This window comes from Mytilus galloprovincialis, chromosome 8 (assembly GCF_965363235.1).
Source record: "Mytilus galloprovincialis chromosome 8, xbMytGall1.hap1.1, whole genome shotgun sequence".
Taxonomy (NCBI): domain Eukaryota; kingdom Metazoa; phylum Mollusca; class Bivalvia; order Mytilida; family Mytilidae; genus Mytilus; species Mytilus galloprovincialis.
In genome coordinates, this window is record NC_134845.1 from 78825930 (window position 1) to 78970108 (window position 144179).

The 144179-nt window shown below is 32.5% G+C and overlaps 4 protein-coding genes and 1 long non-coding RNA gene across 5 annotated transcripts in view; 2 read left to right on the top strand and 3 right to left on the bottom strand.

Moving 5' to 3' along the window:
* Positions 1-50186: 50186 nt before the first annotated feature.
* Positions 50187-64754, top strand: LOC143043548 (uncharacterized). The gene is made up of 5 exons (XR_012968458.1): positions 50187-50285; positions 57461-57559; positions 60149-60247; positions 60652-60750; positions 64655-64754. It is a non-coding gene; the product is annotated as an uncharacterized LOC143043548 (long non-coding RNA).
* A 9645-nt stretch (positions 64755-74399) lies between these two features.
* On the top strand, positions 74400-93051 carry LOC143042636 (uncharacterized). Its single transcript, XM_076215044.1, has 8 exons — positions 74400-74654; positions 74886-75809; positions 77937-78052; positions 82364-83632; positions 84145-84178; positions 89409-89686; positions 91399-91429; positions 91758-93051. The coding sequence occupies exons 1-8, from the start codon at positions 74600-74602 to the stop codon at positions 92039-92041; spliced, it is 2991 nt and encodes a 996-aa protein (XP_076071159.1). The 5' UTR covers positions 74400-74599; the 3' UTR covers positions 92042-93051.
* A 1942-nt stretch (positions 93052-94993) lies between these two features.
* On the bottom strand, positions 94994-111209 carry LOC143043549 (uncharacterized). The gene is made up of 13 exons (XM_076215809.1): positions 110918-111209; positions 109128-109380; positions 108224-108417; positions 107437-107544; positions 106634-106727; positions 105251-105300; positions 104413-104494; positions 103923-104008; positions 103056-103250; positions 102565-102657; positions 97916-98197; positions 96609-96694; positions 94994-95754 (listed from the first exon to the last, which is right to left on the bottom strand). The coding sequence occupies exons 1-13, from the start codon at positions 110981-110983 to the stop codon at positions 95352-95354; spliced, it is 1992 nt and encodes a 663-aa protein (XP_076071924.1). The 5' UTR covers positions 110984-111209; the 3' UTR covers positions 94994-95351.
* Positions 111210-117702: 6493 nt separating this feature from the next.
* Positions 117703-132070, bottom strand: LOC143042637 (uncharacterized). Its single transcript, XM_076215045.1, has 12 exons — positions 131785-132070; positions 130155-130431; positions 129021-129199; positions 128501-128608; positions 127346-127439; positions 125669-125718; positions 122825-122906; positions 121997-122277; positions 121031-121120; positions 119976-120242; positions 118802-118887; positions 117703-118474 (listed from the first exon to the last, which is right to left on the bottom strand). The coding sequence occupies exons 1-12, from the start codon at positions 131872-131874 to the stop codon at positions 118300-118302; spliced, it is 1779 nt and encodes a 592-aa protein (XP_076071160.1). The 5' UTR covers positions 131875-132070; the 3' UTR covers positions 117703-118299.
* An 8161-nt stretch (positions 132071-140231) lies between these two features.
* The window catches only part of LOC143042638 (uncharacterized), a 15676-nt gene continuing 11728 nt past the window's right edge, over positions 140232-144179 (bottom strand). The window contains exons 9-12 of the mRNA XM_076215046.1: positions 143207-143296; positions 142415-142681; positions 141404-141489; positions 140232-140603 (exon numbers count right to left, since the gene is read on the bottom strand). Coding sequence (XP_076071161.1) covers positions 140435-140603; positions 141404-141489; positions 142415-142681; positions 143207-143296 — 612 coding nt within the window. The 3' untranslated portion in view covers positions 140232-140434. The remainder of the gene's footprint in view (positions 140604-141403; positions 141490-142414; positions 142682-143206; positions 143297-144179) is intronic.

Consider the following 144179-nt stretch of genomic DNA (forward strand, 5'->3'; position numbering starts at 1 on the left):
TCAATATGTCAATCGGAAATGACCAGTTGGTCATTTAATATTCTATGTCCCTTATCATTTGATATTATAGGTCAGTGTATCCGGGATACAATGACAATCTGCCTTAACGTGCGTTTACTACAAACAGTAAACGTGCGTTTACTTTTTACGAAAATAAGCGACGTGCATTTACTTTTTACGAAAATAAGCGACGTGCATTTTTCTACGTTAACGCGGAAGTAAACGGAAAATCAAACGCCCGTTTACTGCAATTTCGGAGTAAACGCGGCTGATACGGTGCTTTTTGTCCGCAATTTGCTCTTTGTCCGCTTTTGCTTTTTAACCGATAATTTTGCTTTTTGTCCGACACTTTTGCTTTTTGTCCGTTGTTTTTTGTTCGTTTTGCTTTTTGTCCGATAATTTTGCTTTTTGTCCGACACTTTTGCTTTTTGTCCGTTGCTTTTTGTTCGATAATTTTGCTTTCTGTCCGACACTTTTGCTTTTTGTCCGTTTTTCTTTTTTCATATTACTTTGCATCCGTCGTTGTTGTTAACTTTTACAAAAATTTTCCCCTCTGAAAGTACTGGCAGAATTAAAGCAAATATGGCTAAGATCCTTAGGATATCTAATTTCAAAAAAGTATCCGATGACCCGCCCAATTATCAAGATGTTCGCCATGTCTAAAAATAGAACATAGGGGTACAATTTAGATTTTGACTTATATCTCTGAAACTTAAGCATTTAGAGCCAATCTGATAGGGGGTAAACATATTTAACAGGTCAAGATCTATCCGCCCGAAATTTTTCAGACACATCAGACAACGCGTTTGTGGGTTGCTTCCCCTGAATTAGTAATTTTAAGGAAAATTAGCAGTTTTTTGTTTTTATTTGATTAAGTTTTATTTTTAAGTCATTTTAACGACTTAGCTTATTTAGTTAATATAACGACTTAGCTTAATTTTTGATTCAATGATATTTCCCATATGTGTCACATATCGATTTGTTAAATTCAACCGTCCGGGTTACAAAGACTAGTTCTAGACTTAATTTTATGTCTATTTTAATTCAACATTGTACATATAAATGTATAAGAACGCGTACATATTATCTTATATAAAATTATTGTGATATCCAAAAAAGAGAAGGATGAAAGGTACCAAAGGGCAATAACACTAAAAAAAGGTCAAAACAAACCAACAAAGCCACAGATAAAATGAAAAACAAGAAGAAAAACAACAGTCCGAAAAACACAACATTGAAAAATAAAATATTAGCAACAAGAACCCTGTTAAAAACCGTGAGGATTTATGGTTTTCGGGAAGGGTAAACAAATCCTGCTCCGCTTGTGTCGTATTATAATCATATTTTGGAAAAGACTTCATTGTGCCAGGTCCATTAATACTATGTTTAAAAAAGACATATGTTTAACTGAACTTTAGAACCCGTTGTCTTGGAAGATCTTTATTCCAACGGGGTTCTTAATAGTTGCATTTTGATGATCCTAGAAGGAGTTATAATTTAATTACTTGCAAACAAATTCATGAGGACCGAAAATTCCAATCTGCATCTTTTAAAGATTCCAAATATTGTATAAATTGAATGGGGTATCCCATTTCAAAACATACGTCTCGGAAAATCTCATCTAAGGGCACTAGATAATGATTAAATTTTTTGCTATTAGATAATAATACATTGATTTCTGGCGTAAACTTTTATAACAATCGAATTTTAAGTTTGTCTTGACTGATAAAAGAAATTTCACAATAAAAACTGAAACGCAAAAACACACAAACGCATGAGGTTTACTTTATTAAAGACAATAACCTGTAAATCAGTTGTTGTCTTTTGTTTATGTGTTACATATTTGTTTTCCGTTCATTTTTTGTACATAATTAGGCCGTTAGTTTACTCGTTTGAATTGCTTTACATTGTCATTTCGGGGCCTTTTATATCTGACTATACGGTATGCTCATTGTTGAAGGCCGTATGGTGACCCATAGTTGTTAATTTCTGTGTCATTTGATCTCTTGTTGAGAGTTATCTCATTGGCAATAATACTAGTTGTTAATGTCTGTGTCATTTTGGTCTTTTGAAGACAGTTGTCTCATTGGCAATCATATCACGTCTTCTTTTTTATGTTTCATATAAATAAACAGCTGAATATAAGGGAACTACCACCAATGAAGGTTGTAAACTATAGGTGATACTTACCATGCTTAATGCTTTACGTAACATGGTACTGTACTTTTTATCCTTTTTTTTGTCGCTAAGAGCAAAAATTGCACAAAAATAAAGGAGTAAAGGAATAAAGTCATCGGCTATATTTTTATTGCCAAAGGCTATTATTTATTTCTGAAATATAAATGTTGTCTCGCTGTTCTGAGTGTTTAAGATGTACATGTAACATGCAGCTAAGATATTGGTAAAAAAAAATGAAAAAAACTACTGGTATGTATAAAACGTCTATTCAAATAACCATGTACTTCACATCTGTTCCAAAATTCTATCAAGCGAAAAGTATTCAACATTGTTCTTAAAAGTATTTTTCAACCAACTATTATAATAGTTCTTATAATAATAAACTAAACTAAATGATCACCTTGGTCTATGTGCATATTTAGCAAAGGACATTCTTTAACATTGTAAACAAGAATATAATTCATGTTAAAGTCCTTTTTGTTACTCTTGTATTGCTGATCATGTGCTGTTTGGTTTCCTCATTTCTTTTCAAAACACAAAAGAGGATTTAAAAATCCTCATTTAAGGCAATTCCATCTATAAAGAGTCACAGTCTACTTAACTATGTCGGCAAAATTTTACTTGTTAGTAGATCTTGACTTACTGACCATTTTTGTGATTTAAAGTGTATCATTATCTTTAATGATTTTTTGACAAAACGCAAAAAAGAGTTGAAAATCTCCTTTTAATAAGGTGGTATGGGAGAATAGATTAAAAATGATAGAATTCGTTCGGACTTTGCCAAATTGTAATATTTTGAAATGTTTAAAAGTATAATAAATATGATAGCTCAGATTGTAACAAAGTGACACATTTGGATTATACGGGAAAACAGCATTATGTGATCAGAAGCTAATTTAAAAGTAAATGGTAGAATTAAAAACAAAATGCGAAAAGATACCTTTTAGAAAATGCTTTGAGGATATCAATAGATAAGATAGGGTCACCGTGCGATTTCTTTTCCTGCTAAAATTTAAAATAGCAAAAGTTCATGTAAACTCTTTGAGAAAATGCTTTTTTTCAAAGTTATCTCCCCTTAAAATGCCAATTTAAAAAGATTAAAAATCGAACAAAAAAACTACGCTTGTAAAAATATTTTAATATTTATAAGTTCAAATCTTATAAATTTGTTCTTTTAAATGAAAATTCATATTAGTTATCTGCATTTTTGCATCAAATTTTGTTACATTGATTAAAAATTGGACCTTAGTTTCTATGTTATTTACAATCCAAGAATGCGATGACACTCCATTACATTGCAATGTTGTCTCATTTGTAGAACTGATCTTGTTGATCATCATAAATATAAAAAAGAAAATGTGGTATGATTGGTATGATTGCCAAGGAGACAACTGTCCACAAGAGACCAAAATGACACAGACATTAACAGCTATAGGTCGCCGCACGGCCTTCAACAATGAGCAAAGCCCATACCGCATAGTAAGCTATAAAAGGCCCCGATATTACAATGTAAAACAATTCAAACGAGAAAAACATACGGCCTTATTTGTATAAAAAAAAAACGGAACGAAAAACAAATATGTAACACATAAACAAACGACAATCACTGAATTACAGGCTCCTGACTTGGAACAGGCACATACACAAATAATGTGGCGGTGTTAAACATGTTAGCGGGATCCCAACCCTCCTCCTAACCTGGGACAGTGGTATAACAGTACAACATAAGAACGAACTATAAAAATTAATTGAAAAAAGGCTTAACTCATCAGGAGGACAAAAATACAAGTGAACGTGGCCGGGTACTTGTACATCCCCACAACAAAAAGACACTAAAGTTTGTATGTGTCAATTATAACTTTCAAGATAGTAAGCTAAAAAGAAAATAAATGGTAAAATTTGTTTTAAGAGCAATAAATTCTATAATAAATGGGAAGTGAGTCCATGGGACACAGATAATGCCCCGCTTAAGTGTATATAACTCTATAAAGGATCATAGCTTAAGAACGGCAAACGTGATACTATCCAAACTGTACTTGATCTAACTTCTGTTGTAATAAGCATTGTGTTTAAGTTTCATAACATTTGCTTGTGGAAAACTTAAGTTAGAAACAATAACGATAAAGTCAGCATTTTTCTGATTTATAAACGGGCATAACAGGTGTCATACCACCAATTAAAAGTCCCTATCTGTTCAACCAAATTTGCAATTTTCACAGCTTTCGAAATATTTTACCTTAAGTTTAACTTCGTAGAAACCAGGTATATCCTGAATCGTACATGTATCAGCTTTCTGCATGTCAATTTTCAACAGATGTTTAAAATCATATGAAAAAGAAAAGGTCTTCCGAATAGAGGTACCATTAAAAAAAAACCTGGATTTCTGGAATTCTTAAATTGGTATACTATGGAGTGCATTAATCCTCAATTTTGAATGCAAACTCACAAACAAGTAAAATTTTAGCTGACAATGGTCTTAATATATTTCTCTTTCACCCAAAGTTTCATTTCTGCCAATATGTTGGTTAGTTTAAGTAAACAATGACATCAAATGCACTATTTTTTGTCCGAGTAGGCTTACTGTCAGATACGTTCTAAATTGGAGGGAGTAATTGGTTGTGTGACACCTAACAGGAAATGTGAGACCACAAACATTCATACTTGACCTGTGTCATGTGATAATACACATTGCACATTCGTTTCATATCATTTTGTTTAGGTAAACAAAGGGGTATATCTCTAGAACATTAAAAGTGAAGCCACAAAACTTCAAACTTGGTCTAGATTATGTGGTAATAAGCTTTAATTGTGTTTTAAGTTTCATAACATTTGCTTGAGGCAAACTATAGTTAGAGAATGGAAGTCAATTGTGGGACGTCATCTGACAGTTTTGACATGTATGGACAACTGGTAGAGCTCAACAACCCACTGTTGTAAGATTTTCTCTTTTTTTAATGGTTTTCAAAAGAGACAAAACTTAATTTTTACCCCGTATATTCTATTTCAGCCATGTTGGTCATCTTGCTTGGTAGGCGGCGAGTTAATCAGACATTTTTTTTTAATTATATACCCTAATGATGATTGTTGCCAAGTTGTTTGCATTATGTTGCACTCTTCTCACGCGAAACTAAATGTATGTCAAAATTATAAATGCTCATAATAACGATATTAATAAATAATTTTAAACGTAAGTGAGTGGTAGATTCAGAACATATTGATCACACTAGACGGAGAGTTGTTTCATAAACACTTATCTTATATCTAGTGTGAGAAATTTAACTCCAAAAAGGGCATGGTGTTTCGATGTTTAAAATGAGTCCTGCAAAAAATATTCAATTTTTTATATCGGATATAAAGCAAAATCAGCAGACAAAAAGCAAAACGGACTAAAAGCAACGGACAAAAAGCAAAAGTGTCGGACAAAAAGCAAAATTATCGGACAAAAAGCAAAACGGACAAAAGAAACGGACAAAAAGCAAAAGTGTCGGACAAAAAGCAAAATTATCGGACAAAAAGCCAAACAGACAAAAAGCAAAAGTGTCGGACAAAAAGCAAAATTATCGGACAAAAAGCAAAAGCGGACAAAAGGCAAATTGCGGACAAAAAGCACCGTATCACGCGGCGTTAACATGAAGTGCACGCAAGTAAACGCTGCATTAACTTGTTCGGACCGTCTACATGTAATGCTTTGGTCTGCACCCAAAAAGGGCCTGGTGTTTCGATGTTTAAAATGAGACCTGCAAAAAATATTCAAATTTTTATATCGAATGTAAAACAAAATCAGCGGACAAAAAGTAACATGGACAAAAAGCAACGGACAAAAATCAACAGTGTCGGACAAAAAGCAAAATTATCGGACAAAAAGTCAAACGGACTAAAAGAAACGGACAAAAAGCAAAAGTGTCAGACAAAAAGCAAACTTATCGGACAAAAAGCCAAACGGACAAAAAGCAAAAGTGTGGAACAAAAAGCAAAATGTTCGGACAAAAAGTACCGTATCACGCGGCGTTAACATGAAGTGCACGCAAGTAAACGCCGCGTTAACTTTTTTGGCCCGTCTACATGTAATGCTTTGGTCTGCACCCAACGATATCTAATGTATAACGATACATCTAAAGTTAACTGTTAAGGTAGTTCGGGGGTTTGAATTTTCGCGCCATCTGCGCATAAAGTTGCGCAATGATATCGTAAGTCATTTACATTGTCGTTATTTGCCATAACAATAAAATTTGATCATTAAAATAATCTTTTTTATTCAAATACATTGAGAAAGACTTGAATAACTTTTGAATGCAATTTCAAAGTTTATTGTTACAATTGTCATTGTCGAATTAGTACTTCCATTCTAAAAAAATAATATGGAGCATGTTTTTGACGTAAGAGAAGAATGAAGTGAGAATAACTCATATTAATCGAACACGTGAACTGCTTTTCATGAATACTGTAATGCAGATCGAAATTATAGATAACGATCTTCATTTTGGTAGCTTATGAAGCAGTTTCATCCTTGTTTTACACTAGAAAAGGTCCGACAAACATGCGAAAGATGGATGTATAAAAATCATGAAACAGGGGAAATTAAAACTGAAAAGTTAGTACTCATGAATTGAATATACATGCTCAAAGAGCGATTCACGACCACTGAAAACATGGAAAAATAATATGTAAACGTAAAATTAGCGGAAATAATTTCAAACAAAATCCGTGTCGAACAACAAAACTTCTATCATGTAATTGATTTGAAAATGTGTGGACCTGAGAAATATGTCATCTGCATAGGGTTCAGACCATTTGAATTTCTGTGAGAAAAGGTCATGATTCATGAAAGTAGGAGATTTATATAATTACATATATGCAATATATATATATATATGTATATGCAAACAGAATTTTCTTGTTGTAAACCTGGAATATTCGAATGCGAATACAGTAGATTTTGCCCGGATTCCAGTTGTTACATTTTTGATTAACCATACACACTTACAATTTAGAACATATCCCATCTATATCAAAATAAGATGTGGTATGATTGTCAATGATCGCCAATGAGACAACTATTCACAAGAGACCAAAATAACACAGACATTAACAACTATATGTCACCGTACGGCCTTCAACAATTAGCAAAGCCCATACCGCATAGTCAGCAATCAAAAGCCCCGATATGACAATGTAAAACAATTCAAACGAGTAAACTAACGGCCTTATTTTAAAAAAAATGAACGAAAAACAAATATGTTACACATGAACAAAAGACAACCACTGAATCACAGGCTCCTGACTTGGTACAGGCACATATATACATAGTGTGGCGGGGTTAAATCTAAACTGTATATATATTTTTTAAAATGAATCATTTCACAAAACTACCTTTCTTACCGATGGTCTGGATGGGGGTCCTTCATTTCATTCTTATCTAATTCTTTATACCATTTATCTCTATCTACTTTTTTGATTTTTCTGTACTCCTGAACACCCCACTTTTTTCATTGTTACATGTATGTCTATTTTCTCTATTTACAAACATATTGTGAACAATACATGCATTATTCTCTATTCTTTAAAACTTTTCCTAATTCTCCTATAATATATTTGATCCTACAGAACCTTCATGAGAGAAAAACAAAACTTTTACTACCTAAACAAGAAAAGCGGTCTTGTCATAAAATGATATTTTTCTTAATTTAAAGGCTTGTTAGCTCTCTCTACACAGTTATTTCGAAGTGCATTTCTTTATAGTTAAAGACATGAGATGCAAACTTTTAAAAATTACATCTGCACTAAGTGGGTGTTATATTCTCTTTATGGCTTCAGACATTTTTTAAACCTTTTTCAGCTGGTCCATCCATGACCAAAAGTTACAGTGTAATTTCAACTTAAAATACTTCCTCTTTAAGGCATATTTAAATAAGATATAGACATTAAGCTTTTCTGTATGACAAAATGAGCAGCTTCTGTCATTTATTTTGCTTTGAAAATTCTATCAAAGAGATTTTATTTCTGTTTCCCTTTTATTTAGCCTATATGCACTCTTTTTCATAGGTCAAAAAATCTCGTGGATGACCTGTGACCCCAAAATTTTATTCCAATTTAATAAAATAGAGACACCAAGCTTTACAGTATGAAATAATGAGCAACTTCTGTCATTTATTTTGTTCTGAAAATTCAATCAAAGAGATTTTATGTTTGTTTTCCCTATATTCAGCATATTTGCACTCATTTTTAGAGGTAAAATATCTCTTCGATGGCCGGTGACCCCCAAACTTTATTCCAATTTTATAAAATAGTGACATCAAGCTTTACAGTATGATATAATGAGATATTTCTGTCATTTATTTTGCTCTGAAAATTCTATCAAAGAGATTTTATGTCTGCTTTCCCTTTATTTAACCTATTTGCACTTTTGCATAGGTTAAAAAATCTCGTGGATGGCCTGTGACCCCCAAATTTTATTCCAATTTTATAAAATAGACATGAAGCTTTACAGTATGAAAAAAATGAGCAACTTCTGTCATTTGTTTTGCTTTGAAAATTCAATCAAAATGTTTTTTGTCCATTTTCCCAGTATTTCCATCATGTCCATATAACCTATTTGCACTCATTTTCAGAGGCCGGTGACTTCCATTTTTTTTTTTGATTATTTTCATTTACAATACTTCAAAGTTAAATTTCACGAAGTATAAGAAAATTCTGTAATTTTTTTTTTCTATACCCCTGAACTACCTTAAGTTAACTTAGGCGTAATAAATTTAAACCGGAAGTTAACGACCCGTATTAGCACATTGGATAAAACAGTCATTCTTAAGGCAGCTGAAAATGGACTAACAGAAATAGTTTCTGCACTGCTTGACAAAGAGATAGACTTGTTAAATCATTTTGACAAAACAGTTATTTTTTACATACACATTAATTAGTATTCTCCAACAAAATTCAATCTAAAACTGTACATTTTCATTTGATTTTTTTGTTATTTTTGTTTAATACTTTATCACTAGATGGAACAAAACAAAATTCATTTGAGAGCGTGTTAATCCCTTTCTTTTTGGTCATGAAACGATTGCCTTTGAATGATGTTTTTTCATTGTCTCGTGGTATCTCCTGCTTTTTTTTTTCTATGATGTCGTAAGTAGTTTTGTAAAATTTTGTCTTAAAACATTTATTCTGCAATGATTTTAGAGTTAAAACCACGTACTTTATCGATTTTTAAAGATGCGAAGATGTGGTATGAAAGCCAATTAGACAACTAACCAGTAGAAATGAATGGCGTAGATATAAGCTAAAGATCATCGTACAATAAAAAAGAAACTCGTACAAACTCCGACATGATTACATGATAAACAATTGAGAAAAGAAAACCAACGGCATGATTTATGACAACACAATCAACCAACGCCAACTACTGAACTATAGAATCCGATTTAGGACAGGCATATTCATGAATAAGAAGAGAAATACATATATGTTTGTCAACACTTAGTCACCTTCACTAAGATGAGACAATAGTGGAACAGTACAAAACAATAACACAATTTGATGATTTTTCTCATTTTTTGTTTAGATATTTGGCATTTAAAGCGTATCCTATGTTATATGTAGATTGTGTTATGTTGTGTTGTTGTATTTTACTACCGTTTTCACCGCGATAACACCTCATTTTATTCACACGGAGGAATATTCAAAAACGAAAATTCGGTCGCCGGTGATTGACCCTTGACTCAAATATTGAAAATTCAGATCAAAGGCTTTAACAATGAAAAGTATCAATACCAACAAAAAATATTTTTGTGGATATAATCCTATCAAAAATGTATACTATTTTCAAATAGGCAAACCATCACATCTCTTTTGAAATGGGAAATAGTCACATGTATTACTATCAAAATTATGTTATCCCGATACAAAAGCTATCAAGTTGTTTTATATCACCTGAGACTTGCAAATTTGTACTTTATTACTATTTTGATCTGAGCGTCAGAGATGAGTCTTATGTAGAAGAAGATAATTCAGATTCGAATGAATAAAACGTTGACGAGGCATACATTTAATGATTTTTACAGAGTAAACTCCTTTTAGTGATGCGTACCATCTTGAATCAAACATGTTAGAAGGTACCCAATAAAAAACACATATGCATGAAAATGCATTGACGATTATCTCTGAAAACAAAATAAATTTAACTGTCAATTTTATCATTACTATATAGGGCAATACACCATTACATTTATCTGCTGAGAATGGTCACACGGAATTAGTTTCTATGCTACTTGACAAAACTGCAGATATAAACGTAAAAAACGTACATGTGAGTAATGAGATAAGAAAAGTATGGGTTTTTTATATGTAATATCTGTTCCTAAAGATTATTATTTCTTATACACGCATGAGGTAAATGCAGTTACTTTAATCTTTACTGTCATCTGAGGTGCCTTCTAAACATAATGTTTGTATGGCGTCTCAAACCGAGTTTCAGAATGTTTAATTTTATCGTTCAAGTGTAGCTTAATTTTCTCATTTCTTTATGCTATTTTTTGTTTTATTTAAATAGTTATTTGTTTTATAGTGATTAGGATTACAACACAATGTTGTTATACATTTAGTTGTCAATATAAATAAATAAAAATAAATGCTATATGACTGCCATACACGTGAAAGGGTTCGCTAGCCGAAAACCAGGGTTAAATCTCCCTTTGGTACATTACGAAAACCATGTACTAAGTCAAGACTATGACAGTTGTTTTTCAATTTGTTTGATTATGCTATTCGATTAGGAACATTCATTCAGAATTTTCTTTGAAGTTTTGAATTTTTATCAATTTACATTTGGCCACGTTTTGCCTCAAAAAGTTCACCTGTCTTCCAATAATTAACTAGATTACATAAAATCCCTTCTGTGAATAATTTGCCTAACATGTATCTTGTAATAAATATAAATTTTCATCATTATGCATCAAAAACCGAAAGTTAAAATAAGTGATAACTTAAGGGCATACGATACAGTAGAGATCCCTCGTGAATTTTTCTTAAAATTTTGATAGAAGGTCTATTTTAATGTGTACTTTTCAAATATGCAAAGATAAAAGTACCTTCATGACTTAATTTTTGAGATAATATGGTTCGAAATTTGCATATTTGGAAGACAATCCCTGAAATTTCACAAATTATGACTTTTAAAGAAAGTAACAATACTTTTGAACGAAAAGTCATAACTTAACCGGGTTTTTTGTAAAATATTCCCTTGATCCATGGTATCAACATGCTGAAACAAGTTTAAGGTTAAATCAAATCATCATGTTCCGGATTTACATTGCTATATCCCAAATTAGGAAATTGACCATATTTTTGCGTCTTTTCGGAAGTGCAGAAAAAAATTGATCGTTGATTTTTTCCAGAAATTTTGGCGGAGTGTTCTTGAAACAGTACTTGATTGATTGCAAAAGAAAAAAATGGGGTCCATGTGCTTGTTTTTTTTTCAATAAAAGCCATATACCTTAATTTTTTACGACGTCTGTCAGTATGGTGCTAAATTACGTTAAATTAAGTTTTAATCGCAACAACGTGGTGTAATCATTCCCGCCGTACACGAGTTCGCTGTCAAGTATATATGCAGGTGTTTTTCAAAGCGTTGATACTTATCATAAAGATTTATACGATGGTTAATCATAAAATGGAAAAAACATTTGTGTTAAACATTTACGAAACGAAATTTGGACAGGAAGCTTTTCATTTCATGATAAAAAAAAAAAAGACTATAAAAAAGGATTCTAGCAGATTGCATTGTCAGATGTACGACAAAAAAAGAAATCTGATAGAAGTATAAAGGTGCGTCTCCGTCCGACATTAGTTCTAAATTGCTTCATGTATACTGTTAGAGGAATCAGACAACATTATTGACATGATAAAATGTGAACCAACTATAAATTAAGTCAGGCGATACCATAAATTGACAACAGTATAACCTTCAACAATGACAAAACCGATACCGTATCGTCAACTTTAAAAGGTCCCGACGTACTTTGATTTTTTTTTTACATTCAAAAGATAATCATCTTTCAAATTTAAATTATAAGCAGTACTTCTTGTTTTATAATAAGAGCTGTTTCGTGCAATTTAACTCATGCCATTATTGCCTCAATCGACCGAAACCGAAAATGAAGTCGTAATATAATACTTCATAGGAAGTACAGCAGCCGGTATAAGAGAAAAATATTGAACGATGTCTTTATCAATAGATAAGTTACATAACCTTTTTTACGGTGTATACGTATGAATACTGGCGTACTTGTTTGTCTAGAAGTAGAGCTATATTGAAAATACTTTGTTCGTCTGTCCGATCGTCTAACTATACGACGAGTTTTAACGTGTGTACACTTTCTGATCTGTCTGTCTGCAATTAGTGTACATTTCCCGATACTTCAATTTTTATCTCTCAATACATTGAAGTACAATAGGGACCTGCTAATACAAATAAGAAGATGTGGTATGATTACCAATGAGGCAAATCTCAATCAGAGACCAAATGGCTTAACGACTATAGGACATCGGACGACCTTCAACAATGAGTAAAACCCATACCGCATAGTAAGCTATGACAGCGGCCCCTACATGAAAAATGCAAAACAACTCAAACGGGAAACTTACCGCCTGATTTAAGTACTAAACAATGAACAAAATACAAATATGATGAACAATACCAAAAGACACCATTTAATTACAAGCCCTTTTAACAGCATGTGTACGGGCGTTTTCTTGTTTTGGTATATTACATCCAGTTTCATATACAAAAAGAATACAACCATTTAAACAAACTGACGTGTGACAATTCTGCATCTATTGGTAATATTTTGCTTAAATTCAAACCAAAAACGACACAAATACATTTTTTTTAAATCTTTTTAACGGACTTTTATTGACAGTTTTTCTACATACACATACAATATTAAATGTTTTTAAAATATCAATTAAAATTGGCAAGTCCAGAACAGGATGAGACACGCTCTTTATTTATTATTTCATTTACGAATAGGGGTGTTATACGACCTTGTCCACCAATGAGTGTCTCGCACATGAAGTCGGTTTTGTTATTTCATTGATAGTCTGTTAAATTTGGCCTTACAATGACAATTCTCCGTAAAATTTGGAGGCTGCAAAATGCTTAACAAGAAAAGAAAAAAAAAGAAAAAAACTTAACTATTTTGATTCTGATGTTTTTCAATTCAAGATAGTATTATTTACTTCGAATTCATTATCAATAAATGAAAATAACTGTTCTCGTCATGAGAAATATTGCACAGCTGTACAACACGCCGTAGTAATGACTTTTGTGTATGGATTTCAACACCAGACCCGATTCGGCCACCCTACGCGATATAGATTTTGTTAATTTTTTCTCATTAATCACGGGTTCATACGTTTTCTCATTTCTTTAAGTTTCATTAAAATAACATTTGGATGTCATAAATGTGCTATTAGATATTTACCGCTGGACGTTAAGCAGCTACCAATACTCATAATTAGCTATTGCAGGTCGTTTTGTTCCGAATTGTGTTATTGGTAAAATGTTTTTCAGCATGTTACAATTTAAGCAACGAATAGTAAGATAGACCCCAATTCCTTGCAATTTTGTTTTCTCTACGTTGAGCAGATTCCGCTGGGCCGTGCAGTTTTGACAGTTATTCAGTACCAGACTAAAAGGCTCCACAATTCTTCTTCCGTCTTTCCATGTTATACTGTCAATACTGATTTATTTTTGTTCATCTCAAGGATTTCCTTTAATCTCACTGCTTTCCGGCAGATTTCTCCGTCTTTTAGAAATGGCCACTTTTTTAGCAGGTACTTTTTTTAAATTCGCGCAACCGAAATTAATGACGTCAGTGAATATTCCGCGAAATAGGAGTTCTTTTAAAGCGACGTCGCGAAATGTTAACGTTCTTATTAGAAACATCGCGAAATTACAACGTTCTGGTTACCAACGTCGCGAAAACAACACGAACAGTTTTGAAAACGTTATTATCTGCCCCTGCTACTGTATCGTATTCCCTTAAATACAATAAGTTTCAATAAAACATTGTTTTATAAATGGATAGGGAATAACAGCACTACACAATTCAGCAAGGTATGGACATACGGAAGTATTTAATCTACTCCTAGAAAAGTCTGCAGATCCAAATGCAAAAACTACAAACGTAAGTAATAAGTTCATATTTCGTGTGATGCTTTATCTTTTCTTTACCACGAGGGATACAGACATGATTTCCTTTCATATTCACTCTTATCTATGGCTATGTAAAATTAGCGGAAATAATTTCAAACAAAATCCGTGTCGAACAACAAAACTTTTATCATGTAATTGATTTGAAAATGTGTGGACCTGAGAAATTTGTCATCTGCATAGGGTTCAGACCATTTGAGTTTCTGTGAGAAAAGGTCATGATTCCCGAAAGAAGAAGATTTATATAATTACATGTATATGCAAACAGAATTTTCTTGTTGTAAACCTGGCATATTCGAATGCGAATACAGTAGATTTTGCCCGGATTCCAGTTGTTACATTTTTGGTTAACCATACACACTTAAAATTTAGAACATATCCCATCTATATAAAAAGAAGATGTGGTATAATTGCCAATGGTTGCCAATGAGACAACTTTCCACAAGAGACCAAAATAACACAGATATTAACAACTACAGGTCACCGTACGGCCTTCAACAATTAGCAAAGCTCATACCGCATAGTCAGCAATAAAAGGCCCCGATATGACAATGTAAAACAATTCAAACGAGTAAACTAACGGCCTTATTTTAAAAAAATGAACGAAAAACAAATATGTTACACATGAACAAAAGACAACCACTGAATCACAGGCTCCTGACTTGGTACAGGCAAATTATTTTTTCTATGATGTCGTTAGTAATTTGGTAAAATTTTGTCTTAAAACATTTATTCTGCAATGATTTTAGAGTTAAAAGCACGTACTTTATCAATTTTTAAAGATGCGAAGATGTGGTATGAAAGCCAATTAGACAACTAACCAGTAGAAATGAATGGCGTAGATATAAGCTAAAGATCATCGTACAATAAAAAAAAACTCGTACAAACTCCGACATGATAATATGATAAACAATTGAGAAAAGAAAACCAACGGCATGATTTATGAAAACACAATCAACCAACGCCAACTACTGAACTATAGAATCCGATTTAGGACAGGCATATTCATGAATAAGAAGAGAAATACATATATGTTTGTCAACACTTAGTCACCTTCACTAAGATGAGACAATAGTGGAACAGTACAAAACAATAACACAATTTGATGATTTTTCTCATTTTTTGTTTAGATATTTGGCATTTAAAGCGTATCCTATGTTACATGTAGATTGTGTTATGTTGTGTTGTTGTATTTTACTACCGTTTTCACCGCGATAACACCTCATTTTATTCACACAGAGGAATATTCAAAAACGAAAATTCGGTCGCCGGTGATTGACCCTTGACTCAAATATTGAAAATTCAGATCAAAGGCTTTAACAATGAAAAGTATCAATACCAACAAAAAATATTTTCGTGGATAAAATCCTATCAAAAATGTATACTATTTTCAAATAGGCAAACCATCACATCTCTTTTGAAATGGGAAATAGTCACATGTATTACTATCAAAATTATGTTATCCCGATACAAAAGCTATCAAGTTGTTTTATATCACCTGAGACTTGCAAATTTGTACTTTATTACTATTTTGATCTGTGCGTCACAGATAAGTCTTATGTAGAAGAAGATAATTCAAATTCGACTGAATAAAACGTTGACGAGGCATACATTTAATGATTTTTATAGAGTAAACTCCTTTTAGTGATGCGTACCATCTTGAATCAAACATGTTAGAAGGTACCCAATAAAAAACACATATGCATGAAAATGCATTGACGATTATCTCTGAAAACAAAATAAATTTAACTGTCAATTTTATCATTACTATATAGGGCAATACACCATTACATTTATCTGCTGAGAATGGTCACACGGAAGTAGTTTCTATTCTACTTGACAAAACTGCAGATATAAACGTAAAACACGTACATGTAAGTAATGAGATAAGAAAAGTATGGTTTTTTTATATGTAATATCTGTTCCTAAAGATTATTATTTCTTTATGATAAAACGTTAAAACAGTTCCTAAGTACGACAAAACAACATATAAATGAAAACAATAGTGACTTCCGGTTAAAAAATGGCGACAAATACATAGAAAATATTTTTATAATTTTAATCAACTTAACAAGTGATAACACTCTTTGTTAAGTTTAAATGCCTAGTTTGGTTAGAAAGACAGGTTCTTTATCTTATAGTTATCTGATAGTTGCATATACAACAACCCGTACAAGGAAGGCCAGAACGGTAGCATCTACAGTTACCAACACAGTTGGATTTATGCCTCCGTATTTTAAAATTTCCTGACAGGATGATGCAACGGCAGTCAAAGAAGTCTATTTTGGTTTCCAAATGTCATTGATTCTTTCTTTCATCCAATCCCAATTTTTATGACTTGGTACATGTACCTGTCGAATATATGAATCAGGCTGAGCCCAAACAACTCCTCCTTGATATACTTCTCTTTTGATGTGCTCTGGAAAACAACCTTTTGTAGGCGGAACTGCATCACAATGCCGCTGCCTTCTGGCAAACAATTCACATCGTGCCTCGCTTCATACTTAAACCAAAAAAAAACGTCCTTTACATCTGGAAAACTTCCATTGTTATCCAAACTGACCTCTTCCCTTCCTTCTCTTCTTCTTTTAGTTTCCGCACTCCATCATAATATTGATGACTATGTGCCGTGCATGCGTGGGTAAAATTTACAATTTTATATTTACATTAAAAAAAAATAATTTAATAACGAAATAATAACTTGTTTTTGATTTTCACTGTACATATAAGATAAAACTATTTACAAGGTGTTACATTACATGGTGTAGTATTGGTTGAGAACAGATATAGGAATCTGTTCTCTGAATGCTTCAACTGTGGTGCATTGGACAGCAGTAACTGGTAAAAGGTTCCATTGGACGATTGTCCTAGGATAGAACGAAAATTTATATGAGTCTTTTTTTGCCTGTATGTGCCTGAATGAGTGACTGTGAGTGTATTGTCTTGTTCGACTGTCTGATGGTATTAACAGGTTCATGGGGTATAATGCTACTTGGTGGTGTATAATTTTAAAGAAAAATATAAGCCTTCTCACGACAATTCGACAAAGTGCCGTATTCACTGAATGCATGGTCGAAAGTAGGAGCAGCTACACAAGGACCAAACGCATTTAATATGTCACGTACAGGAAGCCATCAAAAGTCGTTATTTCTTACATAACCTGTCCACAATTTGTTCTACCTAGTTTTCCGATTGCTGCAATTATTGATACTATTACATCTGTGTCAGTACTACCGAAAAATACATTTTACAACACTTTTCATAATCATGCCGAACATGGACAAACATTCGTGTATCTGCTTCTTCATTATTACAAGGGGATAGATAGGAAGTATCTTTATTGAAATTGCAAAGACTATTTTTATCATGAGTAACATACACATTTGTATTAGTCTCTCAAGAAGTAATTTTGTCAGCAAGAAATTTGAACAATTTCGTTTCGTTGTCATCTTCACAGAGAAACTTCTACAAACCCTTTGTGTTCTACCAGAACCAACACCTTTCCATCTGCCACAAGAACCTTTAGTAAACATCAAATACAATGTCTACTTTTGAAAATTTATCTTTAAAACATTATAAGTGAATTAATATCTCAGACTGGTATCTGCATACATACAACTATTGAAAATATGGCTTTGTTTGAACACTTCTAGTATATTTATCAGGTAAATTGTGTCAGATATATGGTTACAGATGATACTGTTGTGTCAAGAATTCTAAATTGACCATTTGAGGTAGAAAATGTGAACTTTAAATGACAAATATGCATACAGTAAGATGTGGACTGGAGACAGAGGCAGGATTGGATACTTTAAAACAATCTCGAATGTTGTAATGATTGACTGCTAAACATTACATTTATAGTATTCTGATGCTATCAATATGTTATCAAAACAGTTTTAAACAGGTTCTAAACATTTTATATCAGAAAATATGCAAATAGGGCAAGCTGGCAATAATTAAAATCTTGTTTTCAAATTCTTTTAAAAATTGAAACAGGGGAGGGGGTAAAAAATGATCAGTAAAAAAACTTAGAAAATACACAGTGATTTCTTTAAGGCTACATTTCTGATAAATGAGTGTTAATGTAAGAAAAACTGATTTTAGAGAGTTTTCTATTGGAATAAATGTTTGTAAAGGTTACACTTTGTAAATACAGCTGTTTCTTAAACCACGTCTCTTTTGGGGAGATCTAGAATATTCATAGAAAATTAATTTTGTTTACATACTGGTTCCCATAGAGACATAACTTGGGAATGTTACCAGTAAATATACCTAAATATTTACTGCAGGGTTTGTAAATAAGGGTTTGCAGGGTCGGTCTGACTGTTAACGTTCATATTAACAGCAATCTATATGGCTGTAAACTATAATGTATATTTTTGGATTAAGTTAAAATAATACCAAAGCAAAGAGTAACATTGTTTGTTTATCCGCTTAAACAACATAAAAAGAACAATTAAAGCATGAACAATCCGCATGGATATGTCTAATTAACGCTATTTTGTGTAAGTTGTACCCTGACGGAATTCCAGGATGTTCACTATTATCTTTCACGTGCTGATATTTTACCATGTCGCTTGCCCTATAGTGCCATTAGAGATAAAATTTGTGCTTTTAAAAAAAAATGATTTAATAAGAATCCTTCTGCAGTATATTGTCTGAGGATCCATTAACAATAATACACTTTCATGAACATGCTTCAAAAATAAAATCAAATAAATATATCATAAAAAAATATTTTAATGTCAATTTGTATGTTCATTGCCATTATAGGGCAATACACCATCACATATGTCTGCTGCAAATGGTCAAAAGGAAGTAGTTTCTATTCTACTTGATAATGCTGCAGATCTTAATGCAACAAATGTAGACGTGAGTAATAAGTAAAGGAAAAAAGAAAAATCACAAAAATACTAAATTCAGGAAAATTCAATCGCAAAGTACCTAATCAAATGGCAAAATCAAAAGACAAAATACGTCAAACGAATGGACAACAACTGTCATATTTCTGACTTTGTACAGGCATTTTAAGATGTAGAAAATGGTGGATTGAACCTAGTTTTTTAGCGCTAAACCTCTCACTTATACGACAGTCGCATCAAATTCCGTAATATTTACAACTAAATAGGGATGTCTTATTTAATATCTTTCATATTAACTAACAACTTTATGACCAAAATTACAAAATATATAATTGTATATTGCGGTATCGACTTAACACTTAAAAACAATTATCATTAAATGTTTAAACGTTTTTACAACATGTAGAGAATGATTAACAACAATTAGCATGGAGCTGTATACTAAACATGCTAAATGTTATCTTTTTATGAGACGGCATCTGGAGAATTTCGGGATTTTTACTTTTTTCTATGATGTGCAGCTTTTTAATCTAATGTGATTTGTAACGTTATGCCGCAAATAGCACAACAATAAAACAAATAAAGGCAACATTAGTATACCGCTATTCGAAATTCATAAATCGATTGGAAAAAAAAAGAAATCCGGGTAACAAACTAAAACTGAAGGAAACACATCAAATATAAGAGGAGAACTACGACACAACAGAAACACATCATTAGTATGTAAAACGAACTATTATATAACAATATCCATATTCCTTACTTGGTACAGGACGTTTAAGGTAAATTTACCATCGGTGGGTAAACTCACAATCCTAGTCAATTAAGATTGGAGTCGAGTGCACCTTCCACGTGCGTGACTACAACTCACAAACTCAATGTTCGTGACTACAACCCACAAACTCAATGTTGACAGTTTAATAATACAAAAGTTGAAATACTTACACCAATTGGTCACTGCGGTTCCTTGGTGTATATCAATTAGAAGTTAGCCACCAAATTAGAATTTTCTCCGAATATTATGTTACCGACTGTGACTTTAGAAATATATAACATCAAATCAAGAGTCCAAAGAAGATGTATCTTGGATTATCGTTGTGCACAAGTGTCACAGAAAATTACCCTTACTTTATATTTTGGAAAAATCAATAGCAGGATGAAGGTGTTAGTACAATCTTAAGTTCTGTAAGGCATCACATAGTTAACTTTGGGATTTAAACTTATGCCTTTCCTGTATTGATGTATAATCTGATGTCAAACTGCAATAAAATGAACTAGCCTTTAAATAAACTTAAGTGATGTCAATATAAAGACTGTCTTTTAATCCAGTAATAAAGATACACTTTCACAATTATGCATCAAAAATTAAATTAAAATAACTTATCACTAAAATGTAATATTTTGAAAAATCAAATGATATCATCACTGCAGGGTTCTACTGCCCTACATTTATCATCGAATAATGGACACAAGGAAGTAGTTACTATTCTGCTAGACCATGCAGCAGATCCAAACATAAAAAATACAGACGTGAGTATTAAGTTATGTCCTAGCAAGTTCCTCAAGAAAAATATATCTTATCCATGAAGGAGGCAAATATAGTTTACTTTCATTTTCACTGTAACATATGATATTATTCAGAAACTGAGTATTCAATTAAAACCTTTGATAGAAAAGAAGAATACATGTATTGCCAATTTTAACAGTTACATTTCACTTATTCTGTTGATTTTTTATATCGTTTATTTTGTCTTTGTTGATGAATTTCAATTTTGTTAACAGTTCTTTTAACTTGTTCCAATTACGGTTACCGTTTTTTTTAGTCAATTTTTGTGAACTTCTTTTTTGAATAGTTAACTTTTAGTAGTTTCGGTCGTTGCTGGCGTTATATTCTTTTAGATTCTATAGACTTTCCCTCTTTTGTTTTTTTACTTGTTCAGTTGATTGATGTTTGATTTTTTCAGTGTTGATGCAATTCTCCTTTAAAGCTCACCTGGTCCAAAGGGCCTATTGAGCGTTTCTCATCACTTCGCGTCCGTCGTCCGTCCTCAGTTGTCCGTCGTCCGTCGTTTTCTTTTACAAAAATCTTCCATCTGAAACTACCGGGCCAAATTTAACAAACTTGTCACAGTCATCACCCGGGTATCTAGTTTATAAAATCTGTCCGATTATCCTTCGTGCCAACCAAGATGTCCGCCATAGTTAAAAATAGAACATAGTGGTAAAATTAGTTTGTTGGCTTATATATATGAAACCAGAGCATGTAGAGCAAATCTGACTATGTAAAATTGTTTATTAGTTCATGGTATATCTGCCCTACAATTTTCAGACAAATAGGAAATTTTGCAGTTTTTGGTTATTGTCTTGAATATTATTATAGATAGACATTAAATGAAAAAAACAGAACTGTTGAACAAAGTAAGATCTACAAATAACTCAACATGGCAGAAATGGTCAATTGACCTCGCAAGGAGGTATTGTCCTTTGTAGTAAATTTTTAATAAGACTTTGTACATTTTTATTATATTATAAAACTCTGAAACTACTAAGAAAAATCTAACCACACTTGGTTACAATCAATATTAATGTATCTAGTATACAAAATGTGTCTATTGACCCACCCCTCATGCCAATCAAGATGACCGACATAGCTAAAAATAGAACATAGAGGTAAAATGCATTTTTTGGCTTATATCTCTGAAACTAAAGCATTTAGAGCAAATTTGCCATTTGATAAAAAGTGTTTAGCACAGGTGAAAATCTATCTGTCCTGAAAATTTCAGACGAATCAGACAAGCTGTTGTTGTTTTTCTGCCCCTAAATAAGTAAAAGTAAGGAAACGGCAGTTTTTGGTTTTATCTTGAATATTATTATAGATAAATATAAACTGTGAACAACAATAATGTTCAGCAAAGTAAGATCTAGAATAAGTCAACGTGACCAAAATGATCAATTGACCACATAAGGAGTTATTGCACTGTATACACACTGTATACACAAATTTAACTTTTTTCGTAAATTTTTGTAATCTTTTTAAAAAATCTGTTCCTGATGCCACAATCAGCATTAGGATATCTAGTTAAAAATGTGCCCAATGACCCTGCCTACCAATCAAACTGACAGAAATGGCTAAAAATAGAACATAGGGGGGAAATGCAGTTTTTGAAACTAAAGCAAACGTGTAAAAGCTGCATTATTCCGTCAATCAATTGTAAATAAAAATATCAGGTGAGCGACACAGGCTCATTGGAGCCTCTAGTTTAATTTGCGTAGGAGTTCGTTTTTTTGTCATACTCTTTTTTCCTTCAAAATGACACAATCTCTTTGCTTAAGGTTGCACTTTTTAAATACAGCTGTTTCTCAAACCATGCCTCTTTTTGGGAGATCTAGAATATTTCCACAGTCCTGTATGTAAAATGCAACCTATATAGTGTGAAAAAAGAGAACATTCAGAATTTAAGCAAATTTGCTTTATCTCACAGATTTTAAAGAAATTAACTCAAATATAAAGTTTTATAAATATTTCATGAAGATTGATAGAATCCTGGACCTTAGATATGACTCAGCATAAATTCACAGATACTCCCTGAATTTTATTTAAGGGGTGTTTGTGTCCTGTTGATAACCCAAAAGTAAGCCGTAACACCTAAATCTGCTTTTTTGCCACCACGGCATAAAAAAATACAAGCTATAAATACAAAAATATCTCAACAAAACTTACAATAGTAAGTTCTATCCTGAATAAGTACTTAATATTCCAAATTGGTAGAAACAACAGAATAATTTAGGAAAGTTGAGGCCCCAGGGGCGAAAAACATAGAAATTTGCCTACCACATGTACCAATGGATCATAAAACAAATAATTTAACTTGCTATGAATTTATGATTTTTAAGGTCTTGATATAGAAAACAGTAACAATGCTTTGAAGTTATGCAAAAATCAGATGTTAGTAGTCATCTTTAAAACATTTTAAGTGAATTAATATCTCAGACTGGTACCTGCATATATACAACTATTGAAAATATGGCTTTGTTTGAACACTTCTAGTATATTTATCAGGTAAATTGTGTCAGATAAATGGTTACAGATGATACTGTTGTGTCAAGAATTTTAAATCGACCATTTGAGGTAGAAAATGTGAACTTTAATTGACAAATATGCATACAGTAAGATGTGGACTGGAGACAGAGGCAGGATTGGATACTATAATACAATCTCGAATGTTGTAATGATTGACTGCTAAACATAACATTTATAGTATTCTGATATGCTTTCAATATGTTATCAAAACAGTTGTTAACAGATTCATATCAGAAAATATGCAAATAGGTCAAGCTGGCAATAAATAAAATCTTGTTTTCAAATTCTTTTAAAAATTGAAACAGGGGAGGGGGTATAAAATGATCAGTAAAAAAAACCTTCGGGTTTACACAGTGATTTCTTTAAGGCTACATTTCTGATAAATGAGTGTTAATGTAAGAAAAACTGATTTTAGAGAGTTTTCTATTGGAATAAATGTTTGTAAAGGTTACACTTTGTAAATACAGCTGTTTCTTAAACCACGTCTCTTTTGGGGAGATCTAGAATATTCATAGAAAATTAATTTTGTTTACATACTGGTTCCCATAGAGACATAACTTGGGAATGTTACCAGTAAATATACCTAAATATTTACTGCAGGGTTTGTAAATAAGGGTTTGCAGGGTCGGTCTGACTGTAAACGTTCATATTAACAGCAATCTATATGGCTGTAAACTATAATGTATATTTTTGGATTAAGTTAAAATAATACCAAAGCAAAGAGTAACATTGTTTGTTTATCCGCTTAAACAACATAAAAAGAACAATTAAAGCATGAACAATCCGCATGGATATGTCTAATTAACGCTATTTTGTGTAAGGTGTACCCTGACGGAATTCCAGGATGTTCACTATTATCTTTCACGTGCTGATATTTTACCATGTCGCTTGCCCTATAGTGCCATTAGAGATAAAATTTGTGCTTTTAAAAAAAAATGATTTAATAAGAATCCTTCTGCAGTATATTGTCTGAGGATCCATTAACAATAATACACTTTCATGAACATGCTTCAAAAATAAAATCAAATAAATATATCATAAAAAAATATTTTAATGTCAATTTGTATGTTCATTGCCATTATAGGGCAATACACCATCACATATGTCTGCTGCAAATGGTCAAAAGGAAGTAGTTTCTATTCTACTTGATAATGCTGCAGATCTTAATGCAACAAATGTAGACGTGAGTAATAAGTAAAGGAAAAAAGAAAAATCACAAAAATACTAAATTCAGGAAAATTCAATCGCAAAGTACCTAATCAAATGGCAAAATCAAAAGACAAAATACGTCAAACGAATGGACAACAACTGTCATATTTCTGACTTTGTACAGGCATTTTAAGATGTAGAAAATGGTGGATTGAACCTAGTTTTTTAGCGCTAAACCTCTCACTTATACGACAGTCGCATCAAATTCCGTAATATTTACAACTAAATAGGGATGTCTTATTTAATATCTTTCATATTAACTAACAACTTTATGACCAAAATTACAAAATATATAATTGTATATTGCGGTATCGACTTAACACTTAAAAACAATTATCATTAAATGTTTAAACGTTTTTACAACATGTAGAGAATGATTAACAACAATTAGCATGGAGCTGTATACTAAACATGCTAAATGTTATCTTTTTATGAGACGGCATCTGGAGAATTTCGGGATTTTTACTTTTTTCTATGATGTGCAGCTTTTTAATCTAATGTGATTTGTAACGTTATGCCGCAAATAGCACAACAATAAAACAAATAAAGGCAACATTAGTATACCGCTATTCGAAATTCATAAATCGATTGGAAAAAAAAAGAAATCCGGGTAACAAACTAAAACTGAAGGAAACACATCAAATATAAGAGGAGAACTACGACACAACAGAAACACATCATTAGTATGTAAAACGAACTATTATATAACAATATCCATATTCCTTACTTGGTACAGGACGTTTAAGGTAAATTTACCATCGGTGGGTAAACTCACAATCCTAGTCAATTAAGATTGGAGTCGAGTGCACCTTCCACGTGCGTGACTACAACTCACAAACTCAATGTTCGTGACTACAACCCACAAACTCAATGTTGACAGTTTAATAATACAAAAGTTGAAATACTTACACCACTTGGTCACTGCGGTTCCTTGGTGTATATCAATTAGAAGTTAGCCACCAAATTAGAATTTTCTCCGAATATTATGTTACCGACTGTGACTTTAGAAATATATAACATCAAATCAAGAGTCCAAAGAAGATGTATCTTGGATTATCGTTGTGCACAAGTGTCACAGAAAATTACCCTTACTTTATATTTTGGAAAAATCAATAGCAGGATGAAGGTGTTAGTACAATCTTAAGTTCTGTAAGGCATCACATAGTTAACTTTGGGATTTAAACTTATGCCTTTCCTGTATTGATGTATAATCTGATGTCAAACTGCAATAAAATGAACTAGCCTTTAAATAAACTTAAGTGATGTCAATATAAAGACTGTCTTTTAATCCAGTAATAAAGATACACTTTCACAATTATGCATCAAAAATTAAATTAAAATAACTTATCACTAAAATGTAATATTTTGAAAAATCAAATGATATCATCACTGCAGGGTTCTACTGCCCTACATTTATCATCGAATAATGGACACAAGGAAGTAGTTACTATTCTGCTAGACCATGCAGCAGATCCAAACATAAAAAATACAGACGTGAGTATTAAGTTATGTCCTAGCAAGTTCCTCAAGAAAAATATATCTTATCCATGAAGGAGGCAAATATAGTTTACTTTCATTTTCACTGTAACATATGATATTATTCAGAAACTGAGTATTCAATTAAAACCTTTGATAGAAAAGAAGAATACATGTATTGCCAATTTTAACAGTTACATTTCACTTATTCTGTTGATTTTTTATATCGTTTATTTTGTCTTTGTTGATGAATTTCAATTTTGTTAACAGTTCTTTTAACTTGTTCCAATTACGGTTACCGTTTTTTTTAGTCAATTTTTGTGAACTTCTTTTTTGAATAGTTAACTTTTAGTAGTTTCGGTCGTTGCTGGCGTTATATTCTTTTAGATTCTATAGACTTTCCCTCTTTTGTTTTTTTACTTGTTCAGTTGATTGATGTTTGATTTTTTCAGTGTTGATGCAATTCTCCTTTAAAGCTCACCTGGTCCAAAGGGCCTATTGAGCGTTTCTCATCACTTCGCGTCCGTCGTCCGTCCTCAGTTGTCCGTCGTCCGTCGTTTTCTTTTACAAAAATCTTCCATCTGAAACTACCGGGCCAAATTTAACAAACTTGTCACAGTCATCACCCGGGTATCTAGTTTATAAAATCTGTCCGATTATCCTTCGTGCCAACCAAGATGTCCGCCATAGTTAAAAATAGAACATAGTGGTAAAATTAGTTTGTTGGCTTATATATATGAAACCAGAGCATGTAGAGCAAATCTGACTATGTAAAATTGTTTATTAGTTCATGGTATATCTGCCCTACAATTTTCAGACAAATAGGAAATTTTGCAGTTTTTGGTTATTGTCTTGAATATTATTATAGATAGACATTAAATGAAAAAAACAGAACTGTTGAACAAAGTAAGATCTACAAATAATTCAACATGGCAGAAATGGTCAATTGACCTCGCAAGGAGGTATTGTCCTTTGTAGTAAATTTTTAATAAGACTTTGTACATTTTTATTATATTATAAAACTCTGAAACTACTGAGAAAAATCTAACCACACTTGGTTACAATCAATATTAATGTATCTAGTATACAAAATGTGTCTATTGACCCACCCCTCATGCCAATCAAGATGACCGACATAGCTAAAAATAGAACATAGAGGTAAAATGCATTTTTTGGCTTATATCTCTGAAACTAAAGCATTTAGAGCAAATTTGCCATTTGATAAAAAGTGTTTAGCACAGGTGAAAATCTATCTGTCCTGAAAATTTCAGACGAATCAGACAAGCTGTTGTTGTTTTTCTGCCCCTAAATAAGTAAAAGTAAGGAAACGGCAGTTTTTGGTTTTATCTTGAATATTATTATAGATAAATATAAACTGTGAACAACAATAATGTTCAGCAAAGTAAGATCTAGAATAAGTCAACGTGACCAAAATGATCAATTGACCACATAAGGAGTTATTGCACTGTATACACACTGTATACACAAATTTAACTTTTTTCGTAAATTTTTGTAATCTTTTTAAAAAATCTGTTCCTGATGCCACAATCAGCATTAGGATATCTAGTTAAAAATGTGCCCAATGACCCTGCCTACCAATCAAACTGACAGAAATGGCTAAAAATAGAACATAGGGGGGAAATGCAGTTTTTGAAACTAAAGCAAACGTGTAAAAGCTGCATTATTCCGTCAATCAATTGTAAATAAAAATATCAGGTGAGCGACACAGGCTCATTGGAGCCTCTAGTTTAATTTGCGTAGGAGTTCGTTTTTTTGTCATACTCTTTTTTCCTTCAAAATGACACAATCTCTTTGCTTAAGGTTGCACTTTTTAAATACAGCTGTTTCTCAAACCATGCCTCTTTTTGGGAGATCTAGAATATTTCCACAGTCCTGTATGTAAAATGCAACCTATATAGTGTGAAAAAAGAGAACATTCAGAATTTAAGCAAATTTGCTTTATCTCACAGATTTTAAAGAAATTAACTCAAATATAAAGTTTTATAAATATTTCATGAAGATTGATAGAATCCTGGACCTTAGATATGACTCAGCATAAATTCAGATACTCCCTGAATTTTATTTAAGGGGTGTTTGTGTCCTGTTGATAACCCAAAAGTAAGCCGTAACACCTAAATCTGCTTTTTTGCCACCACGGCATAAAAAAATACAAGCTATAAATACAAAAATATCTCAACAAAACTTACAATAGTAAGTTCTATCCTGAATAAGTACTTAATATTCCAAATTGGTAGAAACAACAGAATAATTTAGGAAAGTTGAGGCCCCAGGGGCGAAAAACATAGAAATTTGCCTACCACATGTACCAATGGGTCATAAAACAAATAATTTAACTTGCTATGAATTTATGATTTTTAAGGTCTTGATATAGAAAACAGTAACAATGCTTTGAAGTTATGCAAAAATCAGATGTTAGTAGTCATCTTTAAAACATTTTAAGTGAATTAATATCTCAGACTGGTACCTGCATATATACAACTATTGAAAATATGGCTTTGTTTGAACACTTCTAGTATATTTATCAGGTAAATTGTGTCAGATAAATGGTTACAGATGATACTGTTGTGTCAAGAATTTTAAATCGACCATTTGAGGTAGAAAATGTGAACTTTAATTGACAAATATGCATACAGTAAGATGTGGACTGGAGACAGAGGCAGGATTGGATACTATAATACAATCTCGAATGTTGTAATGATTGACTGCTAAACATAACATTTATAGTATTCTGATATGCTTTCAATATGTTATCAAAACAGTTGTTAACAGATTCATATCAGAAAATATGCAAATAGGTCAAGCTGGCAATAAATAAAATCTTGTTTTCAAATTCTTTTAAAAATTGAAACAGGGGAGGGGGTATAAAATGATCAGTAAAAAAAACCTTCGGGTTTACACAGTGATTTCTTTAAGGCTACATTTCTGATAAATGAGTGTTAATGTAAGAAAAACTGATTTTAGAGAGTTTTCTATTGGAATAAATGTTTGTAAAGGTTACACTTTGTAAATACAGCTGTTTCTTAAACCACGTCTCTTTTGGGGAGATCTAGAATATTCATAGAAAATTAATTTTGTTTACATACTGGTTCCCATAGAGACATAACTTGGGAATGTTACCAGTAAATATACCTAAATATTTACTGCAGGGTTTGTAAATAAGGGTTTGCAGGGTCGGTCTGACTGTAAACGTTCATATTAACAGCAATCTATATGGCTGTAAACTATAATGTATATTTTTGGATTAAGTTAAAATAATACCAAAGCAAAGAGTAACATTGTTTGTTTATCCGCTTAAACAACATAAAAAAAAACAATTAAAGCAACATGAACAATCCGCATGGATATGTCTTATTAACGCTATTTTGTTTAAGGTGTACCCTGACGGAATTTCAGGATGTTCACTATTATCTTTCACGTGCTGATATTTTACCATGTCGCTTGCCCTATAATGCCATTAGAAATAAAAATGTGTGCTTTTTAAAAAAAACGATTTAATAAGAATCCTTCTGTAGTATATTGTCTGAGGATCCATTAAGAATAATACACTTTCATGAACATGCTTCAAAAATAAAATAAAATAAATATATCATAAAAAAATATTTTAATGTCAATTTGTATGTTCATTGCCATTATAGGGCAATACACCATTACATATGTCTGCTGCAAATGGTCAAAAGGAAGTAGTTTCTATTCTACTTGATAATGCTGCAGATCTTAATGCAACAAATATACACGTGAGTAATAAGTAAAGGAAAAAAGAAAAATCACAAAAATACTAAATTCAGGAAAATTCAATCGCAAAGTACCTAATCAAATGGCAAAATCAAATGACAAAATACATCAAACGAATGGACAACAACTGTCATATTTCTGACTTTGTACAAGCATTTTAAGATGTAGAAAAAGGTGGATTGAACCTTGTTTTTTAGCGCTAAACCTCTCACTTATACGACAGTCGCATCAAATACCGTAATATTTACAACTAAATATGGATGTCTTATTTAACATCTTTCATATTAACTAACAACTTTATGACCAAAATTACAAAATGTATAATTGTATATTGCGGAATCGACTTAACACTTAAAAACAATTATCATTAAATGTTTAAACGTTTTTACAACATGTAGAGAATGATTAACAACAATTAGCATGGAGCTGTATACTAAACATGCTAAATGTTATCTTTTTATGAGACGGCATCTGGAGAATTTCGGGATTTTTACTTTTTTCTATGATGTGCAGCTTTTTAATCTAATGTTATTTGTAACGTTATGCCGCAAATAGCACAACAATAAAACAAATAAAGGCAACATTAGTATACCGCTATTCGAAATTCATAAATCGATTGGAAAAAAAAAGAAATCCGGGTAACAAACTAAAACTGAAGGAAACACATCAAATATAAGAGGAGAACTACGACACAACAGAAACACATCATTAGTATGTAAAATGAACTATTATATAACAATATCCATATTCCTTACTTGGTACAGGACGTTTAAGGTAAATTTACCATCGGTGAGTAAACTCACAATTCTAGTCAATTAAGATTGGAGTCGAGTGCACCTTCCACGTGCGTGACTACAACTCACAAACTCAATGTTGACAGTTTAATAATACAAAAGTTGAAATACTTACACCACTTGGTCACTGCGGTTCCTTGGTGTATATCAATTAGTAGGTAGGCCACCAACTTAGAATTTTCCCCGAATATTATATTACCGACTGTGACTTTAGAAATATATAACATCAAATCAAGAGTCCGAAGAAGATGTATCTTGGATTATCGTTGTGCACAAGTGTCACAGAAAATTACCCTTTCTCTATATTTTGGAAAAATCAATAGCAGGATGAAGGTGTTAGTACAATCTTAAGTTCTGTAAGGCATCGCATAGTTAACTTTGGGATTTAAACTTATGCCTTTCCTGTATTGATGTATAATCTGATGTCAAACTGCAATAAAATGAACTAGCCTTTAAATAAACTTAAGTGATGTCAATATAAAGACTGTCTTTTAATCCAGTAATAAAGATACACTTTCACAATTATGCATCAAAAATTAAATTAAAATAACTTATCACAAAAATGTAATATTTTGAAAAATCAAATGATATCATCACTGCAGGGTTCTACTGCCCTACATTTGTCATCGAATAATGGACACAAGGAAGTAGTTACTATTCTGCTAGACCATGCAGCAGATCCAAACATAAAAAATACAGACGTGAGTATTAAGTTATGTCCTAGCAAGTTCCTCAAGAAAAATATATCTTATCTATGAAGGAGGCAAATATAGTTTACTTTCATTTTCACTGTAACATATGATATTATTCAGAAACTGAGTATTCAATAAAACCTTTGATAGAAAAGAAGAATACATGTATTGCCAATTTTAACAGTTACATTTCACTTATTCTGTTGATTTTTTATATCGTTTATTTTGTCTTTGTTGATGAATTTCAATTTTTTGAACAGTTCTTTTAACTTGTTCCAATTACGGTTACCGTTTTTTTTTAGTCAATTTTTGTGAACTTCTTCTTGGAATAGTTAAGTTTTAGTAGTTTCGGTCGTTGCTGGCGTTATATTTTTTTTAGATTGTATAGACTTTCCCTCTTTTGTTTTTTTACTTGTTCAGTTGATTGATGTTTGATTTTGTCAGTGTTGATGCAATTCTCCTTTAAAGCTCACCTGGTCCAAAGGGCCTATTGAGCGTTTCTCATCACTTCGCGTCCGTCGTCCGTCCTCAGTTGTCCGTCGTCCGTCGTTTTCTTTTACAAAAATCTTCCATCTGAAACTACCGGGCCAAATTTAACAAACTTGTCACAGTCATCACCCGGGTATCTAGTTTATAAAATCTGTCCGATTATCCTTCGTGCCAACCAAGATGTCCGCCATAGTTAAAAATTGAACATAGTGGTAAAATTAGTTTGTTGGCTTATATCTATGAAACCAGAGCATGTAGAGCAAATCTGACTATGTAAAATTGTTTATTAGTTCATGGTATATCTGCCCTACAATTTTCAGACAAATAGGAAATTTTGCAGTTTTTGGTTATTTTCTTGAATATTATTATAGATAGACATTAAATGAAAAAAACAGAACTGTTGAACAAAGTAAGATCTACAAATAACTCAACATGGCAGAAATGGTCAATTGACCTCGCAAGGAGTTATTGTCCTTTGTAGTAAATTTTTAATAAGACTTTGTACATTTTTATTATATTATAAAACTCTGAAACTACTGAGACAAATCTAACCACACTTGGTTACAATCAATATTAATGTATCTAGTATACAAAATGTGTCTAATGACCCAACCCTCATGCCAATCAAGATGACCGACATAGCTAAAAATAGAACATAGAGGTAAAATGCATTTTTTGGCTTATATCTCTGAAACTAAAGCATTTAGAGCAAATTTGCCATTTGATAAAAAGTGTTTAGCACAGGTGAAAATCTATCTGTCCTGAAAATTTCAGACGAATCAGACAAGCTGTTATTGTTTTTCTGCCACTGAATTAGTAAACGTAAGGAAACGGCAGTTTTTGGTTTTATCTTGAATATTATTATAGATAAATGTAAACTGTGAACAACAATAATGTTCAGCAAAGTAAGATCTAGAATAAGTCAACGTGACCAAAATGGTCAATTGACCACATAAGGAGTTATTGCACTGTATACACAAATTTAACTTTTTTCGTAAATTTTTGTAATCCTTTTAAAAAATCTGTTCCTGATGCCACAATCAGCATAAGGATATCTAGTTAAAAATGTGTCCAATGACCCTGCCTACCAACCAAACTGACAGAAATGGCTAAAAATAGAACATAGGGGGGAATGCAGTTTTTGAAACTAAAGCAAACGTGTAAAAGCTGCATTATTCCGTGAATCAATTGTAAATAAAAATATCAGGTGAGCGACACAGGCTCATTTGAGCCTCTAGTTTAATTTGCGTAGGAGTTCGTTTTTTTGTCATACTCTTTTTTCCTTCAAAATGAAACAATCTCTTTGCTTAAGGTTGCACTTTTTAGATATAGCTGTTTCTCAAACCATGCCTCTTTTTGGGAGATCTAGAATATTTCCACAGTCCTGTATGTAAAATGCAACCTATATAGTGTGAAAAAAGAGAACATTCAGAATTTAAGCAAATTTGCTTTATCTCACAGATTTTAAAGAAATTAACTCAAATATAAAGTTTTATAAATATTTCATGAAGATTGATAGAATCCTGGACCTTAGATATGATGACTCAGCATAAATTCACAGATACTCCCTGAATTTTATTTAAGGGGTGTTTGTGTCCTGTCGATAACCCAAAAGTAAGCCGTAACACCTAAATCTGCTTTTTTGCCACCACGGCATAAAAAAATACAAGCTATAAATACAAAAATATCTCAACAAAACTTACAATAGTAAGTTCTATCCTGAATAAGTACTTAATATTCCAAATTGGTAGAAACAACAGAATAATTTAGGAAAGTTGAGGCCCCAGGGGCAAAAAACATAGAAATTTGCCTACCACATGTACCAATGGGTCATAAAACAAATAATTTAACTTGCTATGAATTTATGATTTTTAAGTTCTTGATATAGAAAACAGTAACAATGCTTTGAAGTTATGCAAAAATCAGATGTTAGTAGTCATCTTCAAAACATTATAAGTGAATTAATATCTCAGACTGGTATCTGCATATATACAACTATTGAAAATATGGCTTTGTTTGAACACTTCTAGTATATTTATCAGGTAAATTGTGTCAGATAAATGGTTACAGATGATACTGTTGTGTCAAGAATTTTAAATCGACCATTTGAGGTAGAAAATGTGAACTTTAATTGACAAATATGCATACAGTAAGATGTGGACTGGAGACAGAGGCAGGATTGGATACTATAATACAATCTCGAATGTTGTAATGATTGACTGCTAAACATAACATTTATAGTATTCTGATATGCTTTCAATATGTTATCAAAACAGTTGTTAACAGATTCATATCAGAAAATATGCAAATAGGTCAAGCTGGCAATAAATAAAATCTTGTTTTCAAATTCTTTTAAAAATTGAAACAGGGGAGGGGGTATAAAATGATCAGTAAAAAAACTTAGAAAATACACAGTGATTTCTTTAAGGCTACATTTCTGATAAATCAGTGTTAATGTAAGAAAAACTAATTGAAGAGAGTTTTCTATTGGAATAAATGTTTGTAAAGGTTACACTTTGTAAATACAGCTGTTTCTTAAACCACGCCTCTTTTGGGGAGATCTAGAATATTCATAGAAAATTAAATTTGTCTACATACTGGTTCCCAGTTTTGCTCTCTGTGTTCCATCTCATAGACACAAAACTTTGGAATGTTACCAGTAAAAATATTTACTGCAGGGTTTGTTACTCGTGCTGTGTGGATGTAGTAGAATGTCTCCGTGCTTGTAGGGTATGCCCTTATATTTTTCAGTTATTGGTTGTTTGCCTGTGATAGAGTTTTCACATGTTTATTTTATCTTAGTTTTAAATCTGTATTGTTTATTCAATATTACGGCATTTGGATGTATTCATACTCATCCATGCGTGCTTTTTTATTATTGCCCCCTGCTATGCTTTTACTAAGATTTCTTACAACCTCTGTTTTTGACCTGTGTTTGTTATATAATTCAGTTTTGTTATATTTAAATCTTTACGTCGGGTCTCTTAAAATAGTTTTTATAAGAGTTCTTTACTGCATTCCCTATTATTCCCTATCCCGTAACCCTCATTAATGTTACAACCTCCGGTCTTTTGTATTGTTCCTATACCTCTATTTAATAATTACATTTTACGGAATGGAATTTTTTTTATTAATAACACAACTTCTAGGTTATCTACGTGCATAAATAAACGTATTGGTAATGCCACTGCAGCCAGATTATTAAACAAAAATGCACGTGGATGTCCACAAATTTTCCCGTGCAATGCCAAAAAATGACTAACCTGTTTAGATTAACTTCTCAAAATACTATAAGGTCAACAATGAACGGGAGAACCTTTTCGCTCTTCTCTTCCTGTGATATTTCCTGAAAGACTTAAAACATTATATATGTGGTAACTTGAACCCAACCTAAGTGTGGTATTCAATATGTGGGACAGACGGTACGAGAATATTACAGAAGAAATCAAGAAGACCTCTACCGCTTTCGTAGACCCCAAAAATGTAAAAGTTTAGTATATCAACATTAAGATAAGCACAATCACAATCTTAAATATATAAAATTCCAACCCCTCGAAACCGTTCAGAAACAGCCAGGAGAATCACACAAGCAATTTGAAAAATCACGCGAAGTTCGCGAATTGTTTTGGATAAAAAGACTTCAAACAGCTTATCCTCTCGGTCTCAATGACAAAATATTAGGGCAAGGGAACATATCTAAAACTTCTATCGATGTTATTAATATTGTTGATAAAAGACTTAGAAATAATAGGTCTCATTGTAAACGCAAAAACCGTAATCAACGCATTAAACATCGTATAAATTATACACTTGCTGATCTGTCATCTATAATAAAGAATAATGGTAAACATCAAGTATTATGCAAACTGGGTCAGATACATATAAGTAAATAATATGCTATTTTTCTGGAGTGTGAATTTTTTTTTTTACCCATTTTATGAATACACCCGTATTATTACAGCCTTTTGTCATCACAGGCTATTTCCTAGTATTGATAAACCTGAAAATCATAAACGACATTTTCTTAAATTAAAATATATAAATAGAGGTATTGATTTTATTAACTTGTCTAGCATATTCAATGACTCTTCCGTCTATAGCTTAATGCCTCCATATTTTGATAATACAGAACAATCCATTATTTCATATTCTTATAAAAAAACGAGCAGAAATTTGATTTTTAATTATGCGTAAATTACATCAGACGTTAATATAGAAAATAATATTCCTTCCACTTGAGACTTCGAAACATCTAGTTTTAGATATGTTCCCTATGGTCATGTAATTACAGGAGACCTCAACATCATCGAAGACCGTGAAGTCATAACTTTTCTGAAGAAAGGACCGAAATACCGTCCTCCATCTATAATAGATTGGAAACAGTGTCGTCAGGTCATTTAAGACGCTCTGTCTGCCTACTGTAAAAAATTGGTGCAAACGTGAAAAATCTGATAAAACATCTTTAGACAGTTATTTGAATAAAATTATGAATATCTCATTTAGAAAACAGTTCTGAAATTAATAATAGGATCGAAGATATTCCCATTTCTAGAAAAAAAATAAACTCAAGGTACTCACAGAACGGTTTGTGTTCGTACCGGCAGACAAGGCAGCCAATAATGTAGTGGTGATGTGACGCATATATTACACGGAAGTACTTCAAAATGAAATTATCAATTCCTCTACATTCAGGTCCATACGTACCACAGAGAGTCAAATCGTTAACAAGCATACCACTGCCACTACCCAGCTTAAAGCATCTTCCGAACATGTACTGGTTACCGAAATTACACAAAAACCCATTTAAATTCCGTTTTATTTCCGCAGCGATCTACTAATCTATCAGTGCTTCTTACTACCTCCCTTACTACTATCAAAGAACTGGTTATTAACTTTTGTAATAAAGCTTATGAAAATAATGGTATTAATTATTTTTGGAGTGTTAAAAAAATCTTTAGAGGTTTTAGATAAAATACATGCTTTTGATGGTCCTTATAATTCTGTTGACAGTTATGATTTTTCTACTCTGTACACTACACTTTTACACAATCTTATAAAGAGAAAGATTTTGTATTTGATGAAATGATCTTTCGAAAAATCTCATTGTAATTTTATTTGCTGTAACTCGTTTAAAGCCTTTTTCTGTAACGAAAAAGGAAAGTATGCTAGATACACTTACTGGAAATGTGAGGATAAAATTGAAGCTTTAAATTTTCTGCTAGATAACATTTATGTACGTTTCAGCGATAAAGTGTATCGTCAGGTAGTAGGTATTTCTATGGGCACTAACTGTGCCCCTTTAATGGCAGATTTATTTCTACATTGCTATGAATCTCAGTTTATGACCAAACTCAGTAAAGACTCATCATTGTTATATTTGGTTGATACATTCAACAATACCTACCGTTATCTGGATGATATTATTTCGTTAAATAATCCAGAGTTCTCTAAATATACTTCAGAATTTTACCCAAAAGAACGTACCTTAACTAAATTTAACATAAACAGCAGCAGTTTCCCTTTTCCAGATTTAGAAATTTCAATTTCTAACGGGAAATTACATACTAAAATTACGACAAAAGAGACGATTTTTCATTTCCTATTGTTAATTTTTCTTTTTTTAGACAGCAATGTGCCTTTGGCTCCATCATACGGTGTTTATATATCCCAACTCGTTCGGTATGCCTGTGTGTGTTCTGATGTCATAGATTTCAACGACCGCAATCAATGCATCACTGGGAAATTAATGTGTCAGGAATTTCGATACCATAATTTACTTAAAACTTTTACTAAATTCTTTCATAGACACAAAGATTTGATTAGTAAATTTGGCTGTAACTGTAGAAAATTATTAAAAATGGTATTTCACATCCTAAATTTTACGGTAATGTTGTACTTAAAGCGCGGAAATCACTATGTGATCCGTGTTAACTCATCGAACCTTTAAACAAACTTATAAGTAAGGGTTATCGTACACATATTGTAACTAGATCTCAGAATATAGTTTATATTGGCACTAATATCGATTTTGTCATTAGCAAATTAAAACATAACGTATAGTATAGAGACACACACACGTTAATTTCTATCTCTAAAGAAGTCGCTCCTCACTACCCTACTACCTGTCGATACATATATTTTTGGCATTGCACAAGTCATGTCTTCTCTGACCGTTCATGACGTTAAAATACTTAATCCCTGGGATATGTTTTAGTTGATTTTAGTCTCTGATGCATAATTTTTTATTGTTTTTGGCTTTTAACTAGCTGTCAGTAACTGCGAGTATTCTAAAATCGTACGTTCTTGTTAATTTGACCTGTTGATACTATTTGGAATGCTTTTTTGTTATTTTATATTAATATGGATATTGTCTATATACCAGCTTTGATTATTTGGAATATCTACTAATTTCACTTCCTTGTACTAAATTTGTATCAACATCAAAATTTTTCTCCTCAAATTTGTACAGGGAAGTTTTATCTAGCTCTAATTGTATAGTTTTATTGTTGATATTCACCCCATATGTATCCTGTGTTAAATTAGGTATTTATTTGACAGAACTTTCTTTGTATTTCTAAATATTGGAAAATTTTATATACACAGAAGTAGTATACCTAAAACGACAAACTTATTTTTCATTTACCTGTGTATATTATGAAAACCGTGTTTTTTTCAAAAGTGATTATTTTCTAAGAGTTATTAAGTATTTCGCGGTTGTGTCTTGCCATGGCTTTTTTTTTAACTTGTTTTTTTGCTTTTTGGCCTTGAATGTTTGTCTCTAATATTTTATTAACTATGTATTTGCATTCAGGTATCGCAGGTCAGATTTATTCGTTCATAGTGTGTTAGTTTACGTTTTTTGATTGAGTTAAGCTTTCCAATTGATATTTTATCGTGTGTTTTTCTATGTTGTGATGTTATACTATTGTTTAAGAAAAAGGAAGAAAGTTTGGTACCATTAAAATGTTTAATCCCGCTGCAAATGTTTGCACCTGTCCTAAGTCAGGAATCTGATGTACAGTAGTTGTCGTTTGTTTATGTAATTTAAACGTGTTTCTCGTTTTTTTGTTTTTTATATAGATTAGACCGTTGGTTTTCCCGTTTGAATGGTTTTACACTAGTAATTTTGGGGCCTTTTATAGCTTATTGTTCGGTGTGAGCCAATGCTCCGTGTTGAAGGCCGTACATTGACCTAAAATGGCTTACTTTTAAATTGTTATTTGGATGGAGAGTTGTTGCACTCAACCACATCTAAATTTAAACTCTGAAAAGTTCAGGGCATATAAACGTTGAAAATATGCCGCACAGCCCTATATTTTGACATTTCTAAAAATTGTAGCGCATATGAACTTTAAATTCTAGGATAAGATTTTTTTCAAAACTTCATAGTAAAAGTGGTACAGTTTTATCCGTAAAAGGAGTTCCTATGGGAAATTGCATTGTCAATATTTACAGAAAAGCAACCTTAAACCGAACGGTGTAAAACATAAAAAAAATGAATATGAACAACAAAACATTTGGGAATTCAAGAAGGAGACAGTAGTACAACAATAAAACAAAACCAAACACACACAATATAACTTTATTAAGCAAATACCTTATTTATAAGCAGCAACATCAATCGGTTTTGAATATAACAGCCTGAAATTTATAACAATGACTTTGCTGGGAATATGAAAAATGGTTTGTATCCTTATCTTCACTACAATTAATGCCATATTGATAAACGCTTTGACATACACCAAAAACAAGAGGCCAATAAATTACCCTAACTTATATAATTGCTATACGCATTCTTAATTTTTAATCGATAAACTTACTTTTTTTGTATTATGATCAATTTTTATAGTCATAAATTGAGTTATGCTCCACTCAAATATTCCAAATATAAACAAAATTACATTTTGCTGAGATATTTGAATGCACGAAGTGCTTATTTAAATTTAATTATGACGATTATAAATATAAAAACAAACAATGCTTTCAAAACGATTCAACACCTAAAAGTGCATGAACCAACAATATGGACAGTAGCCAAACATTACAATTCGGCAAGAAAATGCTTTTTTGGAAATATTAGCCGTCAAGGACTTTCAGAAGCAAAGTCTCCTCGGAAAAATCATTAAAACAATAAGAGGGAAATCCTAGTTTAAAAATCTCCTTTGCAAGTCAAAAAAAGACAGAGTTCGGGTTTTTTTTCAAATTTCCTAACACATGTTTTGTATATTATTTTTCTCAATTGCTAAATCACGAATGATTTGAGAAACTTACATAAATAAATACGGTCACAGATGTAAATGTTTTCGTCGTATACGGTAAGAGAATAAAAAGTGCATGACAATGATTTAAAGATATTACTAATTAAAAATTAAATGAATCGAAATATTAAATTATATCTCATTGTTGTACAGGGCTGGACAAAAATATTGATGCAATTAGCATAAACGAATGAAAAATTAAAAATCGCCTTTAAAATGAATGAGTTCGGTTGGTTTTTTTTAATTTCCTAACACACGTTTTTGTATATTGTTCTTTTCAATTGCTCAACAACTCTATGATAGATTTGAGAAACTTACATAAAATAAATACGGTCACAGATGTAAAACGTTTACGTGGTATACGGTAAGAGAATAAAAAGTGCATGACGATGAGTTAAAAATATAACTAAAGTTAAATGAATCGAAATCTCAAATTGTATCATTGCTGCACAGGGCTGGACAGCACTACATTTATCATCAGAGAAAGGACACATCGAAGTAGTTACTGTTCTCCTTGACCATGATGCAGATCCACACGCAAATACTGCAGACCTGAGTTTTTAGTTACATGTAATGACTTTATTCATGTCATGTTCATGAAAAAAAACTAGTGCCTTTACCTGATGAAGACTTTCACATAACCTGTAACCTATGATATAAATAAGAACTCAGTATTTCGCACGTTTCATTTTAATCTCTAACAAAACAGTATTATAACTGTATAAACCATATTTCTGTGAACACGAAAACGTTTTTTTAACTAAAAACTGAACATTTTAAACATGTTAGACACCAATATGTAAAATATGAATAACAAAATGTGTGATTATTCATTAAAAAGACAGCTTCACAACAATGAAACAAACACAAAAATAACCATATAAATAAAATTTAGAAAGGAAGTGGGGAATGTGTCAAAGCGACAACAACCCGACCATAGAGCAGACACCAACCGAAGGCCACCAATGTGTCTTCAATGTAGCGAGAAACTCCCGCACCCTTAGGTGTCCTCCAGCTGGCCCCTAAAAAAATATGTATACTAGTACAGTGATAATGGACGTCATACTAAACTCCGAATTATACACAAGAAACTTAAATTAAAAATCATACAAGACTAACAAAGGCTAGAGGCTCCTGACTTGGGACAGGCGCAAAATCGCGGCGGGGTTAAACATGTTTATATGAGATCTCAACCCTCCCCCTATACATGTAGCCAATGTAAAAAAGTAAACGCATAACAATACGCACATTACAATTCAGTTCAAGAGAAGTCCGAGTCCGATGTTAAAAGAGCGTAACAAAAGAAAAAAAAGAAAATGACAATAATACATAAATAACAACAGACAATTAGCAGTTAACTGACATGTCAGCTCCAGACCTCAATTAAACTGATTGAACGATTATGTCTCCATCATATGAATATCAGGCACAATCCCTACCGTTAGGGGTTTAGTATCATACTATCATAAAATATATGAGAAGAACATAACCCGTGTCGTGCCAACAACTGTTTTTTAAATAAATGTATTTAGTTCCGATGCAAAGTCCCTATAAGTGAATCAATATTAAAGCCAAAATATACAATCTTTAATGACCTGACAACAATATCGTCACTGTATCCCTTCTTAATCAGTCTGTTTAAAGGTTTTGTAAGCTTTTGAGGTGACTACTGACATTTTTGTGCTTTGTGAAGAATATCACCATAAAAGATTGGATGTGAAATAACTGAACGTATAAGATGTCTGCATGTTGAGTTATATTTACGAATTATTACCTTATACCGATGATAAAATTTAGTAAATGTGTTGACTAGTTTGTGATATCGACAACCCTGGTAATACATAAATTTCTCTCGCTAAAATATAATACATTGTAACATACACGAGTAAATCGTACAAGTTGAGATATATAAACACCATAAGATGTGACAGGGGAACGTCACCATCTAAAAATGGATAGTTAACGATAGGAAAGAAAACTCATCTCTTTTATCATAATTTTTTTGTATTAATCTTCCCGTTAATGATAAAAATATCAAGATCGAGGAAAGGGCATTGGTCATTAGCTTTATTTAAAGTAAGTTCAACAGGATAAATTTCTTTAGTATACATAGTGAAGTCGTCATTATTGAGAGCCAATATATCATCCAAATATTTAAAAGTATTGTTAAATTTTTGTATCAAATGTTGTTTCGATGGGTCTTTGCTAATTTTAGCAATAAATTGCAACTCATAACAATACAAACACAGGTCCGCAATAAGTGGTGCACAGTTAGTCCCCATTGGAATGCCAACAACTTGACGCGAACAAAGATGTTATCAAGTAAAAATTCAAGCGCATATATAGTATCAAAGCATGTCCAATGACATAGTTCTTTTGTTTATTGCTACTAAAAAATGACCTTAAAGAGTTTGAACATATGTACTCGCATTCTGACTTTTTAAATGCCCAGTTAATTAGGGATGTAAATTTTTCTTGATAAGAATATGAGGCAAAGTGGTATATAGGGTAGACGAATCAAAACTTTGAACAGATTCAAAATCACCAATATATGCATGCAATTTATCAAATACTTCCAACGAGTTTTTGACACTCCAAAAGTAATTAATTCCACTATTTTCAAAGGCCTTATTTGAACAATTTATTATCAGGTTTTTTTATTGTACCAAGTGTACTAGTAAGTAAAATAGACAATTTAGTAGTGGAAAATTGGGACTTTCATTGTATTTGGTTCTGCTTGTAAAGAAGTAGCTAAAACTTCGTGTTTGTTACAGATGTCGTTTTATGAAAATGAAGTATGTTGGAATGTTGGTGAATTCGTGATTTCCTTTTGCAGAGCCTCAATATAAAATTTACGTCAAACAATAATGATGTTATTAGCAGCTTTATCAGCCGAGACAAAAAGAAATTCCTTGGCTAATTCTTTCAGTTTATGTTTGATACTCGAAATAGGGTTTTTATGGTTGTTGTTAAGAGTAAAATGTTCTTTAAAATGTTGTATTCGAATATCAACAATCTTCATTACGGAACTAAAAAAAGAGTCCAAAGATTTTTGTCAGCTTTTTCCCGTTTTACCCATTTCAAACAGTAGTTACGGAGTGAGTCGTGGATGATATTACGACACTCATTCCAAATAATAATTGACGGGGGACGATATTTAGGTCCTTTACTGAGGAATGATTTTAACTCTCGGTCGCGAACGATGTTCAGGTCTCCTGTTATGACATGGGAAATGGGACCACAAGTGTATTCGGAATTACTGCAATTACATGACATAGGTGTATTTTCAATAATAATTAACTCTTTACACAATTGGCTATTATTAAACACATATTTTCGGGTAGATTTCTTGTAAATATAACAAATAAGAGGGAGTTCAGTATTATCAAAATATCCAGGAATTTGGTCTTTAACAGAATGGTAGTTAAAAATACCGGCAATATTTACAAATAAAAACCTTTATTGACATACTTTATTTTAATAAAATGTTTTTTTATGATCTTCAGGGCGATCAATTTTGGGAAACAGTTTAGAATAACAATATGCCATTATAATTTGAACGATTTCATACTTAGGACTGGAATATTAATAAAGAATTTACAGTATTTTTAAGCATATAAATTGAGCGGTTTTGAATGTACATGTAACAGTCAGAAATATGAAAAACTGTGAATGAGAATGTAAAAAAAGAGCTAGAACCTGACCTCCATTTAATTTTTATAACTATTTATAAAATGGAAATCTACCTTAAGAAAGCAAAATTGAATTAATTTCAAAAGCAACTAATTTGAAGCGGGTGACAGCCTGTGTGACTGATAATCATCTAGGGCGGATTAACCTGATCCAGTGGTTACGTATGTCAATTCTTATGATTTTTTATACTTAAGTAAGGATCGATAATTTTTTTTTGGGATTAACTTTGAATAAACCTGGATAAAAATTATAATTACACGTTTAAATGCTTCTACAATCTAAACAGAAATATTTGAACAATCAGCCTGAATGAATAAAAAATTAAAATCTCCTTTTAAAGCAAAAAAAGATAGAGTAGTTTTTTTATCTTCAAATTTCCTAACACACGTTTTTGTATATTGTATTTCTCAATTGCTCAACCACTTTATGATTGATTTGAGAAACTTACATAAAATAAATACGGTCACAGATGTAAACCTTTTCGTCGTATACGGTAAGGGAATAAAGAGTGCCAATGATTTAAAGATATTACTAATTAAAAATTAAATGAATCGAAATATCAAATTGTATCATTGCTGTACAGGGTTTGACAGCACTACATTTGGCATCATACAATGGTCTCACGGAAGTAGTCACTGTTCTCCTTGACCATGCTGCAGAACCCAACGTAAAAACTGCAGACGTGAGTATATTCATATAATTTTTTCATACTTCAGTAAGGATCAATAATTTTGGTTTGGAAGCAACTTTGAATCAAACTAAATAAACGTTATATCTAAACGTTTAAATGCTTCTACAACCAGAATAGAAATATTTGAACAATCAGCATTAACAAATGAAAAATTAAAAAAATCGCATTTTAAAATCAAAAAAAAGAAAGAGTTCGGTTAATTTTTTTTTAAATTTTCTAACACATGTTTTTGTATATTGTTTTTTTCAATTGCTCAACAACTTTATAATAGATTTGAGAAACTTACATAAAGTAAATACAGTCACTGATGTAAAACGTTGTCGTCGTATCCGGTATGCGAATAAAAAGTGCATTACAATGATATAAATATATCACTTAGGTTAAATGATTCGAAATATCAAATTGTATTATTGCTGCACAGGGCTGGACAGCACTAGATTTATCATCAAAGAAAGGACATATAGAAGTAGTTACTGTTCTCCTTGACAAGGATGCAGATCCCAATGCCAAAGATGCAGACGTGAGTATTAAATTAATGAGTTAATTCATGTTATGTTTTTAGTGAAAATTAGTCCCTACACCTAGAGAAGACTTTCACATTCCCTGTAATCTATGATATGAATCAGAACTGAGTATCTAATATGTTTTATTGAAATGTCCAACAAAACAGTAGTATAAATGTATAAATCTTCTTTCTGTGAATACGAAAACATTTTAAAGTTAAACTGAACATTTTTAACATGTTAGACATAAAAATGTAAAATATGAATAACAAAACGTTGGTTATTTATTAATGAAACAGTTTTACAACAATGAAACAAACACAAAAATAACCATATAATGCATTTACAGTATTTATTAGCATAAAAATCGAGCGGTTTTGAACGTAACAGCTTGAAAAATTAAATAAACTGTGCCTGAGAATGGTAAAAAATAGTTGGAACCTGACCTCCATTTAAGTTTTATTATTATTTACAAAATGGAAATTTACTATGAGAAAGCAAAATTAAATTTATTTCTGAAGCTAATAGTTTGAAGCGGGTGACAGCATGTGTGACTTATAATTATCTAGGGCGGATTAACCTGCTCCAGTTGTTACGTATGATCATTCATATAATTTTTTCATACTTAAGTAAGGATCAAGGATCTTTGGTTTGGGATCAAAATTGAATCAAACTAGAGAAAAGTTATAATAAAACGTTTAAATGCTTCTACAATCTGAACAAAAGTATTTAAACAATCAGCATGAATGAATAAAAAATTAAAAATCTCCTTTTAAAGTAAAAAAAGATAGAGTATTTTTTTTTCTTCAAATTTCCTAACACACGTTTTTGTCTATTGTATTTCTCAATTGCTCAACCACTTTATGATTGATTTGAGAAACTTACATAAAATAAATACGGTCACAGATGTAAAACGTTTACGTCGTATACGGTAAGAGATAAAGAGTGCCAAGGATTTAAAGATATTACTAATTAAAGTTAAATGAATCGAAATATCAAATTATATATCATTGCTGTACAGGGCAGGACAGCACTTCATTTGGCATCATACAATGGTCTCACGGAAGTAGTCACTATTCTCCTTGACCATGCTGCAGATCCCAACGTAAAAACTGCAGCCGTGAGTATATTTATATAATTTTTGTATACTTCAGTAAGGATCAATAATTTTGGTTTGGGAGCAACTTTGAATCAAAATGGATAAACGTTATATCTAAACGTTTAAATGCTTCTACAACCCGAATAGAAATATTTGAACAATCAGCATTAACAAATGAAAAATTAAAAAATCGCATTTTAAAATCAAAAAAAAGAAAGAGTTCGGTTAATTTTTTTTTTTAATTTTCTAACACATGTTTTTGTATATTGTTTTTTTCATTTGCTCAACATCTTTATAATAGATTTGAGAAACTTACATAAAGTAAATACAATCACTGATGTAAAACGTTGTCGTCGTATCCGGTATGCGAATAAAAAGTGCATGACAATGATATAAATATATCACTTAGGTTAAATGATTCGAAATATCAAATTGTATTATTGCTGCACAGGGCTGGACAGCACTAGATTTATCATCAAAGAAAGGACATATAGAAGTAGTTACTGTTCTCCTTGACAAGGATGCAGATCCCAATGCCAAAGATGCAGACGTGAGTATTAAATTAATGAGTTAATTCATGTTATGTTTTTAGTGAAAATTAGTCCCTACACCTGGAGAAGACTTTCACATTCCCTGTAATCTATGATATGAATCAGAACTGAGTATCTAATATGTTTTATTGAAATGTCCAACAAAACAGTAGTATAAATGCATAGATCTTCTTTCTGTGAATACGAAAACATTTTAAAGTTAAACTGAACATTTTTAACATGTTAGACATAAAAATGTAAAATATGAATAACAAAACGTTGGTTATTTATTAATGAAACAGTTTTACAACAATGAAACAAACACAAAAATAACCATATAATGCATTTACAGTATTTATTAACATAAAAATCGAGCGGTTTTGAACGTAACAGCTTGAAAAATTAAATAAACTGTGCCTGAGAATGGTAGAAAATATTTGGAACCTGACCTCCATTTAAGTTTTATTATTATTTTTACAAAATGGAAATTTACTATGAGAAAGCAAAATTAAATTTATTTCTGAAGCTAATAGTTTGAAGCGGGTGACAGCATGTGTGACTTATAATTATCTAGGGCGGATTAACCTGCTCCAGTTGTTACGTATGATCATTCATATAATTTTGGTTTGGGATCAACATTGAATCAAACTAGATAAAAGTTATAATAAAACGTTTAAATGCTTCTACAATCTGAACAGAAGTATTAAAACAATCAGCATGAATGAATAAAAAATTAAAAATCTCCTTTTAAAGGAAAAAAAGATAGAGTAGTTTTTTTTTCTTCAAATTTCCTAACACACGTTTTTGTATATTGTATTTCTCAATTGCTCAACCACTTTATGATTGATTTGAGAAACTTACATAAAATAAATACGGTCACAGATGTAAAAATTTTCGTCGTATACGGTAAGGGAATAAAGAGTGCCAATGATTTAAAGATATTACTAATTAAAAGTTAAATGAATCGAAATATCAAATTATATATCATTGCTGTACAGGGCAGGACAGCACTTCATTTGGCATCATACAATGGTCTCACGGAAGTAGTCACTATTATCCTTGACCATGCTGCAGATCCCAACGTAAAAACTGCAGACGTGAGTATATTTATATAATTTTTGTATACTTCAGTAAGGATCAATAATTTTGGTTTGGGAGCAACTTTGAATCAAAATGGATAAACGTTATATCTAAACGTTTAAATGCTTCTAGAACCCGAATAGAAATATTTGAACAATCAGCATTAACAAATGAAAAATTAAAAAATCGCATTTTAAAATCAAAAAAAGAAAGAGTTTGGTTATATTTTTTTTTAATTTTCGAACTCATGTTTTTGTATATTGTTTTGCAATTGCTCAACAACTTTATAATAGATTTGAGAAACTTACATAAAGTAAATACGGTCACTGATGCCTGAGAATGTAAAAAAAGAGTTAGAACCTGACCTCCATTTAAGTTTTATTATCATTTATAAAATGGAAATCTACTATAAGAAAGCAAAATTAAATTAATTTCTGAAGCAACTACTTTGAAGCGGGTGACAGCCTGTGTGACTGATAATCATCTAGGGCGGATTAACCTGATCCAGTGGTTACGTATGTTAATTCTTGTGATTTTTTTATACTTAAGTAGCGGTCAATAATTTTTTTTCTTTGGGATTAACTTTGAATAAAACTGGATAAAAATTATAATTACACGTTTAAATGCTTCTACAATTTGAACAGAAGTATTTAAACAATCAGCATGAATGAATAAAAAATTAAAAATCTCCTTTTAAAGTAAAAAAAGATAAAGTATTTTTTTTTTCTTCAAATTTCCTAACACACGTTTTTGTATATTGTATTTCTCAATTGCTCAACCACTTTATGATTGATTTGAGAAACTTACATAAAATAAATACGGTCACAGATGTAAAACGTTCACGTCGTATACGGTAAGAGATAAAGAGTGCCAAGGATTTAAAGATATTACTAATTAAAGTTAAATGAATCGAAATATCAAATTATATCTCATTGCTGCACAGGGCTGGACAGCACTTCATTTGGCATCATACAATGGTCTCACGGAAGTAGTCACTGTTCTCCTTGACCATGCTGCAGATCCCAACGTAAAAACTGAAGACGTGAGTATATTTATATAATTTTTTTATACGTCAGTAAGGGTCAATAATTTAGGTTTGGGAGCAACTTTGAATCAAACTGGATAAACGTTATATTCAAACGTTTAAATGCTTCAACTACCCGAATATAAATATTTGAACAATCAGCATTAACAAATGAAAAATCAAAAATCGCATTTGAAAATCAAAAAAAGAAAGAGTTCGGTTAATTTTTATTAAATTTTTTAACACATGTTTTTGTATATTGCTTTTACAATTGCTCAACAACTTTATAATAAATTTGAGAAATTTACATAAAGTAAATACGGTCACTGATGTAAAACGTTTTCGTCGTATCCGGTATGCGAAAAAAAAGTGCATGACAACATGGACAATGATTTAAAAATATCACTCAAGTTAAATGACTCAAAATATCAAATTGTATTATTGCTGCACAGGGCTGGACATCACTACATTTATCTTCCAAGAAAGGACATATAGAAGTAGTCACTGTTCTCATTGACAAGACTGTAGATCCAAACGAAAAACATGCAGACGTGAGTATTAGATTAATGAGTTAATTCATGTTATGTTTTTAGAGAAAATTAGTCTCTACACCTGAAGAAGACTTTCACATTCCCTGTAATCTATGATATAAATCAAAACTGAGTATTTCACATGTTTCATTGAAATCTCTTACAAAACAGTAGTATACATGTATAGATATTCTTTCTGTGAACACGAAAACATTTTGAAATAAAACTGAACATTTTGAACATGTTAGACAAAAAAATGTAAAATATGAATGACGAAACTTGTGGTTATTTATTAAAGAGACAGCTTTACAACAATGAAACAAACACAAAAACAACCATATAATGCATTTACAGTATTTATAAGCATAAATATCGAGCGGTTTTGAATGAACCAGCCAGAAAAATGAAAAAAATAAAGTATGCCTGAGAATTTAAAAAAAAAAGTAAGAATCTGACCTCCGTTTAAGTTTTATAATCATTTATAAAATGAAAATCTACTATAAGAAAGCAAAATTAAATTTATTTTTGAAGCAACTAGTTTGCAGCGGGTGACAGCCTGTGTAACTGAGAACCATCAAGGGCGTATTAACCCAATCCAGTTCTTACGCATGATAATTCATATATTTTTTTTATACTTAAGTATCAATGATTTTTGGTTTGGGACCAACTTTGAATTAACCTGGATAACAGGTATGATTATACGTTTAAACGCTTTTACAACCTGAACAGAAGTATTTAAACAATCAGCATAAATGAATGAAAAATTAAAAATCTCCTTTTAAGGCAAATAAAAGATAGAGTAGGTTTTTTTTTCTTCAAATTTTCTAACACATGTTTTTGTATATTGTTTTTCTCAATTGCTCAACCACTTTATTATTGATTTGAGAAACTACAATTAAATAAATACGGTCACAGATGTAAACATTTTCGCTATATACGGTAAGAGAATAAAAAGTGCATGACAATGATTTAAAGAAATTACTTATTAAAAGTTAGATGAATCGATATATCAAAATGTATCATTGCTGAACAGGGCTGGACAGCACTACATTTGGCATCAAACAAGGGTCACAAAGAAGTTGTTACTGTTCTCCTTGAGAAGGCAGCAGATCCCAATGCAAAAGATGCAGACGTGAGTATTAAATTAATGAGTTAATTCATGTTATGTTTATAGAGAAAATTAGTCCCTACACCTGAAAAAGACTTCACATTCCCTGTAATCTATGATATAAATCAAAACTGAGTATTTCACATGTTTCATTGAAATCTCTTACAAAACAGTAATATAAATGTATAGATATTCTTTCTGTGAACACGAAAACATTTTGAAATAAAACTGAACATTTTAAACATGTTAGACATAAATATGTAAAATATGAATAACACAACGTGTGGTTATTTATTAATAAGACAGATTTACAACAATGAAACAAACACAAAAACAACCATATAATGCATTTACAGTATTTATAAGCATACAAATCGAGCGGCTTTGAATGTTACAGCATAAAATATGAAAAACTATGCCTGAGAATGTAAAAAAAGAGTTGACCTCCATTTAATTTTATTATCATTTATAAATGGAAACCTACTATAAGAAAACAAAATTAAATTAATTTCTGAAGCAACTAGTTTTCAGCGGGTGACAGTCTGTGTAACTGAGAATCATCAAGGGCGGATTAACCTAATCCAGTTGTTACGCATGATAATTCATATAATTATTTTTATACTTAAGTAAGGATTAATGATTTTTGGCTTTTCAATGTAATTACACTTGTGCATTACCTACACATTTCGACATCAACAACAGTAGATAACTAAAGAAAACTTAAATACTCACCGTATATTATTCTTATTCATATTTCGCCTTCGGTCTCAAGTAATAAATTAGCTTAACTTCTCTATGAGGGGTGAAGCTTACATGTAATATCTCTGTTTAAAGAAACAAACTATAACCTCCAGACCATAGCTGACCAGTAACCTTGACCCTAGTATATAAGCACCTGTTCCCTAATAACTTGTCATTATTTTTCTAGAGGGTGTGAAGTGACTTTTTAGTTATTTTATTTTTATCTAAGATTTAGGGGAACGTTACTAAAGTTACATTTAACTTGTCTACGATGTACGACAAGTTCTAATGTTATTTTGTTAATTAGAAATAATAATTCCTCAATTGTCTACGATGTATGACAAGTGTTGATGGAAATGAATTTAAAAATTTCTTGTCTACGATGTATGACAAGTGTCGATGGAAATTAATTAAACATTTTATTGTCTACGATGTATGACAATTTTATATATTCATTAAGTTTTTGCCTTTGTATGATGTACAGCACATTTGTTACTTAATTCATACTCCTGTTTGTTAAACAGGTAGATATTTAAAAGTATTTCTATTCACCTGAAGTTCGTGAGTACTCTTCAGATTTTACACGTGTTTTACCTGCACAGGTACACATTATTTTATAACAATGAATGGCTGAATTTGATTATGCAATTGTATTGCTTTTGCAAGATGTTTAGAATGATGTTTACACTTACAAGGGTGATGGCTATGATTTTCATCACCTCTGGGTTGTTTTAGAAATTAAAGATGATAAATTTAATAGGAAAACAAGAGGTATTTTGAATAAATTCTCTTCTTAAACAGTTATAAAACCTAGTAGTTTTATAATAGATCATAATGTCATTGCAATTGGAAATAATTGACAAAGCAACAGAACCTGTCAAAAGTAAGTTTTAAATCTAGTGCTACTTGTATAGCTTCAAAATCTACTTGGTTTGTGAATATTTTTAAAGATAGTGCTGTTGAGATTTAAGATAGGCATGTATATTGATGCATTGACTCATTATTATTAATGTAGTAAAGAACCTGTATGAATCATGAGGTTTGAGACAGTTTCTCTGCCTTCAACTCAGGCAGAGTTTGTAGAGAAACCTGCTGCTTTATTCGAATTTTGCCAGTAGAGGCTTACTTTAATGAAGATTTAGTTCTAAATTTTGATCTGAACTACTGTAATGATACTGTGCATGTATTTGTGCCATGGCTGATGATAGTCCAGCCGGATCTGAATTTGATACGTCTTTTGAACCTGCATTAAGGTTTTCAGAAGCCTTTAAGGCTTCTCTTAGTGAGATTAATGGTCCATTATCTCATCCTGTTTGTTGAACAGTTTAATCATGATTTTGCTTGGAAAATCCCATAATGGTTTAAAAAGGCAGAAAACTGGGTCTAAGTTTTCTTCTGGACTTTCTGTGACTGTTAATAATACTACCATGTCAGTAAATATCAAATCAGGAAAATATCAAGTTCATAGAGTAGTAATACTATCACCCTGAGAACTGTGAGAATCCTAGTGTGTCTAGGATAAATAAAAAGATCGAAATGGCACTGCCTAGACAGGCCAACTCAGTGGTTTCAAAGATGCAGGAAACCCAGAGATATTTTATTATGGGTTGATCATCACCCCTATTGTTGAGTTGGCTATTTTTTGTTTTAAGAATGAGCCATTGGATCTTGATAATACAAGGATTTTATTGTAAAATTATAACTGTTTGTTTGACCATGGGTTTCTGGTTAAACGCATAGGAGATGCTCAGAAATATCTAGATGATAAAACTTTTTTGTAATTCTGATGTGATAGTTGATTTATCACGTTTTTAGTTATGATTGCATGAAGCAAACTTGGTGATTATACAAAGATTCTAAAGCAAATTCTAGATTCCTTGGAAGAGGTTCCAGGTCTAGCAATTAATTTATTCCCAGCTGTTATGGGAAAGGCAATATCAGTCTTTTAACTGCGGAGGCTCTGTTGGTCAACAGGGCGTATACTAGTAGGCAATTCCCTTCATTGAGAGGGAGAGGTTTCCCAAAAGGGAACAGAGAATCTCAAAGAGGTCACATTTCTCAACCAGTTGCTATATACAGTAGATAACTTAGATATTATGATTTCGAAAATGTTACTAATGATCTATTGATATTAGATTTAATAAGAAGTGGTTATAAAATTATTTTTAATGATGTACCACAAGGTTCATCATTTTTTAATATAATACATTTCACCTTTCATAAGGATGAAATAATTTCAGAAGTCCAAAAATTTATAGCTAAGGGAGCTATTTAAGAGGTTGTTCGATCATTGGAAAATCAGTTTATTTCCTATATTTTCTTAGTTCCTAAGAAAGATGGGTCTTCAAGGCCTGTTATCTATTTGAAAAATTCACACAAACTTAGCTTGTGGCTAATCAGCATTTGGAGCAGGACTATTTATCTTTTGTTTAGATGTAATTCTTAGGGATAATTATCTATATATAGAGAGAGAGCTAACATCCATAGATCTCACAGATGCATATTTAAGTATCATTTATTATTATATCACAATTTCCTGATTCATGTGGAAAGGACATTGATATGATATTTATGTTCTTTGTTTTGGATTGGCTTCTGCATCAAGAGTTTTACTAAGGTTTTAAAACCTGTCTATGTATTTTTATGAAATAATGTCACTTGAAGTATATACATGCTATAGTTTATACATTGATGATTCTTTTATTATGGATCAGAATTTAGATGGTTGTATTGTGAATACAGAAGAAGTGGTGCAAATGCTTGATAAGCTGTGCTTCGGAATAAATTTTGAGAAGTTGGTACTCATTCCTTGGAAGCACATTGTTTTCCTTTGTCTCATTATTGATACTGAGCTATTTAAGTTTTTTGTTCTGACAGATGAGAAATGGTAAAATTATCTCCCTTGGGAAATTCTTCTTAAATAGAATTGTGTAACTGTATTATAGATGATTTGCATCATATATTGGTCTTGTGGCACATGCTTTTAATGCAGTATCTGTGGGAATGTTACATTGCAGAAACATGGCGAGAAATAATGTTGAAACTCTGTATAGTTGTTACAGTGTTTATTATCATCAATAGGTGAAATTTTTAACAATTTAAAATCAGAAATTAAAAATTGGTTTATAGACCCATCCAAATAAGTTTTTGGATTGGACCAGATGCCTCATTAGAAGGATTTGGGATTCAAATTTGAAGAAATTTTTTATGTTGGTACATTGTAGATGGAGCTTCTTTAAGAACATGCGCTCATTTCATATAGATTTCATAGAATTGTTGGCTATATTTTTCTTTTGGAGAGAAATTTTTAGTCATAGAGAGTTATACAATCAGAAAATACAATTTCAGTAGCTTTTATTATGCAATAGGAGGATAACCTCTTTGTCACTTAACATGCTTACTACAAATATTTCATTATTTGGGCTTGGTGTTCAAGAAAGAACATTCTTATCACAGCTCTTTATATTCCTGGTAAGAAAATTTTGATGCTTATTATATGTCTAAAAAATTTACAGATTCAACAGGATGGCAATGGAAAGAAGATATATTTGTTTTTTTGTTATCACGTTTTCATTTTCAAATCTGTAGATAATTGTTTCATTGTCTTTTGACCAACAAGCTCCTTTCAGAGATGTTTGTACTTTTCATGGTCAGAATTAAGACCTTTTATTTTCCCATCTTTTTCATTGTTGGGGATAATTATAAAGTAAATTATTAGAGATAAAGTTCAGAAGGCTCTTTTGATTATTCCTTTTTGGCCTGCTCAGAGTTGGGTTTCTTTGCTAAGACCAATTTTAATTTATTTGCCAGTTAAACTGCTAAGCATAAAAATTAGTAACAATGTTGCATACTGAAAAATGCTTTTCCGTCATGAAGAGACTTAATTTAACTGTATATTGTAAAAAATATAAGTGAACCAACACCTGAAGGGTTGATTGTGCGGTAGGGTAAAACGTGTGTATTATATTCAGAAATCACATTAATATAAACAGGAGATTTCAGAATCATTTGTAAAATATATTTACACTTCATCTTGGAGACCATGCATCTATAATCAAGCATTATCAATATTTTTTGAGAAATTTCATTATTTGGTGTGTTCAAAGAGAACCAATTCCTTATCACCATCTAAAAAGGATGTTATTGATTATTGAAACACAAGATTTTCATATTCAGCATGTTTAATGTGAATTTTACTTGTTCTATGTTGAAACAGACTTGATCCTTTAAGAAGTAGATGTTACTAAATTTGTTTGTTTACTACATGTATATGTGAATGATTGCTTAAACCTGAATCTGCAATTGAAGAGTTAGATACTCTTTCACTGTGGAGATGAATTTAGTGCTATCTTTTTTAAGTTTTTTATGTTCATTAGAGGATTTAACATCGAAGACTGTCTTTTATACTTGTGTCTTTATTTGCCTTGACTACAACTGCCAAAGTACAATCTTTATCAGCTGTAGATTTACATTCTATGTCTTTCATTCAGAGACATGGCACTTTATTTTTTCATATACATGAGTTTTTGAAAAATACTAGATCTGTTAGCTACCTAATGAGGTGATCAAGGGTTTTGATAAACCAAAACTTTGTGTTGTTAAGACAATGATTTATCATGTTTTGTGTACAAAATATGTGAGAGAATTCATCTAAGTCTTTTCGTAAAGTTTAGATAGTTAGAGAGAGTTCTAATTTTAGCCGAGGTTTTAAGGTTTACTCATTTAGAGGAACCTCTTCATAAGTGCATTTAGCTTCAGGATGTTCTATTTAAGACATTTTGGCAACAGCTTAGTCTGGACATATGGTAAAACTTTTTATAAGTTCTATAACAAGAAAGTGAATAATATCAGTACTAAAACACTTTTCTTCAGTTGTAGTTACTGGATGATCTTGTGATTTCTTTGCTTTATTAAATCTTGGCATTTATATAAAAATTGTTTTTAGTTTGTGTCTACACTTTAAACAAGCTAATTTATTACTTGAGACCGAAGGCGAAATATGAATAAGAATGTTCCTTCATCCAAGCATATCTTGGATGTGAAGGATGAAGGTCATTCTAAGAATATGAGCCTGAGGCTCGAAAGTAATGAAAACAGGGATCATATTGATTCTGGAAAAATAAGTATTATTAAAAAAATATTAAAAAAGAAAAAAAGAAAAAAATATGTAAGTGTAATTACAAGAATTTATCAAATTTATTTTGTGAAATAAATTATGTTATGAATACTAATATTATGAAGAAATAATATCTTCCAAATAGTGCTTCCCTTAACTATTAGGTAATCTAACATAAGGGATACTAAGTCAAACTTAGTTAATTGTTATAGCAAATATACAATAAAGATATTTTTACGTTGGACAAAAAAAAATACGGTCACAGATGTAAAACGTTTTCGTCGTAAACGGTAAGTGAACAACAAGTGCATGACAATGATTTAGAAGATATCACTAAAGTAAAATGAATCAAAATATCAAATTGTATCTTTGTTGCACAGAGCTGTACATCACTACATTTGGACACATAGAAGTAGTTGCTATTCTCCTTGACCATGATGCAAATTCAAAAAAGAATCAACTTTGAATAAAACCGAAAAAAATTCGCTAGTTTTGTAAGGAGTCCCATACAGAACTTAACGGTTTTCATTATTGCCTTATATTGATGTATAAATTCATGAGGTTTTTTTAATGTCAAAGTGCAATTAAAATGAACTTGCTATCCGACAAACTTCCGGGATGAAAATATCTAGACTGATACAATAGAAATGTCAACATTAAAACCTTGGAAAATAAATTAGAGAAAATCGTGCTTACAAAATGATATAACACTTAAAAATACAAGAACCGAGAATATGAACCAAATCCAAATATTCATTTATTAAAACTTTCGGTACCATTGACTTTCAGAAGAAAAGATTCGAGCAACCAAAAGGTTAGAAAAACTGTCATATACGCTTATATGAGGTTAACAAGTTTTTCGACGAAATATCATGAAAACAAATCAACGAGTTTGTAACCATACAATAGTTATCAAATTGTGATAATTGAAATAAATTAAGTTGGACACAGAGGTTTCTAGTTTTTTGGTTCATTTTTGAAGCAACATGTATAATATAATCAATGCTCTCTGGTTGGTTTCGACTAATACATTAGAACAAACTAGGTTTAAGACATAACAAAAATCATTAAAGCAATAAGAGGAAAACGCTAGTTCAAAATCACATTTAAAAGACGTCAAAGATAGAGTTTCATTATTTTTTCTATTTTTTCGCGCATGATATTTTAACAATTGCTAAGCCATTTGAGGAATTAATAAAGAATATCACATGAATAAATACGATCACGGATGTAATACGTTTTCATAGTATCTAATGAGAGAAGTGCAAGTGCATGATTATGATTTAAAATCAATACTAAAGTTAAATGAGTTGAAATATCAAATTGTACCATTATTGCACAGGGCGAGACAGCACTACATTGGGCATCTTTGAAAGGACACATTGAAGTAGTTACTATTCTCCTTGACCATGATGCAGAACCAAACGCAAAAAGTACAGAAGTGAGTAATAAGTTAATGAGGTTATGTCGTGTCATGTTCCTCAAGAAAATTCATATCAAGGAAGCAATTGTAGTTTACTTTCATTTTCACTGTAATCTTTGATATATATAAAACCTGAGTATTCCATTTAGACTTTTAATAAATTTATAATAAGTTTAAATGTATGATCCAAATTATTTAAAGCAGTTGTTTTTCCCTTTTTCGTTTATTTATATTGTTGTTTTATCAGTTTAAATGGACTCTCCCTTGTTGAAACAGAGGTTTTTGCACTTGCTTCGTTTATTTCTTTCCGTGTCATTTGTCAGATTTCATGGACTCTCCCTTTTGAAAAAAAATGTGTTTTCACGTATTCCATTGATTGGTCTGTTTTTAGCTCACCTGTCCCGAAGGGACAAGTGAGCTTATGCCATCACTTGGCGTCCGTCGTCGTCCGTCGTCTTTCGGTCGTCGTCTGTCGTCGTCGTAAACTATTTCAAGAATCTTCTCCTCTGAAACTACTGGGCCAAATACTTTCAAACTTTAACTGAATGTTCCTTAGGGTATCTAATTTATAAATTGTATCCGAAGTTTTGATCTATCAACAAACATGGTCGCCATTGCTAAAAATAGAACATAGGGGTCAAATGCAGTTTTTGGCTTAAAACTCAAAAACCAAAGCATTTAGAGCAAATCTGACGGGGTAATATTGTTTATCAGGTCAAGATCTATCTGCCCTGAAATTTTCAGATGAATCAGACAACCCGTTGTTGGGTTGCTGCCCCTGAATTGGTAATTTTAAGGAAATTTTGCTGTTTTTGGTTATTATCTTGAATATTATTATAGATAGAGATAAACTGTAAACAGGAATAATGTTCAGCAAAGTAGGATTTACAAATAAGTAAAATGATGGAAATGGTCAGTTGACCCCTTTAGGAGTTATTGCCTTTTATAGTCAATTTTTAACCATTTTTCGTAAATCTTAGTAATCTTTTACAAAAATCTTCTCCTCTGAAACTACTGGGCCAAATACTTCCAAACTTTAATTGAATGTTCCTTAGGGTATCTAGTTTGTAAATTGTATCCGAAGTTATGATCTATCAACAAACATGGTCGCCATTGCTAAAAAAAGAACATAGGGGTCAAATGCAGTTTTTGGCTTATAACTCAAAAACCAAAGCATTTAGAGCAAATCTGACATGGGTAATAATGTTTATCAGGTCAAGATCTATCTGCCCTGAAATTTTCAGATGAATCAGACAACCTGTTGTTGGGTTGCTGCCCCTGAATTGGTAATTTTAAGGAAATTTTGCTGTTTTTGGTTATTATCTTGAATATTATTATAGATAGAGATAAACTGTAAACAGGAATAATGTTCAGCAAAATAAGATTTACAAATAAGTCAACATGACGGAAATGGTCAGTTGACCCCTTTAGGAGTTATTGCCCTTTATAGTCAATTTTTAACCATTTTTCGTAAATCTTAGTAATCTTTTACAAAAATCTTCTCCTCTGAAACTACTGGGCCAAATACTTCCAAACTTTAACTGAATGTTCCTTAGGGTATCTAGTTTGTAAATTGTATCCGAAGTTGTGATCTATCAACAAACATGGTCGCCATTGCTAAAAATAGAACATAGGGGTCAAATGCAGTTTTTGGCTTATAACTCAAAAACCAAAGCATTTAGAGCAAATCTGACATGGGTAATATTGTTTATCAGGTCAAGATCTATCTGCCCTAAAATTTTCAGATGAATCAGACAACCTGTTGTTGGGTTGCTGCCCATGAATTGATAATTTTAAGGAAATTTTGCTGTTTTTGTTTATTATCTTGAATATAATTATAGATAGAAATAAACTGTAAACAGCAATAATGTTCAGCAAAGTAAGATCTTCAATTAAGTCAAATTGACCAAAATTGTCAATTGACCACTTAAGGAGTTATTGCCCTTTAAAGACTTTTTTCACAATTTGTTCATCATGTTGACTTACTTTAAAAAATCTTCTCCTTTGAAACTGCTGTATCAATTTCAGCCAAACTTAGGCTAAATGAGTTTCAGAGTACCTAGTATAAATTTTATATTTTATTTCCTTGTATGTCAAGAAACATAGCTCCTATGGCTAAAATAGAACATAGGAGAAAATGATCATTTTTTTTGGCTTTTGAAGAAAATAGGACGATCCAAAAAACATTTAAATAAATTGAAAAGCCAAAATAATCATTGATGAGAGATTTAACCAAAAGAATTAAGGTGAGCGATTCAGGCTCTTGAGAGCCTCTTGTTTTATTTTGTCAGGTTTTGATGTAATTTTGTTCTTTGTTAAATTGCAAAATGGAAAATATACAGACGTGATTAATAAGTTTATAAGGTTATGTCGTTTTCATATTCCTCCAATACACTATATCTTATCCACGCAGAATACAGTCGTAGTTTACTTTCATTTTCACAGTAATTTATTATATCAATTAGATAGTTCTGAAAAGTACCAGGATTATAATTATAGAGTAAACTATCAATGAATTTTTCAACATAATTTATTATTTATCATTGAAACCACTTAAGTAGGCAACTATCTATTCCATAAAGAATCAACTTATTTAAAATGTTTTAGGGTTGGTTACCACTCCATTGCGCAGCTTCCGCTGGAGACAGAGACATTGTAAGTGAAATATTCCGTAGAGGAACAGATGCAAATGCAGAAACATCAAAAGTAAGTGTCAATCTAAAGCTTGCAAACAGAGATTTCTAGTGTTTTGTTCATTTTCGAAGCAGCATGTATAATGTTAGTAATGCTCTCTGCTTGGTTTCGACTAATATTCTAGACCAAACAAGGTTTAAAAAAGGAAAAGGAAAAAATGATTGAAACAATAAGATCGAAAAACTATTTAAATCACATTTTTAATTTATTTTAATTTCGCTTGTTTTGATATGATATTTTTCAAAGTTGCTCAGCCGTTTGAGGAATAAATTTTAAAAATCACACAAATAAATACGATCACAGATGTAATACGTTATCATCGTATACGGTAAGAAAAGAACAAGTGCATGACAATAATTTAAAGATATTCCTAAAGTTAAATGAATCGAAATATACAATTAACCATTACTTCACAGGGCGAAACAGCACTTCATTTATCATCAAGAAATGGACACAAGGAAGTAGTTACCATTCTCCTTGACCATGCTGCACATCCAAACGCAAAAACTGCAGACGTGAGTAAATATTTAAAGAGGTCATGTCATGTCATGTTCACACAGGCAATTGATCCCTATACCCGAAGAAGGCAAACATGGTATACTTACTTATTCACTGTTATCTATGATATAATTTATAACTGAGTATTCCATTAAATTTCTTTAATAAACCAAAAGTTTAGATGTAAGATTTAAATAAGGCAGTTGTTTGTCACTTGTACCGTTGATTGATATCGTTTCATTTTATTCATATGATTCAAATAAGGCAGTTGTTTAACTTGTACCGTTGATTGATATCGTTTCATTTTATTCATGTGATTCAAATAAGGCAGTTGTTTAACTTGTACCGTTGATTGATATCGTTTCATTTTATTCATGTGATTCAAATAAGGCAGTTGTTTAACTTGTACCGTTGATTGATATCGTTTCATTTTATTCATGTGATTCAAATAAGGCAGTTGTTTAACTTGTACCGTTGATTGATATCGGTTCATTTTATTCATGTGATTCAAATAAGGCAGTTGTTTAACTTGTACCGTTGATTGATATCGTTTCATTTTATTCATGTGATTCAAATAAGGCAGTTGTTTAACTTGTACCGTTGATTGATATGGTTTCATTTTATTCATGTGATTCAAATAAGGCAGTTGTTTAACTTGTACCGTTGATTGATATCGTTTCATTTTATTCATGTGATTCAAATAAGGCAGTTGTTTAACTTGTACCGTTGATTGATATCGTTTCATTTTATTCATGTGATTCAAATAAGGCAGTTGTTTAACTTGTACCGTTGATTGATATCGTTTCATTTTATTCATGTGATTCAAATATGGCAGTTGTTTAACTTGTACCGTTGATTGATATCGTTTCATTTTATTCATGTGATTCAAATAAGGCAGTTGTTTTTTTTTTCTATTGTACCGTTGATTGATATCAATTGATTTTGTTTATGTTATTCTCTGTTTTCTAATTTGCCTTGGAGTTCGGTTTTTCTCATACTCCTTTTTTTCATCAACATGACAAAACGACAAAATCTCTTTGTTTGAAACATGAATCTGAACAACAACAAAATTGGGAATTCAACAATGAGACAGTAGCACAACAATAATATGGCATAAAAATTAAAAAGATCATGTAATAGGGAACATGTGTACTAAGTTTTAAGTTGATTGGACTTCAACTTAATCAAGCACTACCTTGACCAAAAACTATAACCTGAAGCGGGACAGACGCACAGACGAACGGACGGGCGAACGGACACACAGATCAGAAAACACAATGCCCCTCTACTATCGTAGGTGGGGCATGAAAATGTTATAAGTGTAAATCCACAATGCATCCATGTTCTTTGTGCTATGTTAAAACAAATGGACAGATGAAGAAGGTTATGGAACATCTGTTTTGAGAATTTTATGTGCAAATGAACAAGAAATTCAAACTGAGAGAACTGACACAACTAAATGTATAAAACAGAAGCAGTACGAATGATTTGCAGTATCTGTTATGATTTTAATTGATTTTTACACGATGTCCAAAACCAAAATAGATCAGATGAGCGACAAAAGTTCTTGAGAGCTTCTAGTTTAAGCACGTCAAATGTTTGTAATTAAATTTTGATTTCTCTAAGACGTGTAGGAAAATTTCAATCGAATTTTAAAGGTTTATAAAAATGTTGTGGTAAAAAATATGTGGATCAAATAGATGTGCCTGTAGAAAAGCAAAGTTGCAATAGTCGATGTCATCCAAATTAAGTTCGTAAAAATATATGATTGATTTTGAAATAATGTTCTAAACCTTTTAATATATTGTGCTTAATATTTAAGTATATTGTTCCTTAAATTTGATATGTTGTGCTCACATTTTAATGGATTGAGGTTATCATTTTAATATATTGTGCTTAATACCTTAGTCCCACTAGGCCACGATCGCACTACGATCTGTGAAAAAAATGCAAATTTTGATGATCGTAGTGCGATCGTGTAGATCGCAGTAAGGTCGTATCACGGTCGTGGTGAGGTCTTCAAGATCGTGAAGAGCGTGGCCAACTTTGAACATGTTCAAAACAATCGTGGTGTGGTCGTGGCGAAATCAGGTCGTAGTAGAAGCGTAGTGAGAGCGCACTAAGATCGTAGTAAGATCGCAAAGGTCGCTGTACAATCGTAGCGAGAGCGTAGCGAAAGCGTGATTCTATTCGGAGAGACTGCGCTACGATCGCACAGCGACGTTATAACGACCTCACTACGACCATCACGTTCTCACTGCGACCCAACTACGCTTCCACTACGACTATACCACGCTGTTCACGACCATAGTACGATTCTAGCACGCCCTTGCCGTCCTCATCACGCTCTTCTTACGACCTGACTACGTTCACACTACGACCATCATTCTCATTGTCATTTTCACATAAAATATATAAAAAATGCTCCCTAGATTTTGTTTGTTTGAATGTAATTATCCATTTGCTCTAACGGTTCAACCATGCTTCTCGTTTTTACATAGATTAGACCGTTGGTTTTCCCGTTTAAATGGTTTAACACTAGTAATATTTTGGGTCCTTTATAACGTGCTGATTGATGTGAGCCAAGGCTCCGTGTTGAAGGCCGTACCGTGGCCTATAATGGTTTTCTTTTATAAATTGTTACTTGGATGGAGAGTTGTCTCATTGGCACTCATACCACATCTTCCTATATATATTGATACATCTATGTCATCTCTGCTATCGTTCACTAAAATATCGTCATTGAGCTTCATGGACCAGCAATAGGTTGTAATTTAGGTTGGATTGGTCGGTCCGACATCTCTGCTTGATTAGGATTCGTTACTTTGCTCCCTCTGCCTCTACATCAACTCCTACCACCATGCCCACGTGTTCTGGCAGAGTTTGGTGGCATGACTGTATTGTTTCCGAGAAATCTACGATTTAATCAGAAATAGAAGGAATTGAACTGTATTGATATGGAACACGATGTTGACGTTATTGCTGAGAACGTAGTAAGATCGCGCTATGAACGTAGTATAATCGTGGTAAGAACGTGTAATAATCGCAGAAAGATCGTGTTGCAATCGGATAACTCGTGGTAAGGTCGTAGTGAGAACGTGAAGAGCGTAGAAAGATCTTGATAAGCGTAGTGAGGTCGCAGAATAAGCGCGGTGAGAACGTGGTATAATCGTAGCGGGATCTTTGTAGAAGCGTAGAGAGGACGTAGTAGTATCGTGAAAGCAACGAAAATTTACATTTTCATGCCGCTCATACCGCGACCTCACCACGATCTAAATTTATTTTAGATCGCGGTGAGCGTGGTGCGATCGTGGTCTAGTGGGACTGGGGCTTAACATTTTACAATTATTGTTTTTATTGATGTTTTGATATGATTTTGTGGAAGGAATTATTTAACTTTTATTTAATTTCTATACAAATAGAACTAATTCATCATTTCAGTTATTATGTATAATCCCTGACATTATTTCTAGTGACCATACAGTAGTAATCCCTTAACTGACCAGTGATTCTACATTATCACTGATTCTACAAATTCACTTTTACATATATAAGTAACATAGTCCGTTTAAACCTTTACTTAATAAGAAGTATAAATGTATGATATAAATTAAGCAGTTGTTGTTTTTTGTTAGTTTTTATGTAATTCTTTTTTTTCCAATTTCAAAACGCAAAATATCCAGACCTGAGTAATACGTTTATAAGGTTATGTTATGTCATCTTCGACGGAAAATCTATATCTTATCCACGCAGAATACAATTGTAGTTCACTTTCATTTTCACTGTAATCTAGGATTTCAATTAAAAACTAAGAATTAACTATCAATGAATTCGTTAATATGATTACATTTTAATCATTGAAACCACTTAAGTAGGCAACAACCTATTGCATAAAGAATCAAATTATTTAAAATGTTTTAGGGTTGGTTACCACTCCATTGCGCAGCTTCCGCTGGAGACAGAGACATTGTAAGTGAATTACTCCGTAGAGGAACAGATGCAAATGCAGAAACATCAAAAGTAAGTGTCAATCTGAAGCTTGCAAACAGAGATTTCTAGTTTTTTGTTCATTTTCGAAGCAGCATGTATAATGTTAGTAATACTCTAGACCAAACAAGGTTTAAAACAGGAAAAACGATTGAAACAATAAGATCGAAATACTATTTAAATCACATTTTTAATTTATTTTAATTTCTTCACGCATGTTTCTAAAAAAGTTCATCGGAAGGTACCAAGACCTTGTTGATAAATACTCCGTATCAACTTCTCAAATAATACACGATGGTCTTGATGTATAGGTTCTGCGTACTGATGTTGTTTCTCATCTTAACAACGAGTTTTATAGTTCTTTTATTTGTCTTTGTTCTATAATTAATATTACTTTTACTGTTGAATGGTGCTTTGTGATATCCGTTTCACGTGGCTCGGTACTTATACATCTCGTCAATGTGTTTGTATTGGCTTTCATTTTTTGGTGGTTTCTTTTGTATATGCGACTTTTTGTATTTCTTTTGTTCTTATAACGTGACTCTGTACATTAAAAGATCCCGCCAGTATGATATTGTTCTATTATATGTCATTATGATATATTTCTATTATGAATTACAATATACGTTGAACCACAAACGTCAAAATCATTCAATCGCGTAGTGGAATTAACTATTTTTGGATTCTTATAAATTCTATATATATAACTTTTGGACTAGTTTAAATCTCGGCCTATTTCTTAAATTTATTCTTACATACTTTTGACTTTTTAACCCTGTATGCTAACATTCCAATGTTCATCAGATTTAGATATTTCTGCCCTGATACTTTCAGACAAATTCGACAACCAGTTGTTGGGTTGCTGCTCCTCATTTAGTAATTTTATACTATAAATTTTGATTTTTACCTTATTTTACATGATTTCAAAAGCACCAGTAAACACAGGTGAGCGAAACAGGCTCTTTAGAGCCTCTAGTAAATTATTATTTGATAAACTTTCTTTTTTTAACTGTGATAATTTGATTTATGCTCAACTCGATTATTTCAAAGATAAACAAAACTTACATTTTGACCTCGTAACACGACGTGTTAAAATAAAGTTAATCATAAGATTAATATTTTTAAAACAAACACGGAATAGATTACCTTAGCTGTCTTTGGCAAAACCTTCAGGAATTTTTGGTCCTCAATGCTCTTCAACTTCGTACTTTATTTAGCCTTTTTAAAACACTTTGATTCGAGCGTCACTGATGAGTCTTTTGTAGATGACACGAGCGTCTGGCGTAAATATAAAGTTCATTCCTGTGATATATGATGAGTTTATTTACAACCACTGGATCGATGCCACTGCTGGTTGAGTTTCAATTCCCCGAGGGTATTACAAGCCCAGTAGTCAGCACTTCTGTGTTGACTTGAGTTATTATTGATATTTTCTAAATTATATATCAACTAAAACTTTAAATTTTCTAAATACTAAGGCTTTTCTACCTCAGGAATGGTTGCCTCAGCTGTCTTTTACAAAACCTTTGGGAATTTTTGGTCCTTAATCCTCTTCAACTTTGTACTTTTTTTGTTTTTTTTAAACATTTTCTTATTCGAGCGTCATTGATGAGTATTTTGTAGACGACACGCGCGTCTGGTGTAAATATAAATTTCAATCCTGTTACCTATGATAAGTTTATTTACAACCACTAGGTCGATGCCACTGGTGGTGGAGTTTTATTTCCTGGAGGGTATTTTGTATTGCCAGGTCAGTAGTCAGCACTTCTGTGTTGACTTGAGTTATCATTGATATATTCATAATTATATATTAACTGTTAACAAAACTTTGAATTTTTGAAATACTAGACTTTTCTACCTCAGGAAAAGAAGAGGCATAAAATAAACCAGAGGGATGGTCAAACTCATTAATAAAAGAAACTGACAACGTCATGGCTAAAAATGAAAAAGACAAACAGACAAACAATAGTACACATGGCAAAACATAGAAAACTAAAGTATAAGCAACACGAATCCCACCAAAAACTAGATGTGATCTTAGGTGTCCTGGAAGAGTAAGCAGATCCTGCTGCACATGTGGCACCCGTCGTGTTGATCATGTAGATTACCTAAATTGTCCTTGGCAAAAACTTTTAGGATCTTTTGGTCCTCAATGCTCATCAACCTCGTACTTTATTTGGCCTTTTTAACATTTTTTATTCGAGCTTCACTGATGAGTCTTTTGTAGATGAAACTCACGTCTGGCGTAAATATGAATTTCAATGCCGGTATCTATGATGAGTTTATTTGAAACGATTTAACACTTAACAGTCTCAGAATGTACAATATGGACAGAGCTAAACATTAACTATTCGATCAGTAAACGTATTGGAAATATTTGTCACCATGGCCTTTAACAGGCAAACGGTACTAGGGAAAATTATCAAAACAATCAGAGGTAAATCTTAAGTAAAACATCCCTTTTCAAAGAAGCACAAGAACATTTTCGTTTTGGTTTTAATTTCCGAACCTTGCTAACACATGTTTTGTAAGTTATTGGGGTATTTGGCAATAGCTCAACCATTTCAAGATTGATTTTAGAACCTTACATGAAATAAATATGTAATACGTTTTGATATTATTCGGTAAGAGAAGAACAAGAGCATGATTATGATTTAAAATTATCACTTAAACTAAATGAATCAAAATATCCAGTTGTATCATTACTTCGCAGGGCATAACAGCACTACACTTGGCATCAAGCAATGGACACATGGAAGTAGTTACTATTCTTCTTGACTACTCTGCAGATCCAAACATAAAATCTGCAGACGTGAGTAGAAAGGTAAACATTAAATGCCGTGTAAAGTCAATGAAGAAATTAAATCCATATACACGAAGGAGAAAAATTAAGTACACTTTCACATTGACTGTAATATATGATATAAGTTAGAACTGAATATTCTATTTAAACCTTTAATAAATCAGAAGTATAAATGTATGGTCCATTTCTCCATTAACACAAAAAAACTCTTTGAATAAAACCAAACATGTTCTATATCAAAATATTATAAATATGAATACCACATAAAACTTACACAAACATAACCATATAAAGCATTACAGTATTGTAAGCATCAAAACCAAACGGTTTTTAACGTAACAGCCAGATCTTCCTGTGATGGTAAAGAATAGGCTTATTTCTGACCTAAATACAGGTACAGTATTTTTTATAAATTGGAAATCTACTATGAGAAAGATAAATTCTGTCATGCTATTTCTGAAGCAATGAGTTTGAAGCCAGTGATAGCCTTTGTGACTGAAAGTCATCTAGGAGCGGACCTGATCCTGTGTTTACGTATGATAATTCATATAATTAGTAAGGACCAAAACTATTTTCTTTTGGATTAACATTGAAGAAAACTATATAACAATTAAAATTAAACGTTTAAGTACTTCTGAAACCAGAACAAAAGTATATAAATAAACAACTCGAATGTACTAAGAAAATATCAATAGTTGTGTAAGGTGTCGAAAACAATATTCACTATTTCACTATTGCCTTTCACGTGTTGATATATAATTGTATGTTGTTTAAACTGCAATTAAGTGAACTTGCCATCCTATAAGCTTACAAAATGTCAATGTAGTGACTGGTACACATTAAAACCTTGGAAGACAAATGAAACAAACAATGTTAACCAAACAAAAAATAATAGAACTTAGAATATGGCCAAACATATACTATATGGTCATATATTGATTTTTTGACAATAATTGCCACCAATGACTTTCAGAAGTAAAAGTTCGGGTAGCCAAAAAGTAAGAAAAAAATGTCATATATGAGAATCAGAGAATAACTAATTATTACGAAATGTCATATTCCATAAAAGACTTTTTTAAATATTAAAAAAATCGTCATCATAATTAAAATTGTTCATAGAAACCAATTAAGTAGGCCTCAGTTAATTGCATAAAGATCCAAATAATGATTTTTTTAAGGGCTGGTTAGCACTTCATTTCGCAGAATACAATGGACACAGCGACATTGTAAGTGAATTAATTCGTAGAGGAACAGATGTAGATTCAGTCACAACAAAAGTAAGTGTCAATCTGAAGCTTGCAAACGAAGATTTTTACCTTAAATTCATGTTTGATGCAACACTTATCGTGTAAGCAAAAGTTTTTGTTTGGTCTCGACTAATTGTCAGTGTTTTTTGATTATTTAGCTATCACATGCTTTTGTAATTCGTGATTATTGATTTAATTAGTTATCACATTTTTACGTAATTCTAGCCTAGTTAGTCGAGTGGTCTGGCGTAACGGGCATAGTGTCAGGCGAATTAGTGCCACGATATCTCAGTAGCATGAGTTCGCATCCCAGCTAGGGAGAAACACAAATTTGCTTCCACCAATTCACAGATCTAATATTGTTGGGCTGTTATTTAGACTAATATAGTGTATATCATTGTTTATTTCATTATTGTAATCAATTTGCTACTAGTGTTTAAATATTACAATTATATATTTTATTACAGATAGAAATAAAACAACATAAAACTCTATGTTTCAAATTTCACCTTATTTCAATTCATAAGTCAGTCGGTCTAAGTTATCTTCATTTGATTTGACGTCTACATAGTGATAATGCGTAAACGAAAGCGAACTACGTTAACTTAATTCAATTTCAATGACTTTCAAACGAATTAGAAAACACAGTTAAGAACGTTAACCAGAATTCTAACACGATGTCCTTATAACGCATTGTAAACAAAGCCGTTTTCTAATTTTCGAAAACAATATGTCTGACACATGCGTACACATTTTCGTAATTTTTATTGTTATTCTAATAAAATAAATACATTTAGTAGCTTACATAAACTTCAATTGTATATAGTTTAACAAACAACACACATTTACTTATTAAATATGGAAATATAATGTACATACTCCGAGGGAGGAAACGAGAACAGTCAAACATTTTAAAGGTATTCTGTACGCTTCGATCTATTAAAATCCTGTATTTATTTTTTTTAATTCCTAACGACCAGTGTGAAATATCGACAAATATAATGCCTTCCCATGTTAAAATAAGCATAGATCATTATAAAGTTTAAAAATATATAGGATCCAATTATCATAATAAATAAACAAGATAAGTATCCCACCTTGTTCGTATTTGTTCTTTTCTAGTATAACGTGGGATGTTTCATGTTCATATGTAGACATCTTATATCTTCTTTTTTTTTATAATATACACTTAACCAAATAACCTACACTTAAACATCTCTTTTCAGGAAGAAAAGGAGAAATGTAAGGATATGGTAACATCATTATATGAGAGTAATTTTAAACAATTCAGAAATTATTACGACACTACTCCTGTTAAGGTTTTTTCCTCCTCAAGTAAAGTTGACCGTACGCTAATTCTCCATTCCTTTTCAGACTTATTTATCATCTCTGGTTTTCTTTTTGGGCGGTTTGAGTTTTCCTCATGAATATATATTCGGAACAAAAACATGGGACGCACGAAATTTCGTGTTATTTTCCTTAACTTTTGTGTTCCGTTTATTGTTTTCTGATAAATGTATGTTTACGTTTAATTATAGTAAACAAAGCTCAAACATTTATACGATCCGGATTATTTTGTATAATGATAATGATAAAGATAAAAGATATGTTATGATTGCCAATGAGATAGCTCTTCACCAGAAACATAAAAATAAACAACTATTTTAGTTTACTGTTTTAAACGACGACAAAACAATCATGATAAACAGTAACAAAACACCACCACTGATGACAAGGTAAAGGCAATATACAGAATGTGGCCGGGTTAAATAACCTGGCGCTAAACCCTACACATGTTTTACGTTGGATAGTTGTGAATAGGTACGACACATGAACATACCGTTAAAATTATTTTTAATGTGCTTCACTCGTCTGAACAATGCAAAGCACATTAGTATACATCTGTTTTAAAGTCACAAATAGGTTGAGAGAAAACATATTTGGGTTACAGACTAAACTGAAGCAAACACATCACCTAAAGAGAAAACAACGAAACAATAGAAACACTGATGTTCAACAAAAACAAACAACATTGCAAAATACATAGAAACGAACTATAAGATAACAATTGTCATATTCCTGACTTCAGAAAAAAATGGTGGGTTGAACTTGGTTTTGAAGAAAGCCAAAACTCGCGCTTAATATCAATGTTGAATATACCGCAAAAATGACAACAATATATGACAGGAATACAGTACAAATCAATAAAAGAATAATTAGGACAGAGAAATACATACATAAATACTATAACAGAACATTTCGACATGTTAACCAAAGATTAACAACGAATACCTGAAATAATTTATGACGTTACACAAAACAGTATAATAGAATTATGAACTGTGCGTCACACGTAAGTATCAACGCCACAAAGGGTTACCTTAAACACAGACACAAAAGGCACAAAGTACAAATCTCAGAATACACGCAGTAAATCAAAAGACAGTTCAAAGCCATTAACAAATAATAAAAATCATGTGACTTAGACTAACAATCAGTCACTACACATCCACACTCCAATATTGAATAAGTTTAGTTAAAAGATCGAAAAATCTACACCGGATCGTATCTGAAGTCACTATACTATTGCAAGCTACCTGTTAGAGGGATTGTAACGTTTGAACAATATGTAAACAAAAATCATCCCTTTATCCTTGGTTGCTATGAAACTCGTTATTGCTCATTGTTGCTAGGGTCCTCACCTTGATGTCCGCGCTCTGGATATATAAAGGCACAAATACCTTGTTCGAGTTTGTCATTTGTATTTGGCTGTTGATAAGGAAAGCATCGATACATTACATATAAGTACAAGTAAACTTGAAGATATTTTAGAAGAATCTTGAGTTGAAAAGTAAGTTGATGAACCACAAGGATTAAGTTAAAAGCTTGTGGTTTGGAGCAAGCGGTTAAGAAGTTGTTACGGTTATTGCAAGCTTCTGGGTTGTTATGAAACTGTAACGTTCCACGGGAATGGTTGGATCCCCTCGAACAGGTAGCTAGTATACTAAAGGAGTAGGTCCAGTAAGACCCCTTTTTGGCCCCAAAATATAGCAGTTTTACAAAATTGTTAAAACTTTTAGTTATTTATTGGACAGTAGAATGCTTCTGCTACATAAATATGGGCTCTCTTTGGCGATACCATGCGGGTACTAGCACCATAACATTTGCATAATGTTATGCTAAATTACTGAAATCTTCACAATTCTAGCATTTTAGTTAAATTTTAGACGGTTTTCGTGTCAAACGAAAGTGGCTGCATTCGTGTTCATCCTTAATATTGAAATGTAAGTTGTATTTTATGATATTACATAACATATATAAAGGTTGAGGATGAACACGGATGCGGCCACTTTCATTTTTGACAAAATCCATCTGAAAAGTGACATTATTCGGCAGATTTGGTAGATTTTCCATATTTGAGCTTGAATCGGATCGTTTTTAATGACTAAATCAGTGAAAATCTTTCATATAACCTAATTGATTGAAATGAAATAGACACTTAAGGGTTTAAAAAGTGGTCAAAATCTTTCGTCAGATGAACCTGAAATTTGAGGCCAAAATCGGTCCTTACCGGATCTACTCTTTTAGTACTGGTATCCATGATGAGTTTATTTGTAATAGTCTGCTGACTTCAGCGCTTCGAATACCAGGTGTTTCAAAACAAGTTGTCTCGGGAACTAGGTATTTCGGAGACAAGATGTTTTAGAACTAGTTGTCTCAGGAATTACCTTTCTCTTAGAAAAGGTGTCTCAGAACTAGGTGTCTCAGAAACCTAGAATTTTGAAGCTTGTTCTCTTTTATAGTATTTAAAAGGTTGTAGTTGTTTAGGAGTCACTGAGTCAGTAAAAGAAGTACGAATAAAATTGTGGTTATAGTGTTTCTTTTGATACAAAGTTAATCATGTTTACATAATTGTTGTGTTTCTTTGTTAAAATAAGGTTCAAAGTTTTAAAATTGATCTTGTGGTGTTAAGTAAAGCTTCCAAGTTGTAGTTAGGTTTTGCGTTAATTAAAAGATTGATATTGGAGTATCTCAGATTCTGAGAAATCTGTTACAAACACATAGTTTATAGCCAAACACATTACATATACAATTTAAATTATACGGGTCTTCACTGCTTTTGGCCGTTAACATATGATACATAACAGTACATTAACAAGTATGTTGTAAAGGGCGCAATTTTTGCCAATAGGAACACCTCAAGCCAGTCGAGAAACTACAATGCCACAACGTACATTAATCTTGTTAGGGAGAAAACGGTATTGTCATCTCAGTTTGGTAGATTTTATTTTCTATAGCTATATTGAATTGTTTATCATGTACCTAAGTCACCATTTTACATTCAGCAACTGACTCACCATTTAATTCTTAAGATGTCCTGTACCAAGTCAGGTATATGGCAGTTGTTAACTTATAGTTTGTTTATATGTATGTTGCATAGTCCTTTGTTTTTGTTGCACTTCAGTGTTTCTGTTGTGTCTTTGTTTTCCTCCTGTTGTTGATGTGTTCCCCTCGGTTTTAGTTTGCAACTCTGATTTGGTTTCTCTCAATCGATTTATGATTTTTGAACAGCAGTATACTTTTGTTGTCTTTATTGGTGGAAGGTTTTTGTTGACAATTTTTTGTAATCGTTATTTAAATTGCTATTTATATATCTTTTTATAACGTATTTTAGGATTGTTGGAAGTTTTTGAAAGTTTCGAACTTATTTTTCGAGACAAAGTTATTTATAAATCTTAATATAAAGTACCGATTAGAAATGTCTCAGCAATTTTTCTAATATTTAGCTAGATCTTTGTTTTAAACACCCATGAAACGTTTTGTCAACACTTGTCAGCTACATAAACTATGTTGTTTTAGCTATTTAGTTTAAACAAATTTATTTATAATGGATTTTGAAACAAGTTATTACAACATGCATTAATTCCTTTCCACTTTGCTATTTATTAATGTTAAACTGAATTTTTATTGGTTAAATTTGAACCTTTACACCTGATACATAAGAATTAGATTACCTCAGCTGTATTTGCCAACACTTTAGGAATTTTCATTTGGTTCTCAATACTCTTAGAACTATATTTGACCTTTTTAACTTTTATCGGATTCGAGCGTCACTGATGAGTCTTTTGCAGAAGTAACTCGCTTCTGGTGCGAATACAAAATTACAATCCTGGTTACAATGATGAGTGTACATACGTATCTGTAATTACTTTCATTTCCAAATAACAAAAAAAAACAGTAATGGAACACAAATTCAACACATGGCATATATTTATAGTGAAACGAGTGTTAATGTCCCACACTAAAACGGAAACATGTCTGCTGTTTTGCGGAGATTTCTTATTTCGGGTTTAATTGTGGTTTGACTGTAATGATAATCAGCAAAAACATAAAAGTCGAAATAGCATGTAAAAACAGGAAATATCATCTATAACAAACATGTAGCTATTTGAGGCCGATCTCTTGAGAAAACCAATCACTATCATGGTAAATTTGGTTATCAAATATTCGAAGCAGCTGAATGATGACAGCGATGCGTGTTGTAATAAAATATTTTAAATAAATGTTTGATGAAAACAACACTAGAGAGAAAATAAATGTCAACTTCTTTTTACCTTTCCAGATGAGCTTTTGCATCAACTCAGGGGGTTCGGGCTAGGAACAGCTTCTGATTTACAAGAATTACTACGGGAAAGCTCGTTTCAGAGTTTTTGGAATAGAGTATATCTTGTAGGTCCAAATTCTGTTGGGAAGAGTTGTTTAGCAAAAATCCTCGTCGGTGAGCAAGTTCCACAATCAAGAAAGTCTACAGATGGTATATGGATCTATATGGGAAGAGCTGGTATGGACGTGGACGAAATGAAATGGATCTATTTTGAAAAAGGTACATGTATCTCTATACATTAATAAATGATGCTTGAATCTTATCATTTTGGATAATTTGTATTAATATGTATGCGGTTTAGTAATCAATTTAAAGCCCCACGTTTAGATTTTATTTAGACTGTGGCTTCATAGTTTGAGTGATCATTCACTATTCATGATATTAAAGTACAATATATATATTGATCTATTAATATCGTACATCTGAACATATAAGTATACTGTTTTATAGGAAACGCAGTCACAGAGATACTGACAAATATGCTGATGACAGTGTCCAGTGCTGAGGCTGCAACTGAGGCACGGGACAACAGTACAAATTTTCATAAAAAACAAAAACTTTTGGAACCAGCACAAAAATGCGAATATCTAGAAATGAAAGATGGGAACGAGGTGTCATTGGTTGGTGCAAAAGCAATCAAGTACAACGCATCATCTCATCATGAAACAAAAAGAGGAATGGCTGATAGCAGTACAATTGTCCATCCAAAACAAGCTACCGCAAGAAAATTTAGAAATCAGGAAATGCAAATAGATGACGTTCGTCAAAGTGGTTTATTGGAGGATTTTTCCACGCCCTACGCACTATCTCATCAAGATTCAAAGAGAAAAACTGCTGATACAATTGTAGATCTGAAATCATATGAAGGCAATTCTTTTGACATTCAGCGATCTGAAGGATATATTAATCCTAATTCCTCACAAGAGGGCATACAAGGCGAGCATGGCAAATATAATGAGCACAAAGTAGCTGATGATCAGTGTTCTATCTCTGATAAAATAAAAACTTCATCAGTTTTCGATTCTAGTGTGAAACAACTTATCCGAGAATTATCGATAGGCAAAACACAAACAAACCAAATGATCTTGGAGCAACTTGACAGCGAATGGATGAAGGAGATTTCAAGCGATATGTCTATCGATAAACTACACGAGTTAATGGTTAAAGCAGTTAAAGAAGGAAAGTACAAGCAGATGGTAGTACCTATAGATATCTGGGACTTTGGAGGCCAGAAGGAGTATCATATGACTCACCAGTTGTTCATTACCAGCAGGGGTATATTCATTCTGATGTTTGATGGAAGTATTGGTATACACAAGCACAGATCTGACCTTGGATTTCTACCAGGACACTTTGGGAAACCAACAGCGGCAGGTAAACGTTAAATAGAATCACAAAAAATCTTTCAAAACCTACTATAACATCTAAGTACAATGGTATGTGAATGTGCATATTCAAAAGTCAATATATCTGTAGACGCACTGCTTTGCAATTTGGTCAATAATGAAAATCAAATTGCTATTTCAAATAGACTGAAATATTTAATGCATGCAACGTATTTATTCCAATACCTTTGAAAAGAAGTTTAAATTGCAAAAAAATGTTTGAAAATGAACTAAATCAGAACTACTTCAAGTCACGTTGCACGGTCTCAGTGCTTTCGTCAATGAAATATCGAGCAACCAGATCGTCCATATTGATAAATAATCAATCAAGACAATGTCTACATAGAGGCAACATCAGTTTCCCTATGTTCATTAGTATAAAATTAATGTTGATTGTTCTGGTCCTTGTGGGCGCTGTGATTCGCAATAAAAAATGTGTTTGGTTGTTTGTTGAAATTTTATAAATCGATAATAAGAAAAATCAAAGTACAAACAAAATACGAGGAAGACGCATGAACCCCACAAATCGGTTCATCATTAGACAAAACTCACCGGCTTGTCAATCCCATCTTAATAATCGTTGCATTCTCGTTTTAAAGTCGAAATGCATGTACATGTATAATACTGGTCTCCATTAAAATGTATGGTATATAAACTGATATAAATCATTCATTTATATCCATCATTCGGTACACTCGTGAACAAATAGAATTTGAAACAATTACAACAGTTATTCATAGATATCACAGGCAAATAGTGCTTACGATAAACATGACAGCATCGCTGCTGTTCGTTTTGAGGTGAATGCTCCATGTTGAAGACCATGTTTTGACCTATAATAGTTTACCTTGTGACTTTCATGGCGAGTTGTGTCATTTGCACTCACACCACATGTTTTCATATCTAAATATAAGATAGGAAGATACAGCATGGTTTTAAATTAGATATCTATCCAACAGAGACAGAATGGGTAAAATATTAGCAACTATGGGTCAGCGTATGGCCTACAACAAATGCACCGAAATGACAAAATGTAAAATACTTCAAACGAAAAAAAACATGTACAAAACAATAAACGAAAAACAAAAGGTCTACTCTGCCTAGAAACGAGCAAACTTGTTGTTTCTTGTAGTTAAATCTATTAAGGAATCGATACATTTCTTCAATAATATTTTACCAAAACATACTAGTACTGAAAGTTTAGTCTCAATTTTAAATATGGTTGTATATTTGTAGTGTCGGATATGCCTTAGTTACAAAGAACTATATACGACATACTATAAAAATAATCACAATTATAGAGACATGTTTGAAATTTTTGGTCATTTATGGTTTGAGAACAATATTTGTTTTGTTTAGACATCAAACATACCCATTTATGTATTATGGTAACACCTCAACAAAGATACTATATGAATAAGAAGAAGTGGTATGAGTGTCAATGAGACATCTCTCCATGGAAGTCACAATGTGTTAAAAGTAAGCAATTATAGATCAAAAGTACAGCCTTGAACACGAAGCATTGACTCATACCGAAAACAAAAACTATAAACGGCTCCATTATAACAAGTGTAAAACAATTCAAACAGGAAAAAACTCGAATCAATATAAAAACGAGAAACAAGAAACGACAGTGAATCACACTAACAAACGACAACCACTGAAAAACAGGCTTCTGATTTAGGACAGGTGCATACAAAATGCAGCGGGTTTAAACGTTTTAACGTGTGTCAACCATCACCCTAACTTGAAACATCAATAACGCTCAAAACAAAAATGTTGGATGGCAAAATATATTGGTAAGTTGAAGAACATTTTAACCAAGCATTTGGATCATTTTATATTTTGACAATCAAAACATTAAATGAGCATCCCATCAACAGCGGCAAACCAAGTTTTGGCGCGTTATTGATTTACGTGACATTCGAAAGTAAAACATGAAAGTATAAATCGTCGCGAATAAAACCATCACTGATTTTTGCTTTTATTGATTACATGTGGATACATAGGCAAAGTATTTAAGAAACAATACATCGCTGCGAAGTCATCAAGAAAGCGAACAAAAGTATCCTGGAAATTTTTTTTACGGTAATGATGCTATTATATTTTATTTCAGTTTACCTATTACACTGGGTGAATTCAATATTGACGTTCTGTAAAAGATCGAAAGAAGGGTTTCCTAAAATCCTATTTGTTGCTACTCACAAGGACATGTTACCGTGGAAGTTGAAGGTAAATGCATCACAATATCCAATATACGTGTTATATAACAATGATAGCCGTTATAATGAAAATGTATGTCAGGGGAAGACCATTAAGATTTGGGGGGATAAGGAGGCCTTTCCTCAATATCAATTGGCTGGCATCGAAAGTAATTTAACTTCTATTATACAGATCAATTTGAAAGGGTTCCTGTTGCGGAAATTTAGTGTTATATTTATGTTTGTTATTGGTGTTTGTTCCATTTTCGTTTTTGATTTTGGTCAGGATGTATATATATTTTTCCCTTTTATCAGAAATGATTTTAGATTGTCCACTTCATGACATTAGTACCTCCACTCTCTTTTCACAAGTTCGTATTGCTTAGTCTTTGGTTTTCTAATATGAGGCAGGCATTACCTGTAAATGGGGACGAAGTCTGTATGAATTATTTTTTTGTAACTTAAATATTTGTTTAAAAATAGAAACGGAAATACCGTAACGTTTCCGATTTTGGTTCTGTTGTTAGGGATTTTAGTTGTGACGTTATTTAAATTATGACGTCATATGCAATGTAAACAAAGAAACGCTTTCATCAGGTAAGGTTTTTTCATATTAAGGAATTATTAAAAATGCAATTGGTATTGCGCGTTCCTTCCTATTTTATACTAGACTGATAATTATTAGTAAAAACGAGACCGGAAAAAGGAAGTACATTGTACATTTCTGCGCAGGTCCGGGATTTCAAAACATAACATGAAAAAAATTAAACGATTTTGAGTTCATTAGTAAAATGAAAAATTCGGGAAATTTTCCCGATTTTTTTTTTATTGAATTTTCTACTGTTATTGGGGACTTCGTCCCCATAATATGTGTTTTTTGTACCTCTGTTTTTGAAGTTTTTAGCTCACCTAGGTTGTCGTCGTCGTCGGTTGTCGTCGTCAATAACTTTTTACATTTTGAACTTCTTAAGAACTACTAAATAGAATGTAACAAAACATGACTTTTGTGCATGTGTTGTTACTTCGAAGCCGATCCTTAATTTAAGATGGCCGCCATCGGGGACTAAATTTAGCATAAAACCCTTTTGACAATGAATTCAAATGTCTTCTTTTAGAGAACCACAGAATGGTACGGATTAAACATTACATAAATGCTCCTTATGAGGTACTGACCAAGTGTTGTTACTTTAAGCCGATCCATTATCCACTATGGCTACCAGAGGGGGACTTAGGTTAACATAGGACCCTCACGGAAATACATACAACTGTCCTCTTTTAAAAAACCAATGAAAAAAGTAAAATTACAAAAATACTGAACTAAGAGGAAAATCAATTCGGAAAGTCCATAATAACATGGCAAAATAAAAAAAAAAACACATCAAAAACGAATGGACAACAACTGTCATATTCCTGACTTGGTACAGGCATTTTCAAATGTAGAAAATGGTGGATTAAACCTGGTTTTATAGCGCTAACCCTCTCACTTTGATGACAGTCTCATCAAATTCCGTTATATTTACAATGGTGCGTTAACTAAACAGACACAATAAATAAAATAGTCAAAATATGGGTACAGCAGTCATCATCGTGTATCAATTTTAAAAAGGAACAATTTATCCGAACACACAAACATCTATCTACAAATACATTCATTGATTTGCGTGTCTGACGTCAGAAAATTTTATACGTCACATATATTTGTCGTTCAATGTACATACAAACAATTTTAAAATTTCACATAGGCAATGTTAGCATACAGGGTTAAAAAATCAAAGTATGTAAGAATAAATTTCAGAAATAGACCTAGATTTAAAAAAGTCCATAGAATTTATAAGAATCCACAAATAGTTACTCCCACTACGCGATTGGATGAATTTGACGTTTGTGGTTCAACGTATTTTGTAATTCATAATAGAAATATTATCATAATGACATAAAATAGAACAATATCATACTGAGGGGATTTTTTAAAGACAGAGTCACGTTATAAGAACCAAAGAAATACAAAAAGTCGCATATACAAAACACATCACCAAAAAATGTAAGACAATACAAACATATCGACGGGATGTATAAGTACCGAGCCACGTTAAACGGATATCGCATAACACAACCCAACAGTAAAAGTAATATTAAAAATAGAACAAAGACAAATGAAAGAACAGTAAAACACATTGTTAAGATGTGAACAACATCAGTACGCAGAATCTATACATCAAGACCATAATGAATTATTTGTGAAGTTGATACGGAATATCTATTAACAAGGTCTACCTTCCGATGAACGTTTTTAGAAAACGGACGAGACTTTCTTTGACATATCCCTGATCCATCAACTTTCTACTCAGACACTGATTACGTATGGAATGAAATCAAACATGGCATAAATGTTCCTAATGAGCTGATGATGAAGTGTTGTTGATTTACTGTTCAAGATAAAATAACTTGGCCAATATTAAACAAAATTTGTTTTTCATTATTTTGTCATGATATTTATATATTCCTACATGATTTTCAAAACCAGAGTAGAGTCAAGTGAACGACATAGGTTCTTGAGAGCGTCTATTTTGTTCGCTATTTGCCATTGACGCTGTGATTTTATTTTCGACTTATGAGTTTGAATGCCCCTTTGATATCTTTCGCCTCTCTTTCATTAAAGGAGTAGGTCCGATAAGGGCCGATTTTGGCCTCCAATTTCAGGTTCATCTAACGAAAGACACTTTTTAAACACTTAAGTGTTTATTTCAATTGAATCAATTAGTTTATGTGAAAGATTTTAACTGATCTAGACATTAAAACGCTCCGATTCAAGCTTAAATATGAAAAATATATCAAAAATGCCAAAAAACGTCAGATTGTTTTTGTCAAAAATGAAAGTGGCTGCATCCGTGTTCATCCTCAACCTTTATATCAAATACTACTTACATTTCAATATTATGAATGAACAAGAATGCGGCCACTTTCATTTAAGACGGAAACCGTCTAAAATTTAACTAAAATACTAAAATTGTGAAGATTTCAGCAATTTAGCATGACTTTAAAATACTAGTACTCAATATATGTGCATTGTATTGTCAAAAACAGCTCATATTTATGAAACAGAAGCATTCTACTTTCCAGTAAATAGCTAAAAGATTACATTTTCACAAATTTGTAAAACTGCTTTATTTTGGGGCCAAATAGGGGTCTTACTGAACCTACTCTTTTTAATTTATAAGGTTTTGTCTTATTCGTGATTATATTTTATTTTATTTTACAATTAGTGTTAAAAAGAATTTGAACCAAATATTACCAAATCATTTCACAATTTTTTAAATAAAGCCAATAAATGATATCATTGATGAACGCAGTAACATTTCTGTAACTATCAGATTTATCTAAACGTAAATACCTTATTTAATAAAACAATGCAAAAAAAATAAATTTCAGTTATATAGAACTATCAAAAATTATAAAATAACCTAACTGTATTCACAAATAAAATTTCGAGCATATTGTTCTCCAATCGTTATACCATTTAAGATTAAAAATTAACAATCAACTTCCCACTTCAAAATTATAAGGTTGGCTCGTGTCCTAGTTGTCAAACATGTTTGATTATGTTGTATTTCCAGATTGCCACTCAAAATTAATGCCATATTTTGACTCCAAACCATTATACTTGTATGGAGTAGTAAAACCTACAACAAGTTATAAAGATAGCTATATACATGTATGCCCATATAAATATATTTATGCAGTTTTGCTGGGATTCGAATTCGCACTTTTCGAATAAAGTTACAACACCTCATGCACTGTGTCAATCGCTGTAGACCTCTCGGCTGCATGGACTAAACTTATTAATTAAGCTTTCGGTGACCTTTCCTCGACAGTGAATCTAGAGGTCTAATATATACATGTACTGTTACACATTTCGATTTGCAAGCTTGTTTGTCACGCACTTTTAATACAATGAAATTATATACGACTGTCATACAAGTGAGAGGTTTACTTAGCTATAAAACAAGGTTTAATCTACACGATGTTTTTTTCTTGTCTTTTGTTGTGTTTAAGCTTTGATTTTCAATTTGATAAGTGACTTTCGGACTGGAATTTTTCTATTTCGTTTTTTTTTTTTATATTCTACTTTTTATATTTATACAAGTTTGTGGTATTGTTTATTTTTGATAATTCCGTAACTATTCAATACAAATGATCGTGTGTATAAATATATTGCCTATTCTTGAATGAAATATGAAAACAAAAGAACATGATTATTACCCATAAAAATGTTTACCTTTAACTTGAGTTACCTTTGATTTGTGAACAATTTACATATGATACGTCCTTTTACCTGTTTCAGTATAGATTCGAATCATACCGACAAAAGCTTGAAAATAAAATACAAAAAATATTCGAATCACACGCCGGCTTGAAACATTTGGAATTTAAACCCTTACTCTTCATCAACTCCACCAATCCAGAAGATCCAGAAATTAAAGAACTTCAACAAAGAGTGATGAAAAGAGCGACTGAGCATCCACGATGGGGTGAAGAAATGCCAACAGCATGGATTCCACTGGATCTACAGTTGACCATGAAAGTTGAAGAAGGTACTAACATCCTTTCGCTAGAGCAGATCAAATCCTTAAATTCTAAGAAAAAATCAATGGCGTTATCTGAGAAGCAAATTGTAACATTTCTGGAAGTTCAACATTCACTTGGAAAGCTTCTGTACTTCAATGTAGAAAATCTCCGTGACTATGTTATCATATCACCAGCCTACTTAGTGGAAGTTCTCAGATCTATAGTGACAGAAAAGCAGTTTTGGTGTAAAAGTGGGCGATTTCCTAGTATTTTGAAAAACATCCAAGAAACTGGATTCATCGACAAAGAAGATATATACCATTTGTGGACACAAAAGGAGTTCATGCATTTTTTGAAATACAAGGAATACATGGTCGATTTGTTAGTACATCTGGACGTTATCATCGCTCCTAGAACTAGCTTTGAACTTTCCAGTAGCCCGTTGAGAGATGTTTCACGTTTTCTTGTTCCATGTATGATAACCAAAACAAACGACACTAAATATTTGGAAAAATTTTGGAATTATAATAATTCAATTGTCATGGCCTATAGATTTATAGAAGAAATAATACCGCCAGCATTGTCTTATCGTTTTCTTGGTTCCCTCGTTGCCATGTGGCACGTAAAGAAATATGCATGTACAAAGAATAAAAGAGAAAAAACATTGCTTTTCAGTGATCTTTATGTGGTTGAAGTTGGCAACAGTCACGAACTTGCTGTCCAGGTGAAAGGCAACAGAGTCGTGGTTTCACTTGTACATACTGTGAACAAGGGGAACATTATTCCAACTCTAGCGTCTTCTATTCAAGAATGTCTTACAACGGCAATGCTTGGAATTTGCCAATTCTACTCTACCTTGTCAGATGCTCAAAACAGTTCTTCAAAACATCAGGCAATGCCATTCGAAATTGAATTTGGTGTATTTTGCAAGTCCGATATATGCTTTTTCCATCACAATGATATACGTCCCAACTCGCCGTGGTTTTGTAGTCAGCACAGAAAGAAAAACGAAGTTGGCTACCTTCAAGCTTGGTTTTCGGAAAAGGTAGATAGACACGTTTTTGCATTAGTTATCAAAAAGAGAGAAGATCAAATATTGTCAGAAAATCAAAACATTTTTCATACATATTGTTTTTTCTTTAAGTTGCAGCCTCAATATGAACGGAATGCATATGAACAACTGAATTAAAGTGAAAAGTATATTAAAAAAACCGATTAACTTGCAATGACCACATCTTCTTATTTTTTTTTAAATGGCCGATTAAAAGATGTCAAATATTGAAATAAGATTAGATATTGACAAACACGATCATCTCTAGGAACTTGTGGTCAAGTATAATGCTCCGGTAGAGTAATCATATTTTTGTTGTGTAAATCAGAAAGTATTTAAACTAGTATATTGTTCAAAGTAAAGTCTATCATGCTTACATTTGTACAAGTTTGTTATTCAACTTCTCTATTGATTTCTTTAGATAATTTCTAATAAGAATAGGGAATATAACAAAACTAACTTCATGGAACATACTTACGTATGATTTTATTTTTTATTTATTCCAGGAACCTTCAGATAAATGTCTCAGCACTTGCATAGGTAACTTTATTGACAAGACTGGCTTTTACAGCACTCTTCAGGCAGACTTTAGCCGTGATCCGAGGTTTTAACTGCAGAAGTCATTTCGATTCTATAAGTTTGCATAATTTACTAACTCATTGTCAGGTTTATTAGAAGTTTTGCTATGCGCATGTCTCGATATTGACACAAATTAACAACTTCAAACTAGATTCTATGACCAACATGATTATTTCAAATTTCCAGTATTTCACTTAATTTTAAACAGCAGAAACAAACCATCTTCCCGATCAAATGGCGTTTAAATATATCAATTGATATATGTTAAGCTTATACCTTTTTATACTATCCGGATTTATAATTAAGGTTGCGCTCTTTACACAATAACTGATTAAACAGGATTGTGTGGAATAACATCTGAAATAGGCACTACATAACTTTTGCTTGGTTTTTCGTTGTTTCCTTCGAAATGTTTAAGGGGTTACCTAATTAGTTATCAAAGGTACCAGGATTATAATTTAGTACGCCAGACGCGCGTTTCATCTACATAAGACTCATCAGTGACGATCATATCAAAATATTTATAAAGCCAAACAAGTAAAAAGTTGAAGAGCATTGAGGATCCAAAATTCCAAAAAGTTGTGCCAAACCCGGCTAAGGTAATCTATGCCTGGGATAAGAAAATCCTTAGTTTTTCGAAAAATTCAAAGTTTTGTAACAGAAAATTTATAAAAATGACCACATTATTGAGATTCATGTCAACACCGAAGTGTTGACTACTGGGCTGTTGATACCCTCGGGGACGAAACGTCCACCAGCAGTGGCATCGACCCAGTGGTGTAAATAGTTATCAAATGTACCAGGATTATAATTTAGTACGCCAGACGCGCGTTTCGTCTACATAAGACTCATCAGTGACGCTCATATCAAAATATTTATAAAGCCACTTTGATTAAATCCGATTTGGCTCGATATTTTTATAAAGTTATCACAAAATATTTACTTTGACCTGTTTCAAAGAAAATATGAAAATTTCTAGAAATTGGAACTACACAAAAAGTATATCACAAAAATACTGAATTTCGATGATTTTACAGGAATAATTTGTTTGGACATATAACAGTTTGAAAACACTTATTTTGATCGTTGTAAAGCTTGATTTCTCCTTACTAAAGTATTAGATAAAAACATTCAGCTGATTTGAGAGTAAACTCACTTGGGTGTTATGACTCCCCTTAACAAACAAATTGATAAATATGTTAAAATGGTATCAACAAATGCATTTAGTATGAAAAAGGAGATTTCGGGTTCATATCAATAAGACAATAAAAACAACCAAACAATTAAACAAGAATGGACACTAAGAGGTTAAGAAACAAGATAAACTTTAAGCTTTTAATCGAGTCTGCATGTTCTGAATAAATTCTACCAAGACTATTACAGTTTTAAGATCGACACCATATTCCTTACCACACAAAAACGTTAATTAAAGATTTTCTTTTCTTAAATGCATGACTTGAGACAGGCTAAAAACACGTGTGACATTTTCTAGCTTGCAACTTAAGTATACCCCAATCTCCTTCCCCAACCCCCAACCCCACCCCGGTCCTAAAATTTTAGAGATTTTAGAGCTATTAACATTAATAAAGTTGATAAGCATATATTCAGTCTTGAATGTTTAGTAACTGGCTATAAAATTGAAGATGAAGCTTATTTTGATATGAACTATCTATTAACTATAATTTACTTTTCAATCTATAAAGCATATTACATGTCTGACAAGAAGAACAAGGTCAATGATATTTTTATAATATTCCAAAATGAAATCAGGGACATAATTAACATAAATAAAATTAGAAGAAAATAAATAATAGAATCATACTTAAAACTTTAGAATATTTCGAATTTCTATAATTGTGAAGCATGTTCAAGCTGTGACCTCGTTAATTCATGACTGCACATGTGTCTGGTCAGGTGATATGCATCAAATGAAATTCGCTATTTTACTCTTTTGTCATGATTATATATAATTCATTATATCTATTATAGCTACACTGACTTAGTATTGTTATTAGTTTACACAATACAATGATTGGATACTGCATTCATGTATCGTTAATTAGACCACGTTTACTTTTGATCATTTTTTTATCTTTGGTTTGATCGCAAAAAAAATACCATTTACTGAAAAAAATTATGTTGTTCATATAATGTGTGAAAAACACAACTGCCTTACCTAACCATTTAAGACTCCTTTTCACAATTCGACGGAGAAAATTAACAAACAATTTCTAAATTCTACTGTCGGCTGAAAAGTCATGCTGTCAGTATCAAAGATCATCATCAATTTCACGGTTCATATAAATAAATCAAATACAGTTTAGGTTAAGAAACGTACCGAATTCCGGTATGAAATTGTACTCTGTAGAACTGCTATAATGTATGTAATAAATACAACGTACTTTATAGATATAATTTTCCCCTAAATATTCAATAACTAATTTAAGGGATACTTATTTGAAGCTGTAGATTGAGTAAATTGTTAACAGCAAAAGTGCAATAAAACTTTGATTGATTAAAAAAAATAAATTAGGAGAGATGACTGTTAAAACACAAGTTAAGTGATAAAAACTGTTTTTGCAAAGGTTCAAATGGTAGACAGTGACTGCAATTACTATAAAGTATTATTGCAGATATGAATATAAATAAAATAGCACAGAATAATGGTAAAACTATGCAAAAGTTCGCTGAATATTTATATCAATTTCATTAATAGCTTAAATCAAATCATAGAGTACTCCATGCATTAAGTAAGCCCTGAGCGAGAAAGCGATGTTTTTTTTTATGTATTTAGAGCATTTTATTGTTTCAGAATGTTGATAAAATAAATAGCAAACCAAAAAAGAGTTATAGAAAATGCTTACAAAAACAAAACTTGTTTGCTTTTTTTTTTTACATGTTTTAGTTTTTAATCAATTTATGAATTCAGAAAGCTGAAATTCATTTATTATTTATTTAATGAATATTTCAGCTGGTTTTGTGTATAACGACGTCATTATAATGGAATCTAATCTGCAATTTTATCATGTTTATCCTTTCACAGAATTTGATCTTTCATTTTATTTCAAACATTACTACATACGTATATTATAATATATATGGCGTAAAAAATTATTTTCACATTGATTGTGCAGATATATATATTCATTAAATAAAATAGAATAATAAGTAAAAAGTTAACAGTTCCATTCTATCGATTTCGTCCTTCCATTTGGGACTCTTCATGATAACTGATGTAGTGTCGCTATAGACGACGTCGTTAAGGAGGTTTATGACATTCCGGCATTGTTCGTTATTAAAAATTCTCTGGATTTAATTTCGATCGGAACGTTGTTATGAAATAACGTTCCATCTCTTTTCTATATGCTTCATCCCGTCTACATTTTGAAAAAGTTATTATTTTGAAAATGCTTTTTAACACAAGTGTCAAGATGGGCACTAATTGGCGAATTTCTGTATTGTGGGTGTTTTATTTGTTCTTTGTGGACTCGCAGCCGTTCATAGAGGCTATTCCCGGTCTGTCCAATGTAATTTTCGTGACAACCAGGACATGTGACGCAGAAAATAAGATTTGTTGTCCTACAAGTCATATTGGCGTTCACATGAAATTGTTTGCCATCTTTAAATGATTTCATTTTACCCGTTTCTAAATATTTTATATTTTGACCGCAAACACCGTATCTTGAATCTCCGCAAGACTTTATTTAAAGTCACTAACTTCGGTTCGAACCGAGCTCTGGTTAAGTGTTTCTTTAAGTTATTAGGTTGTCTTCGGCTGTAGATTAAGTTTCCTTCCGGTATCAATTTTTTCATAGTTTCACCTTCATAAAAATCGGAAGGTTTGATTTAATTGTATTAAAAACGTTTGGTAAATACGGGTCATGTGTACTAGCAAATGGTATTTTCTTTAAGTTTTCATCCGTGTCTTTCACTTGGGGTTCGTAATTCTTGAAGTGTCAGCAGTTTAGATTTTCTAATTCTACTTTCGGTTAGACCCTCTGGGTATAACTGCTGTATCAGAAAGCCTTTTAATTCCTTCAAACGTAATTCTCGAATGTTATTGTCTGATACTATAGCACAAATCCGCCTGGCCATACAGTAAGGTATATTTCGTTTTGTATGGGACGTATGACACGAATGAAAATTTAAGTATTGATGGGTGTCTGTGGATTTATAATAAATATCCGTTGTTATTTGCCTGCCTGATTTTAAGATGAGAATATCCAAAAATGGTATTTGTGTGTCACTGGTTCCATGGTGAATTTAATCGACGGATGTTAGGAGTTGATTAGATCTTTAAATTTATATAAATCTTTTTCTGATCTGCTCAAAAATATTATGCATTCATCTAAATGTCTTTTCCAAAACTGAATGATATAATCACTGAAATTTTGATCGAATTGGACATATATTTGTCGATACATCAGTTGCTCTAAGTATCCCATTACTAAATTAGCGTATGTGGGGGCAACTTTAGTTCCCATGGCTGTACCTTTGATTTGTCTATATTTTTTTCCGTCGAAACAAAATGTATCTTCTTCCAGAACTATTTGATAGCCTCTAGTATGAAGTTTGTTTCAATTCTACTGTCAATTTCATCCCGTTTTTCTTCGATCCAGTATTTTACGGCTGTAAGACCTAGATCATGGGGGATATTTGTGTATAGACTTGTAACATCAAAGCTTGTTAATAGTGTTTCTTCCGGAACTAAGACCAATTATAGCCGGATCGGAATCACTAACTCAACGACTAAGTCATTTTATCGACCTTGTTATCAAACATCTATGTCCGTCAATTCCAAGTTATATCAAAGATGATATGGAATGTTTAAATAACATTCCTGCCATAGTTCCGGAAGAAACACTATTAACAAGCTTTGATGTTACAAGATGTGAAGCATATAGAAAAGAGATGGAACGTTATTTCATAACAACGTTCCGACCGAAATTAAATCCAGAGAATTTTTAATAACGAACCATGCAGAAACGTCACAAACCTCCTTAACGACGTCGTCTATAGTGACACTACATCGGTTATCCTGACGAGTCCCAATGGAAGGACGAAATCGATAGAATGGAACTTTTTACTTATTTTACTACTTTATTTAATGAATATATATATATATATATATGTGTGTGGTGTGTGTGTGTATGCTAAAATGTTTAAGTTATTAGCAAATTTAACAATTTAGGACTTGGAAGAATGGCACTAGAACGAAGTCCGTCGGACAAACACTTGCGAAGACTGGTTGGAGAGTTCTCTCCGGGGAAGTGTCGTGAACTTGCAATTGAATTAGGTCTTAGTGTTCACGAATGGGAAAACTTCGAATACCAGTTCCAGTTTCAAATTCCAGATGATCTTAAATTCGTAGCCATCCGGTCCTGCAGGGAAAAAAGTAGGAACTTTACTTTTCGCATGCTTGTTGGCGTCTTGGAGAAACTAGAGCTTAGTCAGCATCTGCTTTGTAAGGTAAGAATGTTTCATGTATTTCCTAATTTTGATGAAAACTTAATCTGTGATATAACTCTCGTAAAAAAATTTAAAAAGTTGAAAGCTAAACATGACTTAACAAATAAAAGAGTATCAGTTATAATAGTTGGAGTGCATTCAGGGCACACAATTCTGAAAGGTTTTCCCCAATACAGCTGTTTTTATAGGGAAGAGAATCCTTAGTATTTCGAAAAATTCAATATTTTGTAAACAGTTATTTACTAATTGACCATAAATCAATGATAATTCATGTCAACACGATAGTCCTGACTAATGTACTGCATGTGATAACATCAGTGGTATCAAACAAGTGGCAAAGTTCAATACGGAAGATTTTTCGTAGAATATTCAGAATTATCTCACAAGCCGTCTTACATGTTGTAATTTCAGCAATATGACATGTTGACTGCTCAGTGATTTATGCGGTTAAATGGGGTTTAAAACAATGGGGTAAATAAGTCTCTAACTGCTAGTTAGACACGAATCTGCATATATATATATATATATCTATATATCAGGAGCACCTGTGGTCACATATGTTTTTAATTGTGTTAGTGTTTTTCACATTTTAGTTTTCTGTGTTTTACATGTTTTATTGTTTGTCTACTAATCTTTTTTCCTTAATGGCCATGAAATTGTCGGTTTTAAATTCCTTGAATTTTTGTTTATCTTGGAATCTTCAGTCTTTTTATAAACTTGTCTGGCGTATCAAATACTTGTCATAAGTATCTTTGGTGATTTTTTGTAGGTTATAAAAAATAATAACACTACAAAATAAATGTATACCAAAAAAAACGAACGCCAAGGTAATACAAAAAGGAAAAACTTCATAATTACTTATCAAAGCTACCAGGATTATAATATAATACGCAAGACCCACGTTTAATCTACATAAGACTCATCAGTGACGGTTATACAAGAATAGTTATACAGCAAAACAAGTACAAGGCTGAAGAGCATTGAGGACCAAAAATTCCTAAAAGTTATGCAAAATACGGCTAAGCCATTCTATTCTTGGGATAAGAAAATCCTTAGTTTTTTTGAAAAAATCAAAGTTTTGTAACAGGAAATTTATAAAAATTACCATATAATTGATATTCATGTCAACACCGAAGTGCTGACTAATTGGGAGGTGATACCCTCGGGAACGAAACGTCCACCAGCAGTGGTATGATAAAAACTGACAAAATCAAACGCTCTTAATCCACGGAACAAGTAAAAACAAATGCTTTATTCCTGACTTGGTCATGTTGGTACATGAATGTTCGGAAGAAAATATTGAGTTAAACCTGGTATTATACCTAGCTAAACCTCTCATTTGTATGACGGTTGTTTATAATTCCATTGTATTGACAAAATTAACTATATGTTTATGGAATGATTGAAGCGTTCTTGATAAATGTAAATCCCGAACAATGCCTTGAATGCACTTACTGTATATGCTGGCCTATATGCCAACACACTGACATAAAATAAGTTCCAATAAACGGGGTTAATCATTCATTTCAAACATTAATCTTTGTTGTACTCCCTGTTATTGGTTGCCTTAGACAGTTTTAGCACGAGTTCTTGAAAATCATTTGTTTTTACTCTTTAAAGTCTTCTAAATGTTTTGATTCTAGTATCTTGCGAACTAAATTAGAACTTAGGTATCCTCGATGATGTTTTAAATTAATCTCGTTTTACTTCAGGTACTTAGAGATGTCAAACCAGATGTATCAGGTAATATATGTTCATTTATTTTAATCTGTATTTTCATACATACAGATGGGGTCCTTTTTTTAAGTCTCTGATTGAAAACTAACATCCACTCTTAAGATCAATTTCGGTACAAGTCCAAAGTCCATAAAGGGAAACCGTAAGAAAAGAAGGAAAGAGGTAAAGAAAACATCATAGCGTAGTGTATATAATTAAAACAACATGCATGTCTCTTTAAAACTACAAAGCCTTTACCTGTTAATACATTTTTAAACTGAACAAACTATTCTGCTTTAGTTTGATCTACTTCAAAAATATCAAGAGAACTTAATAACCTCGTTTTATTGTTTAGGTATCCCAGAAGATACTTTGAACAACCCTCCATCAGACAAATTACTTTTTGATTTATCGAACCATATTGGAAATAGTTCTATGCAACTTGCCATCGAGCTGGATCTAGATTCAACTGCTATTCAACAAATACAGTATAAACATAAAACCAAACTGCTAGAACAGACTAAGGAGATTCTGCAGATCTGGAGTAAGAAGAAGCAACCAACACCAACACTGCTTTTGTTAATCAAAGCTCTGCACAGAATTGGAAAAATGGGTTCATTGAGAGGAGTGAGATTTTAAGATTGATTTACCACAAAGATAATGAATACCATTGAAGACTAATCAAATGGAAACTTTCCACCAATATTCTATCTTAACTGAAAATGTTGCACTGCTTCAACTAATGTTTTGTCATTTTGTCATCTTTATATGTTTAATGTCTGTTTTTCTTTACAAAAAAAGCATATGTATATATTTAGTCTGATAAGACACGCTTTATAAAAATTATTTTAGATATACCGCTATACATAGCTTTGAGTGCACAATTAAAATCGCATGTTATCTCAATCACATAAAATATTTGCTCGTTTCCTCAAAGTAAAGTTTAATTCACTAGTTGCCGATATTTCAGTCCATAGACATACATATTTCGCTCCCATGATATATCATTAAAATCATCGACTGAAAACTTGACGTTACTTATGCAATGAATATTCTGTTCCAATCTGATAAAAATATTCCTTTGACATGAAATGCATTACACACATGGACCTGTTAATAACCTGACCAGTTAATAACCTGACCTGTTAATAACCTGACCTGTTAATTACCTGACCTTGCCTTACACATGGGCCTGTTAATAATCTGACCTTGTCTTACACATGGGCCTGTTAATAACCTGACCTTGCCTTACACTGTTAATAACCTGACATTGTCTTACACTGTTGATAACCTGACCTGTTCATAACCTGACCTATTAATAACATGACCTTGTCTCACACTGTTATTAACCTGGCCTTGTCTTGCACATATTGACTTGTTCATTACCTGACCTTGCCTTACACTGATTTGGGTAAACATGCTTATATCTCTGATAGGGGCCGAGTGTGATGGAACGACCTGTTAATAACATAAGCATGTGTATCTATTACGTGAATCACAAACGGAGCAATAGTATGTTCATGATGTTTGCGTCTCCTGTTTGGAATGTTTAACCCACTTTGTAAGTCCACACTCTGTAAACAAAATGAAGATTGAACATGCAGAAATAGTATGCTGTTCCTCTGTGTCAAATGATGTCGCTTTGACAGAAAGTACAGAAAGTAGAACATGTCTATAGTCTATATAAACTATTCATTGCGACTGCTTACTTTTGCATGCCGCCTGAAGTCATTGTGTTATTTCCTATTGTTATAGATATCAGTCTGATGTTTTAACATATGTGCTTTTTTAAGGTTCAGTTGAAGTAATAATTTTTGATTTTTTTTATCTTTTATGTGTTTGTATATTTTGTGGTATTTAATCAATATTTTGGCTTTTGGTTATTGCTTTACAAAAAATAAAAGTTGAACTTTTTCTAGATTCGTCTCGTTATTATCTTTTTCTATAGCCACTCAAATCATTCTTAATCTTTCATATAAAAATAAGAATTTAAAGGGGTTTTTTTTTTTGTGATGGGTGTATATATTCCTTACAACGTCAGGTCTTTATTTTTCCTGCTTTATGTCGATCTTAATAGTTATCTACAAATAAAAGATGCGGTATGATATAGTTTATGAACAAAACAGTTATGAGCCAAGGTCTTCCCCAAATTGATGTGTTCACACATATTGACATCCGTGTGAAAGATAAAAACGCGTTATGCATTTCGTGTGGACGGGCTTTTCTCGGTTTTTATTCTTTATGAATGTTCATGCCCATAATTTGAAAGTCAGAGATGTTTAAATTCGGAATTTTCTATTATTAATGTTCTTCAACTTTGCATTTGATTAATTTGACTCTCTAACTGTTTTTACCTGATGTCGCTGATGAGTCGTATGTACACGAAACTTTTGTCTGGCCTACCAACATGATATAGTTGATATATTGATTTCCGGAGACAGGTTATTAACTTTTAACATACAGGACATAAACGGATATAAACATTATAACCAAACTCATCTACGGTCAATTTTGCGTTAAGAAGTTGAACACGTAAGTTTCTAATATCCCCGTGTTGAAAGAGAAGAGCTATAATGATTTACCTTTTTCCCTGTCCGTCCGTCTGTATTTCCGTCGATCCCATGAAATTCGGTGGCATTTTTCTCAGACAATACAAATCAGAGCATCCTGAAATTTGTTATCATGCTTCCTGTAAAGCTGTATGGTCGTATGGTGAATTTGGATTGCACAAAGCTACCTCAAATGTTTGTCTACGACAGTAAGAGATAGACGAAAAGATGAAAAAAAATGATAATCTAACGTAGGTCAAAAACATACCAACAACGATGTGGCATAAAAGCCAAAAGTAATCACAAAAAAAATACAAAACTCCGAGGAAAATTTAAGAAGGAAAGTCCCGAATCAAATGGCAAAATCAAAAACTCAAACACATCAAACGAATGGATAACAACTGTCATATTGCTGATTTAGAACAGGTATTTTCTTATGTAGAAAATAGAGGATTAAACCTGGTTTAAAGCTAGCTTAACCTCTCACTTGCATGGCAGTCGCATCACATTTCATTATAGTGACAACGATGTGTGAACAAACCAAACATACACAATAGAAAAACATGTAAAAAAAACCAAATGAAAATGGATTTATCCCTCATTTATTGATATGATTTCTACGAAGACAACTCACCAACCATGGCGCAATGTGTTTTAGTTGTGGTAAATTTTTTTGGTGGAGGAAGCCTTTGGTATGAAATAGGGGCTATTCTAGTCAATAAAGCTTAGAGTCGAGCGCACCTGCAATGTGCAGGAATTGGACTCATATTGAGTTTTAATAAGCATAAGCAGATGAAACAGCTAGCTAGTAGTTTGACTACTTAAATCACTAGAAAACCGATATCTCTAACAAAGAAAACACATAAAACACACCATAAAAATCTGTATCTCAAACTTGAGCAACACGAACCCCAACATAAACCAAGGATTATCAGATGTGCTCCAGGGTAAGCATATCCTTACATCATACTGAAATTTATATTATGTGTTGACAGAAATCAGGAAAAAGAAAACATAAATAATTGAACCCGCAATTTATTTAATTTTTCATGTTTTGTTAATTGTGATTGATAATCCTGTGTTCACATTAAATATTTAACATCCATGTTCAGGCTTGCTCTTTATCTCACCTTCAGTAAACCAGCATAAAAAATATAAATCAGTTGAAACGGAATTTTTGTTGCGCTATTTCCATGTAGAAGTCTAATTTTATTTAATCAACTTAAAATGCAGAAACGTTTAGAAGCCAATGCAATATGTTGAGGGGTTTCGCAAACCTTAACCCTGTTTATTATCATTCCCGAACGCTGTATCGTTAATTCTTTGAAATTTTCATTTGTCGTTTTTAAGAAAGAAAGGTTTAATTTATAACTTTTAAATTTCTTGAATGCTTGTTGTTTTTATGTGTCTACTGATTGCTTGGTTTCTTCTGGCGTGTCTACTGATTGGCTGTTGTTTCCTTCTGTATCATTTTGAGCGACTAGTGACAGTCTTTGCTTTATATCTGGAAGAAAATTCATAAGGTTTGCCATTTTAGGAAAGCCTTTTTGTAAAGTAGATTTAAGATCCTTAGCAACTTTTTCTTCAACGGGTATGTCTTCTTCTACGGGTCTAGCTGCTTTTGTTAAAACTTTGAGGAGATCTTTCATTTCCGTTTTCTTCTTTTTCATTAAATGTCTTCTGCTCATGACCATTCTTATCTTCCGGTCGATTCGTCCTATTTCGGTATTCTCCAAATCAACTTCAGCTCTCATAAAATCCCGTAATTTTTCCTTGTGCAACTTTTGAGCTGAAATCAGTTCCCTAAAAAAATACATTCAGAAATTTATGTAACTTATATTTTAATCGATTTGTTGACTTTTTTTTCATGTGTAAAATATTTTTAAAGAACATTTACACGAGTGGTGTAAGAACGAACTTTTGATAACAAAATCCATACATATATGGATGTAAACAAACCCTTAGACCTCAATACAACATAAAATTAGCTCAAATAAATTAGATGTGAGCAATTACAAACCACTGTACGACATTCAACGATGAGAATAACACATCCCGTATAGCCGGTTATATAAGGCTAAAACATTAAAAATACGAAACAATTTCATTAAGAAAACTAACGGCCAAATTTATAGGAAAACAATTAACGAAAAACAAATATAACAGACATGAACCAATAACAACTACTGAATTACACGCTGAATGTTGCAGTGTTAAATATGTTTGTGAACGCTCAACCCTCCCTTAACCTGGAACTGTCGTGTTACAGCACAACTTAAGAATAAACTATAAGAACTAGTTGAAGAAACCGTCTAACAAAAACACACGAACCGGACGTCAATCATGTAATACATACGTGTTGAGCGAAATATGTACTGTACTTTAAGAGATTGCATTTGTGATGTATGTGTTTCATCCGTTGTACAACTATGCAAACGTGCAGGAATTTTAAGGTTTTAACTCTCAGGCAAAGTTTGCCTTATATGGATTTGGCCATTAGTATCATATCCTTTTTTATCATATCGTTTCCAAATTATTCGGTTATAGATATATCCTTGACTTTCAAATATTTGGCCTTGAGCGTTCCTGATGAAGGTAAATACAGAATTTTTGGATGAATGCTTTTTTTGTGTCGTTTTTCTTTATTTTATACAAACCCAAAATCAATTTCACCATCTCCGTCTTTGTCCATCTTCTTTATCAAAAGGTTCAGAGATGGTTCTGACATTGGTATTTTCACTTGCTATTTAAAAGAAGAAAAAAAAAGATTATATAAATTTCAGTACTAAATGGAAGTTACAATATAGACCTCAATTGACGTAGCATACATCCATGGACATACAGAAAAATATAAAAGTAAAAAACAAATTGTTCCATTTCAGATTGCAAACTATTTTCTTGGTGCTTTCTCATTGACACCTATGTTATTTTTAAATAAGAAACAAAAAATTTCATCTTACCAAATGTTGTCAACGGAATTTATAATTTTACAAAAAATCTAAAATTTCAAACACATCAAACGAGTAGAAAACAACTTTCATATTTCTAAACTTGGAACGAAGAGATATGAGACAACCATATAAATGTAAAACAAAAGAGGACGCAAATAAAAACATTACACTTTTAACACTTTTAACACTTTTAAGAAGATTAAGAAGAAAGAATAAGAATCAATTTATTTATACAGAACTGCTGCCCCATTCAGAGATATCTTAGTCAATTTCATGTTGTTGGGGGTTTTTTTTTTGGGGGGGGGGTTCGGGGGGGGGGGTCGGGTTATTTTATCTTTCCTAGTGTGTGAATTATTTTGTTTGTATGTTCAATCGTCTTATCATTTATGTTTCATGGTATTGTCTGACTTTGTATTGCACTTCTTTTAACCTAGGCTCCTTTCTTTGTCAATCTCCTAGCCAAGGGAATAATGAAAACTCGTTGCAGAAAATAATTGAAATCTAACATTTTGATACTATTTGTAATCTTAAATCTGACGATGACTTTCAATCGTAAATGAGTAGCTCGCCTCTAATCCATCTTTCATAAAATCTGAGTGACGAAGAACTTTCAATGTTATATTTATATAGTTTGTAAGATATTCCCTTCTAATCTATCTTTGAAAAAATCTTACTAAGAGATTTCAAATGTATAATTATACAGCTTGTAAGATACTCATCTCTAACCCACATTTGATTAAATCTGATGGTGGAATTTTCAATGGTATATTTATACAGCTTGTAAGTTACTCGCCTCTTATCCTTCTTTGAATAAATCTTACCAAGATATTTCAATGGTATACACATACCGTCTGTAAGATACTCATCTCTAACCCACATTTAATTAAATCTGATGATGACATTTTTAATGGTATATTTATACAGTTTGTAAGATACTAACCTCTTATCCTTATTTGAATAAATCTAACTAAGAAATTTGAATAATTTATTTATACAGTCTGTAAGATACTCACCTCTAATCCATCTTTGAATTCTTGTTTATCAAGAGATCCACTTTTATCTGTGTCTAATATAGTGAACATGTCTAAAAGACGAAAGTTTTGAAGTCTGGCATATTCAAATAAGACAAGTAATGGGTCTTCGTCAATAAGATCCTTTTCATCTTCGTTTACATCAGTTTGTGAAATTCCTTCGCGATTCGTATCCCAAACATATCCATAGATGGCTTTAAACGAATCTCGTCTTTTTTTCATTTCATTGTATAATTTTTCAAATGTATCCATAACACACTGGTCCTGCAATTAAAAATAAAAATTGGAGATATAAAAAAGTAATACTTCAAAGGTTATTTGATTGATTGATGTATTGGTGTTTAGCACCACTATTATTCTATTTCCTCGTGGTCAATTTCTATTGGTGGACAAGCCAGAGTACTACAACGGAGCTATATTGTGAGTGTATTTTGGGACTGCTCGTTGTTTCGGGATCTGTACGTATCCGGGATCGTACTTATTCGTTATGAAAACTGCCAATCCTAAGAGTAGGGTCAAGTGCACCCGCTCCGTACCAAACTCCCCGGAATTTCCATCTCCAATCCGCATACGGGTCCGCACACTACTCTACACTCTCGGAAACGATCACTGTACGGAGTTTAAACTCACAACAACATCAGTGTTGACTGGCAAGTGTAACAGTATTTGGACTACTTTTTTCTCTTGACTTATACCACTAAGCCACCAAGTTATTTGTTGAAGCTTTGTAAAATTAAAATAACACTTTAAACATATGCGTTCAAAGTACTCCACAGCATTTATTTCCTAGCAAACGCTTAAACACAAAATATTAAAAACCCAATAATGTTTAAGGTGATACATAACAGAACGAAAGAAAATTATAGAAAATATTCTGGTTTGAAAAAAAAATAGAAAAAAAATATATATAGATAGGAAACAAAATTGATCAGGAGTTGTCTCCCATAGACCTAGAACTATAAAGATTTATGTAATTTCTCCAGGTCACAGTAGCACCCATAACAACTATGTTTTGTCAATAACTTGGTTTATATCAGGTTAGTTAGTGTAAATGTGTATTCATGTGGTTTTTTGTTCAAATGTACTTTAATCATTCTAATCATTTTCTGTGCTTTATTTTGTAATTCATTTGATTGTATAGCTCAAATTTGGGGCACCATGATTGGTTAATAAAATTATCTATCTAACACTACAGGGAGATAACTCTGTAATAATCAGCTGAATGTTTTAATCACTTTCTATTAAGGAAATATACTAAGCTTCTAAATGATCAAAACTATAGTGTTTGTCAAATTGCTATATATTCAAAGAAAATTTTCCTATAAAGTGTGTGATTTAAGGTTTTTGATTGTTTTATATTTTTGCCAAAAGGTCGATAATTTATGAAAAATAACGTGCCAAATTAATATATAAGTCTTAAGAGCTATATAACCTACGGAGAACCTCAGCTATTGTTATTTAAAGGAGAGTTTATGAAAGGTTTGTTAAAAATCGAGTCAGTGCCGGATCTAGTCACAAGTGTAAAGAAGATTCGAGGCGTTATAGCTCTTCAATCTAAAAATGAAATCCACGATCAACCTTTTTACAACTCTATAAAGTTACTAAATGCCTAACGTTTATTCATACCAAAGACAAAGAATGATTAAAAATGAAATATTTGTATTGTGCTCCTTGAGTTCCTATATTTTACTAGACTAATCAAAGTCTCACGACAACAAGACCGGAAGAAGGAAGTAGAGTTATGTGTTCTGCGCAGATCCGGAAATTAAAAAACACGACACAAAAAAAATTGAACGATTTTGAGTTCATTAGTACAATGAAAAATTCGGGAAATTTTCCCGATTTTTTTTTTTTTTTTTTTTTTTTTATTGAATTTTCTACTGTTATAGGGGACTTCGTCCCCATATAAAGGGCAATAACTCCTTAAGGGAAAAAAAAGTGTAATGTTGTGACAATTGTATTTAGTGATAATCAAAGAAACCACAGTTAAAAGAAAATAAGAGACTCGGAACTCTGTGTAGTGGGATGCGACCGTAATAATGGTGCCATTATTTGGGCCAAAAACATACTATTTTTTATTATTATTATTTAAGGAAGCGTAAGCTCCGGATTCGCTTTGCCCTAAATCTCCCTCTGTGTAACTGATATCAGTAAAAATAAAAATAGATTCAAAGTTCTTTTTTGCTCACATTATAATATGTATACGGTTTAACCTAACAAATTAAAGGTCATGCAGTGTGTAAAGTAAGTTCATGATTATCTTAAACCATTTGATCTGCTTAAAGTCTCAAGAAGGTGTTAAGAAGTTCATGGTATAAAGGTCAAACGTCAGATTAACGACATTTAAATCTGATCAATGTTGATCAAAATACTTTTTGTAATAATACAAAATAACAGATCATTTATTGAAATCAACCTAGCTGTATCAATGATATAGAAAACTGTCATCAGGTTAATTTTTTCATCACATTTTATTAAGTTGTATTGAACATTATTATCATACTTGACTTTTTATACTACTGTATGCAATGTATATGTTTGCATTTTGTTTGATTTTGATTAGTTATATAGCTAACTGTGTAACCCTCTTGGGGGTCCTAACCAAGGACAAAAAGAAAGTTTCTAACTACATGTCCCCATTCAAATGCATTGATCGTCCAAAAATAGGGGGTTCCAACCCGCAGCCCAACCCCCCAACCCCCTTTGGATCCGCCACTGAGAATAATGCCGTTTTTAAACTCTCATGGAAAAACAAATGTGACAAATCTTTATTCTAAAAGATATAACGCTGTGTATTATTTTATAAACTGGAATGTTGAGCCAGATATAGTCTGTTTCCCGGCCGTTATTGAAATTCTTGTTTATATTTGTATATATATTCCGAAGGCAACTGTGTATGTTACGAAGGGGACCAACCTAAGTCAGATATATCATAGATGTATCATAAATGTATGTAAATAAGTATCGCACATTGCAAGATGTAGGTTTAACTAGTGTAACCGGAGAGCATGATTTTTCTTACAAAACAGCTCGTGTCCTCCGGGAATCGAGGAAGCGCTCTAACCGACTGAGCTAAATAAGATCAGCCATTCATGGCTGACTTATATCTACTTTAATTACATTAAGCGTATGTTTCATTATAATACGTTAATTTGGTTGGTTTAAAGAAACCTCGCGTCATTCTGAAATTAACCTTCATTTCAAAATGAAAATGTAACATCTATGATGACACGAGCTCCCGCAATAAAGTGCACAGGTAAATAAAAGAAAAACTTGAAGGAAATTATGTTTTCCTAATCCTAGCAAAAACATGTTATTGTAAGTGTTGATTGCTTGTTTTAGTAATTTTATTTTATTGCAAAAGCGTTGACCGTGGGCACATTTTTAGAATGAAGCGTTTCCGCAGTTCAAACAATATGTACTTCGGTCAACGCTTTTATACCCCGATAAATGTCTTTTCTTACTGCATTAATGTAACACAATTTAACATAGAAACCTCTGGTGAAAAGAACAGAGAACTCTGGGTTTTTTTCAGAAATCACTGCCAAACATCCAAACATGCTGTACTATCCACACTAATCTGAGTCCACACTTGAAAGACAAATACTATAATAGCTTTTGCGTTGAATTATTAAGACTTTTTTTTATTGTGTGACACTAAGTGTTCCGAGAGCGGAGGAAGCATTTCAATAACATATTTAAACAATAATAGGTCCCCAAACAGACTTTAACAATGCAAAAATCAGCAATACGAACCCTCGACATGAAAATGTCAAAGAATTCAAGAGAAATTAACGGCCTTGTTTACAACAATAGAAAATACAACAAGAATATGTCCAAAGTACACGGATGCCCCACTCGCACTATACTTTTCCATGTTCCATGGACCGTGAAATCGGGTAATTATCTAATTTGGCATTAAAATTAGAAAGATCATATCATAAGCAACAAGTGTAATAAGTTTCAAGTTGATTGCACTTCAGCTTCATCAAAAACTAACTTGACCAAAAACTTTAACCTGGACGGACGAACGGAGCTACATACCAAAAAACATAATGCCCCTCTACTATCGTAGGTGGGGCATAATAACAAAAATGACAAACATGAATGGTCGACAATGTTTCTAAGCGTCCAATGGAAGTATTCCTGTCAGTTCCTGTTATTTTCTATTTGTCTAACTTACGCTTATTCGTCACAACTCGGCCAATAGACCACTTTCGAGTTCATCCGTCACCGGAAAAAACTCGTCAATTATACGCGCCTTTATGACGTCATTTACCAGATAGAGGGGGTCGCCTGTATCCCTGCACTATTTACGTTCATCAAGCGTCTTGGTGATCGTCATTGTGCAGGATAAACTAGAAATAATGGTTGTTCTGTAGGTACTTAATGACAATTCCCTAATGACATCAATGCTGATTGTCAATTTTGAGAATTCAATTTGTCGTATAATTCGTACAATATAGAATTATAGTTTTCCAACCACTCGCTCAACATTGGAATGGAAGTGACGACGCCCCTAAACGCACAAATGACGTTCACTAAAACCAGAGTTTTTGACGGAAATGCATCGAACTCGAAAGTTGTCTATTCCGTAGCGGACTCACCCGAGGATTACCGATTGAACTCACCCCAAGATCTAAGAGTTGTATTCCTGATATAGATTGATCTATACATTCCAGTAATTCCGTTGCACTGACGGGATACATTTGATTTTTTCCAAGCTAAAATATTCAAACAAATAACATAATTGAAGTGCATTATTTTGATAAAGATTTTTCATTTTTTTTATTTTGATCAATGAAATATTTTTCAAGTTGAAATTAGAAATAAAATAAAATAGTTTTTAGTCTGTAAAAGTTTATCTTTATTTTATTTCAATAAACAAATGTATTCTATTTAAGGATATGCGTCAATTAGACTGTAAACAAACTTTACTAGGCGTCGCTATAAATCAACAATGAGCTGATCAGTTTATCTATAAACAGGAGAAACTATCTTGTCCTGATTTGGTCAAGTTTCTTATTATTTCTTCTTTTAGAAAAGAGCTAAAACTTTTAACTTTAAAACATTAATTTACAAACATAACAAGTAGAAACAAGCAAATAAAAGAGAAACTTACCCTCAAAATTTTCAGAGTTGAATTTTTCTCAATTCCTTTTATAAGACATTTTGCGCATGCGTCTGTAAGTCGGTTACAACTCATATCTAGTTCAATAAGTGCTGTATTCATTGTTAGGGCGTAACTAATAGTTGCTGCCCCTGTTAGGTGGAAGCCGTTCCAAGAAATGTCAAGTTTTTCCAGATGGCGATTTTTCTATATGTGATAAAAGAATCAATAAGACGTGTATTAAACAATGTTAAAAAATAGCATTGAAAGTGCACTCTTCGATACAAGTTAGAGATTTAATATCGAACCAGTTTTGCATTGTTCGTAATTGATGAAGATATGTTCTATCGATATGAAAGTAGGAAATTTGGTATGATTGCCGAAGAGACAACTATGAACTAAACTCAAAATGACGTGTGTGTAAGCATGGTCACCATGGATCTACTGTCAAGCTTATTATGGACAATCAAAACATTTCAAACATAACATTAGAATGAGTAGGCAAAAACAAAATCTCAACACGTTTAAGGAATCGTTTTGTTTGTATTTTGAAACTCAGCAAATAGAACAAGTGTGGAATTTGACAAAATGATGTTTAATGTTCTACCCTGTTGATATTGTGGGTTTCTTTTTCTCTGATTTATTTAGACGAGAATAGAGAATTGAAACCGGAAATGTGCCAAGGAGATAACAAACTTATCGAAGAGCAAAAAAGCAGACACACAGCCATTGTTTTCTTCAAAATTACAATGGAACAGTTCCCATGTCATGTGACATTTTTACCAAGGCTTTCGTACATACACGTACAAATTTCACAGTTTTGGAAAAAAGTTCAATGAAATCACACTATTATCTATATATATTTGTTTGTAAACAAACCTGTAAAGCTCTACCAATAGCCGTGGCTCCACGGAGTCGTAAGTGATTCCAACTTAAATCGAGAACTTTAAGGAAGTCATTGACAGCTGTAAATAAAACAGATAACATAAGGGATTAGAATATATCAAACATAACTAAAATGCAAGTAAAAAAAATCCAAGCAAGGACCGAAGTTTCTACATTTGTCAATCGTAAAACTTCGGGAATGTTCGGAAAGCAACGAGTCTGCTTCGAATGTTGAAAAAATGGTCATCCATTGAGACATGGTACGATCGTCGTAAATTGGACATAGTATTAAAGGAGAAAAACGATAGTGTGATATATTAATATTTCGGTGGTACACAAAACTAAGAAAAGGCTCATACACAATCCCATAAAGATATTTTCCAAATGATATTTGATACTGAAATAGGGATTCTTTATAACTTAACACTTCACTGCTATTAGGATTACGGCCTTCAACAATGTGCAAAGCGTTTAGCTATTATACCTAATCCTTCTGCAAATATTTCGCCTCCTCTTTCATGAAATTTATTGTGTTTCAGATGAAGTTCTCTAAGGGCATGGTTCTCCTGAAAAAATAAAAAAAAATAACACAAAAATGTAAAGATAAAGCGATTAACTAAGATTTGATATTGTCAGTGTATGTGGAAAAAAAAAAGTTCATTCATTTGGTGTATCCGAAACTCTTTTTTTGGATTTGCTTACACCAGGAACATTCAAACATTAAATTAAAAAAACATTAATTACATTTTATAAGATAATATTCATGACCAAACAGGGTCTTTTAACGAATATCCAGTAAAAAGATTTGTTTTGAATAAGATATTGTCTACTAGAATCTATCTTTGATTTGTGTTTAGATTGCGTCTTCAGCATTGTGTTCATATTTTTAATGCATTTATAAAAAAATATATATATTTACAGAGAGGAAAACTGTTTTAAACGTGTGCGTCAACAATGTTTTCTATGTAAATAAATCAAAATCCAATTTATAAATATTACGTGTATTATTTCACGTACACTTTAAAATTATGTAAACAAAACAGAAACTTGATTACTTATTAATCCTCATTCAATATAAAAATATAACTTAACTATGAAAGGCAGTATTCAAGACTGTGAACAATAAACAAAAAACAAATCAAAACGACGAACTTAAGTGTAAGGGGCGGATCCAGCAATTTTTAAAAGCAGGGTTCCAACCATATTATCCAATTCAAAGGCATTGATTGTCAAAAGGGGTACCACCTTAATCATTCTCCCAACAACCACCACTACCGTTTTGATAACTTCTGTGCAGCTACTTATTTTCCAACCATACTTACATCTAACATTTCTTTGAAATGAATAGCATCGCCCTCCGTCAAGTTGTTACCTGTAAAAGAGTGTTAACATATAAGCGACTAGTGTTACCTAAACCTCTCACTTGTATGACAGTCGTATAAATTCCATTATACTGACAACGATGTGTGAACAAAACAAACATACAAAATAGGTAAAAGCGTCAAAAATAGGGGTACATCAGCCAATATCGTGTTATAATCTTAATCAATATAAAACAAACAAAATGTAATACAAACAAAATGTCAGAAATGTGTGCAATGTAACTATTTTTGTATACAATTAAAAATGAGGTTTTTACTACAATGAACATGAACAGACAAAAGTTGAGATGCAGATCCACAGAAAAGGTTTAATTGTTTATTCTATTTTACTTGTTCATGTTTCGCATTGTATTTGGTCAATACAATTTTTCTCGAGATATTTAAAAAGATATTTGAAAATTGTTGTGCTGATAAAATATTAAACTTATTATTTCAAGCCTGTAATTATTTCATTTAATAGGTGTCGGCTTCTTCTCATACTGCTCGTTAATCATTAGATACATTGATTATATAGTTGTACCAGTTTCATTGTCTTGTGAAAATGTTAAAAGCAGTTTAAGACTGAAGACAAACATCATAAATTGTGATTCCGGAGAAGAAATTAATTAAAGACTACCAATGATCTCCCTTTAGTGCCTTTTCATTTTTATGAATAAACTAGAACACACTCGCAACATCGTGGATCCGTGACATGAGTACGCATTATTTATAGACTGTTTTTTAAACCACTTGCACTTTTTGTTTTAGTATTTCAGTGCTTACTGTTATATTTTAAAATAAGTAGTATAAAAATTATGAAAAGCATTTTAACTCTCTCATATATTCCTTATGCAAATCAAGATAGTACGCTCAGCATTCAGTAGCTATGTCCCTGTATCGACATTTTTTTCTTATAATGTTGGGTTTCCGTCGAATAAACATTTACTTCATGTATCTTTACATTTGTGTTAGAAATTTTAAACCATGTTGTCTGTAATATTTAGGATCATTTAGTGGTGAGCGTATTACACATATTATTATGATGCGGCCAGCCGAATAAACTTAAAACAATTTGTGATGCTTTGAAATTGTGTCTACCTAAAAAAAAAGTGTTTTCTGTTTTACTTAGAACTACCCCAAAAACCTTCTGATATTTCATGTTTAGTATTGTTAAGTAGTTTTGATCGAAAATTTCAGGTAACTATAGGTGACTCTGCAGATGTAATAATTCTAGCCATTTTCAAAAGAGGGTTTCCAACCATATGTCCCCATTCAAAAGCTATGATCGTCAAAAAGGGGGTTCCAACCCCGAACCCCCTCCCTGTGTGCAGATTTTCTACTCACCTGACAAATCTAACTTTCTCAGGTAATTATTATTCTTTAACGCTTCACATATAGCTTCTGCGCCTTGTTTTCCAATATTGTTTTCTGTAATACTCTGGAACAAAGATAGAATGCTCAAACGTTTCCTCGTTTTAAGTGTTGAACTTCGAGGCTTTTTATTGCTGATTATGCGGTATGAATTTTGGTCGTTGTTGAAGGACGTACGGTGATCTATATGTGTTGAGTTCTATGTCATTTGGTCTATGTGTCATTGACATTTATACCACATCTTCGTATGTTTATGCTCTCTGTGAAAACCCTTTTAGCCAAAGAAAACTTGAGAAACAAAATTGATTAAAATATAGAACAAAAGGGGACAGATCTCTCTAACGCATGTGGGTACAACAACTTGTATGCATTACATAAGAATAAAAAGTTTTCTGACTTCTTTCCACTTACTAATTTTATCAGGTATGGGTTCCTGTCCCCTTACTTATTCTATCAGGTATGTGTTCATGACCACTTACTAATGCTATCAGGTATGTGATCCTCACACTTACTAATGCTATCAGGTATGTGTTCCTGCCACTTACTAATGCTATCAGGTATGTGTTCCTGCCACTTACTAATGCTATCAGGTATGTGTTCCTGCCACTTACTAATGCTATCAGGTATGTGTTCCTGCCACTTACTAATTCTATCAGGTATGTGTTCTTGTCACTTACTAATGCTATCAGGTATGTGTTCCTGCCACTTACTAATGCTATCAGGTATGTGTTCCTGCCACTTACTAATTCTATCAGGTATGTGTTCTTGTCACTTACTAATTCTATCAGGTATGTGTTCCTGTCCACGACATCAGCAATATACATAGCACCACTACTTCCTAAGTCATTCCCGTCAAATGTCAGCTTTTCTACTTCACTGTCTCGCTGAAATGATTGATTGATTAATTGATGTATTGGCAGTATGGTTGATTAAATACACCACAATACATTTTATACGACTACCATACACCACAATAATTTGTATACGGAAACAACGCTATAGTTATAGTTTGGTGCTACAATCATGAATCCATCGCGTCCCACAAGAAAGTTGTTTTTTTCGGAATAGAAGTTAGTTATGGATATATAACTTGATAAATTGGTTGATCTATTGATTGATTGATTTATTTATTGATTGATTTTCAAATATGTTGGTCTCGAGCATCACTTAAGAGACGTTATTTGTCGAAATAAGCATGTGGTGCAGTTAAACTGAAACCGTTAATGTTATCTCAACTCTCTATATATATATATATATTAAAATACTTCTAGCTTGCTGTTCGGTGTGAACCAAGGGTGTTGAAGACCGTACCAAGACCTATAATGTTTTACTTTTATATATTGTTATTTGGATGGAGAGTTGTCTCATTGGCACTCATACATCATCCCCCTCTATCTATCGTATTATTAATAAAAATTTCGGTCGGGATTGTGTTCCAGTTACCAGAATGCATTTCCAAGTGGTTTTGCTTTCTGAAAGTTACATAATAAAGATATATTAATATATGGAAGTTTACAACGACCTTGACTGGCCATACAGACCCACACGGTCGGAACTACTTACACATAGAGCTATTGCACAAGCCTTTGTATCTTTTGGTTTCATCGTCACTCCGATAACTCGGATTTCATCTGTGTCCAATGCTTTATAAAACATCTGCATCGGCGTGATCTTTAATGTCCTACACGCCTCTTTGTAAAGTTTTTGAGACATCTTCTCTTTTGGTCGTTGACTCATAAAATATAACTCAAGTTCATCTAAATATAAAATTAAAACAAGTGTGTTTTTGAGTAACAGTAAGTATGTATATAGTAAATACATGTACTTCTATATAAATCCTTGGTAAAGTTATTGTACACTGAACTAATTCTCTATATACATGAAGTTTCAAGAAAGAAAATTAAAAAGACAAAATTAAAAAATTATGTTTTAATACTGATGAGTGACTGACTTACGGTTTTAACTTCAGAAGGTTGTAACTTAATTGGACGTACACTGTATGAACCCAAGGGACTCGGGGGAAACATTGAACTTGTCATACATTTTCCTTTTCTTTCTTGACTCGAAAGATGAATTGTTTAAAACCCAATTTAGGATGTTCGTACCACTGCTTGGAAATAACAAGCTTTATAAAAGAATAGTATAATAAATTGATACTATAAAACGGTTCTAAAAAAGCCAAAAAAGTAACAGATACGTGTCCTAGTTTTTGAAATATAATCAATTATTCTCTCTAGATGGTTTCATACATTTAGCATTGACAACTATTTTCTTTCAAAAATTATGACAAAAATAAGATTTTATAAGATTTTCAAAGATTGCTTTTCTGACTACATGTAATAAAACCACGAAAAGTAAGGAGAGTCTAGCAGGTCAAATATTTATTGACACTATGTGGATAAAACTAGAGGATTCCGAATATCTGACAAAAAGTCAAAAACAATAGTAGCGGTCATCCTTTACTTACCTTCTTCATCTGAAAAATCAGAGTCGTCTAAATTGCACAGCCTTATTTCTTTAACTTCTCTTTCTTCTTTTTTCGGTACATCGAACAAGTTACTTTCCTCGACTTCGTCTCGGACGAGCTGAACCATGTCGTGTTTCTTTGGTCGAAGTATTTTACTTGACTGGGATGTTTTTGTTGCAGGAACATTGAGTCTGTATTGTGCTGCGAGTACTCCAGGTTTAGTTTTCTTTAAGTTTCGTTCTCGAACGGATTTCTTAAAAAAAAAAAAAAAAATCATCTCATGTTCTTATGTCATTTGAAAGAAGTTAATAATCAATAGATATAAGAAGTTATGGAATGGGTGCTAATGAGACAACTCTCCATCCAAGTCACAATTTGTAAGAGTTAACTATTATAGGCCAAAGTACGGTCTTCAACACGGAAACTTTGCTCACACTGAACAGCAAGCTAAGAAGGCCCCAAAAATGACATGTGTAAAACCATATAAATGTGAAAACCAACAATGTTATCTATATAAAAACGACTCGGAAACGAGAAACGCGTATGTACCACATTAACAAACAACAACTACTGAACATCAAATTCCTGACTCAGAATAGACCAGCATAGGTGCAAACAAATGTAGTGGGTTTAAACGTTTAAATAGGTACCAACCTTCGCCCTTATCTGAAACAATGGTGTAAAATCACAACACAAAACAGACACACTATAAAATATCAATTGAAATGGTTTAACTCAATCAAAAGACTCATTAAAACACAAGTGACCATACACTAAACGGATATATTAAGTCACTACTCGTAATGGATACTTATTTGGACACATTTCTTAAGCTTATGAAGGAAAACTGATAAAGTATGATAGCAATATCAATAATAGTACCAATATTTCTGTATCGTAAACAATCAGAAGGCTATCTAATGTAAATAAACGTACGACGAGTTAAGCAGCTTGTAATTTTATGTGTTTGATAAATTAAGTCCTATATAATTCTTTTGTTATAGGAGTTATTTCCCTTATGCAAATTATAATTTTGATCTTTTTTGTCGTAAATTGTACATAATAGAGAGAAACTGTACCAAAATATCAACAGCAGAACAGGAAAAAAGTAAGTAAAACGGTGGTCATATAACTATAACTAGTAAAACATTTCAACCTGCTGCATTTGTTTGCACCTGTCCTTAGTCAGGAACCTGATGTTCGGTTGTTGTCGTGGTTCATACGTGTTTTGATTTCTCGTTTTTTATATAGATTAAACCGTCTTTTTTATTGTTTAACTGGTTTTACACTAGTCATTTTCTGTGTGAGCCAAGGCTCCATGTTGAAGACCGTGCTTTGATCTATAATGGTTAATTTTTACAAATTGTGACTTTAATTGAGAGTAATCTCATCGGCACTCATACCACATCTTCTAACATATCTATATAACAAAGAAATGTAATTTCTAGGTAAGCATTGGAGATTATCGATGGAGTTTACAAAATTATCGGTAAACACATACAGAATAGAGAATTACAAGGTGTCAGTATATTAAGAAATATATATTAAGGAAAAAATGGCCTAAAAATAATCAAAATGATATGCCAGATCGCATTCACAGTGTCATTTGGTCTCTTGTGGAGAGTTATCTCGTTGGCAATCATACCAAATCTTCTTTTTTATACATGTATGTATATGCTTATTTTTATTTTGCTACAGAACTAAAAACTCTATTCAAAGATAGTGACCGAGAGAAAAAAAGGCGGCCATATTTATTAGCTGAGTTAATTAGGATTCACAGTATCACTTACTTCAAAAAGACGTCCATGGTTATCGGCTCCTAGGCTGATACCGGGTGATGCACGTCGACTTATCATCTTTAAAATCTTGAGGTTTGTCGAGTATTGTAAAATATCGTCTATGATAAATAAAACTCCATTTTAAAAATTCTGTACGTCAAAATGGAAAATTCTGTACGTCACTTCATAAAAACACCAATGTTTTAAGTTTGTAACCTTAAATGTGATCTTTTAATCGTTGTGTGTTAATCTCCAGTAGTTTAACTTTGTATATTAGCCAAGAACAATGGAACCGATTAATTGAGGCGCATGTTGAAAGGATTAATAGAGAGATTATAAAATTTAAATGCACCTAAATATTTTCTTTCATCATGATGTTTCTCCATTTCTACAGCTTAGTTCAGACTAAAGTCACCCTATGCACCAAAGTCCGTGTTTTATTCTCGGTTCTGTCCCCCTATTGTAATTCAATAACAACGTGCATACTCTTAGGCAACAACCATTTTCTTATCTGGGGGGGGGGGGGCCTGGGATTTTTATTATGTTCATAATTTTTTTTTCAGAACCTTCCTCCGATAAAAAAAATTTTTTCTTATGAGAAGGAAAGCAAAATTTTTTTTCCTATAATGTGGAACAGAAATACCTTTTTTTTTCTCTAAACCATAAAATTTACATAAAATTCATTTTAATTTTTTAATTGATGTAAAATGTAAAGTGCATGGCTCTGTCTATATCCTGGCATTGGCTGTTGTCTCTGTCGTTTTTTTTAGCCCACTTTCTACATTATGATATTCTCTGAGTCCGTCATACAGGTACCACAGTCCTTGAATCTTAATACTGCAATTGAAGTGGCCACCATTGCCATATGTAATGGGAAAGAGTGAGTAGCTCCAAATTATAAACATCCACTGTTTCCAACTATGATAATTGACATTCCATTGAAAAAAGAGGTATAAAGAATGATACAGAATGATACTACCGGTATACAAGTCTGTGTCCTACACAATCAGGGCTACTTTAAAAGACTGCTTTAATATGATACCATATCTTTCCCTGTTATAAAATGACCATATCATGTTTATAATAGTTGCAGTTTTAAGTATGTCTTAATGTAGTAGCATACATGCGGGAGATTTGGAATGCTTTTAAATATTTCTGGATCAAACACTATTACAGGAAAATACAAAAAGTAATAAGGTATAAATAGAAATTCAGCGTAATCTGTAGACTGGACAGATGTTTATAATCTGCTGTTTCACTGTCTCAACTGTTGTTATTTTCACTATTCTCAAATTCAGCAGTGCAAAATTTTTTTCAAGCAGGTGACAGCATAATTTTTTTTTTTTAGCTACAGTGCAAAACATAATATTTTTTTCGTTCAGTTAGGCCATCAAAATATTTTTTTCAAAAAATTCCCCCCCCCCCCCCAGATAAGAAAATGGTTGTTGCCTTATAGTGTATTTTGTAAATTTTCACGTCTATATTCTTGTGTAATTGTACTGTAGAACTAGCTAAGGGTTTTCTGCCGAGATACAGCATCGAAGAGATTGAATACATGATACACAAGTAACAGAAAGCTGCACTTCTTTGATTGTACCACTCTCAGCGAAACGACAAGGGCCATACAATTAGGGTATGAGAAGACAAGTAAGGATGGAGACCACGTCGTATAACAGATAAAAGCACATTAACTTCTATCAAATATGGTACTTTTCTTGGGGTAAACGTATACTTTATATCAGAAATACAGGATTAAACGGAAATGATCGCAATGCTACGATTAACACATCGTGTGCACGATATTGTTATGTGATGTTCTGTCTGCAGTTGTGTGTAGTGTAGGAGTAATTATACATGTATATAACACCCTTGTGACATGTACATGAAAAAGAAATTTGTATAATACAGGACTGTTGGCATTACTTAGCGGTTGTGTGATATTGATTGTTTATATTATTATCATAAAGTTTATACCAATGTAAATTATTATGCAACTGATTGAAATGATTCTACATTGTAACCTGAGACCGATTTGTATGTTTAACATTTCATTTTAATGTTTCTTCTTGATTAAGGGTTGTAAGACACTGAGTGAAGCGGTGTTTGTTTTCGGGACAACCACCTAATATCAACTTAAGGATGACTGTACTTGGGTGAGGTTTTGGAATTTGTGTCAAATGTTCGGACTCCTTGGTGTTTGTCCATACAATACAATGTAAAATATTTTGCCCCATAACACCCATTTTTTTTTCATGTAAGACTTAATAGCTCATGAAAGGTCATTAACCAAAATTTTAGAAGATTCTTGATTTTCTTTCGTTTGTTTTCGGATCCAATAATACCAAATATAAGGTAAAAGTCCGAGTCAGACTTTTCCCGCCATATTTTAAATCTCAAATATCTCCAAAAGGAGGTCCATGACTTATCAATATTTTTAGCTTATTTTTATCCTTAATTGATGTTCTACCAGCTTATAGTATCAATTTTAACTTCTTGATTTATTAATTTTCACCTAGCCTCACCTAAGTACATCATTAAATTAAATCAATTTATTGCTTTCGACATCAGACAGCTATGATCGTTGTTGAAGGCCATACGGTGACCTATAAATGTTAATTGCTGTGTCATTTTGGTCTCTTGTGGAGAGATTTCTCATTGGCAATTATACCACATCTTCTTTTATATAAAAACAAGAAATAGCCAATCGAAGTATCAAACTTCAATAAGTATGTATTAGTTAAAACCGTTGAACGTGTCATACTGCAAATAAAACGCGGGAGCAAGTTTCAAATGTATTGCCTCATCAAAATGTAATGGATCAATACTGTAATACAGTAATGAAGCCATACCACTCTTTAACAGAACATCCACTGACGTGGTACCAGTAGAGTTTCAGAATAACAACTTATCTCTCTCCGTATTATTAGGCCAAGGTTTCTTTGTTTTATAATACATGTATTTAAGCTATATGCCATATTAAACATATTATTTATGACACTGACAATCGATTATGTTTTAAAATGTTAATTCTAACACATAAAAATCAGTCAAGAAAATAAAGTATGCTGCCTGTATAAGGGTGTGGATTGGGGTTACAGGGTAGAGAATAATGGACAAAAAATTTATATAATAGAGACAAATGGACAAAACAAAGAATACAGAATAATGAGGTGTTAAAATATTATCAAAAGAGAATAATGCGCAAAAGTATAAAGAATAGAGAATGATGCGCAAATTTTAAAGTATAAATAATTGAGCATAATGCGCAAAAATATAAAGAATAATGCACAACAGTATAAAGAATACTCATTATAGAGAAAAATGGCAATACAATTAAGAATACATAAATGAAGCACCGCACTGATCCAGACCCTCTTGTGTATTATGAACCGTAACATGTTTTGCAAACTATTTTTATTATGTTCAAACTTATTTTATCCCAAAACTCTTTGAATTCAATGTTAGAAGTCCTGGTGATACCAGTTGCAAGAACAAATTTCTTCTTACGTAGATGCCTTCATTTTCCAGTCTCGATATAACTTTCCTCTCCTCATAAAAGTCGATTCCACATTGCACACCTGCCCTATAAAATGTATTGCCAAAACTCCTTCTGATGATATGCCGGAATTATTTGGATATCAGTGGAATATGGATATCAGTGGAATATGTTTACCAAATATTAATTACAAGTAATCAAAAGCAGTATATATAGTGCAACGGTCAAGGATAGACTATCATAGACTATCCTTAAAACGTATCATAACATAATTAGCTTTTTCAGTATTATTATTTTATTTTTAATCATGAGAATCTGAAATAAATGTTGACACTGAATGTCAAAGTACGGAACAAAGATAATACCACACAATTGGTAAATAGCAATGTCACAGTATTGAACAATATAATACAAAAGTACCGAACGAAGAAAATGTCACCGTACTGAACAAATACAATGTCACTGTATTGTTACAGTACCAAACAAAGACAATGTCATGGTACCAAACAAAGACAATGTCATAGCACTGAACAACAGCAATGTCACGGTACCGTTACAGTATCGAGCAAAGACAATGTCATCGCACTGAACAACGGCAATGTCACGGTACCGTCACAGTACCGAACAAAGACAATGTCATCGCACTTAACAACAACAACGTCACGGTATCGTCACAGTACCGAACAAAGACAATTTCATCGCACTGAACAACGGCAATGTCATGGTACCGGCACAGGACCGAACAAAGACAATGCCAAGGTATCGTCATTGCACTGAACAAAGAGACAATGTCACCACAATGAACAAAGACAATGTCATAGCACTGAACAAAGACAATTTCATCGCACTGAACAGAGACAATGTTACCTCACTCAACATAGACAATGTCATCGCACCGAAAAAGACAATGTCATCGCACTGAACAGAGACAATGTCACCACACTGAACAGAGACAATGTCATCGCACTGAACAGAGACAATGTCATCGCACTGAACAGAGACAATGTCATGGCATTGAACAAAGACAATGTCATCGCACTGAACAGAGACAATGTCATCTCACTGAACAAAGACAATGTCATCACACTGAACAACATTTGTCGTCGCACTGAACAGAGAAAATGTCATCTCACTGAACAAAGACAATGGCATCGCACTGAACAACCTTTGTCGTCGCCATACATGTGAACCTCCCGACGGGAGTACAAAACTCCCGTTTTCAGGAGTCCCCTCCCGTCCTCCCGTCGAAGAGAAAAAACTCCCGTGCAGAAAAAATTTCATGAATGAAAATTTTCAGTCGCCATTTTTACTATTTTGTTTACAAAATTTATCATTGAGATCGTAAAAACCCGAGATTTTTTAAGTCGTAAAAACACGAGGTTTATCGAACGTATCCGGTGTAACCTGATTACGCAACATGTGGAGATTTTAATCCTTGCTAAAGGCTAATTAACAGTGATAATAGTTTGATTGAACAATCATAAGGTGTTGGATTATCAATTACTCTATGTGGCTTCTGTTTATGGCACACGCCAAGGATGATTAAAGGTAAATACCGATAAATACCGGCACTGATAGAAAATGGAATGTTGTTGTCTAAACATTTATCGGAAGTTTTTTGATGCCGAGAAAAACATTTATTGTATATGAAAATACTGGAAAAAGGAATGGTTTCAGCTCAATGTGAGCTATTTGCTACACAAGCTGACTGAAAAATTATATAAGCAAAATGATTATTTTGTACACCATAATGTGTTCAAAATGCCAAAACGACAGTTATCTCCGTCTTCAAAGACTCCAGTTTCAAAACAACAGAAATATTTGACAAAGTTCAACAATGCCTGGAAAGCTGACTTCAAATGGTGCCAACTACTGGCATACTGCACCACTTGCAAAGTAGATTTCAAGATCTGTTATGGGGGCCGTAATGATATTACCAGACAGTGAGACCCCTTCTCACAAGCAGAAGCATGGATCCATTTCAACAACTCCATCTGTAGCATCTATGTTCACCAACAGCAACAACATTGACATCATATTAGTGCTTTTAACCATGCATACCCATTGTTATTGTTTGTTAATTTATTATTTATTTATTATGAAATAAATGTATAGCATATATCTCTCTTATATTTCAAGCCAATGCCAATGAAAAACAAATAAAAAAGATCATCATCAGCAATCAACAATGTAAAACAAAAGAAAAAAAGATTCTTCTCAATTATTCCTTAATATCTGCAGACTTTACCTAATGCCATTTACAAGGAAAATTGAAGAAAAAAACACAAAAAACACAAAAAAGACAGATTTTTACATCATATGGTTAGTTTTACGTTGAAAAATATGTCGATAAAAAACCTCCTGATCTGAGGTCCAAACTCCTGACCAAAATTTCCAAATCTCCTGATCTGAATTTTACAGTCCATCACATGTATGCGTCGCACTGAACAGAGACAATGTCATCGCACTGAACAGACAATGTCATCGCACTAAACAAAGACAATGTCATCGCACTGAACAGAAACAATGTCATCGCACTGAAAGACAATGTCATCTCACTGAACAAAGACAACGTCATCGCACTGAACAACATTTGTCGTCGCACTGAACAGAGACCAAGTCATCTCACTGAGCAAAGACAATGTCATCGCACTGAACAACATTTATCGTCGCACTGAAAAAAGACAATGGCATCGCACTGAACAGACAATGTCATCGCACTAAACAAAGACAATGTCATCGCACTAAACAAAGACAATGTCATTGCACTGAACAGAAACAATGTCATCGCACTGAAAGACAATGTCGTCGCACTGACGAAAGAACATGTCACAGTATATAATGAACAAAGATAATATCATTGTCCTTAACAAAACCAATTTCACAGTACCGAACAATGACAATGTGACCGCACTGAGTTAAGATAATGTGACGGCAGTGAACAAAAGATAATGTAAAAACATAAAAAAAAAATACTAAACTCCGAGGAAAATTGAAAAAAGGTCCCTAGCTCATCAGATGGCAAAATTAAAAGTTCAAACACATCAAACGAATGGATAACAACTGTGATATTCCTGACATGGTACGGGCATTTTTATGTAGAAAATGGTGGATTAAACTTGGTTTTAAAGCTAGCTAAACCTCACACTTGTATGACCGTCGTATCAAATGCATACTTTTTACAACATGATGGGTGCTACTTGTGGCACAGAACCTGCTCATTCTTCCGTAACACCCCATGTTTAACCAGGGTTTTGGGTTGATTCATGTTGCTAAATCTTAATTTTTTGTTGACAAAGAATATCTCTTCGTTTTCATTTATTCTTTTGTTCGTGAAGTTCTCTACTTTCTTTTCTCTTTACAACACAATGCAAAAAGGCAAAACAACACGAAGAGTCAATGACGTGCAATGAAAAAAAAATATATAACGGTTGGAAAATAGGATTGCAAAGCTATTGACAGGTCTTTGAATCTATACATTTACAGGCAACTAGTCTGTGGTATTGAAAAGCACAAAGTTATATTAGTATTCGTTTTATAAAGAAACATACAAACTGAAATATAATAAAAACTTTAAGATATTTATCCAATATGTATTCAATAGCACCATTGTCTTTGTAAGAATAGTATGTTAACGTATGAATCTCATCCTATACACAGTGGCGGATCCAAAAAGGGGGTTTGGATCCCCCTTTTACGACGATCAATCGATTGAATGAAGATATATGAATGGTTGGATCCCCTCCCAAATAAAACCTTATTCTGAAACCCCATTTAAAAATGAATTATAGATCCGCCCCTGTATACATATGGACGATAATGGATTGAATCAGAATTTGATGTACATGAACATGTATGACTATTTCGTGTATACCCATTTAAATATAATTTATAAATTTTAGGAAACGGACTCGGTGAACGATGTATCTTTCAAAACGAAATGGTGATCATCGAACCACTGCCTTAGTAGTTCGTTTACAATTCCAACTGCACTTTTATTAAATACATCCTCTCCGCTGGCTTTCAGCTTCTCTACTTTCCTTTTATGTGCTTTCTGTGAAATAACCAGTTCACTGAAAGAAGAAAGACATTTCATTTTAATTAACTCAGAAGCAGTGTTTGCTTTGCTTTATCCCCCTGTGTATAGATATACTTATGTCGCCATTTTCCTTGTATTATCATATTGACGTTTAAAAAATTGACTATTTATTATTTTACAAAACCTTGATTTATTGATTGATTGATTTGCGATAACTTTTCATTAACTCAGCACGAAGAGGTTATATAGCTGTAAGACAAAACTTTATATTAAGTAAAATGGAATCGTTCGTTTAACTGCTTTAACGCGTAAAAAACGTATTAGGGTTAGTTATTTTGAATTTATCTGAGTATTGACCTACCTGAAATCTACCTGCCCATCCATGTCCATATCAATACTCTGTACCAGCTTGTCTATGTTAGAGGGTCTAATGGGCAACTTGTTTTGCTGCAAATAGATATAAGAAGATGTGGTATGAGTGCCAATGCAACAACTCTCCATCAAAGTCACAATACATAAAAGTAAACTATTATAGGTCAAGGTACGGCCTTCAACACTGAACCTAGGCTTACACCAAACAGCAAGTTATAAAGGGCCCCAAAAATTATTAGTGAAAAACTATTTAAACGGAAAAAACAACGGTCTAATCTATATCTTTAAAAAAAACCATGAAAAACTCATAGATCTAAATTACCAAGACAACTAAAATATCATATCCCCCTCATTAAGTTCTTTTTCTACTCAAGGAGTAAGAATTTGTATATGCAGATACTTAGGAGACGACCATTTGATCTTTTTTGGGCCGGGGAGTATTTTTTTCAAATTGACTGTTCATTTTAAGTCATTTGTTTCTCAATCGAGAGAGAATTTAGATGCGGCTAAAATGAACTAGTTGGAACAAGAGAAAATGTCAAATTGCAGTGTGGATATTTAATTTTAAACATCAACCGGACAGGAGAAGTTGTATCATAACAGTATGGATATGCAAGACCTGATCACTAACTGATGCTTCATTTGATGTAATTTATGATGCCCCAAAGCACTCCACATGCTTTAAGGTATGTTGCACATGTAACAAGAATAAGATTACGTTAACAGTATGTATATGCAAGACCCGATCACTAACTGATGCTTAATTTTATATAATTTAGTATGCCCCAAAGCACTCCACAATGACATGCTTTAACGTAGGTTACACATATAACAAGAATAAGATAAGTTAACAAACTTATTATTTTCTATAAAAAAAAAAAATTAGCCACTTCTGTCGTAAAACAGTACGTATTTAAAAATTACAAAAAATAACATCTGTAAGTTAGACACACTGACAAAAAAACCTTTAAAACAGCAGTAACCTCTTCTCACAATCGGAACTACTCGGCCTTTCAAGTTGCACGAAGAAATAAATGCGTAGCGAGAATGGCTGAGTAGTTACGGTTGGTCTCCTCATAGCCTCCCGATGTGGCCACTGTTTCGGAGTTCTTAATAATGAGTCTGTCAAAAACCAGTATATTTTAGAGATAGTATAAACCAACCGCTATTCCCTCTCTGAATTCCTCCCAAGTTATAGAATGGCTGTCATCGAGATCGAATGCTCGGAACATGTCCAATATATGTATTTTCTTCATCCTGGTGAATTCCAGTAGAACCAGTAGAGGATCCCCGCTGATATACATTGTATCGTCCCCATCTATTTTCTTAGCTTTCGTGTCACGAATAATTTTTCCGTATTTGACCACCAGTTTTTTGTCTTTTCTGATTTTTGAGACTTTCTGTTCGAACTCTTCAGTAACTGGTTGACTCTGAGAAGAAAAAAATAAAAATTTAAATTTCATAATCATGGAATAACAATATCAGTAACTGTTTTAAAAGAGGGAAAGTGTAACATGAAAATGTAAAAAAAAAAGGTAAAAGTTTTTTGTTTTTGTTTGATATTTTTTTGTTGTTGGTCTTTTATTCAATCGGAACAACTCGGCCTTTCTGGTTGCACGAAGAAATAACTATTGTACTGCGTAGCGAGAATGGCCGAGTAGTTACGATTGGTCTTTTATTATTATTTTTGGCTTTCTTCTGTAAAGGATGTACATTTTGAAAATTGGTATCCCCTGGTGGTTTTGAGGGGGAAATGCATTTATGATAACCGTGGGGGTTATAAATTATACTTTATAAAAGTTATTGTGTTGTTTTATTTGATATGTGACTCGTTTGAGCAAAATAACTTTTCTTTCTGTCCTGACACTCACAGTATTTTTAAATTATTAATTGATTTCTAACATTTTTATCTCTGTTTCCAACAATTAAAATCCTTTGACAAAGAATTTTGCTTTGCTTAAATCATCCCATCTTCGCTAGCCAAGGGTTACGATTTTTTAGCCTCACCACTGGAGAGAAAGGTACTGGATCATAATCCTTGACTTTCTGAAGATTAAATCAAGCAGCTCAAAATATCTTTAAAGTCGAAAACATTCTGTATTAAACCTGTTCCTTTCGTTTGTGCATTTTTTTTATTTTGTTGTTCTGGCTTTTACATGATGAATCAGATCTGGTTTCAATTGTATTTTTATATTCTACATATTGTAAACTAACTTACGCCAAAATCCAAGAAAGATATCTTTTCGTGTTTTTCCACTATCAACAAAACCATTAATGTGCTACATGTTTTGATAGGATTGTCAGCGATCTGTTAAATAAAACAAGCATACCATACAGTTACTTATTATTACTATATATATATATATATATGAAATAATAATTTTAATCATCATCAACATTTAAGATATTTCATACACTTTATAAGAACTATCGAATTATTAAATGAATATTGCGTGCCAGATGTTCCGGAGGTTGGAAATCCTTTCCTTTTTTTTTGACGATCAATGCATTCGAATAGGAACATATAGTTGGACCCCCCTCTTTATCCTAGATTGGGACCCCTCTTTTTTTAATGGCTGGATCCGCCCCTGGTAAGAACAGCAGCTGTTATATACCGAATTCTGTAAATTCACTTATCTCCTGTTGATAATTTGTATATTCCATTATCTCCCCTTGATACCTAGTACATTCAGTTATGTCCCCTTAGTCTCTTGTATATTCAGTTATGCATAACGGCATGAAATGTTCTACAGATGTCTAAAGTTTCATTTATATCAGTTTAGGAGTTCGAGCGATTACAAGGTTTAATGGGAAAACAGACATGCAGACAGACGAACTGACAGACGAATAGATTCATTCCAGCAAAATATTGTTTTCAGTTGGTTAATAGCAATTTGAATTAGTTATAATATAGAATGCTGTAGCGTCTTCTGCATAAGTTAAGTGAAATATTGAAAGAGGAATAAGGGTATGACTAGGTCTTACAGAATAGATGGGAGAGAGAAAAAAAAAACAATAAAAAAATAGAAAAAAGAATATAGAGAATGATTGGAAGCTGAAGTAAAAAGTAAAGAACATAACGGACGAAAGATAAAGATTAGAGACAAAATGGCGTACAAAAACAATACAGAAATGAAGTGACCCCATCCAGAATGGCATAAGCTAAGGTTGTCAAAAAAATTACCTTCAAAGTTTCGAGAGTCGTATTTTTATTCACACCTTTCATTAATTGCGTCACTCCCGATTGGCCGATTCTGTTTGAACTAATATCCAATTCTTTTAAACACGTGTTTAGGCTTAAGCCATGAGCTATAGCGTGAGCACCGCCAAGTTCAAACCCGTTCCAGGATATATTCAGAACTTGAAGGTCACTGTTTTTAGCCAAAGCATAGCCAATAGCTGCTGCTCCTTTTCCTGTTATTCTGTTCCAACTTAGATTCAGAACTTTTAACCTGTCGTTTCGCACTGTAAAAAAATGAGACACTTGTAGATTTTTTTTGTTACGATCTTAAGTGTACTACACCAAGGACTTTCTATACTAATATGTATAGTACAGAAAGTATGTTAAAATGTAGTGTATCAAAAAACGTAGTTCACGTGTACTTAACTGGTTGTATCAATCAAGAAGTAGAAGTCGAATGCATCTGAATCCTCCCCTCATCACACCCCAACCCCCGAAAAAAAACTCTTTAACTTATATAATAATACAAAGTATATTGTGTTTCAAATTTTTGCTGGAATCATCTATATAAGTTTTCTTAATTTTTGCATAGAACACGAAGAAGTAAGTCATTAAGGACTTTAAATACCATTTTTTCAAAACAACTTATAAAGTGCTATACATATTCTTATAAATGATATTGTAGAATTATTTATATCTGTAACTTTATATTTTAAATTATTCTCAACAGCAGTTTTATCTTTGGTAGTCAAGGGTTACGATCCGGTCACTCCTCCTCACGTGAAGAGGCGGGATCCGGATCGTAACCACGGATAGCGAAGATAGTCTTACCTAATCCTCCAGCAATCTGTTGACCGCCGACGTTGCAAATTCTGTTGTTACTTAGATTTAATGACTGTAACATATTGTCGCCCTAAACAAAAACAAAAACAAAATAATAAATGTCATTGCATGCCTTTTATTGACTATTAATATATATATAGTTTTCAATTTAGACTCGTGTATATATAGTTCGAATCCCGGCGAGGGAAGAACCAAAAATTTACAGATCTAACATTGTTGGGTTGATGTTTAGACGAGTTGTATATACATTATGTACACAGCCATGTATCACCATCATTGATGGCGATCCGATGGATACATCTGTTGTAGAGTTGTCACTGACTCAGACGTACTTATAAATATAATTATTTTCTGTGACTGTATATTACATTAATTTGTAGGATCCTTTACTATAGATAATTTAGCTGATCTGTAACAATAACATCTTCATGCCTTATATATCATGTACTGTAGTACGCCGCTAGATTAAAACTGACGAGGAAAGGTAACACACGGCCAGCGAAAGCTCTTTTTTAAGAGCCCAGGTGGTCGTGTGGTCTAGCGGGACGGCTGCAGTGCAGGCGATTTGGTGTCACGATATCACAGTAGCATGGGTTCGAATCCCGGCGAGGGAAGAACCAAAAATTTGCGAAAGCAAATTTACAGATCTAACATTGTTGGGTTGATGTTTAGACGAGTTGTATATATATATATATATATTTGCGAAAGCAAATTTACAGATCTAACATTGTTGGGTTGATGTTTAGACGAGTTGTATATATATATATATATATATATTGATTTATTATACATTCAATAGACAAAAATGATTGAAATAGTGCTGCCAACAACGTGTACCAAAACTATCAAGCGTCTTAAACATATGTTAAAATCAAACTATGTTATTAACAGAATGCCAGAAATCTCAAAATGGTTTGAAAATTTAGCAGAACCACACCAAAACTTAACTCCGCCTCTTAAAACAGACGTAACAAGAATGTGTTCTTACTACACGAACGCCCCAATCGCACTATCATTTTCTATGTTAATTGGACAGTGAAATTGTGGAAAAAACTCTTTCTATCAAAATTAGTAAGATCATACCATAAGGAACATGTGTACTAAGTTTCAAGTTGATAGGACTTCAACTTCGTCAAAAGCTACCTTGACAAAAAAACTTTAACCCGAAGAGGGACCGACGGACGGCCGGACGAACGGACACTAAGACCAGAAAATATAATGTTCATAAATGGGGCATAAAAACAAACAAAAAATAAAAACGAATAATTCCTTCTTAACTGCAGTTGGTTTTATATAAACCAACTAGAAATGCTTTCAAAAATTTGATCAGATTTGCATACTCTTATGAGCGGGCAGGAAAAATAAAGGGGTATACAAAGTTGATAATTTCCTAAATCTCACATTTTTATATATTTGTAAGTTTTTCTTGCATTCCAGAATCTTTGTAGAAGATTTGAAAAATAGTCTAGGTGAAAGTCAGCGTGAGTTGTTTATCTTATACTTTGACTTGTGTCCATGCGTTCTTATTTGTTTGTTTATCTAAAAGACTACGTACTATTTCAACATCTTGATGCCTTTAATAAACTAAAACACATTCTAAACCACATCCCTCAACTTGTTTGTCATATTGGAGTCTTTATTAAGTAGTCTTTAAAACTGAGGGGGTTATACCCATGTCAGACAAGCTTATGATTGTGTTTTTAAACTTAATAATTGAACTCTTAAAATATCTTCCATAGTATTGTATTATTTTACATTGTATTTAAGAATTGAATGCTTCTTTTTGTAACTTCATTGGGGTGTAAAAGCGTTGACCGAAGTACAATTTGTATGAAGCGCACGGTCAACGCTTTTACAACCCTATGAAGTTACAAAAAGAAGCATTCAATACTTTTAATTACATTTTTTAGCTAGGATAATGAAAACACGTTTTTTATCATTTTTTTATTTAATTCACCTGTGTATTTTATTGTTGGACCTCGTGTTATCATAAATGATAAGTTTTATTGTGTACTGCAATTGCTTAAGGAATAACACGTGATGTGCAGTTAGCCAATCAGAATAACGTATTATAATGAAACATACATCTAATGTTATTATTTAAACGTAAAAAACTATGTATGTATTGCTTGACTCTTATGGGTGTAATTTTGCATAAAGATTAGTATTTAAAAATAAGGGGGAAATTATATAATTCCAACGAGACAACTAACCATACGAGTCCAAATGTCATGGTTGCAAGCAACTAATATACAAGTCAGGAGCCTCTGGCTTTTGTTAGTCTTAATTGTATTATTTTAATTTTAGTTTCTTGTGTACAATTTTGAAATTAGTATGGCGTTCATTTTCACTGAACTAATATATATTTATTTAGGGGCCAGGTGAAAGACGCCTCCGCGGGTGCGGGAATTCCTCGCTACATTTAAGACCTGTTGGTGAACTTCTGCTGTTGTTTTTTCTATGGTCGAGTTGTTGTCTCTTTGACACATTCCCCGTTTCCATTTTCAATTTTATTTTTATTTATTAAACAATTTAAATATAAAACACATGTTTTTTATTGATTTTTCTACTGTTATTGGGGACTTCGTCCCCATATAATTTAAAGATCTATTGTTACGTTTACAAATCAAGTATATTCTACTGGAAAGAAAGACAAATATAGACCTACAATAATATACAATTCACCCCTCTCTTTTCCAGTGTATTTTTATTGCCTGAGTGTTTATAAACTTTAAACCCATATCGGCAAACCTCGGCAGATTCCGCTACCCTGTTAGAACTGCCGAGGTGCCGAGTGATGTATATTCATGTAAATTCTTAATTATTTATTACCTCCATTATCTGTCTTATTATATCACAATCACTGCTATTTATATTGTTATCTGTAAAGAAAAAAAAATAGAACAATAAAAATCATAAAAGTTTCTTTTGTTACTAAGTCGCGTAAAGTAATAAAATTCTATATATTAGACTTTTAAACAACACTGGATTATTATAAAAACATTTTGTTTTGGGGTTAGGGTTTCTTGTCTTTCTATTTAACGACTACATTTAATGAATTGCACTTTTATAGAAGCACAGTAAGACAGTGTGATTGGTCCGTTTGGTTTTGTTTTCCTTAGTAGACCACATTGTTAATTTCCATTAATTTTGATACCGGTATATTCATGCACGATACACATGAAATGAATCATTTGGGTTCCAAGAAAGTTGATGTTAAATGAAAATGAAACAAATGTTTCGGTTGAGAATAATAAGGATTAAACACAGTTTTCCATGTGTTTTAACTGGATCCGTTAAGCCCTGGTCAAAACGAACCGGCCACGACACATCTATGCAGCGCCACGACATGAAAATTGTTTAAATCGTGGGTCATTTGTGATCATCGTACAACAGTCGCACCATATTTTGAGCATCGTGGCGCTGTCGTGTGTCGTAGGACGAAAATTGGAAATGCACTTGTTTTGCTCTACAATTTTTTGTCGTGTCACTGTCAGGTGGCTGTCGTAAAAGTGTCTTACCACAGTCGTGCGACTGTCGTGTGATAAACATAGTGTCATGGGTACCAACATAAACCATTTAAATAAAGAAACATCGTACGACTGTTGCACAACTGTCGTACGACAATCCTACGACTGTCGCAAGACACTCGTGAAACAGTCGCACGATTGTCTCACGAATACCAAATTTCGTACGATGCTCCCACAACATTGATTGTCTGTCGTAGAACAATGGTACGTTTGTCGTGCAACATATTTTTGTTTTATTTAGAAGAATACAATTCGGCGGGAATTAATGTTTGGAAAAACATACCGTCTGCCGTTTAAAGACGATGGCTATTCCACCAGAACGAGTACGCTTGGCCCTGCTGAATATGCGCCTTTTCTGACTCAAACAAGAGCAAAATATGGTTCTGTTAGTGTTGATTAGAGCTCATGAATAGTTATGGGAACCGGCGAAACGCCCGTCGTTGGGTGGGTTAGGCGCCTGGTGTTTGGGCAGTATAGTATACACTGTTGCAAGACTTGGGGCGGGGATCTACTGGTGATTTTGTTGGATTCATGCGGCTGGAGCCTGGCATGTTTCAAGACAGTGACACGACAGTAACACGCGCATCCCATGACATGAAACCATATAAAATAACCCAAAACAACTCACGATTGTCGTACGACTGTCACACGACCGACTTGCGACTTGCCTACGACAGTGCAATTACAACTCTTTTTTCTCTGTCTCTGTGGACATGTCGTAGCTGATGTGACCACTCGAAATATGTTTTTGACATTTTACACGACAGTGCAACGACAACTGTTTTATAGATCTTCCGCGACAAAAAATCGTACGATCTGTTGTGACCGTGGCTTTACTCAGAGACTTCACGCAAGAGTTATTCGTACTTTTAACCCGTTTATCAGTTAATCAGTTCGGTTTACACAATAATAAAATCTAGGAAAAATGTTGTTAATCCTGTAGTGATTTTTTATCTAAAACTCTACTTGAATTTTGTACCTGATAAATTTAGATCTAGTAGCTTTAGATTTTTATCCAAAGCTTCTTCAAGTAATATCAATGCTTCTCTACCGATGTCATTCTTTGTAAGATTCTGAAAATATACAATAGGTTCTTAGAATAATAGGTCAGAAAATAACCTACGAACTAACTTACAACAGCCTACGAAACACGAAAAAACACAATTCCCATTAGAAATTAGATTGAACTCGTTACTAAACATAACAAGAACTACCACATTGATTTTCCTACAGTTTTAATTTAATACCATTTTTTATCCTTAGATATTTCTTCGGACTGAACCCCTCACCCTTTTTTAGGACCAATGCTTTTGATTGCTTTTGAACACGTTTAAATGGGGGCATATGGTTGGAATTCCTTTTAAAAATGGCTGTTATGGATCGGATACAGGTGGATTTAGGTGTGGGAGTTGTTGGCATTCGTATCCTAATTCTCTAATGTCAGGCTTGGGGTATTTTTCTCCTTTCTTTGCAGGTCTAGTATACTCTTTATGTTTTGACTCTTAACAATTGAATGCTTCTTTTAGTAAATTCATTGGGTTTTAAAAACGTTGATGAAGTACATTTTGTATGAAGGCCGGAAGCGCTTCAGTCTATAAATGTACGCACGGTCAACGCTTTTACAACCCTATGAAATTACAAAAAGAAGCATTCAATACTTTTAATAGCTTTTTTAAATAGTATCATTCAAACACGATTTCTATCAAGTTTTTCTTTAATGTACCTGTGCACTTTGTTGTGCGAGCTTTTGTCATCATGAATGTTACATTTCATTGTTGTGAAATGTATGTTAATTCCAGAAGAATGCGAGATTGCTGTTAGCCCAATCAAAATAACGTATTGTAATAAAACATGCATGCAATGTAATTATTAATATATATCCTGTTAACCCAATCCAGACCCCCTTTATCCCATTGCCGTATAAGGCAACTGAGAATTACATATCAGACAATTGAAGCTCAGACACCATTGCAATGTCGAGGCTATTAAATATTACTAGGATCTCTATATAACATACTCGATATACTCACTAGTTTTATTAATATAAAAAATCGTAACATATATTTAGTCATTAATTTTACTAAAACATCGTTAAGAACTCACTATTATTACCAATAAACCATAAAATACTCACTAGTTCTACTAATAAATCAGTATAATATAACAGATCGGACAGGTGCGACATTCCGACGGCTCCAATTAGACCGCCTTCAATGTCAAGATGTTTCACTGTGCCATTACACTGTAAAATAATTTTTTGATGGGTTAAAAGATAATTATATATTTAATCTCATAAGATTCTAGCAGATTTAAGTGGTAAAGATATCTTGGAGTAGGTGGATTCAGGAAAAGTCGTGGATCAGGAAAATTTTGACAAGAACAAAAAAATTATGATTTTAGATCCAATGCACATATAATATCTATACGTAAACGATCAAATGGAATAACAACTGACAGAAGTTATTAAATTCCTTTTGAAATTAAATAAAGATATTGTGAAGCTTAAATTTACTAGCAATTCTAAAACTATTTCTTATATTTTAAGTTTTGATTCTACAATAAGAGCAACTCATGTTCAAATGTCATGTACATGTATTAGTTTCGAATGGAAATTGGTTCAGCGTATATCAAATTTAATAATAAAAAAAACTCACCATCAAAGCAATTGCACAAGCTTTAAATTCACCCTTGCTGAATTGGTGGTTTTTAAGAATCACAGAATTTCCTTCTAACTGTCTATAAAATCTGGACACCGGAACCACGTGATATTTCTTACACGTTCGAATATATTGGTCTTGACAAGTGTATACGCTTTCGATGGTGTCTTCATCATCTAAAAATAGATTAGATTTGCAAACCCATGTATAAACTATATACATATATAGTGGGTTATTTGCCATTGCTCATAGCAAATGCTAAAGAATAAGTCCAGACAATTTAAGTGGCGAATGCAATTTAACATTTTCCAAGTAAAACAAATGAAAAAAAAATGAATTTAATTTCTCCTTTTGTTCTTGTTCCTATTGTTTCTTCAACTTCGTGTGCGCTGAAAAGTAAAGATTTTACACCAGTGTCGCAGTATTAGATCGCAAATATGTTTAATATAGCCACATTTTACGGTTAGTAATCATCAACAATCTGATGGATAAATAGATACCATACTAATAATAATAATAAGAAGTGCTTGTCCAACTCCAGGCGCCTACCATTCATTGGTTAACATTGACAACGGCATGTGAGCCCTTAGTTTCTTGCAATAATTTTTCATATTACTCTACTGAAATAAGAAAGCAAATTATCAGTCAGTAAGATCAAAGGAATATTTCGTTAAATAGCGATAATTTGTTATAACATATTCAGTATTTGTTTTGCTGTATGTTGAAGGCCTTATACGTACGTCGACATAAAGTTCTATCGTTTTCGAGCTATAGATTCTTACATCTACATCATTTGATCTCAGGTTGATATTTGTTCCGTTGGCAATTGTACCACATCTCCTTATTTTAATATCTAAAATATATTTAAATGTAGTCTGTCACAGTTCAAAGGGGTCTGAGTGGCCTTTGAATAAAGAATAATGAGCAATATAAGAATATAATACATGTAATAAAGGGCAACAAGATTAAGAATAGAAAAAATGAAAAAAAATGAAAATAATAGGGTGCAAAATAGATTAAGAATAGAGAATAATTTGGTTCTAAAGTAAAGAAAATAGAGAATAATGGGCAAAATATATAAAGAAAAACTACCTGGACATTTTCAAAACCCAATCTAAACCCCGTTCCTACCTTCAAAATCTGATAGCTCAAATTCGTCCGATGTGGGTGTGCTCGATTGGTAGAAATTTCTATTGAAATCTAATATCTCATCATTTAGAATAAGAGATGGCCTTTTGATAAAGACACGAGGAATTTCAATGGACAGGTCTTCTATTGACGATTTACTTGTCCGTCTTTTCTTCCGCATTTCACTAAAAAGACTTTTTTCATATTCATCGTCCAATATTTTGCTTTTCATCGCTTTCTTCAAGTTTTGCCATCCGCTCGCTGGTTCTGGTGTAGATGTCTGAAAGTCATGAAATAAAATTAAGAAAGGTTGAAGATGCAAAGGACAATGAGGGACATTGATAAAATAGTAAAGGTCAACTTTGCCTGAGGAAACGGCCATCTAACTTCAAAGGGAGTGGGGTTATGTTTTTTGGCCTAAAAAATATTTTGATCCCAAAGTTGATAAAAAAAAATGTTCAAGCAGGTGACAAAAAAAATCTGAATCCAGATTTTTCACATACCTTCCTTATAGTTTTAAATATTGGAAAAATATTTTGATTGACAGCGTTGAAAAAAAAAAATTCTGAAAAAAGATAAAGGAGGTCATATAACCTACACGCTCAGACAAAAATCATATCCACCCTTGAAGTAAAATGGTTGTTCCTTAACCATCAACTTTTTTGGAATTGAAAAAATTGACGGACAAAATACCTCAAAATATTACATTATTTTTTCATATTATTTAAATGTCATTATTCGAACAGGAACACATATACGTTGTAATTAATGCCCTTTTCTTAATGTTTTTGTTGTTCTGTGTTTTAATATTCGTGCGTTAATATGCTGTGTTATTTTGTGAGAAATATTGAACTCGTGGCTTATTGTAAATGTTACAGTTCATGAGGAAATGGAATTCGTTTTCCACACAGTTATCACCACACATTTTACATTTTAAAATTTAACCAACTCAATACATAATATAGAACAATGGACACACATTGCACATTGAATTTTAAGTTTTTGCTGTTCTGGAACTTGAAATGCATTTTAGTTTTATATATCACCGTGTGTCATCGGTACAACGGATATAGGTATTATACTGATTTGTATAGTAAGAGGGATTGAAATCTCGTGGTTTAACTTTTTTTTTTACACGGCGAGAGTTCGCTACTCTCCACTACTTACTATACAAATCCTTGGAGTCTGAGGATAATATGTTTTCCTAGGATTTTTGTTTTTGTATTTGTATTGTGTGTATGTTTTCATTCATATAATGCTTATATATTTTTTTTGCGTATTTTATTGTCTCAAATCTTATCAGTTATATGGCAATAAAATCATAGTTCGAAAAAAAAATAGAAAAAAATAGTCGGCTCTCTCTCCCTTGATACCATTTGCGAGCCAGTATGGTCTTGAGAAACGATGATAGTCCTTCGGAAGGGGACGATAAATGTCTGACCCATTTTTTTTTAAGAGAGAGCAATATCTCTTTCACGTAAAAGACACCCGTGTAGATTTCGAAAAATAGCAGGTTATTGCCGCTTCAAGGCAGCACTCGCACCCGCAAAGTGGAAAGGGATTGCTATATAACTTGTTTCCCAATCCACTATAAATAAATATGACGTAATGTTTGGTTCGTTTATGCACATACCTCACTCAGACCATCCAAGTTATGCGTTAATGCAAATACCTCGTCTCTCATTTGGTCATCCGTAATCACTTTATAGTTTTCATCAGACATAGTTATGACGTAAAAATGTTCAAAAAAAGGTAATGTCTCGCTTAGAATTGTCCGTGCTATCTTCCAATCACTTCAATTTCGTCAGTTCTATATTACAAGTAATTCAAAACAACATGTTAATCAATTTCATGTAAAAGTAAATATTCTTTACTAGAATCATATATTACATTTCTGTCATAATTAAACCTTTTAGTGAAAAATAAAATAATACAATATAAGGTAATTATTTTAAATGTATAAAGGCACTAATTACGTCATTAACGGTAATTGTATTGAGTCACATGGGGGAATTATTTGTAACTTTAAATTTAATTTTAATCTTTATTATTCAAGAAGGTGCCGTATTATTATGTAAAGACTTTGATTGAACAATAAAGCGAGTGTAATTATTTACGGAACTTCGACAAGCTTATTCGTGGTGCCCTAACGTGTTTGTGCAGCAATGTGTGAATTAGGATTTGTGTATCCATGGTGTGATTATAACTCATTGGTATTTTTTTAAATACTTAACTTTATTGAAAAAGCACTTTACGCCTATAAGGGCTAATGACTTACAAACATTTTACATACAGCAAAACAATGAAACACAGACACTTTCTACTAAAATCCTTTAATATAAAAGTATAAATTAAAAGAATATTAAGAAAGCAAAGAAAATGAAATTAATGTGCTGAATTATCTCAAGTTTTAAACTTTTACAATATTAATAACTTTTTAACAAAGAAAAAATATTATCGTTGATAAAAAAGGGAAGAATCCAAGACACAACAAACAATAAATACCTAACAACCAACAATATAAAAACGAAACCAGAAGCATAATTTTATAATTATTATCGTATAATTATATGTCTCTGGCAAAGCTAACAAAATCGTATACATACACATACATTAATAATTACATTAGTAGATGTATGTTTCATTATAATATTTTATTCTGATTGGCTAACTGCACATCACGTGTTATTCCATAAGCAGTTGCATTGCTCAATACAACTTTTCATTCATGATAACACGTGCTCCAACAATAAAGTGCACAGGTGAATTAAATAATAAAATATATAAAATTCGTGTTTTCATAATCATAGCTAAAAAATGTAATTATAAGTATTGAATGCTTCTTTTTGTAACATTATAGGGTTGTAAAAGCGTTGACCGTGCGTACATTTTTAGAATGAAGCGCTTAATTCCGCACTTCATACAAAATGTACTTCGGTCAACGCTTTTACACCCCAATAAATTTACAAAAAGAAGCATTCAATTCTTAAATATAAAGCCTGTTAAACAATAAAGAAATAAAACAAACACAAAATAATACTCGTAGAATAAAATTGTATATACGATATTTGTGTCACCTTTGGTAACGCCGAATGTTAACGTGAAATGCATATAATAATCACGTGCACAGTGTTGTGATATTTTTGTCAGATTTTCGAAATCCTCTGGTTTTATCCATTTGAATGCATTAAAAAATTTTGCCCATGGACCCCATATTTTTTTTTATAAATCTTTTACATGTATAATTATAAGCCATTTGTAAAAGTCTTTTAAAATCTTATTTATTTTTTGATAGTTTGCGAGAACTTTAACTGATCAATGATAAAGCTATGAAAAAACAAGAGAGAACATGTTCCCGCCAAAATTCCAATGGCTGTAGTATCTCGGAAACAAGTACATTTACCCCTATATTTATTTTGTTTTTTGGATTCCTCAATTTATCCCCTATCAATACATACTACTGGTATGAAAAGCTATTTATTTTGAAACTGGCAAATATTTCAATATTGCATATGTTTTGTTAACAATAAGTTTCTTTTTAAACCAATGTTTTAAATATGTGTGACAGTTGTGTCTTTTTTGTAACAACCTTCTTATTTATATTGCAAACGGTGAAAATGCTTTACATCCAACTTTTAAATGGCTGCAAGAGTTTGATTATAACTGTGACAACCTTTTCGGCGTTTAAACAGTTTAGTATAACTGTTGAAACGTTTTTGGGACTGTTGTTAAAACTGTTTAACTTTGAAATAGTTGTATCAGTCCTATAACAACAGTTGCTGTGACAACAATATTAGCGTTTTTGCAGTCGACAAAAGTTTGAAAATTGAAACAGTTACAAAATAACTGCAACAGGGCAATTTAACAACTGTTATACAATGTACAACTTTGACAGATATTGGTATGGACAGTTGTTTTTCGTCCAGTAGTCTGTATATATATGATACATCAGCTCACGGTCGAAACGCGCGTCTGACGTTTTAAATTATAATCCTGGTACATTTGATAACTATTTACACCACTGGGGTCGAGGCCACTGCCGGTGAACGTTTCGTCCTCGAGGGTATCACCAGCCAAGTAGTCAGCACTTCTGTGATGCCATGAATATCAATTATATGGTAATTTTTATAACTTTGTACTTGTTTGGTTTTATAACTAATTTGGTCTGAGCGTCACTGGTGAGTCTTTTGTAGACAAAACACGTGTTTGACGTATTAAATTATAATCCTGATAACAGTTAGATCGTTTTGCCATCGAAGATTCGTAAATTCTTTAAATAACAGAAAACTGTGGTAGGATTGTCGATGAGAAAACTTTTTACCACAGACAAAATACCATAGAATTTAAAAAACTATAGGTCATTGTAAGGCCTTCAACAATTAGCAATACCCCGGCATGCATACTTGCACGTTTCGCTTGTGCAATTTATGTTCTAGTGACCAGTCTAAATGCCCCTTTTCTTCTTCTATAGATACAGAGAACCATCAACACTTTGAAGATTACTTTCCGGCGCATGCATGGGTGAGGTAGCTTTAAAGTTAATTTAAATTATTTTCTTTAATTTATTAACTTTATGATATTTATTTAACTTTTAATTTTTATATTTTTTGTATATTGTTTTCATATTAAGGTGGTACCTAACACTACAGGGAGACAACTCTGTAAAGTCAGCTAAACGTTTTAATTACGTTGTGTTGTAAAAGGAATATTAAGCTTCTCAATGATCAAAATTGGTGGTTGTCAAACTGCTATATAACCAGTGTAATTTTTCTGACAAAACGGTTGGTTCAAATTTTTAAAATTTTTTATATTTTTGTAAAAGTGTCAAATTTTATGACAATTAAACGAGCCAAATTAATTTTAGTGAAAGTGTTGGGTACCACCTTAAGATAAAACAATAAATATAAGAAGATGTGGTATGAGTGTCAGATATACAACTCTCCATCCAAGTCACAATTTATAAAAGTAAACCATTAGCACATTTAGTTTAAGTGAGAACATGTTTTAAGAAGGACCTCATGATTAAGTGCATCCGTAAAGTTGTCTGCATGTAGAGGTTTTGGTTGAAATTTCAGGTAGGATATTATTTCAATCTTTAATTGGCTGGCTAAGAATACGAATTTAAAACTGCCTTTGTTGCATTGGAGATGTATGTATGTTAGTTGATGAACAGATCTTGTTTTGGATTGGCTTTTTATTTGATGGATTGTTGTCATATTTCAGATCGATTATTGGATGCTAATTTCTTGTAATGCATCACAGTGATCTGCTTACCCTTCCGGAGCACCTGAGATCACCCCTAGTTTTTTGGTGGGGTTCGTGTTGTTTATTCTTTAGTTTTCTATGTTGTGTCATTTGTACTATTGTTTGTCTGTTTGTCTTTTTCATTTTTAGCCATGGCGTTGTCAGTTTATTTTAGAGTTTGACAGTCCCTTTGGTATCTTTCGTCCCTCTTTTAGATAATAATGTTTCCAATCATGTTATTTTAGTGTATAATCTTGAAATTGAAAGATGTCACAAATTCCATATTAGTTTTTAGGTCACCTGGCCCTAAGGGCCAAGTGAGCTTTTCTCATCACTTTGCGTCCGTCGTGCGTCGTCGTCCGGCGTCGTCTGTTAACTTTTACAAGAATCTTCTCCTCTGAAACTACTGGACCAAATTTAACCAAACTTGGCCACAATCATTATTGGGGTATCTAGTTTAAAAAATGTGTGGCTTGACCCGGCCAACCAACCAAGATGGCCGCCATGGCTAAAAATAGAACACAAGGGTAAAATGCAGTTTTTGGCTTATAACTCAAAAACCAAAGCATTTGGAGCAAATCTGACATGGGAAAAATTGTTGATCAGGTCAAAATCTATCTGCCCTGAAATTTTCAGATGAATCAGACAACCCGTTGTTGGGTTGCTGCCCCCTGAATTGCTAATTTTAAGGAAATTTTGCTTTTTTTTGGTTATTATCTTGAATATTGTTAAAGATAGAGATAAACTGTAAACTGCAATAATGTTCAGCAAAGTAAGATTTACAAATAAGTCACCATGACCGAAATTGTCAGTTGACCCCTTTAGAAGTTATTGCCCTTTATAGTCAATTTTTAACCATTTTTCGTAAATCTTAGTAATCTTTTACAAAAATTTTCTTCTCTGAAACTACTTGGCCAAATTAATCCAAACTTGGCCACAATCATCTTTGGGGTGTCTAGTTTTAAAAATGTGTGGCTTGACCCGGCTGGCCGCCATGGCTAAAAATAGAACATAGGAGTAAAATACAGTTTTTGGCTTATAACTCAAAAACCAAAGCATTAAGAGCAAATCTGACATGTAGTAAAATTGTTTATCAGGTGAAGATCTATCTGCCCTGAAATTTTCAGATGAATCAGACAACCCGTTGTTGGGTTGCTGCCCCTGAATTGGTAATTTTAAGGAAATTTTGCTGTTTTTGGTTATTACCTTGAATATTATTATAGATAAAGATAAACTGTAAACTGCAATAATGTTCAGCATAGTAAGATTTACATATAAGTCAACATGACCGAAATGGTCAGTTGACCCCTTTAGGAGTTATTGCCCTTTATAGTCAATTTTTAACAATTTTTCGTAAATCTTAGTAATCTTTTACAAAAATCTTCTCCTCTGAAACTAATGGGCCAAATTAATCCAAACTTAGCCACAATCATCTTTTGGGTATCTTGTTTAAAAAAATATGTTGATTGACCCGGCCAACCAACCATGATGGCCGCCATGGCTAAAAATAAAACATAGGGGTAAAATGCAGTTTTTGGCTTATAACTCAAAAACCAAAGCATTTAGAGCAAATCTGACATGAGTACAATTGTTTATGAGGTCAAGATCTATCTGCCCTGAAATTTTCAGATGAATCGGACATTCCGCTGTTGGGTTGCTGCCTCTGAATTGGTAACTTTAGAAAAATTTTGCTGTTTTTGGTTATTACCTTGAATATTATTATAGATAGAGATAAACTGTTAACTGCAATAATGGTCAGCATAGTAAGATTTACAAATAAGTCAAAATGACCGAAATGGTCAGTTGACCCCTTTAGGAGTTATTGCCCTTTATAGTCAATTTTTAACAATTTTCATAAAAAAATTTAATTTTTACGAACATTTTCCACTGAAACTACTGGGCCAAGTTCAATATAGATAGAAATAATTGTTAGCAGCAAGAATGTTCAGTAAAGTAAGATGTACAAACACATCACCATCACCAAAACACAATTTTGTCATGAATCCATCTGTGTTCTTTGTTTGATATTCACATAGACCAAGGTGAGCGACACAGGCTCTTTAGAGCCCCTAGTTTTGGTAACTGCTACTGATGTTTAATTTGATATGCAATTGTCTATATGCGAGTTGTTTCATCATAGAGTTGTCAAGTTGTCTGCAAATTTTTTTGAAAAGAGTTAGACATTTTGTTTCAACTGATGGTTTGGTTGGAAATAAACCCGATATGATTCAAATAGCTGGACCGTGTTTGGAGAGGCGATAGACTTTTCTCCAGCATTAATTGTTGAAAATCTCTATTTTTTGCAAATTTGTTGGACCTGGTGGCAGTATTTCTAAACCAATAAGTAAACACTAAATTCACAGTACTGAAAAAAACCACCATTGTACTAAACAAAGGTAATGTTACAGTCGGGAACAAAGACAATGTCACAGTATTTAACAAACATTATGTCACAGTATTGAACAAAGGCAATGTCACAATGTCACATTATTGAACAAAGGCAATGTCACAATGTCACAGTATTGAACAAAGGCAATGTCACAATGTCACAGTTTTGAACAAAGGCATGTCACAATGTCACAGTATTGATCAAAGGAAATGTCACAATGACACAGTATTGAACAAAGGCAATATCACAATGTCACAGAATTGAACAAAGGCAATGTCACAATGTCACAGTATTGAACAAAGGCAATGTCACAATGTCACAGTATTGAACAAAGGCAATGTCACAATGTCACAGTATTGAACAAAGCAATGTCACAATGTCACAGTATTGAACAAAGGCAATGTCACAATGTCACAGTATTGAACAAAGGAAATGTCACAATGTCACAGTAATGAACAAAGGCAATGTCACAATGACACAGTATTGAACAAAGGAAATGTCACAATGTCACAGTATTGAACAAAGGAAATGTCACAATGTCCAGTATTGAACAAAGGCAATGTCACAATGTCACAGTATTGAACAAAGGCAATGTCACAATGTCACAGTATTGAACAAAGGCAATGCCACAATGTCACAGTATTGAACAAAGACAATGTCACAATGTGACAGTATTGAACAAAGGCAATGTCAGAATGTCACAGTATTGAACAAAGGCAATGTCACAATGTCACAGTATTGAACAAAGGAAATGTCACAATGTCACAGTATTGAACAAAGGCAATGTCACAGTACTGAACAAAACATTGTTACAGTACTGAACAAAGACAATGTCACAATGTCACAGTATTTAACACACATTATGTCACAGTATTGAACAAAGTCAATGTCACAATGACACAGTATTGAACAAAGGCAATGTCACAGTATTGAACAAAGGCAATGTCACAATGTCACAGTATTGAACAAAGGCAATGTCACAATGTCACAGTATTGAACAAAGGCATGTCACAATGTCACAGTATTGAACAAAGGCAATGTCACAATGTCACAGTATTGAACAAAGGAAATGTCACACTGTCACAGTATTGAAAAAAGGCAATGTCACAATGTCACAGTATTGAACAAAGGCAATGTCACAATGTCACAGTATTGAACAAAGGCAATGTCACAATGTCACAGTATTGAACAAAGGCAATGTCACAATGTCACAGTATTGAACAAAGGCAATGTCACAATGACACAGTATTGAACAAAGGCAATTTCACAATGTCATAGTATTGAACAAAGGCAATGTCACAATGTCACAGTATTGAAAAAAGGAAATGTCACAATGTCACAGTATTGAACAAAGGCAATGTCACAATGTCACAGAATTGAACAAAGGCAATGTCACAATGACACAGTATTGAACAAAGGCAATGTCACAATGTCACAGTATTGAACAAAGGAAATGTCACATTGTCACAGTATTGAACAAAGGCAATGTCACAATGTCACAGTTTTGAACAAAGGCAATGTCACAATGTCACAATATTGAACAAAGGCAATGTCACAATGTCACAGTATTGAACAAAGGAAATGTCACAATGTCACAGTATTGAACAAAGGAAATGTCACAATGTCACAGTATTGAACAAAGGCAATGTCACAATGAAACATTATTGAACAAAGGCAATGTCACAATGACACAGTATTGAACAAAGGCAATGTCACAATGTCACAGTATTGAACAAAGTCAATGTCACAATGTCACAGTATTGAACAAAGGCAATGTCACAATGTCACAGTATTGAACAAAGGCAATGTCACAACGTCACAGTATTTAACAAAGGTTATGTCACAATGTCACAGTATTGAACAAAGGCAATGTCACAATGTCACAGTATTGAACAAAGGCAATGTCACAATGTCACAGTATTGAACAAAGGAAATGTCACAATGTCACAGTATTGAACAAAGGCAATGTCACAATGTCACAGTATTGAACAAAGGCAATGTCACAGTACTGAAAAAAGACAATGTCACAGTATTAAACATGACAATGTCACAGTATGGAACAAAGACAATGTTACAGTATTGAACAAAGACAATGTGTACAGTTCTGATATCCTTATATCATTATGCACATTAACAAGTATTACATGATGGGTGTTACTTTCGGAGCACCTTACTTCAACCCAGGTTGTTTTGTTTTGTTTGTTTGTTTGTGGGTTGTTGTTTTTTTAGAGGGGGGGGGTAATGTTTCTCAACCTTTACATTTTCAGTGTTTTACATCACGACGAGAAAAGGTTCAAGCGAAGCGAAATGTCAATGACTTGATCTTGGTGAAAAATAAATATGAAAAAGTTTGGGAAATATGATTGTAAAACTATTGAACAGGGTAATAGTCTTCTGAAAATATTGACTGGTAAATAGTATGAAAGTCTGCGAAATGAAACAGCACAAAGATTTCATTTTTTATAAATAAATACATATTGAGATGTAACAAATAGTTTCATGATATTTATCTACGAATGCAATAGCACCATTGTCTTTGTAAGAATAAAAGTATAGCGAAATATGAATCTGATACTTTAAAAACTTAATTGTATCTGCTGTTGATGAACATGTACGAAATTTCATGTATTCCCGTTTGTAATCTGAAATTTTAAGAAACAGCCTCAGTAGAAGATTTTTCTCTCATAAAAGAATCTGCAAACCACTTCCTCAACCGTTCGTTTATTATTCCAATTTCACTCCTCTGGAATGCATCCTCTCCTCTGGCAGTGAACTTCTCTACTTTCTTTGTATGTTCTTTATGGGCAATAACCAGCTCACTGAAAGAAGAAAGAAATTTCATGAAAATTAATCAACTCTAAAAAAATGTTTGATTCTGATTTTCCTTTTCAAATCCGGTAGCAGTGGTGGATCCAGAATTATTAGAGGGAGCCATTGACTGATTAAAAGGGGTTCCGCTCCAGTCGTGCTTCAGTGATTTCCTAAATAATCAACCAAATTTTTCCACCAGAAGGGCACTCGGACCCATCCTTAATCCGCATCTGCCGTAGGTACATGTTCAAAAGAGGAGGAAGATATCGAAGGGCATTCAAAACTTGAACATATGATTTCGCGTCAATTCATGTTGATAAATAAGAGAGGGGCAAAGATGAACATGTTTCTAAGTGCTCATTACAGTATAAATACATATATATACACCATCACTTAATAACATATAACTGCCAATGATTTTTAAGAATTTTGTAAAAATACATGAATTCCATGTTATAAAACCAAATGATCTATGAAAAAAGACCAGCTACTCCAAGAGCAAATGATACTCTCAAATTAATTCATTTAAGAAGTGTGGTGCCTCGTTGTTATATTGGAGATCAAATGTATGTTTCCGCCATGTTATATATGTGGATTTACAGATAAGATAATTATAGGCCAAAATTATAGAGAATAGAGAAAAATTGTAAAAAAAAACATTAATGGGCCAATTTTATTTAGATGCAAATGACCTTAAAATCAAAGATATGAAGACCTCCCATCCAACCCAATGCAGTCCAACATACAAGATCTGAACAAAAGTTTTAGCTTTCTAAAAAGCTGTTGAGTGCTTCAAGCATTTACCAACCTGAAATCCACCTGTCCATCCATATTGATATCAATACGCTGTATAATCTTGTCTATGTCTGATGGTCTAATCGGTAATTTGTTGTGCTGTAAAGAGCGAAAATCTTATTGATGAAAAATATTAAGACAAAAGTAAGATCACCTTTTCAAGTGTGTTTTTCACACACTCACTGACAATGACTGAGTCAGTATATGCAGATACTTATACAATGTTTTGTTCTTTTATGTTGTTTTTTTTTATTATGTACTGTTAACCTATTTCAGTGTTGGTTTATGTATGCCTTCCACCCCATTGGACTATAACTGTGAATTTTAGAGCTGACTATGCAGTATGGGCTTTGCTCATTGTTGAATGCCGTACGGTGACCAATAGTTGTTAATTTCTGTGTCATTTTAGTCTCTTGTGGGGAGTTGTCTTATTGGCAATCATACCACATCTTCTTTTTTTATATTGTTGAGTAAATAATTTTAGGATATTCGATATAATAGGTTACATAGGGAAATCTTGTAATATCACGCGGCCTCAATTTACTTGTTTAAGGACGAACATTAGTCGTATTTTTAGTTTTATATGCTTTTGTTATATATAAGTCTGTCAACTTGGTGAAATTGCTTCAATAAACATCCTTAATGAAACTTTTTTTCAGATATCTGTAAACTCAACTTTGTTGTTTGCAAAATTGGCAATATTGTGAAATTAAGAAGGTCGTACAGTCACATGCACTTGTTTCTGTCGATTTGGGATTTACTATTCACATCCGTACGAAAAATCATACCACATCTTTATATTGACAACCGTTTAAGTTTCTTTACACAATTTAGTTTCTTCTTTCGTTAACAGTACATTTAAAAAAAACCAACAAGATCTGAAAAACAGACACAAAGAACTCCAAATAACAGTAGTAACCTCATCGCGTAGCAATGTGGCTGCTGTTTTTGGAGTTTTTAAAAATGAGTAGTTCGGTCCTACAGAAACCCATGTAGTCTAGAGCTACATGTAATATAAACGAACCTCTATTCCCTGTCCGAATTCCTCCCATGATATAGAATGGCTTCCATCTGTATCGAATGTTCGGAACATGTCCAATATATGTATTTTCTTCATCCTGGTGAATTCAAGCAGAACCAGTAGTGGATCGCCGCTGATATACATTCTGTCATCTCCACCTGTTTTTCTCGGATTTGGGTTACGGATAATTTTACCATATTTGACGACAATGTTTTTCACTTTTTGGATTTCGGAGACTTTTTCTTCAAACTCATCAGTGACTGGTTGATTCTGAGATAAAGAATTTGATGAATAACACGTATTCACACAAATTTTATTTAAAAAAAGGAAAAATCAACAAGAAAGAGAAAAAAATACAACGGTTTTGTGCACATGTGTGTTCGTTAGTATGTTTCTGTTTGTTCATTGTAAGGGGGGGGGGGTACTCCTGCATTATGTTTTTTGATTGGTAAGTTTATTATTTTGTTTGTTTTGTTTTATCTAATGTGTAACTCACATATTTCGAGCTATTTATCAAAATCAGATATGTTAATGTTGTTATTTTTTTAGTTTAAAAAAATGGCGGGGAAAAGGGTGAATTAGAACCTTATTTGCATTGATATTATTTGGGTCTCAAAATAAGGGAAAAGGAATTTAAAATCTGCTTAAACTTTGGTAAAAATCTCTTATTAGCTTTCGAAACAGAAAAATGGGTGTTATGGGCAAACAATTTGACCCTGTATCGCAGGAAAAAAACCAAGGAACCCTAACATCTGACACACATTCCAAAACCTTACCATAAAAATGAAAACTTACGCCAAAATCCAAGTAGGATAGCTGTTCGTGCTTTTCTAGTGTCAACAAGACCAGAAATGTGTCTGATGTTATAATAGAGTTGTCTGCTATCTGTCAAAATATGAACAAGAAATGCATATAGATAATTTTATTTATCATTATAGACTAGATTTAGCTGCACATTTTTATATGATAATCTTTTTTATCATATACTTAGACTAAATAACATATGATTTTTACTGTATGATAATAGCATTAAATTAACGTAAATTTCATATTTTTCGAATTGGTGCTTAGCGGGCTGATACGAAAAGTTTATCACATGCTTCGATTGTTATCACATGCCTTTCCGTAACGTTATCACATGGCATTCCGGTGATACTCGGCAAATTCCGGAAAATACACCTCAATGCTACGTTTTCAGTGAAAAACATTACCAAATAGTGTACAAAACAATTATTTAGATACTGAAAAGTACATTGTGTAAAATAAAAAAAAAAAAAATAAAAAAATAAATAAATAAAAAAACAAACAAACAAACAAATTATTAAATAAATGCATTCTTTATAAGTTTCAAAAATAATTTAGAAAGTTTTTTGGTTTGTCGAGTCGTCCATATTAAAATTGTTTTCTCCTCTGTTGAGGCATATGGTAGAAAGATTTGATATCGAATGTACTAAATGTGTGTCCGACGTCCATAAACTTTTCAATCTGTGAACTTCTATTTGGGAACAATATATGAATCTGCTATTTTCTCCATTGTTGAAGCATATGATAAAAAGATCATAACATGTCACTTTTCATATCTCATATATTATCAGCCCTCGGTCAATATCAGCCCTCGAGCCATGCGGCTCTTGGGATCATATTGAACCTAGGGCTGATAATACATGCGATATGAAAAATGCCATGTAATAATCTGATATTATAGACTGCTTACGTGCGTCATTAATGCTTTCAGTAGTGTTTTTTTTATTATATGCTACATGACATC

Coding starts and splice junctions, on each gene's coding strand:
- LOC143042636 (XM_076215044.1), top strand. CDS start 74,600: ATGGGAAGAGCTGGTATGGACGTGGACGAAATGAAATGGATCTATTTT. Junction 74,655..74,885: donor ATGGATCTATTTTGAAAAAG/GTACATGTATCT, acceptor ACTGTTTTATAG/GAAACGCAGTCACAGAGATA. Junction 91,430..91,757: donor TGTCAAACCAGATGTATCAG/GTAATATATGTT, acceptor TTTATTGTTTAG/GTATCCCAGAAGATACTTTG.
- LOC143042637 (XM_076215045.1), bottom strand. CDS start 131,874: ATGTCTGATGAAAACTATAAAGTGATTACGGATGACCAAATGAGAGAC. Junction 130,432..131,784: donor ACTTGGATGGTCTGAGTGAG/GTATGTGCATAA, acceptor CATGACTTTCAG/ACATCTACACCAGAACCAGC. Junction 118,888..119,975: donor AATTCAGAGAGGGAATAGCG/GTTGGTTTATAC, acceptor ATCTATTTGCAG/CAAAACAAGTTGCCCATTAG.
- LOC143043549 (XM_076215809.1), bottom strand. CDS start 110,983: ATGATAAGTCGACGTGCATCACCCGGTATCAGCCTAGGAGCCGATAAC. Junction 109,381..110,917: donor ACCATGGACGTCTTTTTGAA/GTAAGTGATACT, acceptor TTTTTTTTTAAG/AAATCCGTTCGAGAACGAAA. Junction 108,418..109,127: donor TGATTTTTCAGATGAAGAAG/GTAAGTAAAGGA, acceptor TTTTATATTTAG/ATGAACTTGAGTTATATTTT.